Source organism: Ursus arctos, unplaced genomic scaffold (genome assembly GCF_023065955.2).
Source record: "Ursus arctos isolate Adak ecotype North America unplaced genomic scaffold, UrsArc2.0 scaffold_12, whole genome shotgun sequence".
NCBI classification, from domain to species: Eukaryota; Metazoa; Chordata; class Mammalia; order Carnivora; family Ursidae; genus Ursus; species Ursus arctos.
The window spans coordinates 15,878,341-16,000,236 of NW_026622786.1; the positions used below are offsets into that span (position 1 = coordinate 15,878,341).

The window sequence follows — 121,896 nt, forward strand, 5'->3', positions numbered from 1 at the left end:
GCTCCGTGCTCCGGCAGAGCTGACTGAGAAGAGAGGGGAGGTGCGGGGAGAGGGATGAGGAAGCAAATGTGGAAAAGTTAAGATCTGGGGTACACAGGACTCCTTTGCACTATTTTTTCCGTTCTCTAAAAGTCTGATGTATCCATATTTAAAAACAATACATTGACCGCATGATCCAGGACATACAGAACTACATATATTCTTTTATTTCTTTCTTTTAAGATTTTATTCGTTTATTTGAGACAGAGAGATAGAGAAAGAGAGAGAGCAGGAGCAGGAGAAGAGACAGAGGGAGAGGGAGAAACAGACACCCCGCTGAGCCAGAAGCTGGAGGAGGCGGGACTCGATCCCAGGACCCCGGGATCATGACCTGAGCTGAAGGCAGACTTTTAACCACCTGAGCCACCCAGGCGCCCCTGGACCTACATATATTGTTAATTGAAATGGAAGTCTCATCAAGGAAGACGTACCCTATCTACTTGCAGCACTCTGATGGCTTAAACTTCGATTTTTTTGGAATGCCAGTCTCCATCCCCTAATGACTTGTGTTCAACCTGGGAGGATTTGGCCCCTCGGGAGACATTTGGCAAGGTCTGTAGACACTGTTGATTGTCACGACCAGGATGAGCTCTGGCGGGTTAGGGGTTGGGGACGCTGCTAAACTCCGTGCTGTGCACAGGACACCGGCGTCAGGAATTCTGCACTCCAACGAGTCAGCAGTGTGGGGGCAAAGAAACCCTGGCTTGCTGATCCTGGGTCGAAAGCTGCAATTGCACAATCAGTGCCCCAGCAACGCCAGCAACAGAAAGGAGCCCAGCTGGCAGCGAGGGCCTTCTGCAAGGAGGACATGCAAACAATCTTGGCCTGGGCGCTGGGGTGGCAGGCCCCAGGCTGCAGATCGGGGACAGGAGGGTGACAGGTGCCCAGGGAAGACGGGGACTGCGCTGGGCAGTCTGGACCCAGGGTATGCAGGGCGTAGCTCTGGCTGTCGGACAGCGAGCACCTCCGAGCTCTCTGCACATTGTTCGGGGTCAGGCAGCTCTGAGTCCCGGGCCAGGACAGTAATTCCTCAGATCCGTTGGGGACACGGTGGGACATGAACCTGAATTTATATTTTAACTGCGTTTACTGTGACTGAGAAGGCTGTACACACAGTTCTTACAAGTAGCAGCCAGCTCGCAATGTCTACACTGGCACCCTGTCCGATTGACACCCTGATGGCTTGGCCAAACGTTGAGTGCAGAAGCACCCTGACTGCCGCAGACATGGACATGCGGGAAGCAGTCCTCATACACACAGCTGTTCCTCCAGGTTCCCTGCCACACCAGGGCTCCCAGGGACACTCACGCCCCTCAGGTTGGCAAAATGTGCAGGCACATGGTGCCCCTTTAAAGCAGTAAAATGGTGACAACGGTCTGGGAGATGTAAGAGTGAGAAAGGATGGTGTCTTCACTCCAGCGCCCTCTCAGCCTGTCCACTCTAACAGAACAGCCCTCCTAATAGGACTAGGCTGTAGCTTTTTGTGTTCCTTCGGTGTGACCAGCACCTTCGGGACGATTATGATGACATTGTGTATTTCCTTGTTATACGATAAGAAGTCTGTAACAGAACCACCATTAAGTAATTCTGTGCATTAAAAACGGTGCGGACGGCCACCCCCTCAGTGTTCACCGTGATCCAGGAATGGACTCAGTCGTGGGTCAAGATGGTCACAGAGAGCGCTCCACAGGGAGACCCACGGACCGGGGCTCATCAGGCAGAAACACGCAGAGCCAATGAGCCATTAGCAAAACGTAAAGATGGAGGACCTCAAGGGATTACTAGGATCATGGGACGCTCTCCTGAGATGACCTCGTGGAGCCCCACGCCCGCGGGATTGGACACCGTCCCACTCGCCTCCTGACGGGGCCACACAATCAGACACTCTCCCCGTGGAACAACAGAAGAATCTGACGGAAGTATAACACTGCCCTTGCCTGTTGCCGGCTAGTGTCTGCTGGGGACCCACCCCAGTAACGTCAACAAACCAGAGGAATACAGTACCTTCCAGAGCATCAGACAGTGTCAAGAAATGCAAAAATTCAGAACAGGCCACAGGCTTCCTGCTCTGAAGCTGTCAGAGGAAGAAGAAGTCTGCAAACACCCACCTCCCACACAGGCCCCCACGGAGCAGCCACCGAGGGTCCCCAGTCAGCCCTGGGGCCGCAGGGCCGGCAGAGAGACAGGTGCCCTGGAGGGAAGAAGACAGGACACAGCTGGTCAGGATGAAGGCTTTACTGGGGGTCAGGCAGGGCTGGGGAGGGACCCCGCTGCGGGAGCCAGGCCTGAACTCCCGTCCTCACGCAGCACTGGAGGAACTCAGGCAGAGCCCAAGGGCCAGGGAGACAGTCGGGCTCCACAGTGTCCAACCGCCAGTCAGAGAAGAAAGGTCTGGTTGCCTTGAGTGCAGGAAGGATAATGTCGGGGGGGGGGCACATGGGTGAAGAAAAGTGGGGCGTTGGACACCTGGAAAGGTCCTGGATGAATGTCACTGGACAAGGTAAAGGGGCCCAATGAGGCTGGGTGGGAGTTTCCAGAAAGAAAAGAAGGAGAAAGCAGCTGGTTCCAGGGAACAGGGAGGTCCAGCTATTCTCCAGGACCCCTGCACAAAACACAGCACTGGCTCCTTGCCCACATTTCCCCTCACGCAGGCCTACTTGTTGCCCCAAAAAGCACTTTTTAAATACACCGGCTGTGGGAGGAAGCGGCCGGACTTCATGTAGGCAGAGATCTTCTTCAGGCCCTGAGGGTGGAAAAAGAAGGTCCAACATCAGGGTTTGCTGCCTCACTGGGATTCACGCAGCCCCACCGAGGTGCACCAAGGTCGGGAGCCCTCTGGTAAGGTCAGTGTTGAGACATGGCACCGTCTCCCCGGGGTCCCCCGCTCTGGAACGTTGCTTCTTCCCGTTTCCTGTAACTAAGGACACATCTGACTAAGATACAAAGACTACCGGTACAGGCGCTTGAGCTCCCCCAGAGATGCTCATACAGCTGGGGAACCCCACCAACCACCCTACAGCACAGGCCCTACCATCACCATTCAGCAGAAGGGAGCAGAGGCCCAACGGGCTTCAGCGGCCCCCTCAGGCTCCCAGGGCAGGCAGGTGGGAAGGGCTGGAGGGCAGCTGGCTCTCTTGTCAGGGCTGTGCTCTCCGTGCTGCCCTCCCTCCTCCCACACCCTCCAGGAGGCCCTGTCCCTCCCTCTTTACAAACATCCCCCTTTCGCAGAAGAAACACCCTGGCTTCACAGGGTTTGCCACAGAGGGAACCCCAGCAGAACAGGGGTTCAGAATATGCCCACACAGCTAGCAGGAGAGGCCAGACCTCACCCAGTGACTCAGCAAAACCTGCATGAAGGGGGAGAGGCTGGGGAGCATGAAAGCCAGGCCAGGCCAGACTCTAATTACTCCTCTTAAAGGACAAGGTCCAACTGTTTGGCCTGGCGCCTGGGGCCAATGTCATGGACACCAACTTCCTCCTGCCGAGTCCTGCCGCAGCCAAGGGGGCATATGGCTCTCAGGGGTGTCTGAGCACCATCTTCCCAACACACAGGAAGGCCCATTGAGTTCTAAAGACTTCAAAGATCCTGAAACTGCCTGTACCCAGCGGGCCACACATTGCAGCACACAGCTGTCCTCTCCTCTCCTGCCAGCCAGTCCCGGGAGCTCTGGCAGCAACCCCAAGGCCAGTCACCCAGACCCACCACCAGGGCTGATAAGAACCAGCTCCAAAAGCGCATCTCTTGATGACGAATGGAAAGAGACACAGACTGCAGGCTGGAATCCTGTAGCACAAGAGCCTCAAGCCCCACATTGCTCGCAAAGCTCACACGGGGTGCCCTCCAGCGAGGGACTGAAGGGGACCGGTGACATCAGGTGATGTCCAGCCTGGGCTCCTCCAGCACCCACCTGGCCCCACCCACACCACACGGCTGGTGTTCCTCTCGCTCTCCAAGGGCTCTGAGCCCCAGGACGGCGGCTCTAGGGCCGGTCACCCTGGCATCCCCACGGTGCCCGACACAGTGCCTCACACCCGGGAGAAGATCCCTCGGCCAATAGGACTGAAAATAGATGGGCTGCCCCATCTCTGACTCAGAATCTCCAGTGATGGGAAAGAAGAAGGGCAGGGAGACAGGGAGGCAGGGAAGGAGCCCACCACAGAAGCCTCAAGACAGACTCGCTCCACAGAGGCCCCACCTATGTGCTCACAGCCCAGGACCAACGACCTTCCTGGGGACCTCAGGGCGGCCCCAGATGGGAATCGGATTGCTGCCAAGCTGCCCGGGGATCCCCAGGAAATGCTGTCTGTGCTCTTCTTAGGGACTGTAATCCCTACCATGGCTCTGCTCTCCTAACGCCAGCTCCACACACATTCCTGAACCCCGCTACGTCCTTGGGGTCCTGAGCTGTGTGACCCAGACAGAAATAGATCCAAGGTGCACCTTCTGGTCCAGGAAAGGGAGAGCTGCTCCCTGGTGCCCATAGCAACCAGCCGCTGCCTGTGAGCCCAGGACAGCCGGCACTGCCCCTGTGACCAACACAAATGACTGACCCTTTCTGCCTCATTGCTCTAATCTGTAATATGCAGGCGATCACTCGTCTGCTGTGCAGGAATGCTGTCAAGATTTCATTTCACACACTGTATGTCAGATGTGCGCACAGATCCTGGCATTAAGAAACCTTCCATAAACTCTACTTAGTCTGGGACGCCCGGGAGGCTCCGTGTGTTAAGCGTCCAGCTCCTGGTTTCAGCTCAGGTCATTATCATAGGGTCCTGGGATCCAGCCCCCCCAGGCACTGTTCAGTGGGGAGTCTGCTTAAGACTCTCCTCTCCCTTGGCCCATCCACCCCTCCTTAAATCATCTTTTTTTAAAAAGCCTACTTATTCTTTGTTGTGGCTGTAAGGCTAGGAAAGTACTAGAGAAAGGAGACTAGACAGAAGACCTATAACGATTAAGCAGCCTCAGGGGAATCACCTCAAAGCGGGCCATGAACTCCTTCAGGTTTGGGAAGGCTTCCAGAGACGTCGGCTCAAATATGCGATGCCGGTCAAGGAGGTCATAAGCCAGGAAATCCACGTAGGTCAGCTAAGGAAAAGCAAAGAAGGAGTGAGCACTTAAGTCTGAACGTGGGGAAATGAGAGCTTCCCACCCCCAAAGCCTTCCCCTTACCTTCTCCCCTGCAAACCAAGGCCGCTTCCCCAGAAACTCTGAGTAGAGCTTCAGCTTGTCAGGGAGTCCCTCCAGGTACCCGGGCCTCAGTTTCTCCTGAGACACAGAACAGCCGTCACCACCCGCAGAATCGGACCTCCTGGACAGAGAGGCAGGTCTCCCCCGGGCTCTGAATGACCCCCAGCTGCCAGGGGTCAGCAGCCATGTGCCCCATGGATGGGGTCATTGCCCAGGCAAGGATTTATCATCAGAAGGAAGTCTTAAGTACTACCTGGTGGGGACAGGTAGGAACGGCCCTCCAGCTGTTCCTGGACGGTGCACAATGGGAGAGACTGAGGGAAGGAGAGGGAGGTTCTGAGCACTGGGTCGGCCCGCACACTCTAACGGGCAGATGTGCTCAGGCCTCGGGGTGTCAGAAAGACCGTGCGGAGCGAACAAGGCAAACACACTGTCCAGGAACTGAATTTCCACCTGGGGACCAGCCTCTCCCCGACGGTTAGAAGGAACTGAGTTAGAGTACTCATTCGGTCCAGGAATCATGAGGGTCACTTTGGTGACAGTATAGGGAATGGCTTGGATAATCAGTCGCTCCTTGGGGTTCAAACGACAAAGGAGATCCAGCGTAGATGGCACACAAGAGTCCAGTCCGCCCTCAAAACCCTGTCCATCCCACCCCCAGGGAGGGGACTCACAAAGTCGGGGTTGTAGCAGAGCATGGCCAAGGCCATTCGGGTGTCAGTAACCTCATTCTCCAAAATGTCCACGCGAATCTTCTCCTCTTCTGTCTCCCCACCTACGGCCCACACAACAGAGACTCGCCCTCAGCATCCCACCGCAGGCAATCCCAGGGGCCCACCACTGTTCCCCGCATCCCACCCTGCCCCACTCACATAGGTTGTGTTTGCGAGCAATGTAGCGAAGGATGGCGTTGCTCTGGGTGACCTTGTGAGCCCCGTCAATTAAGTAGGGCAGCTGTAAGGCAAAAGGGCAGGTGGGTGGGCCGCAGGCCCCCGACACCCCTCCCTTGAACAAGGGCGTTCCCCGTGCCTGGCTCATGGTCGGCACTAAATCAAACCACTGTAAAATGGATGAATGAGCTGGAACACAGAGCATGGGGGACAGGCAGGGACAAGAACCAGGAAGCAGAGAAGCTAGCAGGAGGCAACAAATCCTGAAACCTCTGAGCTGGGAAAGCAGGGGGAGTAGACACCCCTCTCGCTTGTCCCCGGATCCCCCCACCCCCTGCACCTACATTGGGGAAGTCCAGGCCCAGCTTGAATTTTTCATTCAGCCACTGGCTTCTGTCATAGTCGGGAGCTGTGGTGGAGAAGATGGAGTGAAACAAACCTCCCCACAGCCCACTGTCACTGGGCCTGGGGAGGGGCAGGGTGGGGCACCCACCAAGGATCAGTGGTAAAGCTCCCCAAAAGGGGGATCTGGAATCTGGAACACTAAGTCTCACATTCCAGGTCTGGGGGCAAAGAACGCTTGGAAGGCTCTGGAACGTGTGTGAATAAGCTTACAAACCGTTTCTGCAAGCCCTAAGGGAAGCCCATCCCAATGACTGATACAGGGGCTCCAGCAACCCCCTCTCATGTCCTGCCTCCTAAGGCCAGCTGCACCTCAAAGGAGTTAGGGAAGCGCAGGCCCTGCTCCAGCTGGTGGAGGGCAACTCCGTGAGCAGCACTTGGCCAGGGCAAGGGTTGCCTGGTACCAGATCAACAGGAATAGGGCAAAAGTCAGAATGCGACGTCGATGCCATTACCGTCCCCCATCGTGTACTTCTTTTCCTCATAGTGTGAGTCCGTGTACTCCAGGAGCAGGCGGATGGTGTGAGCCAGCTGGGAAGACGCCCAAGCCGGAGGTCAGAGATGAAGTCCTGCCTCGTGCCTTTCTCTGCAGCAGGTAACCGCACAGACCCCAGGACCCCCACCCGCGGACACGCGCGCGCGCGCGCGCACACACACACACACACACACACACACACACACGGAGTCAGGATCGCACCCACGGGAGGACAAACTGCTAGAAAGGACTGAGCTGCAGACACCCCTGAAGGGGACCTTCTAGTACAAACGGTCCCCAGGGCGCAGCATTTTTTACCCCGTGCGCCTCTATCCCACCCAGCGCGGCAGACCCTTCGCTCACCCCGCGAATGTCCCAGTAACCCAAGATCATGACCATGGTGCTGGCTTTTGCATGAGCAGAAGGACTTCCCAGAGCTCTGCTTGCAGTTCATAGGCGGAGGAGTGGTGGGCGGGGCGAAGGTAAGCTCTGCAGTCCGGCCCCGCCCCCGTGACCGCTTAGAGGCGGAGCCACCGGGCGAAGGCACAGCCCTAAGACTCCCCTATCTCTCCCCCATCCTCTGGGGGCGGGGGCCGCCTCTGTATGCAGAAGGTCCTAGGTCTTCTGGCGCTCCTGGTTCCCCGCCGCCCCCTGGCTCACCGTGCAATCCAGATCTCTCTTTCTAGATCTAGGACCAGACAGGGCTCTTGGAGATAGGCCTAAATGACAAAAAGAGCACACACTTCGCCCTCTCTTCCGCTAGACATCACTCTGCTTAGCCCTACACTGCCCAGATCACACCAACTCTAGGAGCTTCGGGCAAAGTTATGCCCAAAGAGCCCTATCCCTCAAATTTGGAGTTTAAAGCAGCGCCTGTAGCAGGAATCCCAGGACTCAGGCCAGTCTGAAAATTCCTCCCAGGACAGACTTGGAGAACAGATCATCGGTGAGTGGGAACTCCTGCCCAGGACAAGGGCCAGAGAAAAGGAAACGTGGTCTCAGTGATTCCTTCATGGCCTGTGGTGGCCCCGGCCCTGCAGTCACGTGGCTGAGACCCCGAAACTCACATGGAAATGAATCAATGACCCTTAGGACCTAAGTGGTGAATCTAAATCCAGAACCAGTCCCAGCTAGGGCAGGGTTACCAAGTACTGAAGTACAGTCCCAGAGATGTCCTGCCAGTCAGCTACATGTCCCCACGTGGCCAGGACAGTGACTGGGAGTGTGGTGATGTCACACACAGAATGTGACAGAAGAGGGAAGGTGAGGGGTGCCTGGGTGGCTCACTCGGTAAAGTGGCTGCCTTCGACTCAGGTCATGATCCCAGGGTCCTGGGATCAAGTCCCACATCGGGCTGCCTGCTCGGCAGGGAGTCTGCTTCTCCCTCTCTCTCTGCCCTTCCTCCCTGCTTCTTCTCTCTCTCTCTCTCTCTCTCTTGTTGTCAAATAAATAATAAATTTTTAAAAAAGAAGAAGAAGAAGAGAGAAGGGGAGTCCTCTGACTGGCCAGGCACCTGTCCTGCCAGAGGGCAGCCAGAGGGATGGTCAGCAGGAGGGTGGAGGACCACCCCCAGGACCACAGTCAGTCTGGCCCCCAGCAGACCCTCGGCTGTCTAGTCCATGCATTCCAGCCTGACGCTGGCTTCCCACCCACGTGGGCTTTTCTGTAGCTCAGGGAGACTCAGGTGGCCTCTCAGGTTCTCCTGATATCTGTGATCTGTGATCTGTGACAACAACAACGTCCTACCTGCCAACTTTCTTCTTTGAAGCCAGGAGACTATTTCAAGCTAGGCGAGTGGGACAGAGCTTGGCCTGTGGCTCATTTCCCTTCGTATAAAGGGTATTGCCAGGCTTCGTGGATGTGTGAACACAGAAGAAGGGAACTTTGAAAAACAAACGTTCTTACAAGTTACGACACAGATAAATAAGCTTCAAATTAGCTGACACTGTATTAGGACAGCAAAGTGTGAGCTCAGTCTTGCGTGAGGATTTCCGAGCACTGGAATGGAGTGTGCAGTGGGGAAAGAGGCTGCAGCCAATCGCTCGTCAATCTCAGAAGTCAGGGGTCTGTCCATCTGTGCCCGGCTGGGGAGCAGGGAGGGCATGTCACCCGAGCCCAGTAGAGCTCAGTCCCTGCTGTGTGTGGTCCCCACGCTTCACCCCTGTCGGTCCCCAGTGCTACAGGTTCCCTGCCACGCCAGGCCTCCCAGGGACACTCACACACCTCAGGTTCGCAAAATGTGCAGGCAGATGGTGCCGCTTTAAAATCATAAGAAGGTGGCAGTGGTCAAGGAGACTACCACTGAGAAAGGATGGTATCTTCACTCCAACTCTTCTGCCAGCCTGTCCAGTCTAATTCAGCTATGCTTCTACCTTTTATGTCTATTTGGTGTGACCAGCACCTTCATTGAGAATCGTGATGACATTGTGTATTTTCTTGTTATACGATAAGAAGTCTGTAACAGAACCACAATTAAATAATTCTGTGCATTAACAAAGGTGCGGACGGCCACCCCCTCAGTGTTCACCGTGATCCAGGAATGGAATCAGTCGTGGGTCAAAATGGTCACAGAGAGGGGCGCCTGGGTGGCACAGCGGTTAAGCGTCTGCCTTCGGCTCAGGGCGTGATCCCGGCGTTATGGGATCGAGCCCCACATCAGGCTCCTCTGCTATGAGCCTGCTTCTTCCTCTCCCACTCCCCCTGCTTGTGTTCCCTCTCTCGCCGGCTGTCTCTATCTCTGTCGATTAAAAAAAAAAAGATGGTCACAGAGAACTCTCCACAGGGAGACCCATGGAAGGGGCTCATCAGGCAGAAACATGCAGAGCCAATAAGAGATTAGCAAAACGTAAAGATGGAGGACCTCACGGGATTATTTATTTTACTTTATTTATTTATTTGTCAGAGACACAGAGAGAGAGCACAAGCAGGCAGAGGGAGAGGGAGAAGCAGACTCCCCACTGAGCAGGCAGCCTGACTCGCAGCTCAATCCCAGGACCCTGCAATCATGACCCGAACCGAAGACAGAAGCTTAACCAACTGAGGCACCCAGGTGCCCCTCAAGGGATTAGTAGGATCATGTGATGCTCGCCTGAGATGACCTCGCGGAGCCCAGGCGCCCAAGGTATTGGACACAGACCCACTTGACTCCCGACGGGGCCACACAATCAGACACTCTCCCTGTGAACAACAGAAGAATCTGACGGAAGCATAACACTGCCCTTGCCTGTTGCCGGCTAGTGTCTGCTGGGGGACCTACCCCAGTAACGTCAACAAGCCAGAGGAATACGGTACCTTCCAGAGCATCAGACAGTGTCAAGAAATGCAAAAATTCAGGGGCGCCTGGGTGGCACAGTGGTTAAGCGTCTGCCTTCAGCTCAGGGCATGATCCCGGCGTTATGGGATCGAGCCCCACATCAGGCTCCTCCGCTATGAGCCTGCTTCTTCCTCTCCCAGTCCCCCTTCTTGTGTTCCCTCTCTCGCTGGCTATCTCTATCTCTGTCGAATAAATAAATAAAATCTTAAAAAAAAAAAAAAGAAATGCAAAAATTCAGAACAGGCCACAGGCTTCCTGCTCTGAAGCTGTCAGAAAGAGGAAGAAGGGGGCGCCTGGGTGGCACAGCGGTTAAGCATCTGCCTTCGGCTCAGGGCGTGATCCCAGTGTTATGGGATCGAGCCCCACATCAGGCTCCTCCGCTATGAGCCTGCTTCTTCCTCTCCCGCTCCCCCTGCTTGTGTTCCCTCTCTCGCTGGCTGTCTCTATCTCTGTTGAATAAATAAATAAATTCTTAAAAAAAAAAAAGAAAGAGGAAGAAGAAGTCTGCAAACACCCACCTCCCACACAGGCCCCCACGGAGCAGCCACCGAGGGTCCCCAGTCAGCCCTGGGGCCGCAGGGCCGGCAGAGAGACAGGTGCCCTGGAGGGAAGAAGACAGGACACAGCGGTCAGGATAAAGGCTTTACTGGGGGTCAGGCAGGGCTGGGGAGGGACCCCGCTGGGGGAGCCAGGCCTGCACTCCCGTCCTCACGCAGCGCTGGAGGAACTCAGGCAGAGCCCAAGGGCCAGGGAGACGGTCGGGCTCCACAGTGTCCAACCGCCGGTCAGAGAAGAAAGGTCTGGTTGCCTTGAGTGCAGGAAGGATAATGTCGGGGGGGGGCACATGGGTGAAGAAAAGTGGGGAGTTGGACACCTGGAAAGGTCCTGGATGAATGTCACTGGACAAGGTAAAGGGGCCCAATGAGGCTGCGTGGGAGTTTCCAGAGAGAAAAGAGGAGAAAGCAGCTGGTTCCAGGGAACAGGGAGGTCCAGCTATTCTCCAGGACCCCTGCACAAAACACAGCACTGGCTCCTTGCCCACATTTCCCCTCACGCAGGCCTACTTGTTGCCCCATACAGCCATCTTTGTGTACACTGGCTGTGGGAGGAAGCGGCCGGACTTCATGTAGGCAGAGATCTTCTTCAGGCCCTGAGGGTGGAAAAAGAAGGTCCAACATCAGGGTTTGCTGCCTCACTGGGATTCACGCAGCCCCACCGAGGTGCACCAAGGTCGGGAGCCTTCTTGTGAGGTCAGTGTTGAGACATGGCACCGTCTCCCCGGGGTCCCCCGCTCTGGAACGTTGCTTCTTCCCGCTTCCAGTAACTAAGGGCACATCTGATTAAGATACAAAGACTACCGGTACAGGCGCTTGAGCTCCCCCAGAGATGCTCATACAGCTGGGGAACCCCACCAACCACCCTACAACACAGGCCCTACCATCACCATTCAGCAGAAGGGAAGCAGAGGCCCAACGGGCTTCAGCGGCCCCCTCAGGCTCCCAGGGCTGGCAGGTGGGAAAGGGTGGAGGGCAGCTGGCTCTCTTGTCAGGGCTGTGCTCTCCGTGCTGGCCTCCCTCCTCCCACACCCTCCAGGAGGCCCTGTACCTCCCTCTTTACAAAATCCCCCTTTCACAGAAGGAACATCCTGACTTCTCAGCATTTGCCACAGAGGGAACCCCAGCAGAACAGGGGTTCAGAATATGCCCACTCAGCTTATAGGAGACTCAGCAAAGCCTGCATGAAGGGGGAGAGGCTGGGGAACATGAAAGCCAGGCCAGGCCAGACCCTAATTACTCCTCTTAATGGGAAGGTCCACTGTTTGTCCTGGCGCCTGGGGCCGATGTCATGGACACCAACTTCCTCCTGCCGAGTCCTGCCGCAGCCAAGGGGGCATATGGCTCTCAGGGGTATCTGAGCACCATCTTCGCAACACACGGAAAGGCCCAGTGAGTTCTAAAGACTTCAAAGATCCTGGAACTGCCTGTACCCAGCGCGCCACACACTGCAGCCCACAGCTGTCCTCTGCTCTCCTGCCAGCCAGTCCCGGGAGCTCTGGCAGCAACCCCAAGGCCAGTCACCCAGACCCACCACCAGGGCTGATAAGAACCAGCTCCAAAAGCGCATCTCTTGATGACGAATGGAAAGAGACACAGACTGCAGGCTGGAATCCTGTAGCACAAGGGCCTCAAGCCCCACATCGCTCACAAAGCTCACAGCGGGGTGCCCTCCAGCGAGGGACTGAGGGGGACCGGTGACATCAGGTGACATCCAGCCTGGGCTCCTCCAGCACCCACCTGGCCCCACCCACACCACACGGCTGGTGTTCCTCTCGCTCTCCAAGGGCTCTGAGCCCCAGGACGGTGGCTCCAGGGCCGGTCACCCTGGCATCCCCACGGTGCCCGACACAGTGCCTCACACCCGGGAGAAGATCCCTCGGCCAATAGGACTGAAAATAGATGGGCTGCCCCATCTCTGACACAGAATCTCCAGTGATGGGAAAGAAGAAGGGCAGGGAGACAGGGAGGCAGGGAAGGAGCCCACCACAGAAGCCTCAAGACAGACTCGCTCCACAGGGGCCCCACCTATGTGCTCACAGCCCAGGACCAACGACATTCCTGGGGACCTCAGGGCGGCCCCAGATGGGAATCGGATTGCTGCCAAGCTGCCCGGGGATCCCCAGGAAATGCTGTCTGTGCTCTTCTTAGGGACTGTCATCCCTACCATGGCTCTGCTCTCCTAACGCCAGCTGCACACACATTCCTGAACCCCGCTACGTCCTTGGGGTCCTGAGCTGTGTGACCCAGACAGAAATGGATCCAAGGTGCACCTTCTGGTCCAGGAAAGGGAGAGCCGCTCCCTGGTGTCCACAGCAACCAGCCGCTGCCTGTGAGCGCAGGACAGCCGGCACTGCCCCTGTGACCAACACAAATGACTGACCCTTTCTGCCTCATTGCTCTAATCTGTAATATGCAGGCGATCACTCGTCTGCTGTGCAGGAATGCTGTCAAGATTTCATTTCACACACTGTATGTCAGATGTGCGCACAGATCCTGGCATTACGCAAACCCTGGATAAATGCTACTTAGTCTTTGTTGTGGCTGTAAGGCTAGGAAAGTATTAGAGAAAGGAGACCATACAGAAGACCTATAAGGAGTAAGGAGCTTCAGGGGAATCACCTCAACGCGGGCCATGAACTCCTTCAGGTTTGGGAAGGCTTCCAGAGACTTTGGCTCAAATATGCGATGCAGGTCAAGGATGTCATAAACCAGGAAATCCACGTAGGTCAGCTAAGGAAAAGCAAAGAAGGAGTGAGCACTTAAGTCTGAACGTGGGGAAATGAGAGCTTCCCACCCCCAAAGCCTTCCCCTTACCTTCTCCCCTGCAAACCAAGGCCTCTTCCCCAGAAACTGTGAGTAGAGCTTTAGCTTGTCAGGGAGTTCCTCCAGGTACCCGGGCCTCAGTTTCTCCTGAGACACAGAACAGCCGTCACCACCCGCAGACTCGGACTCCCTGGGCAGAGAGGCAGGTCTCCCCCGGGCTCTGCATGACCCCCAGCTGCCAGGGGTCAGCAGCCATGTGCCCCACGGATGGGGTCATTGCCCAGGCGATGATTTATCCAAGCTCTGTTCAGCCCATCACACAGTCCATCTGTCAGAGGCTGTGGAAGCCGAGAACACCGCCTCACTGGCCCTGAATCTGTCACCACTCATCTCTAGGAGGCAAGAAGCACACAAGTGACATGGCAAGGGGAAAGAAATCCTAAGTTCTACCTAGTGGGGCACAGAAATGAGTGGACACTTGAGTAGTATCTGGAAAAATGTAGAATTTGCGAGACGGAGAGGAAGGAGGCGGTACAAATCCCTTAGTCGGCCCCGCGCGCTCTGCTGGGCAGATGTGCTCAGGCCTCGGCATGTCAGGAAGACCGTGCTGAGCGCACAAGGCAAACACACTGTCCAGGAACTGAATTTCCAACAAAGTTGTAATGCTCCGGAGACTTGGGCTCCATATGTACAGGCGAACTCTGACTTAAGTTTAGTAGGAACCGAGGCAGAGTTTTCACCCCATGCATTCTCACTCTGGTGACAGTTCAGGGTCGGGGGGTCATCATCTCCACTGGGTTCAAATGGCAAGTAAATACAAAGTAGAGGGGACACAAGACTCCAGTGTCCTGTCCAAAGCCTGTCCATCCCGTCCCCCGGGAGGGGACTCACAAAGTCGGGGCTGTAGCAGACCCTAGCCAGCTCATTAGAGGTGTCCATAGCTTGGTTCTCCAAAATGTCCACGCGAATCTTCTCTTCTTCTGTCTCCCCACCTACGGCCCACACAACAGAGACTCGCCCTCAGCTTCCCACCGCAGGCAAGCCCAGGGGCCCACCACTGTTCCCCGCATCCCGCCCTGCCCCACTCACATAGGTTGTGTTTGCGAGCAATGTAGCGAAGGATGGCGTTGCTCTGGGTGACCTTGTGAGCCCCGTCAATTAAGTAGGGCAACTGTAAGGCAAAAGGGCAGGTGGGTTGGCCACAGGCCCCCGACACCCCTCCCTTGAACAAGGGCGTTCCCCGTGCCTGGCTCATGGTCGGCACTAAATCAAACCACTGTAAAATGGATGAATGAGCTGGAACACAGAGCATGGGGGACAGGCAGGGACAAGAACCAGGAAGCAGAGAAGTTAGCAGAGGCAGCAAATCCTGAAACCTCTGAGCTGGGAAAGCAGGGGGAGTAGACACCCCTCTCGCTTGTCCCCGGATCCCCCCACCCCCTGCACCTACATTGGGGAAGTCCAGGCCCAGCTTGAATTTTTCATTCAGCCACTGGCTTCTGTCATAGTCGGGAGCTGTGGTGGAGAAGATGGAGTGAAACAAACCTCCCCACAGCCCACTGTCACTGGGCCTGGGGAGGGGCAGGGTGGGGCACCCACCAAGGATCAGTGGTAAAGCTCCCCAAAAGGGGGATCTGGAATCTGGAACACTAAGTCTCACATTCCAGGTCTGGGGGCAAAGAACGCTTGGAAGGCTCTGGAACGTGTGTGAATAAGCTTACAAACCGTTTCTGCAAGCCCTAAGGGAAGCCCATCCCAATGACTGATACAGGGGCTCCAGCAACCCCCCTCTCATGTCCTGCCTCCTAAGGCCAGCGGCACCTCAAAGGAGTCAGGGAAGCGCAGGCCCTGCTCCGACCAGTGGAGGGCGGCAGAGTGAGCAGCATGGGGCCAGAGCAAGGGTTGCTCAGTACCAAGAGGGTAAAAGTCAGAATGCGACGTGGATGCCATTACCGTCCCCCATCGTGTACTTCTTTTCCTCATAGTGTGAGTCCGTGTACTCCAGGAGCAGGCGGATGGCGTGAGCCAGCTGGGAAGACGCCCAAGCCGGAGGTCAGAGATGAAGTCCTGCCTGGTGCCTTTCTCTGCAGCAGGTAACTGCACAGACCCCAGGACCCCCACCGGCAGGCACATTCAGACACATGCATTGGCACCCGCTCCGCACCTCTGTCCACACACACACACACACACACACACACACACACACGGAGTCAGAAACACGCCCACCTGAGAAGGAAAAGACCGCTGTAAAGGGCTGAACTGCAGCCAGCCCTGAGCAGGAACATTCTGGTAGTATTGGTGCCTACCGCGGCGCATTTCCTGCCCCCGTGTGTCTCCTTCCCACCGAGCCCGGCGGCCCCCTCGCTCACCCCGCGGATATCCCAGTAACCCAAGATCATGGCCATGGTCAGCGAGCGTTTCGCGGTCTTACGGTGAGGCCTAGACCGAACTGGGCTGCAAGTTCGTCCGGGTGTGGGCCGGCCCGGGGCGGGGCCTGATTGCGCCCCAGACCCCGCCTGTGCCCCGCCCCTGCCAGCCTCCGCCACCGGAGGCTCCGCGGGGGAGCTACGCGCCCGAAGACGCGGTCTGCCCAGCATCCGCGGGCTGCAGGAGGGGCGTCCTGGGGGAGGGCCTCCTGGCTTCGGGCGCCCCGGTTCCCCGCCAGCCCGCGGCTCCCGGTCCCGTCCAGAGCTCTCTCTCCAGGTCTGGGAGCCGGCGGGGCGCTCAGAGACGAGCCTGAATCAGAGAGAGCGGGCACCCTTCTCCCTCCTCTTCTCCCTGAGCATCGCTCCGCCGAGCCCCTGCGCTGCCCAGATCCCAGGAACCAGAGAGCTTCTGGCTCCAAGCTAGAGCCAAAGAGCCTTGTCCCTAAATCGGGAGTTTAAAGCAGCGCCTGTCCCAGGGGAGCCCAGGACTCAGGCCAGTCTGAAAATTCCTCCCAGGACAGCCTTGGAGAACAGACCATCGGTGGGTGGGAACTCCCGCCCAGGACAAGGGCCAGAGAAAAGGACACCTGTTTCCGTCATGGCCTGTGGAGGCCTCAGCCCTTCGGTCACGTGGCTGAGACCCCTTAGCTCAAGTGGAAATGAATCAATGACTAAGTGGTGAATCTAAATCCAGAACCAGTCCCAGCAAAGGGCAGGGTTATGAAGTGCAGTCCCAGAGATGTCCTGCCAGTCACCTAGATGTCCCCACGTGGCCAGGACCACGGTCAGGCTGGCCCCCAGCAGACCCTCGGCTGTCTAGTCCTTGCATTCCAGCCTGACGCTGGCTTCCCACTCACATGGGCTTTTCTGTAGCTCAGGGAGGCTCAGGTGGCCTCTCAGGTTCTTCTGTGACCTGTGATCTGTGACAACAACAACGTCCTACCTGCCAACTTTCTTCTTTGAAACCAGGAGACTATTTCAAACTAAGCGAGTGAGACAGAGCTTGGCCTGTGGCTTGGTTCCCTTTGTATAAAGGGTATTGCCAGGCTTCATGGATGTGTGAACACAGAAGAAGGGAGGGTTCTGTAGAATCTTAAAAGGATTTAGGTGAGGGAGGTCTATGCCAGACCAGTTGGGCTATACTGATCCATGCCCCCCTGTGTTCTGTAAACATGTGGCTATGCTCTTGATTGTCCCTTTGTTGAAAGTCCCAACTCTGTTAGCCATTCATTCAACAAACATTTTGGTACGTCTATGTGCTGGGCTCTGTGTTTGACTCTCAGCATGCAAAGAAAACATCCCAACCCTCGAGAAACCTGTGCTTTCGAACTGTGCTCTGCAAGGTGGCAGCCGCCAGCCACGTGTGGACAACTGAGAGCTTGAGATGTGGCTGGTGCAACTGACGAACTCAACTCTTCGTTTCATTGCATTGTAATGAGTTTAATTTTTAAAACTGATATCACTTTGGTTATCGAAAAACATTTAGGTGTGTTTGGGACACGCTGCGTATGTGAATCAATTTTTTTACCTGTAAATGTTTTGAAATCCAGAAACAGGTGAAATCTCTCCAGTGACCATGTAGGATCCAAATTGAGATATGCCCTAAGTATAAAATAGACATCGCATTTCAAAGACTCAAGGGTGAAGGGAGGGGGGAAGCTTGTAAAATATTTCGTTAATAATTTTTCCATTGATTTACAGGTAGAAATTATAATATTTTGGATATATTGGATTAAATAAAATATATTATTAAAATTACTTTCTTTTTATTTTCCCTTAGTCCTTGTTAACGTGGCTACTAGAACACTTAAAGTTAGACAGGTAGCCAGCGTATTTCCACTACGTGGTGTTGGTCTAGGGTATCAGGAGATCAGCAAGGAGTCACCTGGTATGGTGGTGCTGGGAGGAAGCCTGGGGTGTTGTGGAAACTCCAGCAATAACAGAGATGAGGGACAGGGCTCATAAAATGCAGCTCCTTGGAGTTTAAGTCCGGGCTATTGGGCCCTGGGAAAATACGGATCCTTTATGGAGTATAAAAAGAGGACATAGCACATCAACTCTAAGAGGCACTGTCCCCCCACATTCTAACACTAACATCATCCAATCACGTGATTTCAGGATCAGGATGTCTTACAACGCACAGTGCGTTGTAGTTACACTGTAGGGTTCTTTACATTTCTTATTATGCCTAAAACAATCGCGCATCTTGCAGCTGATGGACTAGAGTCTGTATGCTCTCATCCTCGGAGACGGCTTTCTTGTCTCAGTCTGTTTCTCAGAGCAGACTTGCTGCACATTAATATTTTGTTATGCAAAGTGTAAGGAAGGTCTAGAAGAACATTCCAGTGCAGCCACAGGACAGCCCTGGTTCCTTTCGTGAACCACAGGGCCACCATGGTCTCAGGGACACCAATCCAGGGTAGCGACAGCAGGCTTTGTCCCATGTACCGTCAGGAAGGTAGCTGTGCCCCGTCCCTCGCCCATACCTGGTGGCTACTTGCTCAATCCCTTCACACCAAACAAAGGGGACTTCGTTCCCCTTGGAAAATAAGGATTCTACTACCTACCATATTTCCCAAGGTGGCTATTCAGATCAAGTGACAGATCTACAAGCCCTAAACAGTGAATACCCGATTACACCATAAACACAGACAGAAAGCTGCTGTTTAAATGGGTTAGACGAAGAACAAGAAGATGGAAACTATATCAGGAAGACACGGACAATCCCTGGCTGGCTCTTCAGGCATGCGCCCTGGGGAGGTTGCTTAACTCTTATTTTTTTTTTTTTTTAAATCATCAGTCTTTCCCCAGCTCTGGTGACTTCAAAGCAGTAACTTTCAACCTGTTCTGCACATTAGAATCGGCTGGAGAACGTTTTCAACCTTCCGGATGCCAGAAGCCTGTCACAGACCAATGAGCCGGAGCCCGAAGCGCGGGGGCCTCTGCTGTCTCTAAAGGTCACCGGGGGGGCCCCTTGTGGGCCAGGCGATGCTGTAGGTGCCGCCTCCTTAGCAGAAACAGAGTAGCGGCCGCCAGGGTTTTGTCAGAAGACAGAAGTCTACACTCTGCCGCTTGGCACTTCGCAAACGCTCAGCGTCAAGGAGTGCTGTTCCTGAAATGACTGGTTTCTGCAGCCCGTTCGATCCTTGAGATACATGAACTTGTAAGCCTGGGTAAAAACAGATTCTCCGAAAGTGAGTCTTTAGGCCACACCTAAAAAAAAATAAATTGTGCTAAGATAACCCATAACACAAAAGTCTCCATCTCAACCGAGACCACACTTTGGGGGCAACTCAGGGGATGGCTTTCACCGAGCAGCGCTTTGGCATTTCGACACCTGCCTGCCGTGTTGGGAGACCCTGGGGAGAATCCCTGTTATGGGACCTGAGCCTCGAGCCTCTCCGACATCTCGCCAGCGGAAGGGACTAACGGCCCCTGGCTACCGCGAGTGGCTCTTACAAAAGATACTCTGATACCTGTGTGTCCCTTCCCAGATTGTTTATTATTGATCCTTGACAAAAAGAGAACCTCAAGTATTTTAAGAACCCCTTGCTTTTCTTGGGGTTCCCATCAGAGAAGCGGGAGAAAGCTGGGGCTCTGAGGCCAGGAAGAAGGGAGGGAATCTTGACGGGCTGTCACCTGGGGGTGACACGGGGCCTTTCCTGAGGAAGGCGCTAGGTCCTCCGCCTCAGCAAGCTGCCCATGGGGTTCCAGGGAGGCCCAGAAACAGATAACGGGCATTCCTCAAAGCCCCATGGGTGGATGGGGCCAGACAGGGGATCACCCACGCAGAGGATGAACAGCTCCTTCAGGGAGGGCGGGGTCGGCAGGGCAGGGCGGGCAGTGAAGGGGGGCAGAGCCCTTTGTGGCAGGGAGCCCTGTGATGTCTACAGCCAGGAAAGGGGACTGTCCTTATTATGCTGGATCCTAAAACACTTTCTTAGAAGGCTGTCGTAAAAGACAGTCCCTTGAAACCTGTCATCGGATTTTCCCTTGTGGATAATATGTTTGGTATTCACTATGTTCAATGGGGTCCTGCAGGAAACATTCTTCTAAGGGGTCATTCCTGGAACAGGGTGGCTTTCCCCAAGCCACTGGTTTGCTTTTTTTATTTTTATTTTTTATAGGCACAGAATTGCCTAGCAAATTGTACTTCATTCTCACCTTGAGTTCTAGGCAAGTCACAGCCAAATTCTGACATCTGGAAAGAATACAGGATCTCATGATGTTCATTCTGTGTAAATCGGGCCTCTCAGTGCTGTTTCTCGTCTTTTTATTTCATTTTTCCCCCGATTAACTCACTTTCTACAATTTGTGTATTTTTTATAAGACTCTTGCGGAAAAACAAGAGAGAGAGAGAGACCAGAGTAGGAGAGAGACAGGGCATCTGAGAAGTACAATTATTGTAAAAGAAAGCAACAACCTGAACAACATTCACCGTCAGACACAGCATTGCTTTAATATCTGGACCGAGAATTTTAAATGACCGTGATGGACACTGTCACTGCCCTCCAGCCAAAGACCACCAGGAACACGGGGGAGCAGGAAGTTGGGTTCATCGGTCCTTGAAGCCAGGGAGAACACGCAGAGAGCCAAAGTGTCTCAGGCAGAGAGTGTGGGAAACACCTCCTCAGAGGATCCCGGTTCTGCTTGGGTGAAGTGGGGACCGAGGTGGGGGGGGGGCTCACTCTAGATTGGATGCTGTCAGAAAGTTGGAGAGAATTCTGTGCTTGGATATTTTGTCACAGTGCCATTTTGTTTGTGATTAGGTAAAATCATAAAGTGGTCTTGTTTTGTTTTATTGTGGTCTCAGAGTCACGGTACAAATTCCAGTTATCAAATAACTATGTCCCGAGGATGAAAAGTACAGCATAGGGAACAGGGTCAGTAACATTGTAGCAATGTATGGTGACAGCTGGTATGTATGCTTCTCCTGGTGAGCATTTCCTGCTGTGTATTAAATGTCAGATCACTGTGTTGTACGCTGAGACTAATGTAATCTTGTATGTTGACTATACTTTAATTTTTTTTTAAAGATTTTATTTTATTTTATTCGACAGAGATAGAGACAGCCAGCAAGAGAGGGAACACAAGCAGGGGGAGTGGGAGAGGAAGAAGCAGGCTCCTAGTGGAGGAGCCTGATGTGGGGCTCGATCCCATAACGCCAGGATCACACCCTGAGCCGAAGGCAGATGCTTAACCGCTGTGCCACCCAGGCGCCCCGACTATACTTTAATTTTTAAAAATAAATAAACAAACAAGAGGAGAACAGGGTCCTACTGGATCTGAGCAGCTTGCAACAACACTGAGGTCTACACTCCATGCACACTCTTCTGAGACATCAGGGGCTACTTTTTTTCTTTCTTAGTCTCCCCCTCCACCTTTGCGCCAATGACAAAGTCAGACCCCAAGACATTAATTCATGAAATCCAGATTTCTCCCAATGCTGACATTTTCCTAAGGTCAGAAGAGTGTGCATGGAGCATAATTTATAGTTAAACCAGAGCCCATCTTTTCTTCTCCCTCAATTATAGGATGAGTCATTGAACTATCAATGTGGCAGTAACATTTAAGGGCATGAAACATTGGCCAATTGTAAAATAGGCAATAAACAAAAACAAAATGACTATTAGTCCTGGTAACAGGGCTCCAAGCCAAAAGGTGAAGTGCTGACTTCCTTTTCATGGAAGCAAAATAATTAAGTCATCCTCTTTTTAATAGGATTGATGTGATTTGTTTTTGAATGGACATAAATTGAATCAGAATGTTAATCTTGATCCAAAGTCTTGAGCAGAAGCTGTTCACTTCTGAAGTAGCATCTTCTAGAAGATGCCTGCAAATCTCAGTTTAAGATTTCCAATAGGGGCGCCTGGGTGGCACAGCGGATAAGTGTCTGCCTTCGGCTCAGGGCGTGATCCCGGCGTCATGGGATCGAGCCCCACATCAGGCTCTTCCGCTATGAGCCTGCTTCTCCCTTTCCCACTCCCCTGCTTGTGTTCCCTCTCTCGCTGGCTGTCTCTGTCGAATAAATAAATAAAATCTTAAAAAAAAAAAAACAGCCTCTTTGTTGGGGCGCCTGGGTGGCTCAGTGGGTGAAGCATCTGACTCTTGATCTCAGTTCAGGTCTTCAGGGTCATGAGTTCAAGCCCCACATTGGGTTCCACACTGGGTGTGGAACCTACTTGAATAAATAAATAAATATATATATTTTTTAAAAATTGCTAAGAGAGTGGATCTTAAATGTCACCAGGAGACACTTAAGTGTGTCAATCAGTTAAGTGCCTGACTCTTGATTTTGGCTCAGGTCACGATCTCAGGGTCATGAGATGGAGCCCCACGTCAGGCTCCTCACTCAGCATGAAGTCTGCTTCTCCTTCTCCGTCTGCTCCTCCCCTTCTCTCTCTCTCTCTCTCAAATTAAAAAAAAAATGTTCTCAGCACACACAGAAAAAATGGTAACTATGTGAGACGATGGAGGTGTTAATTCACCCTATTGTGGCAACCATTTCACAATATATATCCGTAACAAGTCACCACATTGTACACCTTAAAATTCCACAATGTTCTCCGTCAGTTATGTCTCAGCGAAGCTGCAGGGAAGAATCCCAAGTAGGCCTCCTGAGTGCGTTAGTTCTCTCCACAGTATCGGCACTGTGATTCTAGAAACATCCTTTTCTTTCTTCTTCATACAGCCCCAAGTAAAGAAACCCAGCAACGTGGAAGACCAGCCTGTCAACCGAGGCTGTGTGCGTCAGAACCATTGACCTCTTGGGAAGAGCCTGTTCAGACTCCATCACCTCCATTTCTCACATCCGCACTAAACATGCAGAATAGTCCAGAAGGACTTCCGACTGTGTGTAAAGGCTGCCACCCAGGAAGTCAAGTTCCCTTCAGCACCCTGTTGTCCTGGAAAACCAGAGTCTGCAGTACTTGTGAACCAGACCCTTTCTTGCTACGCTCTTTGTGAAACTGGGAAATTGAGAGCGGGTGGCTCTAAGTGCCCCAAAGGTACTTTGTCTGAGTTCTACAAACATCAACAGACAGCCCAGGTAGGAAGAGCTCCAAGCAAGCAGATCACAAGAAGGAGAAGAAACTGGTCAGACCTTGGTGAAAACAGGCAGGAGGAAGAGGGGGAATGTGGAGGCAGCTTCTCGCCGTGACCTGAGTTCGAATCCTGACTTTGCCCTTTACCATCCGGGCCATCTGGGGTGAGTTACTGAAACTCTGTGCACCTGAAAACTTGTAAAACTCAGCAGTGACCAAAATAGACAAAGTTCAACCTTTACGGAGCTTTCATTCAGTGGGAGTTGTTTGGGGGATTAAATCTGCTAAGAAGCACTTAGAAGCAGCCCCTTGTCACAGTAAATGTTCAATAAATGTGCGCCCTCTTCCGCCCGCACCTGGCTCTGGGCCCTCCGGCTGCGGGACGCCCAGCAGCTGTGAGCGTATCGGGGCGTAGGGGCTCTCATCCAAGGTCCCTCGAGGCTCTGTTGTTCTCTGAGATTAGATCCCACATTTGGCTGTGGGCCTTACACCTAATACCTCTGAGAACAGCACTGCCTCTGCCCAGACAGAGAACTCCTCTCTTCAAATGGGCAGAGGTTGGAAATGGGCTTGCTCCTGCTCTCTGCCTGACGGTGTGGAAACCTAGCACCAAGGGGCCACCCCCTCTCCCCAGCACCCTGGGGTATCCCCTTCCCCTGGCCCCTGCTCCTGGACCCACCTGCTCCTGGCAGCCACTTTAAGTGTGGCCAAGTTGTTTAGGAAAGGACACTGTTCCTCTTGAAAGAAGGGGCCCGCTTGCATTTACTAAAAATCCCCGCCAGTGATTACTGAGTGCTCGTTACATGTCTACTGCACAGGCTTTCTCACTGAATTCTCAAAACAGCTCTTTGAATTACGTATTTTTCCCCCATTTTATTGACGATGAAGCTGAGGCCCAGAGAAATGAAGTAAGCTGCCTGAGGACACACAGTAAGTCACCAAGGAACTTTTGGACTGGCTCTACCCAGGGCACCACACTGCCTACAAAAGGCTGTAGAGTGAAACCACAGGACAGGAAGGATCCAGCAACAATCCAAGCCTGTTTCCAAACCCCGTGGGAGCTGACACTAGACAGACTTGGCAAGTCCACTCAGAGGCCCTCACGAGCCAAGCACAGCGGATGTTTCTTAGATGGCTTCGTGTTCTTTGTGTTCGTTACCGGCAAGAAAGAAACTCAACTTCCCAAGTCCAGAATATTCCAATGTAATGTAGATCTTATAAACACTTCAAGAGGTGTAAACACAGCAACAGATATGCCAGAGAGAGACCATAAGCCGGAAAGAATGTGCTGGAAAGCTTCAGAACAGTGCACCAGAGGTCAAAAACATCATTGAGTTGCAAGAGGCCCCTTGTATTAAACTTCTGGGCTTTGGGATAACTTGAGAAGAAGATTAGTGGCGTTCTGAAGACAAAGAAATAACAAAGAAAGTATGCAGAGAAAGGGTGGGGCCAGGTGGGCAAGGCAGTGAGCTGGATCTGGCAGGAGCACAAAGCAGGGTATAGGCTCGGCCCCAGGACACTGGCCAGGCCTGGGGAGCATTCAGGAGGTCTGACCTGGAGCAGGGGAGAAACAGGATCTCCAGGCGGCAGGGGTGGTGGTGGTGCTGGTGGCGTGGTTCAGGAGGCTCTGTTTCTGGGGGAGCATCAGGGGTCGGGAGGCCCCAGAGGAGGGGCCAGGACGCCCCAGAGGAGGGGCCAGGAGCGCTGGGGTCTCACTGGGCGATCTGAGACTCCAGACTGACCGCAGCCTGGCTGAGACGTGCCCCATTAAACATGAAGCAGAGGTCATGCGGGCTCAAGCCCAAGGGGTTGGGAGGGAAGGAAAAGCTGTGGCTTCGTAGCATGGAGGGGTCAGGACACACCTCCGATCCCCAAGTCCCTGAACCTTCAGCTAGGAGACCACCCCCCACCCACCAGCTGCGGGGTCGGAGCCTTCTCAGGCTGGGCGGGCATCTCGCACTGGCCGGGCCCTGAAGGCGGAGGCAAGGCTATTGGTGCAGCAGTTGGGGGTGGCTGGGCCCAGAAATGTCTGCTCTCCCCTCGGAGCTCACCCCCTTCGCCACAGAAGGTGCAGTAACCCCTTTACTCTGGAGGGGGTGCCGGCTAGAGAAGGACAGGCCAGGAGGGATCGTCTGGCTTCGGTCCAGCGACGCGAGAAGGCTGGGGAATCCCGACACATTCCATGTGTCGTAGGCTGCGCGGTTACCAGGAAATGGCAAGTTGAAGTCACCAGTCCTCTGCAGGGCCTAAGTCGTCGTCTGGGCAGGACAGCTCCAGCAGCGCCCCCTGGTGGCCGAACGTGCAGCTCCCCGGCGGGGAAAGGCCCCGCGGCAGCCCTGCGGGCTCCGGGGAGGGGCGTGCCTGGGGCCGCACGACGGGGACAGCCCTTTAGGCGCCACCTCGAAACTGCCGCTCTTTGGGTTTTTCGGGTTCTCTGGCCAGGTACATAAGCCTCACCACCGCCCCCCACCCCCACCCCGCACTCCAGGGTTGGCAGGGAGACGCGGCCTCCTTGGTGCGACCCTAGTAAGTGGCACTGTCCTTTATTGATCAGCTCAAGGCAAGCCCCTCTGCACAGGCTGTTTCACTCCCTCCCATCTCCCATGAGGTGGAGAGTAGTACTAGCCTCTTTTACTGCTTGTTTCTCCTCCCTTGGTTTTTTCTATCGAGGTGAAATGCCCATAACATCACATTAGATGTTTTAAAGCAAGCAGCTCAGTGGCAGTCGGTGCATTCACAGTGTTGTGCGACCACCACCTCTAACTAGTTCCAAAACATTTTTATCGCCCCGGAAGGAACCCCACACCCATTAAGCAGTGCGTTGTCCCCCATCAGCCCCCTTCCTCCGACCCTGGCAACCACCAACCTGCACTCTGTCTCTTCGAATTTACATATTCTGGGTATTTCATATCAATGGAGTCATAGCCGACCTTTTGTGTCTGGCTCCTTGCTCTTAGCATAATGCTTCCGAGGTTCCTCCAGGGAGTGGTCTGGGTCAGTGTTCCTTCCTTTTTGTGGCCGAATGGTGTTCTGTCGTGTGGGTATACTGCATTTTGTTTACCCATTCCCCTGTTGATGAGCATGTGGGCCCTTTTCACTTCTAGGTTATTGTAAACAGTGCTGCTATGAACACGCATGCTCATCTATGTATTTGAGTAACAATTCTCAATTCTTTGGGGCGTATCTTAGGAGTGGAGTTGCGGGGTCAGGTGGTAATTCTATGTCTCACTTCTTAAGAAACCATCACACCATTTCCCACAGTGGCTGCACCATTCACCTTCCCACCGACAGTGGTAATAAGGGTTGCGATTTCTCCATGTCCTTCCCGACACTTGTTATTTTGTTCTGTATCTTTTATTTTAAACTATAGCCACCTGATTGCGTGTGAAGTTATCCTGAGGCTGATTTTTTAAAGTGAGTTAACTTAATATTTAAAGATAACTATTGGGGCGCCTGGGTGGCTCAGTTGGTTAAGTGTCTGCCTTTGGCTCAGGTCATGGTCCCCGAGTCCTGGGATCGAGCCCCATGTTGGGCTCTCTGCTCAGCAGGGAGTCTGCTTCTCCCTCTGGCCCTCTCCCCTGTCTTGTGTGCTGTCTCTTTCTCTCTCTTTCTCTTAAATAAATAAATAAATAAATTTTTTAAAAGATCCTTTAAAAAAAGAAAAGAAAGAAAACTATTAAGAAAATAATAGCATGGGGGCGCCTGGGTGGCACAGTGGTTAAGCGTCTGCCTTCGGCTCAGGGCGTGATCCTGGCGTTGTGGGATCGAGCCCCACATCAGGCTCCTCTGCTATGAGCCTGCTTCTTCCTCTCCCACTCCCCCTGCTTGTGTTCCCTCTCTCGCTGGCTGTCTCTATCTCTGTCGAATAAATAAATAAAATCTTTAAAAAAAAAAGAAAAGAAAAGAAAATAATAGCATGGCATACGCAGATAGGGCAGCTGAGACGGGCAAACCCACAGCCTGTGGTCTGGAGGTAGAAAAACAGATGCAGGCCAGTGTGTCACTCTCCTGGGGCCCACACTGCCTCCCTTCCAGCAACTCAAGCCAAACCCAACCCTGATTCTGCAAGAGGCTGGCAAACTTCTTCTGTCTCCTGCCCCAACGTGAGCTCCAGGTCGAGGCAAATCTCTTCCAGGTCAGATGGCCTTCCTCGTGTCTCCCATCCTAAGACTGCCGAGCCCAGACCGCCTCTGCAGGCCCTACTGTGGTCCTGCGCACAAGGTCGCCCAGCTACGGATCACCAGGGCTCCCAGGTCAGGTCTGCCCGGGCCAGCCCCACCCTGGCCTCTCCCTTAGACTTCGGTTTTTAACTTCTTACTAGAGCAGAGAGTACAGAAGTTTGAAGTCTGCGGTTTGATACATTTTCACAAATTCTACGCTCTGGAGAGCCAGCACCCAGAGAGAAACAGAACATTAGCAATACCCCCCAACCTTCTGCAGAGGTCTGTCCTAGCCCAGGGGTAAGCACTAGTCTTCCTGTTCAGCACCACCGAGCGCTGCTGGGCCCTTACATGAATGCGCTCACAGAGCATACACCCTTTGGTGTCTGGCTTCTTCCATCAGCAGTGTCTGGGTGACCCTCCTTCACGCTGGTGTGCGTGACAGCACTTTGTTCATGTCCCTCGGCGGCCGACGTCCTCTTGGGCGGCTATGGGGGATGGGCAGCAAGCCGGCCACCGCTGTGAGCACCATGACTGGTGCGGCTGTGACATTGTGCCTAGGACCTGAGGGGCGCGGGGCACCGGCCACCCGTGTTCTGCTTTGACAGACGCGACCAGACAGGGTCCCATAGCCACACCAACTTCCGCTCTCACCAGAACTCGGGAGAACCCCAGCGGCACGTCCTCACCAGCACTGGGGGTTAGCAAGCTTTTGCCTTTTGGCCATTTTGGTGGGCGTGGGGCCCTCGCTCTCTGAGGTCTTCATGCACGTTTCCCCGATGCCAAATACGGATGAGCCTCTATTCGTGTGTGTATTGGCCATTCAGATACCCTCTTCTGTGTGAGGCCTGGCTGAGCCCTCTGTTTATTTTCTGTTGGTTGTCTTGTCTCTTTCTTTATTCTGCCTACAAGCCCTTCATTACCTGCTCTCATTCGGTTTTTGAGAAATAGAATTTAATCTTAATATCATCCATCAGGATGTCCCACATATGGAAATCTACTCAGAGGAGCTGGTAAGGCCCAGGACAGAGGCCAGCCTTCCCTTACAGTCTGAGGGATCAGCCCCCCAACCTGCCCAGCCATGATGGGCCCCTTGGCTACCTCGTTCACAGAACCCAAAGGAAGAAGGGTGGGGCCCAACAGCTAGAGCGTTGCCTCTGGAGCCAGACCTCCTGGGTTGACATCCTGGATCCAGCACTTACTAGCTGTGTGACAGTGGGAAGATTACTAAACCTCTCTGTGCCTTTATTTCATTCTCTGTAAATGGCAGTAACAATAGTGCCTACTTCACAGGACTGATCGGAGGATTCAATCAGGTCTTAACCTGCATATGTAAGTGCTCAATAAATGTTAGCCATTGTTATTACCCTTGATGGCTAAATTCAGGGCCCCAAACTCCCTGCCAGTGCTATTCCCTGAGCACCCACGGGGAGCAAAATGGAGCTGGGATCTTGAATAGCACAACCAAAGGGCCAGAATGAACGTCTCCAGCCGTGTCCAGGAGAAAGTGTGTGCACTTCAGCTGGCCCCCGAGCAGCTCTCCTTCTGCAGGAGCCCTGGCTTAGCCTAAGCCTTAGCTCTCCCTGGGAGGATTCATACGTGAGCCAGCCTGTCTACTGGGTTGGCGGAGTGGGGCCTCACAGGTGCCCACTACATGTTAGTGGGTATGGGTACCTGGAAAGGGTGCCCCAGCCCAGCCCCAGAGCCCAGCCCCAGAGCCAGAAACTGCAGACTGAAGCCAAAGAGGCCTCACGAGGGTCTCAGTACCGCCACCCCGTGGACAAATTGGATACTGCAATGGTCAGGAGCAAGTTCAGCAAGAAGCTAAAATCCAGCCTATATTCTGCTCACCAAGGAAGTGGCCCTGGCACGGCTACAACCACCTAGAGGAAAGGATGCCCTTTTCCCTATCCAAAGATACCAGCAGGTGTGTGAGCTGTCAGGGTTACGTCTGCCCAGAGGGCCCACCGTTCCCTAACTCACGCAAAGGTGACCTCAGGGTGAGCATCCGTCCTGGGTTTGAGCGTGACCCAGGTGCCCAAGCAGCCGCACAAGCTGCCTGGTGCACAGGGACAGGATGTGGCCGAGGGGGCACGAGAGAACCATGTGATTATTCACAGAGGAGCCCCAACGCCGGCAGGCTGCCCCAGGGAAACTTGGCACGGTCTGTGCACTCCCACAGCCGCACTCCATCCCCCAGACAACTCGGTGGGCACTGAGCCTGGTTCGGCTACAGAACAGGATTGGGGGTGGAGCAGAGGGGGCTGTAGCTTCTCCGAACGTATAAGCTTCTGCAGGATGCTGCTGGGACTCGCAGGCCCAACGGGGGGACATCCTCTAGCAGCGGGTGCAAGAGCCAGTGGCCTCAGGGGGAATACAGAGCACGCAACGGTCTTAGGCTGCTGGTGCCCATGCACTTCAGGGCTAGGCTGCCCCCTCTGTCGGGCAGGACATGCACTGATAAGAGCCCCTGGGTGATCAGGGAGCCAAAGTAGCCTGTTCTCTGCTCCTTGAGCTGTGCTCCCCAGCATGAGGCCGTGTCGACCCAAGGAAGGGGCATCTTGTTCTGTAAGCTAACCTGTCTCTCCCTGGGGCACATGGGCGCAGAGAAGGAGGCCCAGAGCCAACGAGGCTGTTCAAAACCCTCGATCCAAGTCACTGCTCCAAGTCATAGGACTTCTGAAAAAATCCTTTTTTTGGTGCTCTGAGTCTCCTATTATAAGCTGGAGAGTAGCTCGCCTGGTCTGGGGTACATTTCCTGTGAGCTGAGTTAGTGGGAGTCGGTTCCCGTGGACTGGTCATCTCTGGGCGTTGCGACAGATTCAGCGTCTGACCTGCAGGACCACCCCTGCCCCCAGCAGCCTCTTGAACCCTATCTCCATCTTCATCTAGAGACATCTCGACCTCTGCTAGTATATTTATCCTCCCGAGGCCCCCAGTGAGGACCACAAAGGAGTCTCCCCTCCCTTCTCCTCCCCTCTCCCCACCCTGCCCAGCACCAGCCTCCCTCCCAAGCACATGTCTTTCCGGACTCTGGGATGTGAGGGTAATGGATCATACCCATTATCCACCATGGATATCTAGCATTTTTTTAAATTTCTGTTTGGATCCCACCTTATTTCAAAATAACTTTAGGCGGCTGGTAGGAGTAAGCACACCCCTGTCTAACTCATAAGACTGTTGTAAAAATTAAATGTGGAAAATTATCAAACACAATACAGGTGTGATGTTTTGCTGTTTTTCTCCAAAAGGACTTAGCCCACCCTTCTCTGGCGCCCCAGTGGAGTTGCCGATGGTAACTCCAGAACTTTCCAAGTCCTCTGGGCTAAACTCAGGCGTGATGTATGATTGTCTCCTGCCCCACTGGCTTCCGCTATGGCTTCATAAGTTCCACGGATGCACCGTGGGTTTTCTGTTTGCTGGTCAGTCTGCTAAGAGCTTTAAATGCAGTATTGAATATGAACTCAGTAGACTCTCGTGTCCCCATTTTTTTTTTTTAAGATTTTATTTATTTGCTTGAGAAAGAGCAAGCAAGCGCACGTTGTAGGGGAAGGGCGGAGGGAGAGAGCAGACTCCCCGCTAAGCAGGGGGCTCCATCCCAGGACCCCTAGATCATAACCTGAGCCACCCAGGCGCCCCACCCCCATTTTATAGGTAAGAGAACTGAAGCTCAGAATTCATATAATTTACCCAAGATCTCACAGGTAACAAGTGAAAGAGCTGTGCCCTGAAACGGTGATTGTACCCCAGGGAACACGGACTCAGAGGCCTCCCTGCAGTGCGTGGATAGGGTCAGGTATAAGGCAAGAGGGGATGGGGGGTGGCTTGTGGCAATCGGACCACACAGCCACCTGGGGGCTTTCACGTTCCCAGTCTTTTACCCGGCCGTCCCAGCCATGACACAGTGGCCACTTCTGCCACCCTTGGATCAAGCTCTAGTCCTAACTGCCTCCCCGCAAAAGCTGCTCTCCATGCCCCCTGCCACCACCCGGGGCCTCACCACTCACAGCTGGAATGCTGCGGGAGCCTCCTCCATGGCCTTTCTGCCTCCAGCCTCTGCTCTCCGGAGCCAGACACCGTCCTTTCCCTGAGCACCCAGTCCGACAGAGACCCTGCCCCGCAGACACTCAGCCCTCGCAGGCCCACCCCAGGGACCATCATCGAGTGGCAGGAACAAGGACTTTGCAGCCAGACAGTCCTGGGTTCTAATATCAGCTCGGCTATTTGCTAGCTGCGTCGCCTTGGGTAAGTTTCTTCACCTCCTCGGCCCTCGGTTTTCTCTAGGACGACAGCCAGCACGCGGGCCTTAGGTGCACTAAATGCATTTGTAGTTGTAACAGCTCAGCCCAGTGCCAGCCCAGGATGTGTTTACCCTGCCGGCAGACACACAAAGCGGCGGAGGGGTTGGTACGCTCTCCCCTTCGCGTGTCACTGCCAAACCTGGCAAGCCAGGGACGATTGTGGACTTGCCCAGCTAATAAATGGAACATTCAGGTTCCAAATCCAGGGCAAGATGGAGACCGAATCTCATCTGCAAGATGGAGACCGAAACGCCAGCTACACCCGGTCTGGCGTCCACCTGGAGGAGACGCCTCGCGTGTGGCAGGAGCAGGGCTCTGAAACTGCGAGGCCTATTTAGGGAGGCAGGAGGGCCAAAGGGCCAGCTAGAGCGGAAGCTGAGCTCATCCCCAGACCCCAAGCAGGCCTGCAGGGCAGGGCCATTTTCAGCCCTTTACAGACCCTGCATCTGATTCTCAGAGCCCCCCCGCCCCGCATGACAACAAACTCAAACGCACCCACATCCCTCATCAGATGTAACACTTCTTTGCCTTAAATGTAAAAGGGCTTTTGTAAATTTGCTTTTGAAATTACTTGACTATGAGTAAGTCATTTAATTTACTCTTGGCTATGATTTCTCTTCAATCATTCTGCGTATCCTGGAACTCTTGCCAAAAATCCAACTTGCAGATTGTTTTCAAATATAATGACATATGTAAGGGTACCAAACTTAAGGGATATTAAAGTTGACATACTGCTTTCCGAAAGCATTTGATTAAACATGCACCATTTTGATGCGGTCTCTTTCATATTTTGTAGCCCCCAAAGCTTTTCTTTTAGGGTTCTGACATTTCCTGGGCCTTACATCCCTCCCTCCGAGCCAGGACACTTGGGGACTCCCGATCTCCGGACCAGCAGGCCGCCCTGGGATCTCCTGCTGCAGAAATACCCAGCCCCGACCGTCCAGGGCACTGGGCACCTTTATTCTCAACTTGAAAACAAAATGATTTGCCAAATGTTGGGTTAAATGTGGTTTAATACTTATTAAACCTTCATTGGAGTTTCAGAGAAAATGAATTTACAAAGGAGGCAATACTTGGATGGGGCGAATGTTCTGACGTAGGGTTTGGAAATCAGGATGATTGTCATCCTAACCAAACCCTACCACCCCTCTCCCATGTGGGGAGCATAGCCAGGACCCACCTCCCCTCCCTCAAACTCCCCCAGGAAGGGCCACTGGGAAGGTGAAAGTTTTGTGACTGGCCAGGCGTAGACTTCATTGAGGGCCGGCCCTGCAGGGCAGACTGGACAACGTGGGTATTGCACTCTGGGCCTTTTATTTTATTATTATTGTTGTTGTTGTTGTTTTGGTGGGGGCCTTTTAAAGCAGACCAGTTTGTTTTTGCTTTTGTTTTTTATATGCCCATCATGGGGCTCGAACTCAAGACCCTGAGATCAAGAGTTGCATGCTCTACCAACTGAGCCAGCCAGGGGCACCTAAAGCAGACCAACTGTTTGTTTGTTTGAAGATTGATTTATTGATTTGAGGGAGAGCGAGTATGCGTGCACACCTGTGCATGCGCAAGTGGGGGGGAGGGGCAGAGGGAGAGGGAGAGAGAGTCTCAAGCAGACTCCGTGCCGAGTGTGGAGCCTGACGTGGGGCTCGATCCCACGACCCTGAGACCATGACCAGCACCGAAATCAAGAGCTGGATGCTGATCAGTTGAGCCACCCAGGCGCCCCGCAGACCAGTTTTTTAAATTCCCTCTGCTGCCCACCGTACTCCCCTCCAGCTCCACAGAGAGGCAGAAGGCCTGGCTCCCGACTGCTACGGAGGCACGTGGGTGCCTCCCTCACAGAGACGAGCACACACACCCGCAAAGCAGGCCATGAGGATGGGCAGGACGTGACGTCAAGGAAAGGGAAGCAGGTGGCAGGACCGCACGGGAGGCATTCGGGGAGGGAGAGGGCAGGGAAAGGACTTCAGGCTCATTCATTTCTATTGATAAGCAATAATATATATATATAATACATTTTATCATATATATAATCTTGGACCCGGGGCATTCGGGGAGGGAGAGGGCAGGGAAAGGACTTCAAGCTCATTCATTTCTATTGATAAGCAATAATATATATATATAATACATTTTATCATATATATAATCTTGGACCCGGGGCATTCGGGGAGGGAGAGGGCAGGGAAAGGACTTCAAGCTCATTCATTTCTATTGATAAGCAATAATATATATATATAATACATTTTATCATATATATAATCTTGGACCCGGTCATTTCACTCATGGGCATCCAGACTGGGGGAATATCCGTAAAGCCTGTAAAGATAATACTAGCTACTACTTAATGAGGACTTAATATTTTATATCCAGAGATGGGATTGACTGAATGAATCCCAAATCACCCCGTGAGGACAGTGCTATTATTATCCCCATGAAATGGGTGAGGACCTAGAGGCACAGAGAGGGGAAGTAGCTGGCCTCACGTCACACAGCCAGATAGTAGTGAAGCCAAAATGCACAAGCAGGTGGGGAGGGGCAGAGGGGGAGGGAGAGAGGATTTTAAGCAGGCTCTACGCTCACCACGGAGCCCAACTCGGTGCTCCATCTCACTACCCCGAGATCATGACCTGAGTGGAACCCAAGAGTCGGACGCCTAACCGACTGCGCCCCTCAATTTCTTCGTTATTATTTGTCACAGTGATCTGTGGTCGTTCCTGTCACTATTGTAATTGCTTGGGGACATCACAAACCACGGCCATGTAAGATGGCAAACTTAATAGACGTGTGAGTTCTGACTACCCCACCCACCAGCCTTTCCCACCGCGCTCCCTCTCCCTGGGCCCCCCTTCTCCCTGAGACGCAACAATATTGAAATCAGTTACCACCAGCAAGGGCCTCTGAGTGTTCGAGTGAAAGGAAGAGTTGCACGTCTCACACTTTAAATCAAAAGCTAGAAATGATTAAGCCTAGTGAAGGAGGCATGTCGAAAGCCAAGAGAGGCAGAAAGCTAGGCCTCTTTCGCCAATTAGCAAGTTGTGTGTGCAAAGGAAAAGTTCCTGAGCACTTGAATGATAAGCAAAACAGCCTTTTAAAAAAAGCAAGCAAGCAAGCGAACAGCCTTATTGCTGATGTGGAGAACGTTTAAGTGACCTGGATAGAAGATCAAACCGGCCACAACATTCCCTTAAGCCAAAGCCTCCAGTTAGGGGCTAATGCAGCTGGTGACTTTAAGGGGAAGCCAGGGCTCATCTATCATTGCAAAGTCCCGAGGGCCCTTGAGAATTAGCTTAAATCTACTCTGTGCTGGATCAGGGGCACAATAAAGCCTGGATGACAGCACATCTGTTTACAACATGGTTTACTGAATATTTTAAGCCCACTATTGAGACCTGCTCAGAAAATGAGATTCCTTTCGTAATACGACTGCTCGTTGGCACTGCATCTGCTCACCCAGGAGCCCTGCCGGACGTGTGCGTGAGGTCGTGTGGTCTTCATGCCCGCTGACCCGGCATCTACGTAGCAGCCCACGGACCTAGCAGTCACTTCAATTGTCAAATCTTATTATTTAAGAATTGCATTTCATAAGGCTGTAGCTGCCGCAGCTAGCGATTCCTCTGATGGACCTGAGCAAAGTAAACGGAGAAGCTTCTGGAAAGGATTCACTCTCCTAGATGCCATGAAGACTATTTGTGATTCATGGGAAGAGGTCACGTATCAACACAAACAGGAGTTTGGAAGAAGTTGAATCCAGCTCTCACAGCTGACTTTGGGGGGTTCCAGACTTCAGTGGAGGAAGGAACTGCAGATAGGGTGGAAATAGCAAGAGAGAAAGCCAGAAGATGAGATTGAATTGTTGCAATCTCATGATCAAACACGAATACATGAGAAAAGCAAGTGGTTTCTTGAGATGGAATCTACTCCTGGTGAAGATTGTTGAACTGACAACAGAGGGTGTAGACTAGCACAAAAACTTTGTTGATAAAGCCACGGGGGGGGGGGGGGGGTGCGCCTGGGTGGCTCAGTTAAGCGACGGACTCTTGATCTCAGCTCAGGTCACGATCTCGGGGTCGTGGGACAAAGCCCTGCATCGGGTTCCATGCTCCGTGTGGAGTCTGCTTGAGATCCTCTCCCTCTCCGCCCCTTTCCCTGCTCGCACTCTCTCTCTCAATAAATAAATAAATAAAATCTTTTTTAGGGGCGCCTGGGTGGCTCAGTGGGTTAAGTGTCCCAGGTTCCTGGGATCGAGCCCCACGTCAGACTCCCTGCTGACCTGCTTCTCCCCCTCCCTCCACCTGCGGCTCCCCCTGCTTATGCTCGCGCTCTCTCTCTGTCAAATAAATAAATAAAATCTTTAAAATTTAATAAATAAAATCTTTTTTAATAAAGCAGCAGGGTTTGAGAGGATTGACTCCCAATTTTGAAAGAAGTTCAATTGTGGGTAAAATGCTATCAAACAGCACTGCTTGCTACACAGAAATGGGAGAAATTGTGGAAGGGAGAGTCCATTGAGGTGGCAAACTTCATTGCTGTCTTCGTTGAAGAAATGGCCACAGCCACCCGAGGCTACAGCAGCCACCACCCTGATCAGTCAGCAGCCACCAATGTCCAGGCAAGACCTTCCCCCAGCAAAAAGATTACGACTTGCTGAGTTCCGGTGATGGTAAGCATTTTTTAGCAATAACGCTTTTTGAAACTAAGGTATGCATTGTTTTTTATATATATGCCATTTCATTTTGTACGTCTTTTACACATATGCTACATTTTAGAGAGAATGCTATTGCACACTTAACAGACTGCAGTATAGTGTAAACATAAGCTTTACACGCACTGGGAAACCAAAAATTAATTCGACTCACTTTATCGTGATATTCGCTTTCTTGCAGTGGTCTGGAACCGACCCTGCGATGTCCCTGAGGTATGCCTGTATTTGTAAAGGACATTTTAATGAAATGTGGAAGGACTTACGTTAAAATATCTTAGGAACACAAAATTATACATATATGATCTCAACTCAAAGATGTCTCTTAGAAAAGAGCTGAAAGGAATATATACATACGTATTTAAGATATATAAAGGGGCACCTGGGTGGCTCAGTCAGGAGGCTCTTGATTTCAGCTCAGGTCATGATCTCAGGGTCGTGAGATTGAGCCCCGAGTCGGGCTCCACACCAGGCATGGAACCTGCTTAAGATTCTCTCCCCCCTTCCCTCTCTGCCCCATCCCTGCCCCTGCACACGTGCTCTTTCTCTAAAGAAAAAATATATAAATACAAATAAAACAAATTATATAAACATATCTCAGACATGCAGGTGATCAGCAAATAGTTGTTGAAACTGGTGGATTGTGAGTGGGCTTTTTTCTTCTTCCCATTTTTCTGTAGTTTCCAAATTTCTCTAAATGAAAATTCTTTTCAGACAGGAAGAACTATTACGGCCTTACCGTTGTAAAATTATTTGCTCTCAGTCAATGTTTAAAAGAGAAATTTCTGAGACACTAAAAAACCAGAAGCAAGTCATTTTTTTCAAAAAGAGGGAGAGGTTGCTAAGAAACTCTTTAAATTGGTCATGTTCTGAGGGCTAGGCCTCGGCACACACTGACAATGTTACGAAGGATGAGAACGTGGAATGGATCCTGTTATACGGAAAAGCAGAGTTCCTTGGGCAGAGGAGACCTGGGGTGGGGGGTGAGAGGAGACCTGGGGTGGGGGTGGGGAGCCCTGGGCCGTGAGCCCCCTTGCCTTCCAATCCAGGTTCTGCCACTTGCTCCTCCTGGGGCTGTTTCCTGAGCCAGAAACCAGCCAGCGCGGTACAAGTTCTTGCTCAGCAGTCTGCTCTAATGTGCGGTTTTAGTGTCTGTAAATGGCTAGAACGAATTCGTGGATGATGCCTTCTGGAGGCAGAGGGAGCCCTGGTCTTGGCCAGGGAGGAGCCTGGTGGTCAGCGGCCGCAGGAGGCAGTGGCATCAGGAGAGCTTCTGCCCAGAGGCACCTGGCCAGGTGCAGATGCGCGGTCTGCCAGGGAGAGGGGGGCTGGGGCAGAGCAAGCAGACGGGAGGGGAGGAAGCCAGCCTCCCGCTCCCTCACCAGGCCCTCAATTACTCACGCTCCTGCTGTCCCAGGGCTCATTGTTTCTGAAGCACCAGCCCATCTATCTCCCCACTCAGCAGCCACAGCTTCGACAGCCTTTTCTGCACAGCAAAGGTCACACGCCACTTTTCTCCTTTACTCGGGCAGCGCACTCCAGCAACCTCAATGCCCAGGGAGGTGGACCGAAGCCAAGCTGTTTAAGCCTGGATTCCAACGGCACAGGCTTTCTCCCACCCTTGTAAGAGAATGTGCTGGGGGGCGGGCAGATGTCCACACCGCATCTTCCCCCTACAGAATCAGAACCTCTGAGGGTAAGAACTGGAAATGGCATTTTAAACAAGTCCCCCAGAAAAGCCTGATGTCCCAAGTTGGAGAACCAATGGCCTCAGGTCTGCTTGTAAGTGCGGATTCCCACATCCACCCAGCTGTCCCGAGAGGCTGGCGGTGAGGAAGAGACGGAAGGGGTTGCTAGTCCTCAAACTGGTATGACAGGAATGTGCCCCAGACCTGGGGCCAAGTGTGCCCTTCAGAGGGGGCAGGCTGGATAAGGGCCTGGGGCAGCAGATGCGTCCCCGGCGGGCCTCTCCTCCCACCCAGCTTCCTTAGTCTGTTTCCGCGCGCACACGTATCAGCCAAGCCCAGCCTCTCCCCTCAGGATCTGCAGTACGTCTATCCAGTACTCCCAGATTCACCCTCCGCCACGGCTCCCATGGCTCTCCCTCTCCCAACAGAGATCCCACCTGCCCCATTACTTAAATAATCTTTATTTCTCATGCACTAGGAAAGATGGGATTGTATGAAACACTGCATTTCACAGCAAAGGCCTCAGTCCAAAACACAACGCAGGGGACCAGGTAGATTCAGGTCTGGTCAGAACTCTGGGGACCATCGTGGGGGCGGGGACCCCGCCCCCAGGGCTGGTGACAGATTCAGGACCCTCCAGCTGCAGCGCCCCAGACACAACACAGGGCAGCTGCCCCCTCCTACAGAGGCACAGGAAGGCGACGCAGGCAGAGCGTGTGGACCGCAGAAAGGATGGAGGAGGCCGCTAGGGAGTGACGTGGTGGAGGTGGTGGTCCAGCGCCTCCGAGGGCAAGTCCGGGCAGCCAGGGCTGAGCCTGAGCTCTCCGCCCGACGGTGCTCACTACGGAGCTGCTGGAGCTCCACGCACCCCCGGCAGACAGGCACAGGCCCCACCTCCCCGCTCCCCAGCCACGCACACAACACAACGTCCGCACAGGCGGGACCCCGAAGGCTAGAGGGGCCAGCCCTCCTCAACCATCCCCAGGCCCTGCGGGCACTTCGACGCCCACAGGACAGCCAGACTTCAGAGGTTGCTGGGACAGGGCCATGGGCAGGGCAGCCAGCAAACCTGGGCCATCCGGTACCATCGGAGCCAGGACAAGGGCGAAGCAGATTCTGGGCACCACTTTCCCGGAAGCGGTACAGGGACAGACACAGGTTGGAGACATGCAGGACAGAACACAGAAGAACAGACACATGCAGACACGACAGGGTGGGAGGGGTCGGAGGATAAAAGGTGGTCAAGGGGCCGAGAGGCGGGGCACGCGGTGGGCGGGCTCACTGAGGCCCCGGGCTTGTCGTGAGCCCGCTCTCCTCGGGGATGGTCTCCAGCATCTCACTCTGGACAGCCTGCGTGATGAGCGCCAGCTCCTGGCACAGAGTCTCATAGCGGTAGCCCACACGGATGTCCGGCACGTTCGTGCGGCGGATATCATTGCCCTCGGGGCCCTCCTTGGTGTAGTTGGGTCCCAGCCAGTGGCTCTTCACCTGCAGGGGGCAGGGCCATCAGACAGGGCCGCAGCTGGCTTTGAGGGGCCACGCCGCAGCCCTGAACCAGCAGCCCTGGGGCCATCCCAAGCGCAGAGGAGAGGAGGGTGGCCCGCAGCCCCAGGCAGGCGGGGGCAGTACCTTGTGGGAGAAGCCGCTCATGAGCACGCTGTTGCGCGCCAGCTCGCACATGTCGCAGGAGCTGAGCTTCCACACCTGCGTGGCGATGCTGTACTCCTCCATCAGTGGCTCCTGCACAGGCCAGGGGCCCTCAGAGGGGTGCGCGGCGGCCTGCCACCCCGTCCCCGCCCGTCCTTGTGCCCCCTTCCCCCACCCCCGGAGTTGCACAGGGCGCGCTGCGCTCCACCAGCAGGGGGCAGCACCAGGCCTGAGGCCCAGGGGCCGGGCGCCCTCCGGGTTCTGACCTTGGTGAAGTGGAACTGCAGGGGATCATCAGTGGACAGCGAGACCATGAGCCCGCGGGACAGGTACTCGGGTAGCGGGTTCCGGTGGTAGCTGAGGAAGAGGCTGTTGTTGCTGAGCGGCGACATGGCGATGCCGATCTGGGCCAGGTAGTACAGGTACTGCAGGACCGGGGCCTGGGCGGCAACAGCGGGGGGGTCCGTCAGGAGCACACCCGGCTCTGGAGGAGGGGGCAGGCCCCGGCAGGGGGGGGCGGGGAGCCCAGGCTCGGCCCCAGGTAACGAGGGTCATCTACAGCCAAGACCCAAGCGAGGGCCGCACAGTGGAGGCTGGGGCGTGCAGGGGTCCCAACTGGGGCTTTGCTGGGAGGAAGCTCGGTCACCGAAGAGGCTCGAAGGGTGGAAAGGAAGGTGAGCGATCGGGAGGGGAGGCTGGGGGTGCAGACCCTGACCTTGCGCAGAAGCAGCCCGTGCGAAATGTTCTCGGCCAGCATGAAGGCCGACACCAGGTGGTGGATGGGCCCGGCTTCCCCACAGTGTGGCCTCAGCACAAACGTGTGGAAGCCCCTCTGCCTGGGGGCGTAAAGACAGCGTCAGCTCCCCAGCGCGGGCCCCGAGGCCCCACCCGGTGACTGTGCGGTGACTGTGTGGACCGGGACAAGCGCTAGGGGCACATGCTTGGCTGTGAGGGGTGGGCCCAGACAGAACGCACTGGGTCCGGAGCGGGGGCCCGGGTGGTCGGGGCTCTGGCGGCCCCAGGGCAGGGCGGGCGGGCACGCACCGGCGCAGGTGGTTCAGCATGGCCATGTTGGCGAAGGTGTAGTACAGGTAGTAGGCGTAGGGCGGGTTGTCCTCCTCCACCCAAGCCTCGGGGAGGGGGCTCTCCAGGTTGAAGACGTGATTCTCGGGCTTAGACTCATCATCCACGCTGTCAAAGCCATCCACCTGGCACGGGACCCCGGGGTCAGGCCGGGAGCTGCAGCGGCCCCTGGGGCAGGCCACCCCCCCACCCCGCCCCTCCCCCGTGCGGCCCCCTCACGTGCTCCAAGAACAGGTGCAGCTCTGGGTGGCTGGCAGGGTGCACGGTGGCCTCAAACAGTGGCAGGAAGATGTTCTCCAGCATCTCCTGGAAGTTGGCCAGCTGGCCCTTGGTACGGTACACGTCGCTGCGGGCAAGACGTCCGCACGCGGGACGTGCGGGTCAGTAAGCAGCGGAGCCTGGCCCGCACTCACAGAAGCGCTTCCGCACGACACTGGGTGGGCCAGGCTGGGCAGACCACGAGTGGAACCAGGGGCTTCCCCTTCCGCTTCTACTCAGAGGGCTTAGCTGGGGCGGGGGAGGACCCACCATCCCCGGCGGGCAGGAGGCAGGCGCTGTCCCCTTGAACCCTGCCCCCACGTTCCCTCCGGCTCCGAGGGACACTCACAAGAGGCGGGGCACTTGCACAAGCCAGCGCACGTTGGGAGAGTGTACTCGGTGCTTCACGGCCCAGCACGCCAGCTTGTCCCACTCGTCCCTCGAACGCCCATAGATGGAGAGCCGCAGCTCCGCGTTCTGGTATTTGCTCTCCTCCAGGTCTGACATCACCTCCTGAAAGACACACAGCAGGGCGACCGTCACACTCACCCACCCATGACACCAGGCTCCCATGCGGTCGGGGGAGGCGCCACTCAAGGCTCACGCTGCCCCTGCACCTGGGCCTGGGCGGTCCCTCCTCCTCACCTTGATAATGTGGGCAAAGTACTTTCCAGAAACCCTGTTGTCAGTCTTGATGAAGATCTCTCGGAGGACAGACTCCCCAATGGGGTTGTATTTGGCATTGAACTTGTCAAAGCGATGGAAGGTGTTCCTGTCCTGGGGAAGACGGCCAGGCCCAGGTCACCCCTGCCCCTGGGCCACGCGCTGACCCAGCCCCTCAGCCCCTGTGCCACAGGGACAGACCGCGTGCATGTCCAGTGTGTCCACACTCAGGTCGTAAGCAGTGAGGTTCATGCTCTCGAAGACCTCCCGTAGCGTCTGCTCGCGGCCCTGCTCCACGTGCACGATCTCCTCCAGGTGTCGCTTCATCGCCCGTTTGATAAAGCGCAGCAAGTGCTTCTGGTTCATGCAGGACGAGGCATGGATGTGCGTGTCCACCTGGGGTGCAACGGGGGGCCGCTGGGTTCCCTGGAGGCCAGGAGGGTCTGGGGCCTGGGCAGTGGGATGGGACGGGACTGTCCGCGAGGGAGGCCGGGCAGGGGTGCAGGGCCGGACACGGGGGGAGGCCCCACCTTCCGGATGTTGTAGAAATCTCGGTGCGGCACCTTCTTCTGGGCGGCCAGCTCCTTCATCTCGTTGAGCAGCACGTGCATCTGGAACTTGGAGCTCAGGTACTGTAGCCGCCGGTAGCAGAAGGACTTTCTGGGCAGGGAGAGAACAAGGCAAGGGCTCTGGGCCACAAGCAGACGGGGCAGCTGCGAGGGGGGAGGGGACAGGACTGAGGCTGCGCAGGGCAGCAACCGATGGAGGAAAAGTCTAGGTCTCGGTGACTGTGAAGGGGTGAGAGGTGGCGGCAGGTGTCTGCGGCAGGGCTGGGGCTGGACAGTCCGGGCTAGAAGGGAGCCAAGTGTCTGGGACAGGCAGGGACTCACATGGGGCCGTTGATTATCAGGGCCATCAGCACATTGACATCCGCCACAAATTCCTGCAGGTCAGGGTACGGCAGCTCCACTTCTGGGCAACTGGCAGGTAAGGGGAGCTCGGGTGAGGGGAGCAAGCCATGCCCGTGGGCCCTCCCAAGTCAGGACAGCCCCCACAAAGCTCCCCTCCCGCCCCCCACTCCCCACACCCGCTTACTGCTCATCGGGTTCCCTGCGGGTGTAGACATGCACCACGCCCTGCACCATGCGCAGACCCAAGCCCAGGTCCCCAGGCATGGTGCTTGGCTCACAGTACTCATAGGGGTGTTGCTCCAGCGCAGGGGGGTGCACCGGGGCATCTGCGGGGTGGGGAGGGTGGAGTCAGGGCCAGGGCTCTTCCAGGCCGCCTGCTGCCCAGCCCAGAGGCCCCGCAGAGGGGGAGAGTTCCTGCCCCTGCCTCCACCCACCATGGGCTAAGAGGCTGGGATGAGCCTGGGGAGGGGGGAGAAGCAGGCAGGGTGGAGGTTCCCGGGCACCAAAGCTCAGGGGAGTCGGGGACACCAGGGTGCTTGAAGTAGAGCAGGGATGGGGGGTCCCACCAGCGGACACAGGGGTGTCGGGGCCCTGCTCGTAGGTCCGTGTCTCCAGAGGCTTCTCAGCCAGCTGCTGCAGGTACCGACGGGTGGTGGGACAGAAGCTCTGCAGCGACAGGGCCATGTACTTCTCCCGGATGAAGAGTGCCCGCACCACACTCTTGGCTGCATCCAGCAGGTCTGTGAATGGCACCTGGCGACAAGGACATGAGGTCACTCTCCTTCGTCTCAGACCCAGGTGAGGCTTGCCCTCGCGTCTTCCCCGAGGTCTGGGCCCTGGAAACAGCACGTCTACTAGCTCCCAGCCACAGACCCTTTGCCGCTCCGGCTTTTGGAAAGAGAAATGCTCTCTCTAAGACGCACTCAGCCTCCAGGCTGGGGAACAACACTGGGATACTGTGCAGTTGAGAGGGGTAGAGAGCCAAGGCCCTGCCCCTGCACTGACCCCACACTTCTCCTCGCCGGAGATGGTGACCCGCTGAAATTCCCGCTCTAGCACCACGTCCCGCTCCCGCAGGCCCCGGTCGCCTTGCCCTTCGCCCTGCTCCTTGTAGAGCCTACGAGGGGAGAGCACAAGGGAGGGGGCTGGAGCCAGTAGCAGGACAGGCCCCAGCCCCATGCCCCCACATCTCTCCGTGCCCCTTTGCCCTCCTCACTGGAGGTCCAAGGCACTGTCTGTCTTCAGGAAATCTTGCTTGGCCCGAAGCAGGATGTCCGGCTCCAGCCTAGAAGGGAGAGGAACAAGAGGTCAGGCTGCTGACAAGGGATGGCCCTGGTTCTCAGGTCCCTGCCCCGTGCTGGCTGCTGTGCACGTGTTGTTCCTCGTGGCCTCATGGGGCCATGGAAGCCTGCACTGTGGCTGCTGTCCGGCCCCAAGTTACCAATGAGAAGGCACACTCAGAAGCTGAGCGACACAGCTAGGCCCCACGGGTGGGTACGAGACAGAACCAGAACCCAGCAGCCTGACTCTAAAGCCTGGGCTTCATACGACACTCTAGGCTCCTTCCCTAGTGGGTCGCAGAGGGAGGACAGGATGGGAGAGGGACCAAGATGGGGCTCTGAAAGTGTCCCAGCAGAGACAGAGGGATACCGGGCAGCCCACCCCGTGCCCCCGACCCCACAGCTGTCCGGCTGTGCCCCACCCCCGTCCCATGGCTGCCTGCTGGACTCTGGGGCTGGGGCCTTACTTGACATCCTGGCTGATCTGCCTTTCCAGGCGCTGCCGCCGCTCCTCCAGCTGCTCAATGGGGCTCTCCTCGGGGAACTCGTACGGGGCGCTGCGGAGCTCGCTCTCAGCCAGGGAGCGGCTGAACAGCTCCTGGTGGGAGGGAAGGAAGGGTCAGTGTGCCAGGCCCTCCCTTACAGGGTGTCGGGATGGGGGGAGGGCAGCAGGAGCTGGAGGTACCTGGGAAAGGCTAGGGATCGGGGCACAGCCAAGCGTGGAGTAAGGGGTGGCTGAGATGGAGGTGTGTGGGGAACAGAGACAGGGCACGGGGACGGCGGTGCAGGGGTGTGGGGTGAGGCGCCGGGCGGTACCTCGGCGATCTCCTTGCATTTGCCGTCCATGGACGTGCGCAGGTCGAGCGGGAAGTGCTTGAGGCAGGGGGCAGGGCCTGGCAGGGATCGGGCAGCCTGCAGCGGGGGGGCCCCCAGCCCACCCCGAGCCTCTGTGGAAACAGCGATGCCAGGGTCAAAGGGGGGAGGGCAGGGCCTGCGTGCACTAGAAGCCCTGGGCCCCTGCACGCCGCAGGCCTGTCCCAGAGAGAGGCCAGGGTCTGGAAAGTGGGCAGTCCCTCCTCAAAGGCTGAGGACTGGGCCTGCATGGGGCTCCCAACGGATGTCGCCCTCACAGTCTAACACCGGGCCCCTCACCCATTCCAGGCACAGGAGTCGGGGGTCTGAGGCTGCCTCTAGAGCAAGCGGATTCGCTCACTCCAGGAGTAAGAACCTGAATCCTGGACTAGGACCCGCTGCCTCAGTGAGCAGGAGACCTCCGGGCAGGCACACATGTACGCACAGACACACACAGATACACACACACAAACCCTGGGTGCTCATTAAGGACCTGGTGGCCGAGCCAGCAATCCCCAGCCCACAGCTTCCAGGGTAGGCAGGCCCGGATCAGTCCTGCTTCTGGACCCAGCAACCCTCCTTTCGGAAACCCAGGGCCTTTGCTGATATCCCAGACCTACAGAGTGCAGGCAAGTCACAGCTGCCACTTAGCTCTGACCTGGGGACCAGACCCCCGGGGAAGAGGAGAGGAAGTGGAGGGCCTGGTTGGCAGCAGGAACCCTACCTCCTCCCCAGCGGCGTGCCCTCTCCCCCAGGACCCCAGGGCTGCCAAGATGGGGCCTGGCTCCAGCCTGCCCCTCCCACTGCTGGCTGCCCCTCCAAAGGGAGCTGCCACAAGCAGCCTGCGCCACTCAGAGGCCCCAGGATCTGGGCCGGAGGCCCCAGGGAGGGCCTGGGGAAGGGAGTATCAGAAGCCAGGGCCTCTCCACATGCAGGCCAGAACTCCTCAGGGGCACCACCAGGAGGCTAGCACTGAAGGCCTTGAAGCTGCTAGTCTAGGGGGCTGCCTGAGCCCCCAGCCAGCTCAGACCCTCCCTGGGCTACCAGCGCCACCCTCCCCACCAGGAAGCTCTCCACCAAACGGGGGCTCTCCCAGCCGGCTCTGAAGGGTACTCCCTTCTAGCACCCTCCTTTTCCCCTTTGCACTGGGTCTTAGGGATGGACTGGAGGCTCTGCCCAGGTAGCGTGCCTTAAAGTCTGTGGGCTCACTTCCCAATCCCCCAGAGTTGGGTCCCAAGGCTGGACAAAGGGAAGAGGAGGTGCCTGCCCCAGATCCAGGACCCAGCCCCCCCTCCCTGGTGCTGGCCTGATCCTACCGACAGAGTTCGGGCAGCTCCAGCCAGTACCCCCATGCCCCTTGCCCGCTGGTTTGCTGAGTGGAGCTGTAGCCAGTCCCTCAGGACAGCTCAGGGGCCGGCACGGGCCGTACCAAGTGCAGCTGCGTGCAGGGGAGACCCTAGGATGACAGCGAGCAGGGGGCTAGGGAGGCCCAGGGGAGCCAGAAATCAAGGGAAGGAGCATCAGAGTTGGGAAATAAGAGGAACCTCAGAAGGGAACAGCTTTAACCTCTACCGTACCAGGGTCCAGCCTAAAGTGGAGCCCCCGAGGGGGCGGAGCAGGGTAGGCTGACAAGGGCAGGGCAGTCTGGCTGGCAGGGGCTGAGCCTCCTTAAAACGCACTACCCTAGGAATAGTGAGTGAGCAGGGCCAGGGTAGACCAAGGGTGGGGGGGAGAGGAGGGGAGGAGCAGCCCTCATCTCCGTACACAACAGCCCCAGGCCAGCTTCCCCTGCCCAGTGGCTTGTTTTGCTCACCACTGTCCCCTGGGTCCCTGACTGTGGGATCCCTTGGGACAAAGCCTCTTCCAGCGAGAGAAGTTGGCTGGCAGTGAGGGAAGTGACTCAGTCCAGGTAGGGACCAGGTACTGAGCTTCTACGCTGCCCAAGGGGCCTGATTCATGGCCCCCCAGACCTCCAGCCTCCTCTCGAAGCCTCTCGTCGGGAACAAACTGTCCAGGAGGGAGAAGTGTGGGAGATAAGGGACTAGAATTTGGAGGACTTGAGTCTGACTCTATTCCCACTTACTAGCATGTCTCTGCCTCCCGGAGGCTTCAAGTCCTGTCCATAATGGGGTGATAAGCCGGTCCTGCCCTATCTAGCCACCAACTTCCTTAAGGCTAGAAGAGATACGGCTCTGCAAGTGTTGCATAAAACATCATTATTTGCGATTATCAACTCCTGGGACCCTCCGAACACTTATGACATATAGTCCTACCTACTCGGGAGGCCCAGTGCAGGCCAGCACAACCACGCAGTAAAGGGCAGCAAAGAGAACAGAACTTGACACAGACAGAGATGGGGGTGACACTATCTCACACTTGGAAGAGGGCAGAGCAGGAAGAGGAGAGGAGGATGGGCACCTGCTCCACACCCAGGGTGTGAGACAGAGCCCAAGGTCCTTGCCCGTCCAAGAACCCTGATCCTATACAACTCCTCCCTTCTAGACCCCGGCAGGGGAGGCTGCCCACAGACCTCCAGGGCTGGTCTCTATCAGGTCAGCAGGAGCTGAATTGAAGGTCCTAATCTCAACCCCCCATCTTAGCAGGGTGGCCCAGGATCTCCACAGAAACACTGGGGTGACCAGGACAGGTTCCAGCAGCCAGAGCCATGCCTCCAGGCTGCAGACCCCTGCACGGGGCTGCAGGGGTTCATGACAGGTGACAGGCAGTAGCCTCCACACTCCCTGAGGCCAGGCCTAGAAGATCCAGCTTCCTGCCTGTTAGTCCCTTCCCCAGAGTCTGTGCACTCACACACACACACACACACACACACACACACACACACGCAATCCACCAAAAGCCAGAGGGGACTGCTCCGGCCAACCAAGATCTTCCCACCTCATCTACCCTTTGCCCAGGGGTCCCCTCACCCACTGCCAGGACTGCCTCAGGCAGGAGGCAGAGACATGCCCAAAGCTTTGACCACTAAGTCTCAGATGCTCCCACCGAGTGACCACCCAAAGATGTACAGAGCTAGCCCCAGGGGACACACTCTCTGGAGGGCCCAGCCCTGAGCACAGAACACACAGACCCTCGGGACAGCACTGACCCCCAGGCAGTGTTTTCAATGGCCTAAGAAAATACAGGAGGTGGGTGGTCAGGCTCTAGGTACAGACAGCCGCTGAGGGGAGGGGGAGAAGACACTGGCTTGCCCTGGTCCCCAAAATGGGGGGTGGGGGGTCCTTCCGTAGCCACGAGGCCGGGGCACGGCAGACGGCAGGTAGCCTAGCCCTCAGGGAGAGGGACACAGCCACCCCATGCCGCCGGCTCCCAGCGATGCAGACATGCCTACGAGTGGGAGTCAGACCAAAGCGTGCAAGAGCACCCAAGCAGGCAGCGCCCCCAGCCCGAGCCCCCAAAACAGGCCGGGCCCAAGGACACCCCATACTTCCGAGGAAGCCCACAAGAAAAACCAGGGACGTGCAAACAGCAAATGATGGCTACGGTTGAGTCCCCAGCCCCTGGGATGCCCGGTAGCAGCGAGGGTGCCCTAACGTCAGACACCTCCCCCAGGAAAGGGATTCGAGATCTGGGGTCCTAGAAAGAAGAACTAACCACAGGAGGACGCCTGAGCCTGCCTGGTAAAGACAAGCCGCCAGCAGCGTGGCCAGCCCACAAACCAGCCAGTCCCACACATCTCCCTCTCCATTCACACACACTCCACATGCACACGGTCTTAGCACCTCCACACGCTGACACGTGTGCAAACACACCTCTTGCTGCACCCACACCTGCGCCCACTCCTTGTTACGGAGGGCAGCACCCCCCACACGGACCCGGTCACCTTCCACCCCACCTCCCTCTCCACACCACCTCCTAAGCCAGCTGTCCCTGGGCCCGAGGACAAGGAGGGGCATCACCCCAGAGGGGTGCAGGCGCAGGGGCACCCCCCACACACAGGACCAGTGGCCTGGGCCAGCGCTGGTGGGGCAGAACCAGCGCCTGAGGCTGGGGAGCACACACTCACCTGGTACTGCAGAGGACGCCTGCAAGCTGACCCGCTTCTTAAAGGGATATTTGGCCTTGGGATTGCCGGGGCCGGATGGGTTGGATGCCATGGCTCGAGCGGCGGACACGGCGGGGGAGTCTGAGCCGCACCAGCTGGGCCTGGCTCTGCCACATCCAACCCCTTCCTCCGCCCCGCCCCCAGCGGGAGTGACTGATGCAGGAAGCAGAAGCCCCGCAGGCGGAAGAGGCCCTGGCCACGATTTCTGATGTTGTCTAGGCAACCTCGGGGAGGGGGGCCTCCATCCCCGCCTCTCATCCCCTCCCTTCCCTCCTCAGACCCTGGAGTGACGCGACTGCTGCTAGCTGGGCCTGGGGGGGCGGGGGTGGGGGGAAGGTGAGCAAACAAGATGGGGAGGGGCCAGCCCCTAGCACTCCACTGACCCCTTCAGGAGCCCTTGCCCCTGGCCAGGGCTCTGGGGCACAGGAGTCAAAGTCCGGGCTGGCTGGTCCAGACGGCATGAGAGAAAAAAATAATAATAAACGGGAATCCAGCGCGAGCTCCCCCAAGCTCAGAACACATTGTCTCAGAGCAGGCGTACTCCGTGAAAACCCAGCCCCTCTGGGGCAGAGTCCCCTTTTCTCTTCTTATCAGATTCCCAGCCCCAGGGGTAGTCCAGCTCTGGGAAGATGGGGGTAGAACTGAGAATTCCGGCCCAGTAGGGAGGAGCCTGTCTTGGGAAAATTCCACTGGCCGGCAGAAGCCACCTTCTAGGAAGGCAGGAAGCCAGGAGGCAGGGGCTTCTCTGGCGGGGGGTGGCTAGGAAAGAGACCCCAGCAACTTCTGACTTTTCTGTCTTTTCGCACTCAGGCTCTGCTCTCCTAGGCCGGCCTCAGGAGGAGACGGCCACCTTCCCTAGGTCTGCAGGCTGTGCTGAGACCCCCACCCCCTTGTCACCCTGGCCATGCACTTTTGTCCCAGAGACCCTCCCCCCAACAGACGCGCACATACACTCACCTGAGGTCATGCTGCCCGAGCCCGCAGGGGTACCAGGGAGGCTGCCCGCCAAGGTCTGCCCGGCCGGGAAGCCGGGGTCGCAAGGGAGGGGAGGAGGGCTGAGACCCAGGCCCTGGCCAAGTCGCTCCGAGGACCCCTGCCCTGGCACTGAGACGGAAGTAGTAAGGCAGTCTTTCAAAATTGCCCGGAGGCGGGAGGTGGACCCCAGCAGACCTCGGCCGCTGCACTGGCCTCGAAGACCCCAGAGTCCCGACCCCCAGCTCTCTGCCCAAGAGGCGAGCAGGCCACGTGCTTCCCAGAGAGCAGGACCCGCAACTCGTCTGAGCTTCTCTCCACACGCTCTGGGTGTTCGGGATCGGACTACCGTAGCTGGACTGTGGGGGAGTCACGCAACAGGTACGACCCCACCAAAGCCTCGCCAGCGCCACCGAGCTCCTCTGACGCCCAAGGCCCCGGCAGATCCGAGGCCCCGCCCCCTCCGGGCAGGCCCCGCCCCCGCCGTGTTCCGCTTCCCCGCGCCACGTGGGCAGCCGCCACTCCGCAGTTGGCCCGGCCGGGTCTTGGGCAAGTCCTGTGCGTCAGCTTCCTCATCCGTGAAATGGGGTGGTGTGATCGCACTCAAGGGAGTTACTGTGAGCATTAAATGTTAAGCACCTTTCCAGGATGCCTGGCACAAAGTCGGTGGCCAATAAAAGATTAACTAGTAGTGTCTCAAGATTAATTCACTTTGAGAAGTCCTACCCCGGCATTCTCACTTCAGGTCATCCGTTTTCTTCTGGCAGGCGTAGATAAACAGGGTGTGCCCTGCAATTCTGGCTCCTCTTCCCGCGTTTACTTCTATATTTATTGGCTAAAAGCTTAGGCTCTGTAGCCAGAATGTGTGGGTTCAATTCCATACTCCCCCACGTACTTTGTGATTGACGTTGGGAAAGTCACTGCACTCTGTGCTCTATTTCGTCTGGCAAATGACTATAAGAGACCCTGCTTTTTTGGTGGTGGTTAAGATAAATGAGTTAATGTAAGTCAAGTGCTTAGAACAGTGTCTGGCCTGTAGTTACTACTCAATTAATGTCTGTGTCATCCTTGCTATGTCCTTGGCCTTGGTTCCCTGTTGACAACCTCACACTGTAATGATTCTCCTCGCAGCCTGTAAAGAAGTGGAGTTGGGCTTTTTGGGGGGACTGCAGACACCCCACTCAGCCAGCACCCTCACTGCCAAGTGACAGAGAATCTACCTAAAGGGAACCTGGGGGGGGGGGGTGCCTAAGACTTCACTGAACATACTTAAGTGTATTAGCAGCAATTAATCTTTTTCCTATTTCTCCACCTTGTGGGAGCCCTTTGTCCCCCACACCCAGTTGTACTAATGCTGTCTAGCTCCTCCCAGTTCTCACCACCCCCACAGCCAGATTCCTTCCCAAACTCTGCCTCCACGCCCTCTCCCCAAGCTGGATTCTGGACCCTGAACCCTATTATCCCTGTGTATCTCGTGTCACCTCTATTGATCTCTGCCTACTGCTCCTCACCGTGGGCAATGGCCTCCATAGACATGGGGGTGGGGCAGTTCACTTCACAAAGGAGCAATAAAACCAATAAAACAAGGGAAATTCCAAGTTTATCCATCAAATTAGCAGAGATTCAGGGGAAAAAAAATCCTAATGCAGGCAAGGGGGTAGTGAGATGGGACACACAAATACCACTAGTGGACACCAGCAGCGACATAAACTGTCTGAAGGCCGTTGGTAATACATAATCAAGAGTCTTTAAAAAGGTCATATTACTTGACCCTGGAATTCCACTTTCAGGAAATTGTTCTGCTAAAAGGAGCTGCCAGAAAAATATGCACGACTTTGTTCATCACTGCAACGTTTATCACATAGAAAGGCTGGAAACAGTAAGGTCCAACAATAGGGGGATGTTTAAATTTTGTCAGATGCATGCAATGAAATACAACCATTAAAAATTGTTCTTGGAGAACTTCTTAATGAGGTGGCAATGTTTACAATGTAAGGTTTGGTTTAAAAAAAATGAATGTAAAAATCTGTACATACAGTATGGCCCTAAATATGTGACATATATGCATAGAAAACAAACACACCAAAACATTTACAAAATGGTTATCCATGGGTAGTAGAACTGGGGATTTTATTTCCTTCTTTATACTCATCTGCATTTAAAAAAATTGTCTACAATGCATATCCATTACTTTTATAATCAAGGGAACAGAAAAAAACAAATCTGTAATAGGCTCTACACCCCACCTCCAAAAGACCCTCCTGAGTTTAACTCCAGACTAAATTGGTCTTGGGATCTTAGGACTTTTGAAACTACTGGGCTCTCAGCAATTAGTAACAAAATAAATCTCGAAATTAAAAAATCAAGCAGCAGGTAACCATGTAGAATGTCACCTACAATGTGACAAAATGCAAATTTTGACATAGTATTAAGGGGTGGTATCTTGCATTGGGCTAGGTCTGATTAGGATTCCCCCTTGATTCAGACCTACCTACCCATTACCTACCTAACCAGCCCAGAGCTGGCAATCCCTGCCCTCCACCTCACCCAGGCAAACCGGTTCACTGGTCCCTAAATGCTCCTCCCTAGTTCCATCTGCAACACACCCTTCCCCTGGTAACCTTCCCCTATTTCCAGGCCATTTGATACGCCGTCCCTGCTAGGAAGTGTGTACTGATTACAGCTAAGCATCGATCTCCCCACCTACACAACACCAGCAAAAATCTCAGTGGGGTTCACGGTCTACGGTCTACGTAGAACAGTTTGGGAAATGAAGGAGTGAGTCATCCCCCTTGGCCTCCAGCTTCTTACTGTTGTCTTTGAGCCTCTGGGATCTTCTCTAGCTCTAAACACAGCTTCCTCCCCTCCTACCCTATTCACCAGATGGTTCCTTAAAGAGCCCTCCCTGAACTCTAGGCCCCCACTCAAGTGTGCTCCTTAATTCTCTGAAGAACGCTTCTCTCAGCCTCTGGCCTGCAGCCCACTGTGACGTCAGCCTCCCCCCTAGGCCAGACCACTCTGCCGACATTGGATTTGGGAGGGAACGCCTGCAGCCTCACACAGATCCTTGGCCAGAAGTTTTCCCAAAGCACCCCCTATGCCTAGATCCTTCTCAAACCAAGCTGCTCAGCTCTTGTTTCTCAGCTCGTCCAGCCAGCCCTGTCACCCCTGACCCGTCCCCCAACACTGTTTATAGCACCATGCAGCTGTACCCAGCTGTACTTAAGCTTTCCAACGGTCTTAGCCACGCCCTGCCCTGTCACTCAAAGCCCTCCCTGGCTAGCCCCAATGCCGCCCCTTTGCCGTCCTTAACTGGCCGCACATACCCCATTTCCCAGTCTTCCCTGAGCAGTTTGCACCTCAGGCCTCCACGTCTTCTCTCACGCTTTCCTCTCCCCAAAATGCCTTACCCCCGTGTCTATTGTTGTTCTGCTTCTCTGATCAAAGTCTGTTCATTTTAGTCGCTCCCTCCTTTCTTCTACAGAATTTTTCAGTCTGACAGTTAAATGTGTTTATAAATGTCTTTCCCACCAGGCGTGGAGGCTAGGTTTTAAACAGCTCTGAATTCTCCAGCACAGTGTTCCTTTAATTAAACTGTTTCTCTGTGAATTTACCCCTCCTCTTCCTTTGGACTGGAAGGTCCTGAAGGCAGTTCCTCATTCATATTCCCCCAACTCCAGCCGGGACAAGGCTTTACCCACAGTCCCCACCACTGAGGGTAAGACAGATCCTGAGATCTCCCCTTAGCTCAGGAAACAGGACCAAACTTGTTGGGAAATGGTGAGTCTTTTTTCACTCAAAATGCTCTGGTTGTCAGGCTGTGATAGGACTCCTGAGCTCTGATTCTGATACGAACTTGTTTATTATCATCCTTCTGTGCTTCTAAATGGGAATAGCACCTACATGCTTTACCTAGTCCACCACGACGCTGAACTCAAATGTGGTAATCACATTCGAATAGCCACAGGAAAGGCACGGGAGCTGATGGGAGGCAGGAGGCCACTGGCGCCAGGGTGGGTTGGCACAATTCGAGGCCAGGCGAGGGTCAGGAGCTCCCTTACTCAGCCTGGTAGTGGGAATGGGAACCTGGCAAACTAGGAAACAAGCAGAAGCAGCACAGAAGTTTGCAGAGGTGGTAGCTGAAAAAGGCACAGCTCGAACATTTTCCCCATGCGTGAAACAAGTTCGTGGTTCCTTTCGCAATGCAAGTGCTACCATTCGAAGCTCGAGCATTTGCCTTTTTTGTCCAAGTGTTCTTTCACTGGCTGCTGATGTGGGGGTAGTAGAGAGATCACCTGATTTATCTGTTTATTACGCTTACATGACCTTGAACAAGTTACTTAACCCTCAAGCCTCAGTTATCTGGTCTGCAAACCGGGGACAGAGCACTTACCTTGAAGTTAGTGTGAGAATGAACCGATAGGAGCCACATAACTTGTCTAGCACAGTTCCTGGCAGTCCCCTGCTCTGAACAGAAAAGGTTTCAGCACAGCTCTGGCCTGGGTGTAGGTTACCAATATTGTGGGTAGGCTAGGCAGGGCTAGGGAGGTATAATTACTGACACTTTATAGCCAAGATTCCAAGACAGTCACAATTTCAAAGATACTCTCCTGTCTTAAGTCAAGAAGCATTTGCCAAGTTTTGATTGAGAAACCATGATCACTATGGAAGGCACCTTGGCGGCCACCTATTTCTCCATCGGCCCTGAGAGTCTGTGCTCCAGGCCCAGAGCTTCTCAGCCAGATACTCAGATGGCAGCTGAGAGGTGGTGGAAGGAAGAAGATGCTCAGCGGTGGCTCAGGGCACCTAGTAGGCAGGAGACCCAGGTGCTACCTCCCACTTTCTCCGGCCCAGTGGACAGGCCACTGCCGCACATTTCCACACTGAAAGGAAAGAGCACGTTAAACCCTTCGAACGCAAGTTAAATCCTCAAGTCCTTGCCTGCACATTAGAATCACCTGGGGAAATACAGAAATCTTCATACCTGGACTGCATTCCACACCAATTAAATCAGGTTTTTTCAAACTTGCCACATGATGATAATCACCTATATAGCTTAAAACAGTTTCTCAGGCTCAGGATTTAGCACCATTACCAGAACATAATGATTCTAAAACACACCCTTTTAAAAACATACAGGGTACGTTAAGATGTCTGCGTGATCTTCCAATGGGTGATATCTAAGATTTGATGACGCTCAGAAACCCGCATCTCCGGTGATCCTCATACTTAGGCAGGTTTGAGGAAAAAACAGTTCCCTAATACTTTCTAGGGCAGCACTTCCCGAATTCTGACAGCGTTAGAGTCCCCTGCAATTCTGTTACAACGCACGTTCTCAATCAGAAGGTCTAGGTTAAGGCCTGAGACCCTACATTTCTAAGACGCTCCCAGGTGAACTGTGCTAGGCCTTGCGCCACCTTTTGGGTGGCAAAATTTTGAAGTATCTCCTTCTGAGAAGGCTCCATCAGCAACTCATTTAACTAAACTGAAATAACAGGCATAAAGAACTTTGACCAATGGATAGAATCTTCGCTAGGTCTGAGAGGCAACTGCCGGACTACACGCTAGCATTTCTCCCCAGGAAAGGGCTGCAAGGACGCAGGCAAGAGGGAGGGCCGTCCCAACTTATGCAAAGCCAGAGACTAGAGTCCAATTTCCCAAGGAAGCAGGCTGCGGTATGAGGCAGCACAGACTCCCCTCCCCCCCCACTCTAAATACCAGCAGAAGTTCGCTCACCAAGTGAAGCTGGGCCTCCGGGGCTTTAGTGGGTTGAGGGGAAGCAGCTCCCTTCTGTCTACACATACCCTTTTTCCTTCCTTCCTTCAGTCACTAAACCTTTACTGAGGGTCCACTGATAAACCACAAGGTCTGAAGGATTCAAAGGTGAATCACATTTGGTCTGACCTCCAGGGGAACGAATTCAGCCTGGGGGAAACCCATGTGTAAGGCAAAGTACAGTATGAAGTGATAGGTGCTATTAGCAGAAGCGCGTAAGAAGAGCTGAGCCAACATAAAGGAACAACGCTAATAGCTTCCTGGTGCAGCAGCCACTGGAGGAGCTGGAGGAAACATTTCTAATCTTTCCAGGAAGGGCACCACCCTAAACAAAAACTCCTTGCCAGGACCAGCCCGGTATGATGGAGAGGGTGCTTTGATGCCCTGAATCCCTTAAAACCAAGACTCTACAATCTAGAGCCTCAGGATGGGCAGAGCTTCCTGCATTTATACCTCTAATCTCTAGCACTAAGATGCAAGTGAATCCAAGGAAGGAAGAGACTTTTAGGGGATCAGCCCCTCCAAACAATGGGGCAGCCATGAGCTCATTCCAGAGAGCTTCAGTACCCGCATCCTATCCTCCTGGGTCGGAATCCCGTAGATCATTTTCCTAATTACAGAAACACGAGTCTTTGCCCTTTGTCATACTGAGCTCTTAATTGGCTTTGACCCATCCCATTGCTAGATATAAAGGCTACAATCCCTAGACTAAGTACATCTCCAGCTGGGTGGGGAGTCTCAGCCAAGACCGGCAAGGGTACAAGAACCTAGAGCCTGCTCCCTCACCCAGCCCCCTATAGACCAGCTTTTTAGGAGAACTACAACCAAACGGATACTCAATCCCAACTTACTTTTTCCTTATCTTCCATCTCACATAGGAAACTCTAGAGAAGAAGCTTAAGGGCCGGAAGTAGCAGACGAGGAGGAGACGGCAGAAAGATGGGGAGTGGAGTCAGTGCTGAGGACAAAGAACTGGCCAAGAGGTCCAAGGAGCTAGAAAAGAAGCTGCAGGAGGATGCTGACAAGGAAGCCAAGACTGTCAAGCTGCTATTGCTGGGTGAGCGAGATGGGAAGATGAGCCAGAGAAGGAGAAGGTACTGCTCCTTCCTGCTTATCCTGGATGGTAGGTGGGTTCTAGCTCACCCCATGGGGAGGAGGGACAGCAGGTCATTCTTCTTCTCCCCAGCCACTCTCAGGCTAGGGGATCGGGGCTCTAGGGCTGATTGAGCACAGCTACCCCACGGAGATCAGAGGACCAAAGCTACCCTGGAATTGTTCTGCTCTTCCTGAACCAGGATTAGTGCAAGGGCCAGGACAGACCCATCTATCTCCAAATCTAACCAAACGTAATACCTCACAGCTTGGCAAACACCGTGCACCCTGGGCTTGCAGACAGTTACCCAATCTGCAGTCAGAGAGCTCTGAGTCGAGGACTCAGGAGAGGACAGTGGACTCAGAAGTCCTACCATATCATCAGTGCCATGTAGTCCCAGGGATAGGCCCACTGGCGCTTGCCAAGTAAACTGGTTCCTTCTCCTTGCTTCCAGCATAGAATTTGTGTAAGTCTTAGAACTAGGGAGCCCTGAGGGAGGAGGAACAGAGTCTTTATCTATGGCAGTCCTTTCCTGGCTTTCTGTTCAGTAGCTGCCTTGAGAGCCCCTGCCAGATGGGAGGTTTATCAGTGTGATGAACTCCTAAGCAGATCACAGGGCTGTGCTGAAAAAAGAAAAGCACTCCTGTTGATCAGAGAAATTGGTCAGAGCCGTCAATAGAACCAAGACAATGAAGAGTTTGGGACACCTGGCTTAGGGGAACCACCTCCAATGGCAGTACAGAGGTAAGCTAGCTGGGAGTAGGCGGCATCTGTGCAACAGGTTAGCCAGCTGGGTTATGATCTGAAGCCCACGAGGAGCCTGGGAACTGGAGAACCCAGGCCCTGGCACCTCCTCTTCCCCAGCTGATCTGTGAGCATACCGCTGTAAGCTGGAGCCAGATTCCATGGAGCCCAAGAAGCTACCGAAGGGGAAAGAGATGGCAAGGCCACTGAGAGATCTTTTAAGCCTAAGCGGCTTTCTTCCACATTCAGAATAAGCAGCTTAGAGGGAACAGGCGCAGGCTACGTGGGAGGGGGTTAACATTATCAGGGCAGTGCAGACTGGGGGAGAGGGTTGAAGGGTATATGGTGGGGGAATGGAGTGCAAATGAGAGGACAGTGGGACATTTTAGCCAATAGAGGAAAAAGCAAGATGAAGAAAAAACGGTATTTCAGTGAAGTGACCCAGCTCTCTGCAATTCTGCCCCAAGATCACTCTCCTGAGTAAAAATAGGCAGAGGAGAAATGTGTTAAAGGAATTCCCCTGCGTCTATCAGTGGTTCTCAATGAGATTTTGCCACCACTCCCTCCACCTCCCCCAGACACCGGGAAATGTCTAGAGACATTTTTAGTTGTCACAGTGGAAGAAAAGAGTGCTACTGGCCTCTCGCGGGTAGAGGCCGGGAATGCTGCTAACCACCGCACAATGCATAGGACAGCCCCCCACAAAAAAGAATCGTCCAGCCCAAAACATCAGCAGTGCAGAGGCTGAGAAATACTGCTCTAAATCCAGGCTGAATGGCCCGAGCTCAAGGCTGGCAAAAATTGAGGGCAGCAATCACCCGTGTGTGTTCTCCCCTAACAAGGCTCCCCAAGCAAGTCCTAGCTTGGACTTCTCACAGGCCAGCTACTGGAGGGTTGGGGAGAACCGGTGGAAACCTGAAGCATAAGCATTTCTCCCTGCAGGTGCTGGGGAGTCAGGAAAGAGCACTATCGTCAAACAGATGAAGTGAGTAGGAACAGAGCCCCAGAGGACTGAGGTAGGGTGAAGAAGGCAGCAGAGCCCACAGAGGCATGAAGGATGAAGGGCTCCTCAGCCTAAGGAACCCAGATGTAAAGGACATAAAGAACCTGATTCCCAATGCCCCTCATCTGCATGCCCTTCTCCCCCTCACTCTCCACTTTGGGACAGCAATAGGCATAGAGATCGGGTTCTGTGACCCTTTACATCCTTCCAGATTCCCAATCCCTTAGGTCTGGTTACTGAGGTCCAACTGAGAGCTGGGTGTCTACTCCTCGCAGGATCATCCATCAGGATGGCTATACGCCGGAGGAATGCCTGGAGTATAAGTCTATCATCTATGGGAACGTGCTGCAGTCCATCCTGGCTATCATCCGGGCCATGTCCACACTGGGTATTGACTATGCCGAACCAAGCTGTGCGGTACGTGGTTAAGGGTGGGAGGAAAGGCTGCTAACAGCAGCCAACAAGTTATGAGGAAACACGAGTCAAAAAAGAGTTTCATGTAACTAAATCCCACCTACTGAGCTTCCAGTCTTTTTACTTCAGTTCTGGAGAAGTATGCAATCCCTACCTTTAAAATTACAGAAATTTGCTCTCAGCTTCCTCTGCCTTTTTGTCTTATTTTACCATTTAAATTGTTCTCTTGGGCGCCTTGCCCTGACCATGGAACTTTTGTAAGCTAAATCCCCAGTTCCAGGATTGGCCTTTTCCACAATTTGAATCACTGAAAGAACAAAGGTGATGGTTTTCCTGTCTCCCATGTTGTCTATTTCATGGTCAATCTGGTCTTTAAACTTCCAACTTCCCTGTGGCAGAGGACCCACATTTTGTGGAGGTACCCTTTTGGACAAAGGCTGGAAAATAGAAACACCACAGAGGATGCCCCTGGAACCTCTGTTTTCCCCCTAGGCTTCCCAGGAAGGGATAAATTGCCACCCTCTCTTATCTCCAAAGCACACTCAAAATTAATCAGTGTTCTCTTAGTATCTTCACTGGCTGCTGTCTCCATCTTGGGCTTTGGTAGCAATGCAAAATGCTTTTACTTTCAGCAATATTCCCAGGAGCCTCCTGGAAAGCCATTACTCGTGTGCAGTTCTCAGCCAGGTCTCTGCCTTACAGGATACTGGGCGACAGCTCAACAACCTGGCTGACTCCACTGAGGAGGGCACCATGCCTCCCGAGCTGGTGGAGGTCATCAGGAAGTTGTGGAAGGATGGCGGGGTGCAAGCCTGCTTCGACCGAGCTGCAGAGTACCAGCTCAATGATTCGGCATCTTAGTAAGACTCCGACTGGGGAAGGGGTGGGAGGAGGCATAAGCAACCAGGATCTCCAGGAGAGATCACACCCAGCCTAAAATTTTGGGCACTGAAAGCTGGAGTCCCAAGGACTGAATTCAGCCTGGATACCTGTTCTGTTTAGGCTTGAGCAGTGTTCTACTATGCTTTGAATGTGACACCCTTTGATAGACACTGTCGCCACAGTTGTCACCACTCTGTATTGCTTTACACCAGCTCAGGGCAGCCTACACAGCTGAAGACCCCCAGAATTTGAAACAAAGGTGCTCTGTTTAGGAGCCCTCGGACCGCTGTCCTCTTCATCAATTCCTACACATAGCCTCTCCTTTCAGAACCATGAACGTGAAGACAGACCTGCAGTTCTGCCACATGCTCGCCCACGAGGCACTGGATTCACCATGGCCTTTCCAGGGTGGAATTTTCTAGCTGGTAACATTAATGTCACCTAGGCTCTACTTAGGCCACTAACCAGAAGTGAATGCCTCCTTCACCCATACACAGCGTCTTATGTCGGGGTGCCAGGGCATGGGACACAGAAACTTCCAGGGCAAACCAAAGGAAGTTGTTCAGGGATTAAAAACAACGAACTTTGCAAAGCTGGATCCAAAATGATAAGGTACACATCAATCATACCTCTAACGGCATGGCATCTATCACAGATGGGCCTGGACTTTGCAGTCAAACTGACCTGGATTTAATCCCTGTTGTCACCTAGTTCTCTAACACGGTTCTCATTTGCCATCCTCAGAACACTGACTCACCAAGGCCCAGGTACTGCCAGGTGCATGACGTACACCGTCTCATTTGATCTGCACAGTAAGCCTTCGAGATAGAGAGTGCTTTGTATTAGTCCCACTTATAGGTGAAAAACAGGTTCAGAGAAGTAATTAACTGACCCAAAGTCATAAAGATAAATGGCAAAAGCTGGATTTGAATCCAGGTTTATTTGACCACAAAGTTGAAGGTTTTTTACAATATACCACAATGTCTCTTGACCTCGGACCCAGTCATTTAATTCTTCTGAATTTTTCTTTCGTCTGTAAAATGGGATATGAAACTTGAAGGTACGTGAGGTAAAATGAGAATTTAAATGTGCGAATGCCCGGCATAACATAAGCACTTGTTCATTTTCCTTCCCTTCTTCTGTCATCTCACTTCGTATCTGCCTTCCTCCTGTCTCTTTAAATTTTTCATAACTGTCAAACATATACGAAAGCAGAATAATATAGTGAATCACCTGGCTTCAACTGTTAACAACTCACGGTCACTCTGGTTTCATTGTACCTCCATCTCCTACTTACTTTGAAGGCAGTCCCACATAGTCTATCATTACACCCTAAAAATTTCATTATTAATCTCAAAAAAAGGCTCTTTTTTTAAAAAAAGAAGTAACATAATCATCACACCTAAATATTTAATAATTCCTTCACGTCGTCCAATATCCACACCAGTGCTCATTTAAGTTTCCCCAGTTATCTCAAATGTTTGCTCCCCAACTTGAGTCAGGATATAAGTAAGGTCCCACGCAATGCACCGATTCACATCTCTTCATGTCTCTGAAGTCTCTAATTTTAGTCTACTCCTGCATCTTGCTGGAACTTTTGGCACCCACTTAAATCACCAAATCTCACTGAAGGGTCTAGAAAACCTTGCAGTCAGGCAAAACTTAAGGAAAAGTCATCTGACTTGACTTAAACGGGACGGAACCCCTGCCTCAACTGGGCATGCCTCTCATCCCATCCCACACTCCCTTTTGTAAGGGCACACGAGGTTTGAAGGAAAGCACCCAAGGTTTAACAATATGGATTCTAGTCCTGGTTCTATCACCAAGTTAGTTGTATAACTTTGGGTAAGACCCTTTATCTTTCTTGGCCTTGGCTGGGGAAAGTTTAATGTCAATTCCAAGCTCTTTTCTCTAGCTACCTGAACCAATTAGACCGGATTACAGCCCCTGACTACCTTCCTAATGAGCAAGACGTGCTTCGATCCAGAGTCAAAACCACCGGCATCATTGAGACCAAGTTTTCTGTCAAAGACTTGAACTTCAGGTGAGTACACGGTTCCCGGGGGCTCCGCAGATACACACATGGTTCCCTGAGTACACCTCAGATACCAAAAAAAGGGCAAGGGCATACTTCTTGGCCTTCACTAAAGCCCCATCTGAATGACTACCCTATTTCTCCCCCTTTCCCATCTCACTGCCAACTGGCCCCAACGTGGCCACCTCTCTGCGGTAAACACCAAGTGCATGTGCTGTTTTTGTCCCTCAGGATGTTTGATGTGGGAGGGCAAAGATCAGAGAGAAAGAAGTGGATCCACTGCTTTGAGGGAGTCACCTGCATCATCTTCTGTGCAGCCCTCAGTGCCTATGATATGGTGCTAGTGGAAGATGACGAAGTGGTAAGTGGCCTTTGCACCAAGAGCTTTGATAGTTCCCCTGTGACCCTTCCCCTAAGCTCTGTGTCACCAATTCTTCAACTTGGGTGATTTCAAGACAGTCTGGCAGTCCTCGAGCAGCCAAATCAATGTCTCAGGCAAATAATTCTAGAAAAACCTCCTCTTTTACAGGTTCCAGGTTAGCACTTTAGAGCTCCAGATTTGCCGGGAGTGAGCTTGGTCTCAGATCACACATCCAAGGATCACTTGGACATTACACAGCTCACAAGAGGAATTGAGTCTTAAAGAGACAAGGGATCACAACTGGGTTTGCAAAGCACAGGAGTTACACTTAAGACTTCCCCAGGCTGCCTATGGAAATAAAGGATAGGAGATGAAAATGATAGAGCAGAAAATCAATGTATGGTGTGTATCTTTGTGCAACATGATAGAGGGGTTGGACTACTAACCTCACCTGGAAGCCTAAATGTGTACTGTCAACAGACTAAGGAGAGACTGGCAAACCAGGTTTCTCACACGCCACTGAAATTGGCAGCTGGAAGGCTAGCTGAGGGTGAGTTTCTTGAGCCTGCAGAGTTTAACAGGAGCTCTGCAGGCCAAGTGTCAGCCCGGCCAGTTACCTCTGGAGTTTGAGACAGGATATCACCGCGTGGAAAATGCTAATGGAGGCCCACAGCTTATTGATATCAGACAAAGCTCCTACACTCCCATCCCTTGCTCCAGTTCTTCTCCCTTCTCCGTAGTAGTTCAAGTTCACATGAGAGCTCTATGAATACCTTCTACACAAATTCATTTTTCAAGATCTTTTCCATCTTTAACCCTGAAGTCTATGAGGTTTTAAGGGATTCTGCAGGAGTATTAGCAATGACAGAAGGCCACAAAAAGATTTTTCTTTCTTCATTAGATGAAAAGATTGAGCCCGAGTCAGCTACTAGCATACTTCAAATCCTAAAGGCCCACTCCCTGAAAACAGACCGGTCTGGGGCACTTGGCAACATCTAGATTCCGCAGATACATAGCACCACTTCTCACTCACTCAAAGGGCCAATCAGAAAATGAAATAAGGTAAAAGTGCTTGTGGTATGTCACTGAGAAAATCTCTAGGCCTCACCATTTGACACCAAGGCAATAATCCCTATTATGTTCCTGCCCAAACTGAGATCCAGGACTCTGTAACAGAAGCCTATCAAAATCATCCTGGAGACACAAACGGGCACATGAAAACTCAGGCCTAGCTTCAACCGTGTAGCAACAGCACTTATGGACATCGAAGTCCCTCGCAGTGCCCTGGCAGCCTAAAATCAGCATAACATTTATTGTACAGCTACATGCCAGCCACTATCAGGGACACTACATACACGATCTCATCGAACTTCCATAATAACCCTATGAGATAGGGAAACGGAAACGCAGAAAAGCTCAGTAATCTGCCCCAAGTCATACAGCTAGGACAGAATGAAGATTAGAAGGGCTTCGGCTCTATCCCACTACACCAAAAGGAGATAAGCTATTCCCCAATGTCCCTCTTATATTCGGAGCACTAGTCTCTCCAAAGGGAACAAGAACAGGAAGTAGACAATACCACCAGCTCGATCTGAAATCTCTGATGGTGTTTCCTCCTACTAGAATCGCATGCATGAGTCATTGCACCTCTTCAACAGCATATGTAACCACAAGTTCTTTGCGGCTACTTCCATTGTCCTCTTTCTCAACAAGAAGGACCTCTTTGAGGAAAAAATCAAGAAAGTCCACCTCAGCATTTGTTTTCCGGAGTATGACGGTAAGGGTCAAGGGCTGGAGACAATGGTAATGATTTCTTGGTAATGCCTGGTGATTGCCTCGTTTCCTGTACCAAGGAGACACGAAGGAACCTGTCTATAAGGAGTACTAAGTTTAACTCCTTTGCTTGGCTGGGTTGATGATCCTTATCCCTTTATTACGCAGTTTCTCTTACGAGCTTTGTGATGTCCAAGCGATACTTGGATGTCTCATCGGAGAAACTTGCATATTCGGTCATAGGTTTAAATTCAGATGTCCCTGGACAGAACAGACGTTAGAGGCAGGAGAGCCACTGACTGTTCAAATGACACCTACCAGAAATCAAGGGTGGAGACAGACGTCTCTCTCGATTTCGTTGTTCAACTCAAGTAATGAACACAGGAGTGCAATGAAGGAGAGGACCCTCCCTCTAACAATAGGCCCCCGACTGCAGCTGTCCAACGTATTTTGAGGATCAAATTAGTCACCTAAAAAGTAAGTGAGCAGCTAAGAAGGGTTAATTTATCCCACTTCTTCACTATTTTTTCTGGGAAACCAGGAAACAACTCTTATGAAGATGCAGGGAATTACATCAAGAGTCAGTTCCTTGACCTCAACATGCGCAAAGATGTCAAAGAAATCTACAGTCACATGACCTGTGCTACAGACACGCAGAATGTCAAATTTGTATTTGATGCCGTTACAGATATTATCATCAAAGAAAATCTCAAGGACTGCGGGCTCTTCTAATTCTCATCACTCTTTATGTACACATTCCATAAACAGGCTTGGAATCTGGCTAATTTTAAGCAGAAAAGCATAGATCCATATACCATGGCATGAAGAGTAAATACATTCTCCGTTAGAGATGGACTTATACATGATCGCAACTGTGTCCATACGTTCTTTTCAGAGTGGGACAGCTAGTGCAGTTTAAAGAGCACAAGGCCAGGAGTCAGGAGACCCAGGTGCCAGTACTGGTTCTTGAACTTAGTACAAGGTATAAACATTTCATTTCTCTGAGCCTTGAGTCACTCATCTATAAAATAAAGATAACTTCTCTACTGCTTCACAGGGTTATTCTAATGATCACAGATATAAATTGAAGGGAAGGAGCATAAAAGCTGTGTGGTTAGAGTCAAAGAAAGAAATCCTATATAAAAGCAGCCACTTAAGAAATTCAAGACCAAGTTCTTAGACGACCTTTCCCAAGGAAAGCAGCAAACCTTCCCTACGTTCTGCAAAAGAAAACAATTAAAAACAAGACCTCGATAAACCTACCATTTCTTTACAAACAGACTCTATGTACCTTAGTTCAGAGATGTGAGTTTCTAAGGCACACATCCAAAATTGATCTTTATTAAGCAGATTAGCCCTCTGCAACCCCCTAACTGCCATATCTCTGTAAGTAACGGTCTCAGGTATACAAGACACTTTTTCAGTAGGCTCCATGCCCAGCGTGGAGGCCATTGTGGGGCTTGAACTCACCACCCTGAGATCGAAACCTGAGCTGAGATCAAGAGTCAGACGCTTAACTGACTGAGCCACCCAGGGGCCCTCAGGTATACAAGACACTTTCTGAATAAACTTGGAAGACTTCAACACACTCCCACTTAGAATATTAATGATTTTATTGCTACCACTTCTTGATCACAAGAATTTTTTTTCGTAAGTGTATTTATTTAAGCAATCTCTACACCCAACGTGGGGCTTGATCGAACTCACGACTCCAAGATCATAAGCTGCATGCTTTACAGACTGAGCCAGCCAGGCGCCCCCCAATCACAGAATTTAGAGTAAGCAAGCCAAAATTTCCATTTCAACTGCTGCATGTTTCAGAACAAAAAAAGGCAGCTGATCTTGCTTTAGGCACCGGAAGTCTCTGCAGTTGAATCCACGTGATGCCTGGCTGAAAACAACATCTCCCCATACAGGACAACAAGTAAATTATTTCTCTGAACTCCTCCGAGGGGAAACGAAGCTTGCATTTATCTTGACAGGAGGTGGTGAAGTCAAGTACAGATTTAGCATTTACAACTACTAGTGAGGAAAGCTCTTGGCATCCAAGATTTAGTATATAAAAGAAAGTGTCAATTAAAATGAAAATCTGCTCCTTGCCAGAAACACATATTCACACTTGGGCTGCTACTAGCAATATTGATACTAGAGAGCCATATGAGCTTGAAATATACTGAAGAATAAATTTGCAGCTGTTAAAATTGGATTCATTTAATAGTCTTTCTGATTCCATGAGAAGAAATCAACTTGAGAGAATTACCAGAGAAATAAGGGAAAGTACTCTATTGCTGATTAAAAAACTTGACCAAAGAAAAAACCTGGGCAAGACTTCATGCATCCAAGAGCTAGCTGTTCAGGGACTACATTCTAGATGGCATATTCCAACTATCACTAACCTGTTTGTTTCAACTCACTATACAGGGGTTATGATTCTTTTTTTTTTTTTTTTTTTTAATCATGGATCCCTCTAACAGTCTGATGAAACCTATGGACCTCTTCTCAGAATATATAAAAATGTGTAAAATAAAATTCAGAGAATTACAAAGGAAACCACCATACTAGGAATACAGTTCTATCTTTGGCTGAAGCCCCAGGTTAAGAATCCTCACTATGGCTAAGATCTTGAAATTCAGGCCCCAAATCTAATGTATCTCACTGATTCCATCTTCAGTTAGGGTAGCCCAACGTCCCCACAAACTGTACCAGATGGTTTGCCTCTTTCATTACCTTTTCCTTGATCTTTGACTCCAGGCAGGACTCGGTTATAGGCCAAACTGTAAGAGCCCACTCTAGGCTTCTTGGTTATGGATGTTCATAAAGAACCAGCCCCCTAGTCCCAGCGTAAAAACAGAGTCAGTGGGCCCCATCTTCTGGTATTCTACTCACTGTGCTATCCTTATCTTTTGTTTTGGCTTCATTTTAAATTTACACTATAATGCTGAATCTTATGTATCATCAGAAATTCTTTTTTGTAACAAGGTAGGTCAGAACCAGTTCAACCCTATTTTCATGAACTGCAATCTTAATTCTTAAGATGATAAAACTAGAAGGAATTTTAAAATAGTCCAGGCACTGGACTGTTCACTAGCAGTTTATAGATGAGAAACTGAGGCCCAGAGACGTGCAATGTCTTCCTCAAGATCAAACTGCTGGGAAGTAGAACTAGAACTCCAAAATGGGTCTTCTGAATCCCAAGCCAGTGTTCTATATATATATGCTACTGAAAGCCCACCATATATTATAAAGTCAAAGTCAATTTTCTCATTTACCTCTGCTCATCCCATTCCCAACCAAATTTATTTTTAAATTATCCCATACTAAATCATAGCTATTTAACAGTATCATCTCCAAACTGAATACAAATCAGCCTCAAATTTGACCGTGAATTTAGCATAAAACAAAAATATAAATAGCTTTAAGTTTGTTTGTAATTAATTTTCTGTTCATATCCTTAGAGGGCAGAGATCTGAATGCAGTTCCCTTGTAGTGCACTGGATACTGATGACAGTAAGCCAAATGTGAATTAGGTTCCACTTCTTGTGAATCTGATGACAGTTGCTTTTCTTTTTCTACAAAAATACAGTATCATTAACACAAAAGGACAAATATCGTATGATTCCACTTATATGAAGTATCACAGTAGTCAAATTTATAAAGACAAAGTAGAGTGATGGTCACCAGGGCTGGGAGGAGGTGGAATGGGGAGTTGGTGTTTAATGGGTACAGAGCTGCAGTCTGCGAAGGTGAAAAAAGTTCTGGAGATGGATGGTGGTGATGGCTGTGCCACAATGTGAACGTATTTCAGACCACTGAACTATGTACTTAAAAATGATTAAGATGGTAAAGTTTATGTTATATATGGTTTATCACAATAAAAAATAGTGGAAAAAATAAAATATAACTGGAAATGTGCTTTTATGTTCTGTGGGTAAAAGAAGCACAAAAATTCAGTCTTAAAGCAATATAAAAGACACATTTACTTGTAACAGTTCCTACTCTGATAAAAAATTCACTTACATGTACCCCAAATAGTTCAAATCAGGGTAGCCCCAACCCCAAGGTAAGAAATAACAGCATTCAAAACCCACTCTATAATTGGAGATGTGCCGTAGACCAAAGTGTGCCGGCCATGCTGGGTGGAGAAGGTGGTGAAGGGTGAAGAGCTCTTACCTCCCACTGCCCTCTCTACCCGGCACAGCCCCCGGAGCACAGATTCCAGGAGGACTTCAGTGTTGGCCCAGGGACTGCGAGTGTGCCACAGCCTCTGGTGTTCCTGCTAGGTAAAAGCATGAAGACATTCCTGTGAGGTCCAACAGACAGTGCAGACTGCAGAAGGGTACGTTTCTGCCTTTTGGCCATGAAAAAGCAAGCACTAGTATGAACAGAAATAAAGAACTGGATTTAAACACAAAACAAAGCAAAGACCTTTCTTTTGACCCGGCTTGACAAATTTTACAGCCATTTACAGTTAACTTCATTTCAGGTGTTCAAAATGAGTATGGGAAGAGTGATGCTGAGAAGACAGCCAGCTACAATGAACACATCTGTTGGTATTGCCTTAAAAGATTCCTTGTTTTGCAGTACAGTATCATCTTGAGTATCATAAAGAATATTTACAAAGCACTTTTAAATATGTTATTTCAACGGGATCACAACCATAGTACGTCATAGCTGGAAGGAATAATTTAGTCTACCTTTAGGTAACAGATGAGGATTTAAGACAAAGCTTTCATAGCCGCTTGGAAGCAGGGAAAAGACCAGAACCGAGTGTGACAAACGGCTCTCTCCATAAGATTCTGAGAGGTCTCGGGACCTTTATCCTCCATGAGCAAAAATGAAGAGTTAAAAAGAACAGTTAATTTCTTGTGATTTGTTATGTCTGCTGGGAACCTTACATTTCAACAAGCCTCTAGGTAAAAATGTTTGGCTAACCAAAAAGAATATGGGGACAGGAAGGGGGGTAATAGAGGATAGGCGACAGATAAACCACATTTTACAGAATTTAATATTCCACCTGTCAAAGATCTTACATCTGGATGCTAATACACTGAGATGGTGTATCCCAGCAGCTACTTATTAGTACTGGATTATTTCTGCTACCTTGCTGAATCCCACTAGATTTCAGGGAAACATTAGCAGCAAGCATACAAAGACTTTTCTATTTGACTCCTCAATCATTCCCCTTTCCTACCCCTTCCCTAGCCCTGTCTCAAAAAGACTTTCCAGTCTATAGTTTAGAGCTAGCTAGCTTTGCTCTTTATCCACCAACTGTAAATGAATATTCATGTTATTACATATATATATGCATATATATACATAGCTAGCCCTCTATCACTGGATTTTATCTTTACTTTGATGTTTCTTTCAATTTTCACTGAATAAATGCAGTAACACAAATGAAGCAAATGTTTGGAAACTCCAAGTTTCTTGTTTTGACTTAATTTTGTATAAAAACTAAACACTCTGTATCAAAAGTGTAGGAACGTTCTTTGACTAAGCAGTTCTCTTACTAAGTTTTTTGGTGAAAGACACTCTTAAGTCACGTATAAAATGTGCTTATTTATTGGCAAATAAAAAATGCCTCAGTCGTTTACTAGTAACTTTAAGGTTATAGGTCTACTATGTTGATCTTTAAAAAAAAAAAAAAAAAAGATTTATTTATTTATTTTGGGGGGGGAGGGAGGAAGGGGGGGGGAATCTCAAGCAGACTCTGAGCAGGGCTTGATCTCTCAACCCTGAGACCATAACCTGAGCCGAAACCAAGAGTCAGATGCATAACTACTGAGCCACCCAGGGACCCCTATTTGTGTTGATCTTTAACATAAGGTCCTATTCAGGTGTTGACAAATGTTGGCCCCAGTTAACTTCTTCAGAACCACGTAGGACTTTATTTAAAAATACATGTTCTCAGGACCCGTCTCCAACGTCTTAATTTAGTAGAGTTGAGCCAGGGAATCTGTAGGTGTTAACCTTGCACCTCAGGTATCTACTGCTATTATAACCCTCCGTATTATCTTTCATTCCTGAGAAGACTTGAGTCAGGCCAGGTATGTAAGCCTGACATAGTATCAGAAAAAAACTGTCCTGTCCTGACTTGTTCTGGAGTATGCTCTCCTAGCAGAAGTAACTCATACAAGTTATAAGAAAAAGGGGGGGGGGGTGGGAAGAGTCAAAAACTAAACAAAGGTAAAGGAACAAAGATCTTGACCACCCAGGAAGTTTGTTCCCAGTGTCTCACCTAACCTTTCACTTCCTGACAGTTGACAGCAAGACCAACTTTCAATTTCAGGCCTCGAAGCAGCCTGGTGTGCTCTTGTGCTTAGAAGGCCATAAAGCTATGTGCAGAGCTGTGGCTGGTCCAGGCCAGATCTCTGACTTGTACTATGAAGCCTGAAGAAGAACACAAAAATGACCTGGCAGTACTGAAATAACTTTGTTCTTAAAGTCAGTACAGGGTATAAAGGATTTCACAAGCAGTAAGAGTGAAGAAAATTAGTGCTGTTTTAGGTATGTTTAAATGAGTAGAGGACTGTGGTTTTTTCAACATCTGGAAGGGGAAAAAGATCAACCAAAGGGAGGTTTTTACCTGGAGGGAAAGACTAACTTTACCTTGTATGGAACTGCCAGTACAGCAACCAGCTCTGCAACAGGACGCTCCAGAACCAGGCTACACAAAGGTATATGTACATGAAGTAACTAGTCAGGCGAGGCAAGCAATGTCCAAAGAAAGTCATAGTCACGAATCGGAGAATGGTGGCCAGGATAAAAGAATAAGGTGGGCAAATGAATCAGAAGCACCAGCAGTTATTTTTAAATACTCTTAAATAACGTGCATGTAATAAAACACAAATAGAACATGTAAGAGAATAAGAAACAAGGCAAGAAGATAGTTTTTAAAATTTGGTCCATCTATTCTTAGAATGCAGCACCTTGTCAAAAATAACAATCCATCACTGGAAATAATAATAGAACAATACACTGAACTAGAGATTAGAATTCAAACTGTCCAAGATGAACTGTCATCCCAAGATCCACTTTGAATAACTGAAAAAGTTCTTGGAATTTTCATGCCAGGAGGTGAAATCTGTTGCAAGTCTGAATTTATACGGTTGGGGAAGACTGACCATTAAGGAGAATACTTCCTCTTTACATAGAGCCTAATGAATGGCACTTTTTTTTTTTTTTACAGCCCAAGGTTTAATCAGGTGAAGATGTGACTGTCAACAAAATAAAGCTACTGTTGCAGTCCTCCCTTCTAGGGTCTATTTACTCTTCTTTATTCATTAAAATTTAATTTTCTTATATGTGCTGGTTTCTTAGATGGTCCAAAACCTGGCCATGTGAATACTGAAATGTGGTCCATCACAAACCTCCAGCATTCTCTGCAGAAAGGATACAAGGCAACTTTTAGTTTCTTTGATTACAAATATCAGTCTTTTTTTTTCTCCAGGCTAGTATACACGATGTTTCACCCTCACACTCTGGCTCTGCTATTAGAAAAGATCTTTTATTTCAAAATACAATGGTGATTTGCAAAGCCGATAATCAGAATCACCTTTTTAAAATTATAGATCACTAGCCCACCAGCCAAGAGTTAATCGCTCAGATGGATCCTGGTGATTTTGACTTAAGGCATATCTGAAAACCACTGACTCGAATTGTGTCCCTGTGTCCTCAAGGAATGTGCATTTAAATAAGTTACATGGAATGGTAGGGTAGGGGGTGATCTTCATGTAAATATAGAACAAAGGTAAATGGTATAAAGGCAGAAAAGTGGAAAACTACTCTTTTTCATTAACAGAAAAGCTAAAAAATTAACATATCAGACGCATTCAAATGAAAATACAAAGTGCATTTCAAAGTATAATTAACTTACTTAGATTATCTGTTATTTTGGATTATCAGCAATACCATCCCATTAGCCCTGACTATAGAAAGCCTACAGTTAAAACAATAATCCACCAGTTCTCATTTCCAGATGATCCTATATCAAAGAATACAATAAGGAAAAGACATATGCAAAATGAACAAGAACTATCAACTTATGTGGGCTTAAGTTAATCACCAATTGAAGCTGATTATTTTCTTTTCGATCCAGTTTTCCCAACCCTAAAAAAAAAAAAAACTGTTTAGATAATAACAGTTATACCATCTGCATAGTTATACCTGTCCAAAAAGAAAAAAAATTCCAAAAAAGGCACTGAACTGCTGTGGTTTGCTTTCTGAACCAGCTTTGATGACCACCAACCTTTGTGTTTTGTTTTAAACTAGTAAAAGCTTACATCAAAAGACGACACAGAATCCAATCCAAAAAGACTGGACTCCAAAAGGCACTGCTCAGACTGCTGATGTGGAATGCTCAAAATGCATTCTCTTCATTTGCCTTCCCCCAAAGGCCCACTCAGTATTTAAGGACATTTGCTGTACATTATACAAAAGGACCTGCAGGCTGAGGTGACTAAAGCTCTCCACAAAACCAAAATGTAAACCTGGAAAATGGATTATGACCGCATGTCACTTACAGAGATAGGACATAAGACCCTCCGTCAGGCCAAGATTCAACAATACCGTTACATCAAAAGACTAGCCCTTCAAGGAACCCTCTACCTAAACCCATTCTCAGACAAAGGCCAAAGCACATTCAGCAGGGACAAAAAGAAACAGAAGAAAATATTTCCAGAAAGGACTGGTTACAAACAGGAACAAACCTGGACTCTTTACTCACCATTTTAATACTGCTGCCAACTATAACAGACTAAAATCTGTACACACAACATAGTGGAAAAAGTCCCAAAATGCAATAGTTTCGGCAAAAGAAGGTACTGACTACGAATCACTACAATTAACATTGCTACAATAAAAACAATGGCAAACAGGGATTTGGCACCACATTTACAAAGTAAAAGCATGCATTGTTAATACACTTTAGATGTTTCCCAACAGAAAAGGCCATGGAAGATGGAAAACAAGGGGCATCTTTTACAGAACTGCCTATGACTCAGACAAACAAGCAAGAACCAAAGTGGTCAATTTAGTAGATTTGTAGCAGCAAAGTCACTGTTTCTGTTTAGAATTTAGCAACTTGCATTTCTCATCAACAGCTGCCCTGGGTGTGTCTGTATCCAAGAAGCTAACTTTACATACTACATCAGCATTTACCTAGTAATTTGGTAATCAGCATAGACCAGGTTAACCTTAAACCATAAGCTTAAACAAAAGTTAGAGAGCTAGAATCTTATTACAGAACTCTCCAGTGTAATTACCATTTAGAAACCAGAATGGTACTTTGAACAGGAGAGTAACAAAAACTTCATCCAAAAAAGCTATCATCATAGCCCCAACAGCCATAAAGAATTAAGTAATTATGGAAATACTATGTTCTGACCATACCAAAAGTAAAAACAAAGAGTTCCTACTAAGAGGAAAATTCTCAAGATGATCTGGCCACATCATGTGCATAGTTAAGATTGTGTTTTAATAAAGATTCTTTTGCAAACAAAGGAATAAAATTTAGTCACGTTATTCTCTTGATGAAAAAAAAAAAACTTTAAAAATGAACTACTGGTGGTTTGTTAAGAAGGAAAAAAAGAGTAAGCTACACAGTAAAGTTCTGGAATGCAGCACCTCCACTTCACATCGGCCCTAAACATTTGAGATTATGAAATCCAAGTGAGGTCTTGATGATCGAATCATACTTTACAGTTGTTCCAAGTCCAAGGTCTGACTTGAGCATCTCGTGTCAATGAAGAGTTCCCTAATACAGAAGATTGTGCTATAGAGTGCTAAGAGTCTGCATGCTGCCATTCCCTGGTCCCGTTCATGCTCGTAGCTGCCCAATGAGACAGCAAAAGAAGTCTGGGCTCAACACTCCACACTGTAGTAACTAGAAAAGAAGAACATTCTTAATTAGAAAAGTTTACAAAGTCAAGAGACGTCACGAGAGCACTAGAACTAAATTATCTGAAGTTTTACCTTTTATTAACATCCAACCCTCTTCAGTAAAGTCCACATTCCTTTAAGTTGTTTTTAATGATGACATCTGTAACAGCGTCAAAAACAAACTGCACATTCTTGGTGTCTGTGGCACAGGTGAAGTGAGTATAGATCTCCTTGGTATCTTTTCTTCTGTTCAGATCTTCAAACTGGCACTGAATATAAGCAGCTGCTTCTTCATATGTATTGGAACCTGAAGCAGACACACAATATTCTCAGTTCGAATCATAAAGGCTGCCTGAATTCAACAAGTCAGGCCATCACCATTTACTTATGGAGAGAGGGAATATAACCCAAAGGAACAGAAGACAGATTTATTTCTATAATCATTAGGTTTTTCTATAATCATTAGATTTTTCTTGAGAGCAGACTCTAAGTAAAACAAAATCATCACACAAAAAGATCTAGGTTTTTCTTTTTCCCCTTTCAGTTAGATTTTTCAGCTAAAAAACCTAGAATGCATAAAAGGAAACTAGAGAAAACAGGAAGACACACTGTTAGAACACAACTGTTTAAAAGGTCAGAGAGCCCACGCTCCTTGGAGTGACCTCGAAATAAACAATTCAAAAGAGTTAATCATGCTTCTTTTCAAAAGCATATCAATTTTAAGGCGCTTAGCCTCAGAGCCTTATGGCAATAATATAATGAAAGGTAAACTAGTACATGTAAAAGGAAAGGGGCCTGAATTATACACCTTAAAATGTGTTTTTAAATAAATAAATAAATAAATAAATAAATAAATAGTGTTTTTGTGACATATAAATTACGTCTCAATAAAGCTGTTATTTTTTAAAGGTGGGGTATCTCAAAAGTCAACCTTATTTTCAACATTTGAATTAACACTCTTAACCACAAGCTTCCTACACAGTCTCATCTACCTGTGAGCCTTTAGAATAGCCCTAGAAATTGACTACAAAACCAGGAAACCTCAACAAAGAAAACACAAGACTATTCCTGTAAACTAGATGCTGTTTTCAACAAATAACACCTGTGAAGTTACATTAAGCATGACAACAAATACCAACAACGAAGTGTTTTTTAAAAAAAGACTAAACAAAGAAAAGCTTAAGAAACAAAAGAACGTTATTTAAACAGAATACTTAGAGTAATAAAGGAAGACAGCTTGGTAGGTGCTTGAAATAGGTTTTCTGAGATCTGCAGAACTTCTGTAAATTCAAGGAGAGTGAGCACTGAAAAGAGAATTGTGTCTGGTAGAAACAGAACTGATACTTGGGCAATGAGGACTGTGAGACTTCTTAAAAGAAGAATGAAGTCAATGGAAGACAGGCCTGGAAGGCTGTCCTCCACCCCTCAAAAAAAAAAAAGATATGACATTGAGGGCTCTTTGCTGTGTGGAAGACTCCCAGTTAGAACACTGTCAATCCTTTTACTTAAGTAAGAGTTCTCTCCACTTTAAAAAAGCCTGGCTTCTTTCTATGAACTCACCTCCCTCTCAATCCTGACCACATTTCCAACTTCCCTGAGAAAGCAAAGGCCGGGGGCTTAAACTACATCTCAACTCTTGAGCCTACCACCTCACTCAGAAGTTACCTATATCCCCACATATTTGTACCTTTGGTCTTAGAGAGGTCTTCCTTCCAGTTTCAAAATTTAACTCCTCTACCAAGATTCTTTTAAGTTGAGGTGAAATTTACGTTAACATACAATAAGACATTTTAACGTGTACAATACAGTGGCATTTAGTATATTCACAATGTCATGCAACCACCACCTCTCTCTAGTTTCAAAACTTTTTCACCAACCCAGGAAAACACCCTATTCCCATTAAGTAATCATTCCTCATTCCCCTCATTCTACCACCCCCCCCTTCTCCTGGTAACCTGCTTTCTGTCTCTATGGATTTGCCTATTTTGGGGTGTATCATTTAAAAGCAATCACATAAGTGTGACCTTCTTTCACTTGGCATAACATTTATGAGGTTCATACAAGTAGGAGCATGTTATCAGTACTTCGTTCCTTTTTATAGATGAATAATATTCCATTGTATGGAATGCCAGCTGCTTACAAATCTTGCTCCATCAATTATATCCACTTTTTACAACTTCTCTTTTGCTATAAAATCTTACCACTAAGCCAATGAACATTTTTAAATCATCCCTTCCCCTGTAATCCAAGCTGCTCAAGAGTAAGCTACACCTGTCTTCATTTCTCTACTTCCCACTCAGTAACTCACCGCCCTGGCTCTGCTCTCACTGACAATGCTCTCAATAACCCTCATGATCCCCTGGACTGCTAATTCCAGAGGCCATTTTTCAGTGTGTATCTTACAACATTGCTGACCACCCCTCACTTCTAAATTTCTTAGTTTTTGATCCTTTGGTTCTTCCCTTTGTATCCAATAAAAACCTTTCTCTCCTGCCCGTAGAGTCTGGTACTCTCTCATTCTATCCACGGCCTTTTCTGCCCTCATTCTATAACATCACAGCACATCATCTCATCCATTTCCATGTTGTATTTATACATGATCTCAAATCAACACATCTAACCCCCAATCTTTCACAAAGCTCCAAGGCCACATATATATCTGCCTATTAGATACCTCCAACTGGATGTTCCAGAGATGCATCGAAATCAACATTTCTAAATATCAATTCAGGTCACAGCACCAGCAGCCAATCAAGGCAGAACTCTGGTAGTACTCTTCCCACTTCCTTACCCTAGCTGTACTCTTTCACTTTATTACAGAAAGCTTTACAGTGTCTGCCCAGCTAACAAGAGTTCTCCTTCCCTGAAAATACCCAGCTCTGATCCAAAGGTTATAGCGGTGCAGCCCTGGCATTCATGTTTGTGTCCCTGACCTTGACTGACTGACTTGACTGACTAGGCTAAGGATTTCTGCCTGCCTTAACCTTGGCCAGAATCTCTCTCCCAGGAATTTGAACCTGGGGCCAACCAATATCAGTATAGCCTGGTCTTAATTTTATTTTATTTTTTTAAGATTTTATTTCTAAGTAATCTCTACACCCAATGTGGGGCTCAAACTTACAACACTGAGATCAAGAGTCGCATGCTCTACTGACTACGCCAGCCAGGTGCCCCTAACCTGATCTTTTAAATGCAGACGAGATACTGTGGCAGGGCCACCCTGTATCACATTAACTGAATAGCAGAGAAAGTTGTTAAGCAGAGAGAGAAGAATAAAGAAGATACACACAGAGAAGGAGAAAAAAGAGATGGGAAAAGAAGTGCTTCCAGGGTCCTTGACAGCTTTCTATCTCCTAGTTCTATATACATTCTTAATTAAAATATGTCTGCATTCTTGCCCTAGGCTTCTAGGATATATCCCCGTATCTTCACCTAAAGTTTTTATTTGCATCCTAAAAGACTCTTTACTAATTCAACTCCCCTACTACCTATCTTTATTGCCATTTACTGCATATCTTTCTAAAGCACAGTTTTCACAACACCATGTACCGCAATCAAAATCCTTCAATAGCTCCCCACTCTCTCAGCATCGGATACAAGACCCTCCATAAGCATCCCTTCCCATCACGTTAAGCTCTGGCAATACTGAATTCTTTCTAGGTTCTAAAACATATCATGTTGTTGGGGTTTTTTATACAATTTTTTTTTTTTTTAAATAAATGCGGGGCCTGAAACTCATGACCCTGAGATCAAGATTTCAGGCTGAGCTGAAATCAAGAGTCAGACACTCAACTGACTGAGCCACCCAGGCACCCCTCATGTCATTCTTTTTTACCTCCATATTTTCATATATGCTATTCCTTTTTCCTAAAATGCTTTTAATCCTCTGTTTGCCTGGTGATTTCTTTTTCTTTTTTTTTTTTTTTTAAAGATTTTATTTATTCGACAGAGATAGAGACAGCCAGCGAGAGAGGGAACACAAGCAGGGGGAGTGGGAGAGGAAGAAGCAGGCTCGTAGCAGAGGAGCCTGATGTGGGGCTCGATCCCACAACGCCAGGATCACGCCCTGAGCCGAAGGCAAACGCCCAACCGCTGTGCCACCCAGGCGCCCCATGCCTGGTGATTTCTAATTCATCCTCATTCATTACCTCACTCCAAGAGTGTCATTTCCTCTAGAAAAAAAGAGGACACTGAACCCAAAGCAGTAACCCCTTCTTCTGTTAGTGAACATTTCCTATTATAATGAAATTCTTTATGTGTGTGTCCTTCTCTCTACAACTACTGTGTCTTAAGTGCAATAACTGCACCTTATCCTTGTACTTTTGTGAACATACATACACCAAATTTTGATTTTTATCTTTCTCTATTTTCCTCAAAAAATGAAGAGGACAGAAATACAAAATAAACACAGTGAACTCGATTTTGTCTGGAATAGCACTTTAGGCTTAAGGGGTCTTAATGTTAATACCACTACCAGTGAACACTCTCCATGAGGACGTACACGCATTGTTCAAAATAAAAGGCAGGTGCAGGAATGTCACTAAAGTGTTGATCTAAGATCTGAACCTCCAACACAGTCGTTCATGACCCCTTACCCGTGTATTCTGGATAACAGATAGTTAGTGGACTCCTCTTTATTTTTTCCTCAAAAAGGTCTTTCTTGTTGAGGAAGAGAATGATTGAAGTGTCTGTAAACCATTTGTTGTTACAAATGCTGTCAAACAGTTTCATGCTTTCGTGCATTCGGTTCTGAGGGGGGAAAGAAAGGGTGTCAATAGCAAAAAGTAAAAGTGGATGAACTGTTAATGAAAAAACAGACCAACAAGTTTTAGAAGCACTGAATGGCACGCATGGGAACAAGCTAGACACTGATAACACAAAAGCTAAGTCAGTGCTCATTTTTGTAATTCTTGGAGGCTGGGAGGTGGGAAGAAGAGGACTTAATCCCGCCCACATACTCAATGCGCTGTCCTCTCTCTTAAGAAGTAGTAGGGCATGGATCAATATTTTAAAAGTCTAATCTCACAGGGAAAAAAATTAAGGAATCAAGATTTGGTTCAAGGCAAATGGATACACAAAATCTTCCTAAGAGTTATTTTCCACTTCCCGGATGCATTAAACAGGCTTTTTACCAGAAGATCCGACATACCATTTCCTCATCCTCAGCCAGAACAAGGTCATAATCACTGAGGGCCACACAGAAGATAATTGCTGTCACTCCCTCAAAACAGTGAATCCACTTTTTTCGTTCTGATCTTTGGCCACCTACATCAAACATCCTGAGTAAAGGGAAAGAATGCACAAATTCAGCAAGGTCACAAATACACCTCTCCCTAAACTGAAATGGTTAGGGAACCGCCCGCTATTGCATATTCAAAACCCCACTGATAACAGAAAAGACAAACAAGGAGCAGATAAAATGTAGTCAAACTAATACTCTGTGGTTAAAAGTAAAAGAGAACATGAGAAAATAAAATCTAAGAATAATGAAAACTCTCATTTTAGTAACTAGTTGCACCTCCTCTCTATCAGAGCTTGTACCAGGCGCGCCAAAAGTCAGCAGAATAAGCACAGAAATGGATTAAAGGAAGGAGGGGGGAGAAAAGACCAGAAAGACAAAGAGCTGAATACTACAACTTAAGGTAATAACAAGAATACTAACTAATATTTATTGTTCACCATGGTGCCAGACACGATCCTCAACACCGTCAGTACACTAACTCATCTGACCCTTACAACACTCCCGTAAGTACTACTATCTCCAGTCACAGATGAAGAAACTGAGGCACAGGTATGTTAAATGCCTAAAGGCACACTACTAACAAATGGGGACTGGGGCTCTGGACCCAGGCACTCTAACTCCAGTACCCAGGCTCTTAGCCATAACACCACTCTACCCTTCAAAATGCTTTACCTCTTTAGTTAAAAAGAACAATGAAAAAACAGAAATCTCCAACTTGCATTCTGCTTCCAAAATGTTTTCCTTACTTTTTAACTTTCTTTTTTTTTTAAATTGAGGTATGGTTGGGATATGTTTTCCTGACTTTAAGGAAAAAATATTTTGGAGATTAATTATGGGGAAAAAGTAAATTATATTTCAGGGTAGGGCTCTAAGAACCCAGTATCTAAAAACAAAACATAACCAGTATTTCCCAACGCTACGTCTTATTTGAACCTAATTAATAACAACAAAGCCTCAGCTGTTCATAAACTTTATGTTCCACTCCAGATTAGTTTTGTCCACCACTCCCTTCTGGGGGGCTCACTTGGTATCCTGCTCGACTGCTGTACTTCTGTCACCAGTGTCCTCATCTACTTCCTACAGTAAGAGGAACACCTGTCATGCTTTGTGTTGTAGCTGCTACCAGCGGCTGAGGAATTATGCACACAAATGAGTAGATACTCTGAAGAGAGATGTAGGTAGATGTCTGATGACGAGGACAAAATTTTAAAAGGTTAACTTTGCCAAGCTCGTTTAGTATATCAGATCTAAAGTGACTTGAGCTCTATTTCCAAAGAATTTTCCCCTAGACATTGAGAAAATAAGACATAAATGAGTAATTTCTCAATGTATGTTTGAAAGAGAATAGTCATCTTATCTCTTTATGACCCAGCCTTTTCTTTTAGTTGATCTAGCGGGGGTTTTTTTCAGCCTTTGGTCATGACACCTAGAATAATGTAACCACGAGCTGGTTTTAATACAGGGTCATATTACAGGTTTTAGGAAAGCGGACATCACCTGTATCACTATAGAAGTCTTTCAAGGGGAGACACATGCTAGTCCACCAATAATTTCAGTTTACCCCTCAGTTTTCTTCTACAAAGTCCATAAAACTAGTAGAATACTGTGACATCCCCAAGGGGGGCTTTTAGCACATATTAACATTCGCAATATAATTCACTAATAGATCAACATTTTATGGACGTTACCTCATAACTGAGAGGCAAGTAAGCAATTACACAATGCCTTGCATATAGTAGATGCTCAATAAATGTTTGAATAAATGGATAGTGGTTTTGCCTAGAGAGAAGAGGAAAAGGAAGAAGTGACAGTACTTCATAACAAGATATCTACATACCAACAATGAAGTGGGTGCAGCACTTTAACTAGATCTGGCTGTTGATCCGGACATAAGAAGACCAACAGGATTTACCCAACCAAAATCCAATCCATGACAACATCAACAAGAATGTTTCCCACACTAAATAAAGTTCGCCACACTTAATTATAAATGGATTATTAATCTTATAGTACACAAAAAGACATCTCATTCTTGTGGTTGCACAGGTAATAAATCCATTTGGCCTTTGCTACTCTAGTTAAATCAGTTCATCAGCGCTAAAGATAAGCAGCTCTTCTATTCTACAAATATTCAGCTGGACTATTTTCCTGCACCATGTTTCAGACCTGTTTTGGTTTATTAAGATTTCAAGACCTCAAGTGGTATCTAGTAATACCTAAACTCTGTGTGGATTTCACAAATCCCGTGAAGCAACTGTTTTCAGAGAAAAGAACACGGAGAAGCTCTGAGCTAGAAGTTACATTTGTGTGCGACAGTGCTGAGTATCACAGACCACACATGAGCGTAATAAGGCAGCTGGGACAAACATCATGTTAAAGGGGGAAAAGTTTACCGCTAATCTCAAAGGTCACAAAAGCAGAAAGCAGGAACCAAAGAGACGGTTATAATATTTACAAAAGACCATTAACACAGACACAAGCCGAAGCCTATTTTAGAATGACTAATGCTACTGGAAAGTCCTTTGTATTCGTGTACTAGAATTTTCTCTCTCTAAAACAACCACTTTTTATATGTCCTATTTCCCCAAAATACCTCTATCACCGTATCAATTTTCCATTCTATGCTACATTAAGAACTTAGTTGTACATGATACTGTGCACAAATCAGTCCAAGAGCCATGACAGTATTAGCTCCATTCCACTAACCCTACGTGCGCTTCAGTAAGGATCGACACTGGTGAGTAAAGCATTTCTATTTTAATATCAAAATGGCAGAACGAAGCCACATCACTAAGTATCTATCCTTAGCATTGTTGTTACCCTTCTAAACAACAAACATTCAATACCTGTTTTGACGATTCCAACAAAAAAGCAGCTGAAAAGAATAAAATTAAAAATAAAATAAATTGATAACCATATGATTATCTTTATTGATATTTACAATTTAATTTTGAATTCAAATTCCTCCAAATGGACAAAAGTATTTGATGCTATTTGGAGAAAGAAGAAAGGTCTGGGCCCCCCATTCGGTTAAAACATTCAAATACCGGCTGATGAATATGATGGTAGGTTTTCAAACCAAAGAATATTGCCTAGAGAAATTTTACCCTGATTAAGAGATATTTGTCTTTCGCACATCTAGCAAAAAGGTTAATGACTTACTTGAAGTATAGGTCTTTGAAGGTGAAATGCGTTTCCACAATGCCTGTGGTCTTCACTCTTGTCCGCAGGACATCTTGCTGAGTTGGAATGTAGTTGGTTTGGGATATTCTATCCAAATCATTTAGGTAACTAAATAAAACACACATTTATTTTTACCTGGTGAAGCCAACCATGTACACAGCAAATCAATAGCCTAAACTAGTTCCTTGTCAAAAGTAGATTCTGAACCTGTCACTAATGTGGCAGAAGAAAATCAGAGCTTCGGTATCACAGAAATGATAACGAGAAAAAGTGTGAATCGAGCATAGGACAATTAAAGCAGGTTCTATATCCGCTACACAAAAGTGGTTTTAATTCTACCAAAATTAAGCTGTGAAGGCCAATTAAAAGCAAACACATATGGAAATGTTATTCTTATTATAAAAAGACTTCTGGGGCGCCTGGCTGGCTTAGTCAGTAGAACATGTGACTCCTGATCTCGGGTTGTGAGTTCAAGCCCCATGTTGGGTGTAAAGATTACTTAAAAATAAAAAATCTTGAAAAAATAAAAAATCTTGGAGAGAAAAAAAAAAGATTCCTGAAACTTGATGCTAAATACTGAATCAACTGTGTACTGCACAGTACAAAAACCAAACCACACCAAAAGCCCTCAGACATTTAAAGTTAATGGGTCATTTGTATGTTCTGACATTTGATAGAGGACATTCGAGAATGGTGTTTGAATTACTAAAATTAAAACAAGAACTATGTTCAATAAGAATGAGTATTTCCTGTTTTCATTCATGAAACAGAAAAACTGTGTGTGTTTTTTAAATCTAACTCAAAAACAAATTGTAAATACTTCCAAAGAAATTTAATGTATTCAGTGAAATAATTAAAAGACTGCTTCAAAGCTAAATTAATTTTTTTAAAGCTAAACTAAATTTTTGGTAATTTCAGGATTCCTAAAGATTTTTTTGATACAAAACTGAAGAACGGGTGAATAAGTGAATCATTAACAAGCTTCTATAAAACTAAGTACTACCATTAATGTTAAGGAATCAGTCAAGCCTTGATCAAACATTATGGGAAAAAAAAGACCTCTATCTATATATCACATGTTCTCTGGTGTAAAGGGTTCAGAGCTTAATGAATGTATGATAAAACAACAACAACAACAACAACATAGCTTTCATGACTATTGGGAGAATTAACTGAAACCACCAACATATGCAACTAAAAATATTAAAAAACGGGCAAGAATCCTGAAATGTTTCTAAGGTTAAGTATTCATTTCAAAAATAACTAAGTTTTTCAAATATAATTTAACTCCTTCCTATAACAACTTAAACAAGAATGAAGGATAGGCAAATAGAATATTGGAGAAAACCTTAATGCTTAAAAGTGCCCCAATTAGTACAGAGATAGTTACTACGAAGAACTCACCAAGTTCCCAAAAGGCACATTAAAAAGTACATTCTGAATATAGGTCTTTATAAATAAACACGTTGTAAAAGAAGCAAAATAGGATAGCATGTAATAGCCTCTTTCAAGTATTAATCACAAATTCTCTCAAACTATGTAACACTTAAGAGAATTTCTTTGACAAACAGATGCTTTGACTTCCTTCCAAGACTCAACATTCTCTTTCGGTACAAAGTCTACTATTGTAATCTGGCAAAAGATTTATTAGTGGTGACTGGTACCAGAGAAATCCATAGTGCAGCCCAGCCACAGAGCTGGGTGCATACAAAGGGATATCACAATTCTAATTTCCCTCACTAGCTGGCAATTAATGCAAAGTCCTTATGCAGAGGGAACTGCACTGGAAGAGATCCAGGACCCAGCTGCAAAAGATTTCTCTCCTCTTTCACTTACTTATTATAAACTACCATGGAGCTACTTTTCATGGTGCCAATTCTCCCGTTTATATTCCAATATACAATGTTTTTCTCCAAGTCGTACAAAATGACCAAGGGCTATGTAAACCTAAACTGAAACCATCTTTACAAGGGATGCTACAGACTTCTAAGAGCGTCTGTTACTTAAATGTTTTGTTAAGGATAGACCCTAAACTTCCTTAGGGTCACCAAATTGTTTTCTGTTATGGGAAAATTAAATTACTTACTATGAAGCAGAATCATTGAGCTGATACTCCCGGGATCTGCTGAAGCAAGCTTGCACCCCGCCGTCCCGCCATAACCGTTTAATCACTCCCGCTAGTTCTGGAGTCATGACCCCTTCTTCGGCACTGCCGGCCAGAACAAATAATTGCCGGGCGTCATCCTGAAGACAGCAGTTAAGAAAGAGAGACAAATGATTCTCCACTTCTTAAAGACTTGACAAGAATCTCTCTAAAACACAAGCACCTTACACTTTTCATTATTTTAAGAGAAGTATTAGAGAGACCTTTCCGGGCAAGGCAGTGTGAGAGAATTTACAATGAAGTCGTTCCCCCTACTCACTCCACTGTAGGTAGAAGTGCAGAGCTGAGCTGACGAATGATTTCAGTCCCCCACCACATACCACCATCTCCTAAAAAGATCTCTTTTGACTGGCCTACTACAAATCTCCACCCGGCTTACTCATGATTTTTAAAGATTTTATTTATTTGACACGGGGTGGGGGCAGGCAGAGGGAGAGGGAGAAGCTGACAAGGGCGGATCCCAGGACTGGGGGATCATGACCTGAGCCGAAGGCAGATGCTTAACTGACTGAGCCATCCAGGCACCCCTACTCATGATTTTTTGACAGAAAAACTGATCTGTGAGATAGGCACATGTGACACATTCCCATTCTACAAAGGAAGCCTACAATAAAAATAGAGATGAAAAAACTAGCATGTAAGAGGTAAAGTCTAAACACGTCAGAGGGAGTAAAATATTAATAGAGTTTAAGGAAAAAGTGTTCTCTTCTTTCCCCTTCTGCTCAGACAGAGGAACAGGAAGAAGAGGAGACTGAGTTATTTAAGAAGTCTGGAAGCCTAGTGAGGGAAATAAATCCCTCAGAGAAAAATTCAGTTTCTAGATTCCCCAAGGAATAACAGTCCTCTAAATAAGAGGTAGGGGGGGAGACAGTAAGAGGAAAAGAAAGTTAAGAAAAGATTTGATCAAAATTCATGGTCAAAAAGCTTTGTAAGTGGCTACAGTTTTTAAACCTAAAATGTAAAGAGGACAGAAAAGGGCTATGAGAACTCTGATTATTTTGCTTTATTCTACCCACCCTTACTTGTCAGATAGTTTAAAAATAAACCCAGGTCTCAAGGAAGGAAAGGAAAAAAGGGAAGGGAGAAGGGAAGGGAAGAAGGGAGAAAAGAAAAGAACAGAACAGAGAAGAAAAGAGAAGAACTAGCAAGCAAAAAGCGTTTCCAACCACAGGTGACATCACAACCCAAAACTCCTAAGACTCATGTGTTCCCAAAACTCATGCACTCACGTAGGCAAAACAAACAAAACTAACCATTGTGCACTCTAGTTAATGCTGCCAAAGTCAGGGTCTCAGCCAAGTAATAGCCCTCCTTTATAAGGTGCTTTCCTGCATTTTTTCTAGTAATACTTTATGTCCATCCCTCTCTAAGAAACTTCATCTAACATCTATATTCCCCTCTTCTCCTTTCAGGGATAAAAATTTTAAATAAAGGAATAAATGACTGAGGAAAGTTGAAAAATTACATCAATTGGCAAACATACTCAATATTGAGCATGTCCTTCTATGTATGTAGTATAGTGCTTTAACATGTGAAGACTTTATAGTCCATTCTGAAATTTGAACTAAACTCATACAGCTATTCAAAAGCCTCAATAAGCATTACTTTTTTAATAGCACAATTCTAATTTTAGAAACTTTAAAATGGAGAGAGAGCTATTGCTACATATTTCTGCTGTCCTGCCTTGTAAACAGTTTTAAGCGGAAGCACTTTTCCCTTACCACTTAATCTCTTCCACTGACCTACTTCTGCTTCTCCACAATAAACCCTCTAATAGGCCTTTAAGGAGGCCCCTCTTTACAATGAAATTCGCACCTCCACCCTTAAGCAGACATGAAAAAACCACCTACCCCTCATCTGGCTCTGTTCTTGTCCATTCACTCTCTAACCAACCATAAGAAACTAGACAAGGGTAAGTGAGGAATTATAAACAGAAACCCCTACATATGGAGGGTAAAAAAAAGAAAGTTCAAAAAATTACGTAGGGTTGTAGATTAGGATGGGTGGATGCTGGAAAGCTAGGTGATTCAGGAGGCCTAACAGGAATTAAGGAGATGGTGACTGCATCTGGTGATATAGGAGTGTTAGGACCCAAAGATGAACGACATTCATTTGATAAAGGGAAGAAATGAAAGGAGGAGGGATGCTATGGTCTGAATGTTTGTGTCCCTCCAAAACTCGTATGTTGAAATCGCAAGGCCCAATGTCATAGTATTAGGAGATGGAGCCTTGGGGAGGTACTACAGTCATGAGGGTGGAGGCCCCATGAATGGGATTAGTGCCCTTATAAAAGGGACTCTAGAGAGCTCCCTTCTCCTTCTGCCATGTGAGGACACAGAGAGAAGCCTACAACTGAACAGGGCCCTCGCCCGACCATGGTAGCCCTCTGATCTCAGACTTCCAGCCCCAATAAGTCTGCACAATAAATGTCTGTTGTTTATAATCTACTAAGTCTGTGGTATTTTGTTACAGGTTGCAACTGGATGAAGACAAAATGTCAACTGTATTGGTGACAAAGTAGTGTGAGGACCCAAACATTAATAATAACCAATCTGACAATGGAAAGAAAAGAAAGGAGGAGGGATGATCAAGAAATATAAAGGGGAACACATGGTGAGAAATAAAAAAGGAAGAAATGAAGAGAAGGCATAAATAACTGAGACAGAGAAAAAGCCAACAAACAGAGGGAAGGGACTAAATACAGTAGCATCGACCAGTTATTGGATTGGGCGAACGAGACAGACACACAGAATCAGGTGACAGAGAGGGATGAGGACAGGGAATAAAATAAGAACACTGGAGAGAGCTGGGGGCAGGGGAGGGCAGAGGGAAGAAAGGAAAAGAAGGAAAGAAAGGCAGGAGGTAGAGAAAGGATGGAAAGATGTAGACAGAAATGTGTTAACATTCTTGCATTCGTTATCTATTTCCCCCTCCCAGAGGCTTAGAAAAACAAAGTCTCTAATTGTGATATACCTTTTTTTACAAAAACATAAAAGTCATGCCTCCCATATTTCCTTATCCCCTCTTCTGCTGCTCTTCTCTTCAATCATTTCACAGTCCTTACCCCGGCTCCTCTTCCCTTATTCCACTTCTAGGATTCCCAGTCGAATACCATCCAATTATAACCATCCTCTTGTGACTTTTTTCCCATCAACAATTTCCCCACTTGTTTACTGAATATTAACGTGCATTAATAATAGCTTGTTAATTGATAAACCAAGAGCAGCTCAGAGTTCCTAAGCTACTTCACAGACACATAGACTTTGCCTTTCCAGGCAGCCTCCCCAAGTCAACCCCTTTTACTATCCACAGCACCTAAGAACGACTCTCTGAACACAGCTGACAACTCCCTTAGTTCTAGGAAATCATTCTACACATTCCCAGCCTTCTCTTAGAGTACAGCTGGCGGTATAAAAGATCTCCTGCCTTCATTTGGCCCTCTCCCACTGTATCAAACATCCTAATTAACAAACGAGAACTTCATGTGCACTAAGTATTATGATTCATCAACACAGCTTTTGAATATCTGACATGTGCAAGAATTACCCTAGGACATGGTATAATCCAGTTGTATAGGTTCTAGTCCAACGTAGTACAGGGATAGAGTATTTTTGAATACCTAAAAACTGTCCCTAAAATTTTGACTTAGTGTTCTTGTCCTTCTCAAGTGTATTTTGGGAGACTGATATTTGCCTTTTATCTTTACACTGAAGAAAGCAGAGCTACCTCTTTTAGATTATCTCAATTTACTAACATTTACTACCATAAAATAAGATCACGCTATAAAAGTGGTGAATAAAAAACGGCTGTCACAGAAACCTACAGGATATTCAACACAATCCCATTTCCTTGACTCTTCTTTGTGGTGGTAATCTAGTAACCCCTAGAGCACATTGCTGATACTTCTCAAATGAGCACACGGTACTTTGCCACTTTTTACCTTGTTGTTTAAATTCATTTCCCTAAAACATGAAGCAAATTTTGCGTTAACTGCATCTACTAAAAGCAAGCAAGTGAAGAAGAAATGAGAAACACTTACTGCTCTGGCAGCTTCCCCAAAGTCAATCTTTAGCCGTCCCATGGCTCTTATGATTGCAATGATGGACTGGATAGTATTGCTGTAGACAACTACTTTATATTGTTTACATTCTTCCTCTGAATAGCCATCCTCATGAATGATTCTTTAAAAAGAAAACACACAAATCATTACCACGGACCTAAAATAATGGTACTATGGACTTTCATGCATTACGAGGAAATGTAGTTTTACAAAAGGTCATGTTGTTCCAACTTACTTCATCTGTTTCACGATGGTACTTTTACCAGATTCTCCAGCACCTGAAAGAAAAGTAAACCAGACTTTGAATTCCCTTGCAATCAAACATGAAGCATGAAATCAACATGAGCGATAATCCTAGATTATGGAAACCACAGGTCCTAGGGAAAACTCTAAGCTACTACTAAGCTTTCCTATTAGAGTTTTTTTACTTTAACATAATTCAGCAAACAAATATCATTAACTAGAAGTAGCCCAGAACCTACTCGATATCATTTGTGTAAAGTAGGCATGCTCAAGCAGATATGGCAACATAAACACCTCTAGGAACTCGACCTCTACATGAAATATCATGATATAGAAACTGAACATAGGCAAAAATGAAATGATTCCTTTTTGGCCTATTTGCTTTTATTAATTTCTCTGTCAATATCCATGGATCTGAGGAATGTTCCAAGAGCAATCCTCTCAACCATGTGACCAGAGTTCAAAATAGAACCAGAGGAGCCGTTGTCCCCACTGCTTTTTCACTGCATACGCTCTCAAGACCACATTTCCCTCATCTGTCAGCGGGACCACTTTAATGATCACCCATGTCCGATCAGCCCTCGGAACTCCTTGACGGTTCACCTGCATTTCCCTAGTCAATTCATTCTCCCACCTTCCAAAATGCCTATTTCACACCACTCCTCTCTCTCTCAAACCTTACACACTCCTTCCCGCTTCTGATTCTCACCTGATGATCCTGCCTCTCTTTTACTGGAAAAATTAAAGCACTCAAAAACCAAATCCACCAATCTATCTGTACCCACCACTAATATTCCCTACCTTCATCAATGGATGAAGGGTCCCTGCCAGTGTCTAAGACTAATCCCTCCAATTGTGCCCTAAACCACCTAACTTTACCTACTCAACATCTTGGCTACTTCCCACTGGGGAACTCTCATTAGTATACAAACTTGCTCACTGCATTATCTTCCATTTTAAATCAACGCACACACCCACTCCAACCTTTCCTTGACTCCACACATACTCCTCTAACTACCACTCTATTTTCTCTCTTCCTCTTTATAGAAAAACCCCCTCTGAGTTGTCTATACTCATGTTCTCCAATTCTGTACCTCCAATTCTCTCCTTAACCCTCTCCAATCAGATACTCATATCCACCACTCTAACTGAAACCACTTCTCATGGTCTCCAACAACTTCCATTTTAACAAACCCATTGATTAATTCCAGGTCCTCATCTTACTCTGCTTACTCCTGAACAGAATTTGTCCAATGATGACTTCTCCCCTTGCAATGTTTTCTTCACTGGACAGGCTTCCAGACCCCACATCCTCCTGGTTGGAACCCTACCCCACTCCTCAGTCTCCTCCCTCCTGTCTCTGAATCTTAAAGGTTGTACTATTTGAGCACTCCTTCCTTGGGCCCTTTTCTCTACCTATATTCATTCCCTAGGTCATCTCATCTAATAACCTGGTCTTAAACACCATTCATCAACTGATAGTAATAGTTAGTATCTAGTGTATACTGCACGCCTGTTCTGTTCTAAGCACTTCGCTTTTATTAATTCATTTAATCCTCACAATAACCTGGTGAGGCAAACACTTATTATCTCCATTTTACAGGTGAGGTAAATGAAGCAGAGAGATGCTAAGTTAACCTGTCCACAATTAAAGTCAGTAAGTGGCAAAGCTGAAATCTGTATTCACACAGTTTGGCTCCAAAGTTGTTGTATACTGCCTCTAGGCCAATGATTTCCAAATTGCTATCTCTAACCTTGGCTCCAGAGTCATACATCTAAACCACCTACCCGATAAATCTCATTCGATTTCTAAGAGGCATCTCAAACTTAAATGCCCAAAATTGAGTTACTGTTTCCCCATCCTTACCCCCAAACCAGCCCTGCTCCACCCTGTTTTCTTATCTCAGTAAATACCAGCACTCACGCAGTTGCTCAGGCCAAAAATAGTAGGTCACATGTAACTAATATACAAATGGAATGCCAGTACCAATATCAAATATTAATAAAGCTTAATTTTTTAAAAAATAAGTATAAATATGGTTGTAACTGTTTCTTCTTGCACCACATGGATCATCATGAACACAATGGAAAGCACAAGCCTAGATCACTGTTGAAGCTTCCTAAATGGTCTGCTGCTTGGGACCTTGCCTTTCCTATGGCTAGTTTTCCACTCAGTAGCTGCACTGAACTTTGTAAAAAATCAAATCATGTCACAACTCTCCCTCCAGGTTTGGACTACACAGGTCCACTTATACACGACTTTTTTTTTTTCCGATAAATACAGTACAGTATTGTAATATTTTCTTCATAAGTTTCTTTTCTCTAGCTCACTTTATTATAAGAATGCAATATATGATACATATACAAAATATATGCTAACTGACTATATTATGGTAAGACTTCCAATCAACAGTAGGCTATTAGTTAAATTTTGGGCGGGGAGTCAAAAAGTTACACAAAGATTTTCCAGTATGTGGGGTGGGGGGGGGCGTTGGCACCCCTAATTCCATGTCTTATGTCAACTGTACACTCAAAATTAAATCCATGGGCAATAAGGTCAAACACATGCTCTGGCCCCTGCCTATCGCTTCACCCTCAATTCCTATCATTCTCCACTTCATTCTCTCTGCTCTTGTCAGACCAGTTTTCTTGCCTTTCTTCCAACATACCAAACTGGTTCTCAATGAGCTAGATCCTGACTCATGCTCTTTGCCATTTACTATTCCTTCTGCCTGGAGTAACTTTTTACAAGATTTTCTTCTTCCCTCAAAACACCCTCCTGCCCTGACTAATCTATCTAAATAGTCCCCACCCCATCATACTCTCTCTCCTCACTCTAGGTTATATTTTTTCAAAGCACTTATATCACTTCTTCGCGTTAAAATCTGCTCATTTCCTATCTCACTAAAATATAAACCCCATAAAGGTTTATTCATCCCTGTATTCCCAGGGCCTAGAACTGGGCGTGACATAAATAGGCTAGGCAAGTAAGTACTGTTGAATAGATACATCACTAATGCTTAATTAGCATGATCCTTTACTAAATATTTCTCAACTCTATCAACCAAAACTGTTAGTTAAAATAAAATTCAAATAATTTAAAAATCCCAGGCATCTACATTTTTACAGACTCAAAAAGGGAATCTCTATTTCACTTTATCTCTGCTCTTATCATCTAATAATAATCAGAGGTAGCACTGAATATTTATGTAACACACAAAGAACTTTTTAATGATACCGTTAGAAAGAAGTGCTATCTCCAGGGGCACCTGGGTGGTTCAGTTGTTTGAGCAGCCAACTCTTAATTTTGGCTCAGGTCATGATCTCAGGGTCCTGGGACTGTGCCCTGCACCCTGTCCAGCTCTGTGCTCAGTAAGGAGTCTGCTTGAGGGTTCTCTCCCTCTCCCTCTGCCCCTCACCCACTCGCCTGCCTGTGTGCCTGCTTTCTTTCTCTCTCAAATAAATCTTTTAAAAAAGTGCTTTCTCCCACACATAGCTACCAAAAAACAAAACAAAACAAAACAAAAAAACCTGATTCAATTCTGGAGAATACAAAAGCATACCAGCTATATTTTATTTTATTTATTTATTTTTTTTTTTTTTAAGATTTTATTTATTTATGTGACAGAGAGACAGCCAGCGAGAGAGGGAACACAGCAGGGGGAGTGGGAGAGGAAGAAGCAGGCTCCCAACAGAGGAGCCCGATGTGGGACTTGATCCCGGAACGCCAGGATCACGCCCTGAGCCGAAGGCAGACGCTTTAACGACTGCGCTACCCAGGCGCCCCCCAGCTATATTTTAAACACTAGTTTAAAACACAGAATTTCCAGATGATCCCATGTTAGCACCGACTACTAAATTTACTAGGAAAAACAGAGATTAATGAAGTAATGTTCATCATTCTTTTACATATTGAAAACAGGATTCCTACCATTTACGCTGCACTGAGTGAAATAATCAATGAGTCTATTATCCTCAGAATCAATTTCTACCCATCTCATTAAGTTCTATCCTATGAAGGTGCTGATTTCAAAGTATGTTGCCCTGCCTCTCTCATATTTTTTCAAGGTTCCCTGAAAAAATGTCAGTTTGTTCTTCTCTTTACTATCACACCACATATATTCACCCAAGCTTTTACTAGACATCCAGTTTCACCTCTTAAAGGCACCTCTTATTGACCACAGAACTAAATATAAGATTTATCTTATTGAGTGTTCCAGGGCATTTTATAGAAAAAAAAGAATGAATTACCAAAAAAAAAAAAAAAATCGCTTTACATCAAAAGTCTTTGACCCATTCAGCTTCCAGATCTGCAAAAGTGCCACCGTCTTACCTTTCTTCTAAGTACGAAATCTAAGAATCATCTGGAACCCACTTACTCTTCTCTCCTTACATCAAGCTGTAATAAAATCTCTCTTCTTATGCATTTCTCAAATTAATCCTTTCTACTCTTCACATGGCTGAGCCTGACACTGCGCCTACTGTAATGTTACTGCTGTAATTTTCTCAAACTTCCAGCTCAAAGCCCCTCTTCTTTCTTATAATTTCCAAAAGGCACTAATAATTCTGTAATATTTTCTATAACCCTTTCTTATTAGGTCTGAACTCTCCATTTTTACTTCAATCTGTGCTCCAATGCTTTGGTACTAAGTTCCCTCTCTAATAACATCTCGCTCTTAGGTTTTAAACTGCTTCCCACGTCTCATCTCCCTCTCCCAATACATACTATGTGATCTCTGGAACTTCCTAATTTTTTTTTACATCTTTTAATCTATCTTCCTTCAAAATTCATCACAAATTTAAGGAGAGAATCATCTGACCATCGTCAATCTACCAGGGTAGTAATATTACGGAAACAAAGAATGGCATGGATACGAAGGAACTGCAAAGATACAACCTATGGCTTGGACAGGGAGGAACTGATGATGACTCTAGGAAGGAGGGAAGGAAATGGGCAGGGGATAGGATTTATACAAGAAAAAAAGTCTGAAAGGTCCCCAAAACAGGAGAGAATGGAATCAATTCAACTTAGAAGACTCATCCTTAAAACAAAATATATCTAAAGGACATCCTATATAAAGAAGAAGAAAGGATGAAGGGGGAAGGTATAGAGATTTTTGAGAGAGAGAAAGGAGAGAAAGAGCCAAGTTAGATGGTCTTCTCAATGAAAGAAGGCAGGCAATCTGCAGAGGATGATGGGGTAGAATTAATTTTTCTTATTAACAATCAAATAGGGGCGCCTGGAAGGCTCAGTCAGTTAAACGTCTGCCTTCAGCTCAAGTCATGATCCCAGGACCCTGGGATGGAATGCCAAGGCAGGCGCCCTGCTCAGTGGAGATCCCTCTGCCACTCCTCCTGCTGTGCTCGCTTGCTCTCTCTCTCCCCCATATAAATAAACAAAATCTAAAAAAAAAAAAAAAAAAAAACAAGCAAACAATCAAACAGAATGATTAAGAAGTATGTGTGCAGGCAAGTATGATCACCAACAAGGTCAGATAAAAAAATAATTCACCAGTACATACTCTACTACTGTACTTTCATTTTTAAGGAGCTCCTGCAGAGCAGGCACCATCACGTGTTCTCCCTACTTCTTCCCATAACATATACTACATTACGGGTATGAAAAACAAGAGATGGTGATAATGTCTTTGCAAAATTTTTATAGGCTAATGAACTGCTAATATAAATAAATCATTATCGTGAGTAAACACATTCAACTTACATACACACTGATTTATTTTTTTTAAGATTTTATTTATTCATTTTTGCAAAAGAGAGAGCGAGCGAGCCAGGTGGAAGGGGCAGAGGGAGAAGCAGACTCCCCGCTGAGCCAGGAGCCCAACGCAGGACTTGATCCCAGCACCCTGAGATCATGACCTGAGCCGAAAGCAGACACTTAACCGACTGAGCCACCCAGGTGCCCCATACACACTGATTTTAAAAATTAACGCTAAGGGGAGCCTATCTTTGGCTCAGGTCAGGATCCTGGAGTCCGAGGATCGAGCCCAGCATGGGGCTCCCTGCTCAGTGGGGAGTCTGCTTCTCCCTCTCCTGCTGCGCCCCCCACCCCAGCTCTTGTTCTTTCTTCTCTCTCAAATAAAATCTTTAATAAATAAAATAAATAAAAATTAGCCCCAAAAGATGGCTGATACTCAAAAACAACGAGTCACCCGAACCCTTCTCTTTTTTCTCTTTCACTTTGATTAAAAGAAAACTTAAAGCCAGTCTACGGAAGTACATTATGCTTTTATCCTCCTGTGCCTTCAGGCACAATGAATTTCCTTATCTGTAAAACGAGGGTCAATAGGAGATGCTTAGAACAAAACCTGGCAGTAGTACGTATTCAATAAATGTTAACCAGCCATTATTCCGTGAATGTTTTCACTGTTTAGAAGAGCACCAAGTAAAGTCCCCAAAAGTTTAATTTAATAAAAACTCTTTAGATACTGATGTCGGTCAAAATCCCAGCAGAAATGATGTAACTACTTATCAGCTAGTTCACAATGATAAAACCCTAGACAGAGTCTGGATCCACAGGCTAACAGAGCAACTCAGAACCTAAATGCCACAGCAAACTATGTCAAAGCATTAATCATTTTCTCCACCCCACCATGAGGAACAAAAACACTCTCTTCCTCAAATATATTTTCAGCCCCTACATACTCCTGTCTAACTACCTCCTCTCCCACACTTCTCACCCGTCTGCACTCCTTATGGCTTTTCCTTGAATGCTCCTCAAAGGTTTTTGTACCACTATCATGTGTACTAGTGGTTATTCCAGGAGCAACTGAAACATCTCCTTTCCTTTTTAAATACTCGTTTCTGTGAAGAAATCCTGAAATTGCTAAAAGCACACATTATAACTAGGACATAGCCCTCTTTCTGGAGGCCTGCACAGCTAGGTCCCAATATGGCACTATTTTTAGATAACACTCTAGCCAGTGCTAAACCAAGGCACTCTTCTTGGTCTCTCTACAGCCCACCCATGCCCGCCACCCCTTACCAGACACATGGGAAGACAGGACTAGAACAGGAACAGACAGCCTTCCTCCCACAGCAGGTCAAAAGCTTGATCAGCACATATATTTGACTTTTCTAACTTCACTTAAAAAGATTTTTTTAGTCAATAATACCATGCAGTAATAAATTCAATGGAAGAGCAGATTTTAGTCCTAATTCTACCACGACTAGCTGTGTGATCCTGAGTAAGTCACCTAACTTCACAATACCGATCTCCTTATATATAAAATATGAAGCGTTTTGGCCTAGATGTGCCCTATGGTTGCTCTCTAACGTTCCAGGACTACAAATATTATGATGCTAAAAGCAGATTAAAGCTCTACTTCTGACACACAGAGGCTTCAAATCAAACCACGGATCCACATCGTCCTATTAACCCAATCATTCAAAACAGCTGCCGTAGTTCAGGGATCAGCATGCCCTCCAATCACGCACTCCCGATCAAGAGGGCACACAGAATACAAAGAATTAAAGAGTGCAGCAACGTAAGGAAGAGATGTCTGGCAGCCAACTGTCTATATGCATGCTTGAGTGTATTCTATAATTACAGTCTCAAATTAACAGAACATTCAAATTAGATTGCTATTCCTAAGAAAAAATCTGAGTATCTCTAATGAAAGATCACAGCAGCACAGTCCATGCTACTTCCAATAATAAGCTTATCTATTGCTCCCACTGATTTCTTTTTATTGACAGGCGTAAGTAACTAACAGAGTAAAAATTCAGATTAAAGTTAAAAATGACATTTCATTCAAAGTACCATACTTAATACAAAAACCAGTTGCTCCCTAATTCAGCAAAAGAAAAGGTTAGCAGAAGTACAGATGGGAAAAACATTATGGAGCAAAGTAAAATAATTGTTCTTTTTTTTTTTTTAAACAAACACGTCTGTTGTATGTGCCTGGAACTGCTGGACACAAATACAAGTAAGTTAAGGAATGTGAAGTTAGATCTATTTTTCGTGTGAAATGAGCAAGTGTCCATAGCCTAAAATATCAGAATAATTGCTTTACCCAGCCCACTGTCCCTGTAAGCGCACCAAGCTGCTACATATGAACATCCTTGAAAACCTTCTTCAACTCAAACTTCAACTCTTTGCTGAATCCTTCTCCATTCCCTCTCAACGGAGACATTACTCCCACTCCGATGGCTGACACAGATTCTTCCCTTTCAGCATGAGTCCAAGAGCTTAATTTCCAAAACTTAAGTCCCAAACTGTCCTTCCCAGCCTCTATCTCTAGCCAGGTCTGGCTACTCTAAAAAAAAAAAAATTATTTGACTATCTTTCCAGATCCTAATCTTGCTTTTTCATAAACTGCTAATTGGTTTTCTTGATTTTTGATTAAAATGGTAATGAAACTCTTTTTAGTATGACCTGAAAACCCTTCCACATCTGTGTCCTTCTTCCTCAAGGGCACCCTGACAAAAGGCTCGACCTGGCCCTACAGCTTAGCGTCAAATACCATAACACTAATACTTGGTCAAATTATCATAATTATTTGGGTTTGTACCTGTTTAGGACCCCCTTAGTCCTAAATTCAAAAAAGCACACTCCTCGAAAGCACAAAACAGTCCCTTCTTTTTGTTTCTACTATCCCCCCTCCAATATCTAGGACAGAGTAGGCACATAGTAAACTGTGGGATGAATGGCTTGAGTTTCTGTGGGATTCAGTAGTTGCCTAATCCCATTTTGTAAATGCCAGCTGCAATGAATGGAATTTTCAATGTGGGCAGTTAACAGAAACAGAAGATTTCCATTCCTCTGCTATCTTTACTTAGCCCCAACCCATTCCTGGCTAGGCCCTCAACTCTCACCCCACAACTACACCTGACAATAAACTTGATCACTCACAAGGCTCCTAGTCTCCTTATTCCCCTCTAAAACTCTCAAACCCTGCCCCAGCTCCCTTGCACCCACCACCCACTTCAGTGAAATAAACTGCTACAAATCAGCCCTGAACATCCCGTATCCCAACACCTAAAAGAGTGCATGAAACACAGTATTCAAATACTTGTTCAGTGAATGAATAAATAAATGAATATATTAAAGGTAAAAGATGGCAGTATGCTGTGACTGGGACAGAGATAATGGGTCTCTTCTGTGGAAAAGATTTTTTTTGCTTGGAGAGGGAGAGGGGAGGAGCAGGATAGAGGAAGAGAGAGAATCTCAAGCAGGCTCCAGGCCCAGCGTGGAGCCTAACTTGGAGCTGGATCTCACAACCCTGAGATCATGACCTGAGCCAAAATCAAGAGTTGGATGCTTAACAGACTGAGCCACCCAGGCAACCCTGAAAAAGATTCTTCTGGGAAGCAATCACATACCAACAACCAAAAAGGCTTAAAGCACATATAAGAAATTCTTGATAAAACTTAACTGACATAGAGGCGCCTGGGTGGCATCTGACTTGAGCTCAGGTCATGATCTTGGGCTCTTGGGATCGAGCTCTGTGTGGGCTCTGTGGTTAGCCAGGAGTCCGCTTCTTCCTCTGCCCCTCCCCCAGCTAGTTCTCTGGCTATCTTTCTCTCTCTCTCTCACTCACTCCCTAATAAACAAAATCTTAAAAAAAAAAAAAAAAACTGAACATAATTTCAGAATATATGCCTGCCCAAAACCCCTAGAGAAATCCCTACGTAGCTTCCTCAGTGGGCAATTGCCTACATGACTGAGTCACGCCCCTCTCTTGATTGGATCAGGAGTAAATACCTGACACATAAATCAACCTGTCATAGGCTGACAGAGGGCCTACACCCTGTGTGACCCAGCTCCAAAAAGATGAGTAAAACCAATCAGATGATCTGAGGAATCTGCACCAGAAGATAAAGAAAAAGTCATCCTAAACTGCAAGATCACACAAATGCGTGAAATCCTAGATTAAAGGGAAAAAAAAAAAAGAGCAGCTCACTTAGCCACACAGCTCTCCTCAAAATGTTATCACTTGAGAATATGAAAAAGGTAACTTGCGTGTTGCTAAAGATCATGTGTTCTCTTTGGGCAACTGGCCAATTAAGAGGGAGAATGGGGTTTCTTTTTCACTTTTGTGGAATATAAAAAGAACGCTTAAGAGAGCAGTTATTTGTGAGCAAGGAGAGGGATTATCCTCTGGCTGCCTCAATGTTCTAATTTTGGCCCCTGGTGAGTAAGTTTCCTTTTATTTCTTTAAAAGCAGGGCAACAAACAGCCATTTTGGTGCTAACACTAAATTATATGGTATGTACATCGGACATGACGGAAAACTATTTTTGCAAAGGTGTGTTTCTTTCTAGCTCTGCCTCAAAATTTTCTCGTAATAGAAATGTAAAATACTCAGTTTTAACCCATACCAATAAATTTTATACGTAATGGAGATGTCCTCCAAAGTTGACTGTAATGTTACATCCATTCACCAAAACCCATATATCCCAAAATTTCTCGCTTAAAAATGTTAGAATCAGGGGCGCCTGGGTGGCACAGCGGTTGGGCGTCAGCCTTCGGCTCAGGGCGTGATCCCGGCGTTGTGGGATCGAGCCCCACATCAGGCTCCTCCACTATGAGCCTGCTTCTTCCTCTCCCACTCCCCCTGCTTGTGTTCCCTCTCTCGCTAGCTGTCTCTATCTCTGTCAAATAAATAAATAAATAAAATCTTTAAAAAAAAAAAAATGTTAGAATCATATCCCTACCTAAGTCTCCCAAACACTGATGGCAGCATACAGCACTTTTCTATACATCTATTTAATCAAATGTAAATACCACATTTTAAAAATTCACAAATAGCAAAACATTATAAACTGAGCTGCCAGATCCTAAGGATGCCTACAATTTCAATTTCCCTTACCATATAAACGTTCATCAACGCTGTAAGGGGTTGGGGTTCATAGATGTATTTACTTTTACTAACCTTTTGCTACAGCACAAATTAGTAGTGGAATGGCAAAAAAAAAAAAAAAAAAAAAAAAAAAGCTGTTAAATAAGAGGGAGAAGGCCAAGTCCCTAAATGATTCCCCAAATTATATCTATATTTATCTCTATCTATGATAAAATACAGCTACTAAAAATACAAATCAACACTTCCAATCCCTGCACACCTTTCCAGCCTTATCTCCCACGATCCTCCTATACCAACCCTTTATCCCAGGCAAATCTATTCGCTCACTCATATTTCTGAGCCTTTGTACATATTACTCCCTCTGTCTGGATGCACTTTCCTCTGGCCTCTGTCTTAAGAGTTCCTATTTATCCCTCAAGGTCCATTTCAGACATCACCTCCTCTGGGAAGACTTCCATGTTTCTTTCTCCTTCCCCCCAAATCAGCTACTCCTGTAACCACATTCCACACACATTAACCATTGTTTACTCCAGTATCTCCGCAACTTTAACTGCTCAAGAGTTTTGTCTACTTCTCATTTATCTCCAGGCTAATAAAGTACCTGTGCACATAAAAGATGATCAGAAATACCAAATCATAAATAAGTTAATAAATGAGCCTCTTTAGGGATAGCGCGACACTGAAAACCAAAAAGCTCAATAAAAAGTAGTGTTGACCAAATGCAATGCAGTGTCCTAGACTGGATCCTGAAGCAGAAAAAGAACGTTAGTGGAAAAACTGCTGCAATCCAAGTAAAGTATGTAGTTAACACTAATGCACCAATATTGTGCACTGACACGCACCAACACTGTGCAGTGTTGACAAATGTACCATAGCTATGTAAGATGTCAACATTAAGGGAAACCAGGTGAAGAGTATACAGGTTCTCTACGTACTTATCTCTGCAACTTTCCTACTAATGTGAAATTATTCCAAAATAAAAAGTTTATTTAAAAAACTTGTAAGGGTTGGGGCGCCTGGGTGGCACAGCGGTTAAGTGTCTGCCGTGGGCTCAGGGCGTGATCCCGGCATTATGGGATCGAGCCCCACATCAGGCTCCTCTGCTATGAGCCTGCCTCTTCCTCTCCCACTCCCCCTGCTTGTGTTCCCTCTCTCTCTGGCTGTCTCTATCTCTGTCGAATAAATAAAATCTTTAAAAACAAAACAAAACTTGTAAGGGTGCCTGGCTGGTTAAGATTCTGCCTTCAGCTCAGGTCATGATCCCAGAGCCCTGGGATCAAGCCTCATGCTGAATAAGAAGCCTGCTTCTCCATCTCCCTCTGCTGTTCCGCCTGCTTGTGCTCTCTGTCAAATAAATAAATAAAATCTTTAAAAACAAAAGACACATACACAAAAAACTTGTAAGTAGTCTAGAAAAACTCAAAAAACAACAAATATTCATGAGGATGTGAATGTGGATTTTAGTTATTAAAATAATTACAAAAATAAAAGGGTAAGAAATCTATTTCTCTTAGACGCAGATCAGAGGGGCGGCTGGGTGGCCCAGACAGTTAAGCATCTGCAGGCTCAGGTCACGGTCCTGGGATAGAGCCCCAAGCAACGCCCCGGGCCACCAGGCACCTGGCTTCCCTGCCCTGCGTCCCTGCTTTTCCCTCAGCCCACCCTCCCCACCCTGTGCTCTAACATGCATGCTCTTTCCCAAATAAATAAATAAAATCTCTAAAAAAAAAAAGCAGAGGAAGGAAGGAACGAAATTAATTTTTTTAAAGATTATTTATTTATTTGACAGAGAGACAGCCAGCAAGAGAGGGAACACAGCAGGGGGAGTGGGAGAGGAAGAAGCAGGCTCCTAGCAGAGGAGCCTGATGTGGGGCTCGATCCCAGAACGCTGGGATCACGCCCTGAGCCGAAGGCAGACACTTAACGACTGTGCCACCCAGGCGCCCCCGAAATTAATTTTTAACAACCTGAAATGAACCAAAATATGTTAGGATTTATTAATGCTGAAAAATGGTGAAAGAGATTTATATCATTAAACCGAAGTGATTCAATGTTTATTTTCAAAAATACGTAACTCAACATTGAAATAACTTCCACGGAAAGTTTAAGACTGCATTATCCTAACACATACATCAGAACTACTTTATCTGTGTAAATCATGATAGTGATTATATCATTACATCAAACAGAACCCTGTTTTGAGGTTATCAATTCTGATGTTCTAACTTCAGGAAATAGAGGGGAAATGTTCTATCAAAAGTATGTCACTCTAAAACAATCCTGTAATTTACAGTAATCTGTAAAATAGAATTTCCAAGGTCCTGGGCAAAATCCATTTCCATACAACAGTCTCCATTTAATAAAAAAGTATAAAGACTAGGGATATCAAAACATGACTAAAACAGAAATCCAAATACAGTGTACCCTTTCCATAATAAGCTCTTAGAGTTCAGTGGAATACTATTTCAATTTTAAAATCCAACTATGACAGGAAATTACAAGATGACAAGAGTCAAGCTACCTTGCTAATTAAACAAGTCTGATTTAAATGGTCCCCATATCACCAAAGTAATAACGATTAACAGCAGGCCACATAAATAAAAGCACGAGAGAGGGGCGTCTGGGTGGCTCAGTTGGTTAAGCATCTGCCTTGGGCTGGAGAGATGATCCTGGGATTGAGCCCTGCCTTGGACTCCTTGCTCTCTCTGTCAAATAAATGAATAAATAAATAAAAATCTTAAAAAAAAAAAAAGCAGGAGATACAAGCACAATAAAAACAACAGTGTAGGAATGCCTTGGTGGCTCAGTTGGTTAAGTGTCTGCCTTGGGTTCAGGTCATAATTCCAGGATCCCAGGATCAAGTCCCACACTGGGCTCCTTGCTCTGCGGGGAGCCTGCTTCTCCCTCTGCCTGCCACTCCCCCTCCTTGTTCTCACTCTTTCACAAATACATGAATAAAATCTTTAAAAATAAATAAAGTAAGTAAATAAATACAATCATGGTGAGACATCCCTAACTATACAGCTATAGATTTACATGAGCAACTAGAAAAAATTTAGAATACTACCTATTTCAAAGTTAAGCAACAAAAATTTTTTGAGATGTAAAACACTAACAATCATCCAAAAACCTCAAAGTCTTTTTGTATGAATGTTAAAAACATTTACCCATTTGTGAAAGACTTGGTGACAAAAAGAAGCCCATAACTGCAAAATAGTAATGGAACAATGAACACACTCATGTCTCCACTAGCCCTTAATAAATCTCTTAAACTGTTACGTATCTTCCAAGTCTAACTTGAAAATCAAAGGAAATCCACTGAAGACTATACCCTCCTGAAGTTTGTTTCTAAGATTACCAGGTACAAGTCAAACAAATTTGGTCTTTCTGGTTCTTCTCTGTTTGGTTTGTATCTGATATATTCATTTGTTACAACTTACTAATATCAAGACATGAAAAATAGGTTATGTCATTTACATAGAGCGCTATATTAAGATTGGGACAATTAAACAGTGCTCCAAAGACAATGTTACTCAGTTCAAGCAGCTTCGATTACCGATATGATACAGATGACTGCTAAGCAGGTAACAGCAGGTAAGCCTGCAGAGACAGAGGCATAACAATAACTCTAACTTGCTAAACACTAAAACGAAAACTGGAGAGAAAATCAAATACTAAAACAGTTTCTTCTCTCTATATTCTCTTAAAACAATTACATTATGGGCACTTTATAAATTTATGTCTTTCAGGTTTTTAACTATCTTCCTAAACAGCTTTATTACCTAAACTAATTTCAGTCAAACTCAAGAATAAGAGAAATAACAACACAAAAATAGCCCTCTTAAAACCCTGCTAAAATATTTCATTATAACATTAACATCACAGACAAGAGACCCCTGAGATCAGACCTCATCGTACAGAAAAAAGAATATGAGGTTCAGAGATCAGGACAAATCCCTCCATTTTCAGTATCTTTGCTCTTTAACCCTACCCTACACGGGATCTCCCATTTATGAATTAAGTTACTAATTCAAAGAACTTTTATTAGTGCTAGTCTACTATAATCTGTTGACTAGAAAACAAGTTTTAAAACAAACTTCAGTTACCTTAACAAATTTAGTATCCACTGCTCTAAACACTTCTTACGAGACCCATATTTTAATTTTTTGGTCTTTACTGCTAATATTCTAGTTCCTGAGTACTTAAAACATCTTTTCCTCCCCACCTTCCCCGATAAGCCCCATTCCCCAATAAAACTAAACTAAACTAAACTAAACTAACTAAACATAAGAAGACAAAGCATGGACAGTTGCAAGAATGATTAAAAGGTCACATGATTGTCAAATCTGTTTTTTTTAAGATTTTATTTATTTATTTGAGAGAGAGTGAGAGAGCACAGGAGAGCTCAAGCAAGGGGAGCAGCAGAGGGAGAGGGAGAAGCAGGCTGCCCATCGAACAGGGAGCCTGATACGGGGCTTGATCCTAGGACCCTGGGATCATGACCTGAGCTGAAGGCAGATGCTTAACCGACTGAACCACCCAAGAACCCCTTGTCAAATCTATTAAGTACTAAAACCCTATTCTATGGCCATCTCTGTACCTACTTCAGAATTAGCATACTTAGGGAATATTACAATATTGTAATTCCTGAAAAGGACCATATTTTCAGATTGAACAAGTAATAATACATTTAAACAAAAGACACAAAGAACAGTTAAGTGCATATAAAAACAAACCTATCTTTGAAATGTAAATTTCTACTTTTTATGCCAGTTCTTTTTGCCCAGACACTAGATGCGTCCTCATAAGAAGTGTAATGTTTATGAATCTTACGCCAAATAAATGGCAAATCTTATAAAGAATATCATCCTATGCGAATTTAATGAAACAATATAATAACAGTATTATTGTTATTATTAAAGCAAAATGAATGCTACAGATTATAGATACTATAAAAATTCAAATTAAGAAGCTACTGAGGGCTAAATTAAAGGAAAAGTTCAGTATTACAACTCTCTAATTATCAAAAATACTTATTTTCAATAATAAGCATATTCAGCTGGTAAATACAGACATTTAAATGTGAGTAATAAACTGTATAAGGTTTAAGTGAATTAGAGGATTCCAATTCTCTGCATGCAACTTAATTTTTGCCATACCACCACCACAAAAATCCTAGCGAACAAAGCATAAATCTCATTTTGTATAATAATGTTTTCTCAAGATCCGCTAAGGGAAATTACGAAGAAATAAAAATCTAAAGATAGCACAGGAGTAAATCATTCAATAACTTGCAAAACTAAATTATAATATTCAATTCCTTCTAATAAATTTAATAAATATTTATTTCCCTTTAATATCACAAGAGTGATATTAAAATTCCTTGAAGACCTCTGAAAAGAATGTATTATTTGAAAAAATCAAATTTTTTGTCTGAAACACCCTTGAAAAAAGTAGCTAAAATGATAAGCTTTCAGAGACATATCACAATAACAGAAGTTACCAATACTGAATAGTTGTTTGCTAAGCATTTTACATATATTATCTTCTTACACGTCATAAAATAGGCATCATCATCCCCACCTTATATATGTGAAAAATAAGATTCACTGGCTAAGTTATGTGCTCTGAGCCTCACGACTAGTAAATGAAGGTGGGAACTGAATTCAGTTCAATGTGACTCTGAAAGCAGCGCTCTTATCCATTCATTATACCAGTACTTTCCAACTTTTGCTACATGATGGCACACACTGAAAATGATAATGTTATCATTTACTAAAGTAAGTTGGAGGAGCTTGGTAAAAATAACATATATTTTCTTTATATCATAAAATTATGACATGAAAAATAAAATGATACAGATGATATTAAATACTAATTGGCATAAACCTTCCTAATAAAATATTTGCAATCGCCATGTTCCCAAAGTTTAAAGAAGAAATCATACTAAAAATGTTCAAATTATCATTTCAACTGTTGCAAATTTTTGAAAAGTTATGAAAATGATTTAAAATTTCAAAACTATAGAGGTGCCTGGGCGGCTCAGTCGGTTAAGTGTCTGCCTTCGGCTCACGTCATGATCCCAGGGTCCTGGGATTGAGCCCACATCGGGCTTCCTGCTAGGCAGGGAGCCTGCTTCTCCCTCTCCCTCTGCAGCTCCCCCTGCTTGTACTCTCTTATGCTCTCTCTCTCTCTTTGTGTCAATTAAAATCTTTTAAAAAAATTAAAATTAACATAAATATATGAAATTTCAAAACTATAAAAAAATTTACAAACAGCACATTTGTATGCCATCCTATGCACTGCACTCGGTTGGGAAGCTTTGCATAATATAATTTTGTCTTTCTACATAATATTGTGATTAAACATTAATTGTGGTGTTATCAAGATCTTCCCAATAACAGACCTAAAGAAAATTCATATCAAAGGTAATAAAAAATTGTAACACTTAAGTATTCCTTAACTAATTCGACCCACCCTGGCTTCTTAATTTGAATTTCTATAGTACCTATAATCTGTAACATTCTTTTTGATTTAATAACAACAATAATAGCTAACATTCACTGAGCTAATCCTATATTCCACTTTACATTATTATCATATTAATCCTCACAGCACTCCTACAGTGCCTCTACTTTCTCCATTTTATTTTTTTATTTTTTATTTTTTTTAAGATTTTATTTATTTGACAGAGATAGAGACAGCCAGCGAGAGAGGGAACACAAGCAGGGGGAGTGGGAGAGGAAGAAGCAGGCTCACAGCGGAAGAGCCTGATGTGGGGCTCGAACCCAGATCGCCGGGATCACGCCCTGAGCCGAAGGCAGACGCCTAACCGCTGTGCCACCCAGGCGCCCCTACTTTCTCCATTTTAAAGATGAGTAAACGGAGCAGAGCAAAATTGAGTAAGTAAATTTCCCAAGGTTACAGCTGGTGAATGGGAATTAGAATTTGAAATAGTCTGACTTCATAGCTCATGTTGTTAATCACTATACTAAACTACATCCCTCCAAAAAAGAAAATACAGTAATATTTAATGAATACCTATTATGTGCCAGGAGAGACACAGGTAACCAAACATATCTCAACTTAGACTAAGTTTGACAGTTTCACAGGTATTTCATGAAGTAAATATCTCCTTTGATGCACATGCAAGTGGTTTTCTACAGCAAAAAAAAAAAAAAAAAGAAAAGAAAAGAAAAAGAAAGGTATTCGTAAACTGTGATGAGTGTGTTCTGCTTACAGAAAATATGGGATAACTTTAACTTCTGTGCATTATATGGTTCAAGCAAGAGCATCTGTGTCTGCAACTACTTGTATCTGTTGACTTAACTTCCTCAAGAATATTAAAAAATCTTACTTAAAACAATGAACTGATAAAAGTTAAAAGCAAATGTTTGAGCACTTTGATTTTTACTTACTGCTTTTGAAGTTCGCTAAGTCATCATGTGTTTAATCTTGTTTTTAATTAAATGCACTATTTATAACGTCTGGAATAAAGATTTTTCCAGACATTTGCTTGCCTAAATTCTGCCTGCCAAATCCTGCCATTTAGAAGAAAGCCTTACGGTTTACAACTGTATTACAACAGGCTAATGTCCTAAGGGGATCTCTGATGGGCCAATGTGTATCAAAACATTAACAGATGAAAATACACCTTTAGTTTCATAACCAATCAATCAATAGCAGACAACATTAATGCCTTGAGTATTATGGTTTATGTTAAACATCTGAAAGAGCCCAAGGAGCAATGTCCAACAGTAGGTGGTTCACACTAGTAAATATTTAAGAAGCATCTACTATGTGCCATGGACCATGCTCACCCACAAATGACACCTGTTAAACAGAGTGGCAGTCTAAAATTACCATCTGAATTCATGTGTCATGAAAGGTCAGATATTCAAACCAAAAGCTCAAGCTCCAATATATAATTTTCCCCCTATGTCCAAAGAGCTGTTCCTAGGGCTTCTGCAACCTACAAACCACTGAATATGTTAACATGAAGAGACTAGCATGGGCACCCAGCACATCCTGGAGTACAAAATAAGCCTTGGGTTATGGTGGTGCATTCTGTCCTCCAGAGCTTTACACCATGAAAACTTGGCACTTCTCCTAAAGCAACTTCTTTTTCTCAAAAATTGTTTTAAAAAGTTCTATTGCAAAAAAAAAAAAAAAGGAAAAAAGAGGTTCTGTTGCTTACAGAAACCATTACTCCTACTTATTCTTCTCTAACAGAACCGTTGAAAATACTAATAGTAAAGAAACTGTGACTTAACTAATTGGTAAGCTGACTTGACGCCAGGGTACTTTATAGGATTTACTGAGCCTCTAGAAACCAGTCTCAAAAATGTTTAAACTAATCATGCTGAGTAAAATGGACCTGACTGTACCAAAAAGCTGCTCAAAACGAATGTCGGGTAAAATAAACAGTAATTTTCTGAAGCCAATGTTTTTAGTTTGGAGAGACAGCTCACCAGAAGTCTGTCACAGCTTTTACAGTGTATCCAATTTCATAATTTATCCCAAGGTAACTCCATTCCCACTGCATATCATCCCTAGCAACTATTCAGCAACTCCCAATATGTAATCTATTGTCCACTACATCTTTTGCCACAAACCTCAAACCAGCCAGTCCTTAAATTTCCTCAGCTCAAACCACCTCCCCTTTGTAAAAACAAGGGAAGGAGTTATAAAACCTTAAGAGAGTTAAAAATGATCGAAGGAGGTGGAAAAGTATAAACAGCCTCTGCACCTAAGCTCTTTTCCTTTAAATCCGAGAACTTGTCAATTATCTCCCCAACACACCTTCATGTTCCTGGTTAATCCAGGGTTCCTCCACCTTACCAACAGTTCAAAATGTCCACTTGGTAATAAATGGCCGGGTCTTTACGTGACCACTCTGTCCCAGCCCCTCTATATACATTCATCATTCAAGCATCCCAACTTCATCCTATCAAAGTATCACCACGCTCCAAACTCAAAAGCCATTATACAAGCCCCACACACTATTCCGTCGTCTTTGCTGTCAACTCCAACCTCTTGCAAAACCTTCCCTAATATCAGCTCTTCCTTTATGAGCATTCCCCGTATTCCTAACACAGTCTCAGTGTCCTCCTGCCCCACACTCCCAAGCTCTCTTCACTAAACGCCAATTCCAGCACGGAGTCACACCCTCCGTCCAGCCCAATTCCTACAACCCCAAACCCCACCCCCTCATCACGCCCTCCTGGGCCTAAGCCACCAACCCAACACCCCGCCCTACGGCCGTCACGCCCCTCCAGATCCCTTCGGGGTCCTTTCAGCCGGCCGGGCCTGACCACCCCCCCTCCAAGGCTCCCAAGTGTCTAGGCCCTCCCGTTCACCCAGCCAGCCCCGCCAGCCCCGCCCTCAGCCCCTCACCGAGTAGCAGCAGCTTCACTTCTTTGGCCGCTTTCTCTCCGTCCTCCCGCAAGTTGCGGTCGATCATCTTGCTCCGCTCCACCGCCGCCTTGTCCTCGGCGCTCAACGTGCAGCCCATGGCGGCGGCGGGAGAGGGGACCGAGCCCGGGCTCACTCACACACCGCGGAGACTGCGGCTCGGGGGGTTGAGACAGCGTCTACTGCTGGGCGGCGGCCCTCTCCGTCAGCTCCTTGAGCGCCCGAAGGAACCGGATATCCGGCGTTTACGACACTTCCGGCAACGCCCCACGGCGGTTACTGCTCAAAATTCTCCAGCTGGGGTAGAGGAGGAGCAACGGAAAGCGGAAGTACAGGAGAGGACCGGTGAGTCCGAGCGGTGGTTCCCGGAGTAGCGATGGCTTGTCGAGCACCTGGTACGCGGCTCGATCTTAGTGCTTCTTCTCCTTTTCGGCTGCCTTATTTGGGTAAACGTAGAAAAACCAGGGACTGGCTTCCCCAGTTGGTGGCGCCGTCCTGAGGTCACACAGCCGGCTTTGGATGGGGGCGTGGGGGTTCCCAAAAAGGGAGTCCACAGCCCGCACAGGAATTTCTGCTGGGAATTTCTTACTGGTCAGAAAGCCCCTTGATCTCTGCCTGTGGAGACCCGAAGCCCCTTCCCAAGGGTACGACCCTCTGCTGGGGTTGTCTCAGCCCGATCTACGGGATGGAAACAAACAGCAGAGCCTGGGGCCGGCCACCCTTCACATATTGAGATCTGTAAGGCCGACCATGCCTGGGTCTTTAGCATCCCCTTCTGCCCTCCCCTTTGTCCCACCGCTTCCTGCTCTCAGGGTGTATCCCGGTCCTTGTGCCGTTACCTACGAGTTGCCCAGCAACTATGTTGACAAAGGGCCACCTGAAATCGCTAAATACTGTATTACCTGAAAGGTAAGCGTGTAGTTTTCCACAAGATTTCCGTGCTATCTTTCTCCATCATAAGCCAGTTTTAGCGCGGATAAGTGATCCTGCGTTAGGGGCTTCGGACTTCTACCAAGATCAGTTAGCCTCAGGCCCGCACCCAAAGCAAACCAGTGCATCCTGTGAATCTCCCTACTGAAATTTCCTGTTGTAGTACCACCCAAAAGGGGAAGTTCTAGTAGATTTGTCTCTCAGCTCTAGCATCACCTGAAAACAAACCTCTCTGAAAACCCCAGACTCATAATCTTTTCACTCATAATCCTGGGTACTACTGTGAAAGTGGCCCTAAATTACCTTTACTATCAAATACCTGCACAAATACTCTCACCATACATTCTAGAGAGGAGAACTCTTGTGTCCCCCAAACCGTTCTCTGGGATTAAAAATTATTTCCCTAATAGAATCTAAACCTTAGCATATAAGGTTTACCCAACAGAAGGGTCGATATGATGATGATTCATTAGTTAGAGGGTTTTCTTGAGAGCCACCTTAAACAACTTCATCCACTATCACTTAGTAATGCCAGTTCTTGAAAGTTTGAAAAGCATCCTACTCATTCCCAAATGACTGTTAGAATAAAAAGGATGGCTTTCCCATAATCAATACTTATGGGGGAATAGGGCAAGAGGAAAGGGAAGAAAAACCAATATTTATTGACTACCTATTTGCCAGGTATGGCTAGGTGCTTCCACATGGTCATCTCTTTTAATCCTCACAACAACCCTGTGAGGTAGGTAATGTCACCCCCATTTTTACAGATGAAGAAATAGGCTCAGAGAAATAAAGCATCTTTCCCAAGTTCACACAGTGAGTAAGTAGATGTCTGCCTCCAAATTCACCCCTCTTCTACCATGCCACTGTAAGATGTTACCTGGGGAGACCTGACAACAGAAAGTTTTCGTCTAGGCTGGGGAGTTACCCCACCACCACCCAGGTGCAGGAAAAGTAACTGACCAGTCGGTTGTCTCAACCTGTTGATTCTTGAGCCCACTAGAGAGGTCAAATCTTGTCCAGGAACAGCTTTCACAGCCAAGGATTACATAGCAAAATTTGCCAAGTGATCCTGGTGACTAGAAAACAACTGGAAGGTGGTCATGGCAGAAACTGTTGGGAGAATTCTCAGCTTAATAGAAGATAAATTTTATTTCCTTCATGATCCACTCAGGGAAAAATAAATGGCAAATGAACCAGCCTATGTCAAATTCTGTAATAAACGCCAGTGAGATCACAGTGTCAGGAAATTTCAGCCTGAATTAGAGATATCCTTGTACTTAAAATTTTCTTTTTTGATGTATGTGAAGGAGGGGTTGGAGGGCAAAGTCAAAGGAAAAGGCAAAATAAATTAACAAAATGGCTGCCAGGCAGTGTTTCCTGTCCTCCCCTCTCCTCACGCCCTCTCCCCACCCCCTCCTCCCCCCATGCACACGCACCTTTCCTGTTTCCACTGGACTCACACTGCCACCTGCTGGCAATGCTTAGGGCCGACTAGCTGATCGGTGATGTTTGAAGAAGAGTTTTCTCCCCCTTATCTACGAATGAGAGGCCTCCCTTTTGAGTTTATCTTAAAAGGGAGGAGAGCGAAAAGAACAAGTTTTTCAATCACAAAAGATTATCCTTGGTAGATATACTAAGGGATTTCCTCAGTGTCATAGGTTCTAGACTAAAGTAAGTCTGGTGGTAGGAAGACAGAAACCTATAAATTTTCTTAGATCTAAAGGGGGAAAGCTGTTTGCCCAGTTTCAGTTAATAAATTCTTTTCCTCAACTAGAGTTTCATGTACAGCCCTCACACTTTCCACAATCCACAGGAAGCTTCCATGTAGGTATCTGGCTGCAGTGGACTGAGCTCCAATATATGCTCCAATATATTTCTCAAACATTCTTTAATGCTTTACGAGATATATAATGCTCTGTAAAAATGCAAGGTACCTGATAAAATTAGACTATGGACTCCTCAAAGGCAGTGACTCTCTGTGGGTCCCAGAGAATACTAGGTATTCAACTCTTATGCACTGAATTGAACTGAAATAGTAAATGTTGATATCAGTATAACTTTTTATAATAAAAAGTATTTATTGGCCGTTCAAAGGGGAAACTATTCCACTCCCACCAGCCCATCTTACCCTTTAATGTTCAATGAGCCAGGAATTTGTTCAAATACAGATCAAAGCACCCTCTGGTCCTGCCTCAACCCTTGAATGTTATTTGATTCAACTGAGGGAAGTGGATGGACAGGTAGTCCCAGATGGGAGTCCGGTCCAGTTTGCAACTATTCCCCCTCCCTTGCAAATACCATCACTGATACCAACCAAAAGTTCCTACAGTCTCAATCAGTGAACAGCTGAACCCAACTCCCGTGCCCTCTCTCCAACCCAGGGCTGCAGATAGGAGAGAGATTTAAGTCTTTGTCACTGAAGCTAATTTTGAGAGCGATGAATGGGAGTAGGGAGGCATTTAATGGACCATGGAAACCCCACCCTTCCCATTCCCAACCTTAGTCTCTTGTACCCGATTGTCCAGGGGGCTGGAGGTGGGTCACTGCCATGAGGAGAGAGATCAGGGAGGCCAATCCTAGGAAGAAAAAAAAAGATTTACAGTGTTATTGGTCAAGGTGATTATTTGGCCTCTCCGTATCCATGCACCTTAGCAATTCAAATCCTAACCCCACCTTCAGCCACCAACCCCCAATCTTTGTATCCACCCCCCCGCCTCTTGTATCCTTGCCTTTGCTGAGATCAAGCCGGAAGCTTGATCTCCCATGTGCGGGAGAGAGACAGCAAAATAGAACAGAAGGGCTATTCCCAGAGTGTGAGAGAGAGCTGCAGTCAGCTTTCCTGCCTTCTACTCTTTGTACCCTGCCTGCTACTTCCCCTTGCTTCTTGCCAAACTCAGGAAAGGAATATACCCAGCTGGTCCACTCAGTTTAAGGAAACCTCAGGTCTAAAACTAGAAAAATATCAAATGGAAATACTTAGCTGTACTTTATTTAGTTCTTGTTAAACCTAGCAAGGAAAGGAGAAGACACTGGTCATTTTCTTACCTTGCTTGGGTGCAATTACTGCCCTGGACAATTACACTGAAAAGTGAAATATCCTAAACAATCCCCAGGGTAACTCCAAACCTGGCCTGCTCTCTATATCCACCAACTCCTACCCTTAGAGAGTTTCCCTGGTTCCTGAGGCATGAAAAGTTTGCTGGTTGAAAGGCATCATCTCACCTTCGTGACCCTTTATTCTCAGTACCATCTCACCAGGTTCCCTCCCCCAGTAGTCAAGGATCATAGCCATGTCCAAGGCTTTTGCCACACGTTCATCCCGTTGGCATTGTTCCTGACCCAGAAAACACTAAGCAAAAGCTGTGTGCAGAGAGCCCCAGCCCCAGCCCCTGCTAGCCGGGAATAGGTGATCCCACAAGGTGTTCCTTCAGTCATAAGTGGCCCCAGCCCCATCTCCCTCCAAGCGGCCAGAAGCCCGTCATGATTCCAGTCGAGTTGAGGGGGCGGGATGGAGGTAGCTGTCCGACATGATGATGTCGCTGGTGAGTTGTTGCTCCAGGAACTCAGAGGTCTCTTCAGCTATCTGGCCTGGAATTCGAAAGTCCACAGCAGGTGTCTCCTGCTTGGGGCTGGGGAGGGGTCGGGAAACCCAGGACTCCGTGGGACATCCTGTACCCTGAAGGAACTGCAGAAAGTTCTCCTCAATGGAGCCCTCCCGGCTAGGTAGCCTCAGCTCCTCCTCTGGAGCTGGCTTGAAGAAGCAGACAAACTGCTTGCTGAGCTCCCCCCGGATCTGCCGGTTGAGGCATCCATAAAAGAACGGGTTGGACGTGAAGCAGAAGTAGCCGATCCAGGTCACCACATTCTCCACCTGCCCGGTCGAAATGGGCTGAGCACTCAGGGCCACGTAGAGGTGGAAAGAAAAGTAGGGCAACCAGCAGAGCAGGAACTGTCCCCCCACAGCCAGGAGGACCACGGCAGCCTTCCCTCCCCCGAACGTCCGGTGCGGGGTGGTCTGGGGGGCCCCCGAGCTGGTGACCATAGTGGAGCGGCTGCTGAGAGACTCAGAGCGTTGCCGGGGTGTCTCCATCCACGTGGGCAGCGGGCCGTGCTGCATGGCAGCCACTCGGGCTACTCGGAACATGCTGCAGTAGACCACAAGGATGAGGAGCAGAGGCAACAAGAAGTAAAGGACAGCAAAGATCACCACGAAAAGCTGGCAGTAGGCACTGCGGCTCCATTGGAGTGAGCAGCCTGGGGGGATGCTGGGAGCTCCCTCCTCCCAGGAGACCCTTCCCAACACCGGCACAGAAGCCATGGCCAAGGCTTTCACCCACACGCCCACCAACACCGAGGCCACCAGCCCCAGCGTCATGCGCACCTCGTAGCGCATGGGGTGGACGACATAATAGTAGCGCTCCACGTTGATGGCCGACACCGAGAGAATGGCCAGGCTAACGAAGCATATGCTCAGGAACAAGTAGAGGCGGCAGGCGACCTCCCCGAAGAGGTCATGGTCAAAGAGGGCGGAGCTGGAGAGCATGGCCAGGGGCATGAGGGTCAGGGCGGCCAGCAGGTCCACCAGGCAGAGGTGGAAGACGAAGACGAATTTGCGGAGGGCGGGTGTCTTGGCGATAACAGCCATCACAGCAGCATTGCCGGCCACAGCGATCAAGTCCAGCAGGAGCATGAAGAAGAGGGCCACAGATTCCGAGGCCACGTCCCGCAGCCCCACCTCTGGGACCCCACTGGCAGTAGACGGACCCGGGGTTTGAGGGACCCTCCCCAGAGTGGAAGAGTTCCCCGATGACTGGGGGATGGGAGAGGACTCCATGGGGCCGAAAGAGGACGCCCAGGGCACCTCCTGTCACAGGCCCATCCCCCATCCTAGTCCAGTGACCCTGGGATGGCCAGCCCAGGCCCAGGCTTGCCAATTTTGTGTGTGGGGTTGCGGGGAGAGGGCGCCTCCTGCTGGAGCCTCCCCGACAGGCTCTAATCGCCAGCCTCCCAGGCCAGGCTGTGCATATAACGGAACTGAGGGCTCAGAAGCTCATCTCTCCTTTCTGGCAAGAGGTGGCTCTGGTCTGCCTTGGTGACCCCAAAGAATCAGGAGACGTGAGAGATGCTGGAGCCTCGCTCACTCAACGCTCCACCTTCTGAGTGGTCTCTGGCTCCTTCTTCTTTTCCTTTCCTTTGTTCTCCATACCCTTCTCCTCTCTCAGGGACTGTTATCCAGAGATTCTAAATCCTCTGTCTCCCTCTCCCAGGGTCCCGCTGAGGTCCGGGATAGTACCCCAGTTTTCAAGTCGCTTATGTAAATTTCCCGATTTCTTGTCTCTCAGAATGGCAGGAGCTGTTGGGGAGTAGAAAGGCCACGAGATCTGATTTCCAGTCCCAGGTCTCAGAATTAACGGACTCCGTGACTCTTCTGGACTTCAGTTTCCTCATGAAGTCATCTGTAAAATGAAGGGAATAATAGCTACTTCACGACTGTGTTTGGAGGGTCCTGTGAGACTTCATAACAAAATCACCCATGAGCGCTAACATTTCTAATGGTGCTTTCTATATGCCAAACCCTGTTCTAAGCACTGTACGGAAATAAGCTCATTCTAATCCTCACACAACCTATAAGGTAGGTATTACTCTCATCCCCATTTTGCAGTTGGTGAAACTGAGGCCCAGAGACGTCAAGTAACTTACCAAAGGTGGCAAGGTCCGGGGACGTACCCAGGCACTCCAGCTCCAGGGCCAGTGCTCCAGCCCACCTGACCGTGCCCTCCACCACAGCTGGAATGCAGTGGGCATTCAGTGAATAGTTGTTGAATCTGAACCATCTCTAAAAATGACTGTCAGTGCTCTGGGGGCTACCGCTGGGAAGAGATCACCTGAAAGGGGGAAGGACTACTTTAGTCTCTGTGACATCACTATCCCCAAGACAAAGAGCTGCCATGTGGAGGGTGTTGAGAAGGAACACTGAAGACAAAACGTCCCAGCTGGAAGGAAACTGAGATGTCAGCCCATCCAGCCTCCACTGCCCCCAAAGCTGGAAGGGTATAGGTCACTTGAAAGCTGCCCTTCTTCACCCACTCATCAGCTTCTCAAGGCCACTGTGCCCCTTCAGATGGGAGGGGAAATGCTGCTAACCTCCCACTTCCTGGGTCCCCAGATCTCTGATCACTGGAGCAGATCCCTGGCCCAGAGTCCTCTTGGTCCTGGACTTTTAGCACATTCCAGAGCAAGGAGGGAGAAGTAGGTATCTTGGGGGGGGGGGTAGGTGTGAGAGTGGGTAGGTCACTGTGATTGTGGAAATGGGTGAGCATAAAGCAGAGAAGACAGCTCGAAGGAATGGGGGGAGGGGAAGAAGTCTGGGGTTTCAGCATCTCTCATTTCTCCTGAGGCAGATCGAATGTTTTATGTGTCCCATTATCCATATGAAGTTTGCATGTAATTGAAGTAATAATGTAATTAAAAATTATTTTCATTTCCATATCCGATTCTTGAAGTCCAGTTTCTCCCAGTATAATGTGTGGAGGTACGCAAATTTGAGGCCAACTATGGACATGCCAAGTCTGATAGGCTGTCTGTAGACAAGTCGCAAGTTCCCTGGATCATGGTTTCCTCATCTGTAAAATGGGAAGGTTGAACTGGCCGACCTCCAAGATGCCCATATCTGACAACATCTGATGAGTCTGTGAGTTCCTGGGCTACCAAGAGCCTGGCAGTTGCTCAGTTTAAAAACCCATCGCTTCGCTGACTGCAATAAAGTGGACCCCGTGGGGCAGACCATCCCCGTTCCCTCCCCATAGTTACAGCCTTACAACCACCCCTGGGTTTGGGCATTACCACCAACCATGCACTAATTTAACTTCAAGCCTGCCATGCATGCAGTAGGTGCTCAATGTAGCTTTGTGAATTGTATCAAATTCAAACTGATCTGTGGAGTCCCTGCCCCTTAGTCCCTGCTCCAGGCACACTCAGTGGGTCAGCTCTGTGCCAGCCTGGGGACTCTGCTCTGGAAAGGGTAACCTGGTCGCCTGGACTTGGCGCAACCCTAACTTTGGACAATTGCCTAGGGATGTGCCTCTCCCCAGGGAGAACAGGAAGCTCATTTCACAGTTAAAATGGCCACATAGACTCGGGGTCTACAGAGAAGGTGAAGAGAGGGCACAAAAGTGGAGACATCAGCTGCTCATAAGACAGTCTACCAGGAAGAATGCAGAAAGCAACGCTAGGGGAGGCATCCTTGCCCCTTACTCTCCATGCCGTGGCCTCCTCGTCCCTTCCACCTGGGACTGGGGCCTAGAAGACGTGGCTCTGAGGCCCTGGGAGCTAAGGGAGTAAAGGCCCTCTGTGTCTGCATGGACATCAAGAGTCTGCCAGCAAGGCCCACCCAGGGTCCCAGACTGAGGGAAGCAGACATGGTTTCCACGTGGAGATGGAGGGATACTGTGCAGCCATGATGGAGCCCCAGGCAAGAAGGCATTGGACATTTCTCGATTCCAGAGTCCTCTCGGCCTGGCCAGGATCTCCACACTGACTCCTAAATTCCAGGATTCCAATTTCCGTCATAACAGATGGACCAACATTCCTGCTCCCCAGCACTCGCTCACTGATAGACGGGGGCTAAGGAGGGGAGGGTTGTGCATCACGGTGTCAGGAGGGAAGCCCAGAGAGCCTCACTCCACTCCCAGCTCACATCATCATTCCTTCTGACACGCTCTTGTCTTCCCACTGCTTCCTGCCAGCAAGCCCTCCCTCACCTCCAGGACCTCTCAGTACCTGGCAGTCTTTGCCACCACAGGGGCTCAGGTCTGGCCCACTAGCCGGGGCATGGTCAAGTTACAAATACCCTTGTTTCAGGATGCAAGATGTGCATAAGTGCCCAGCCCAAGGCCACAGAGGTGTCTTTGGGATTCGCCTGCACCTGTTCCCCAAATACCGAGCTTCCATCTCAAGGACCCGAGCATGGCCTTCGTTCAGACATGAGCATGGCCCTCCTAAGCCAGGGGAGATCTCCAGGGGGCAACCACACCTCTCCCCAGCAGAGTTGCCCACGCCCAGGACGCAGAGTTGCCCATCAGCCTGCATACCAAGGGACCCATTCTTAGGATGCGGGGGACCCATCTCTATGACATGGAGTAAGACAGATGGGGAACCCTGTCTGCCTGTAGGATGTGGGTACTCCCTCTGGCAGGAGATCAACCCCCATCCTAGGCTTCAGAGATGCCCACACCCCAATACTGCCTTTGAGATACCTGGGAGCCCATCCCTTGCCGAAACCGCCCACCATAAGGTAGAGTGGGCTGGTCCTTGGGACCCAGAGCTACCCTCCTGCAGACTACCTCAGCACTCACCATCAGGCCCTGGGACTGGCCCCCATTCCTGGCCTAGTCGGCAACTCCTACCTTTGCTGAGCAGCTCCCGGCTCCCATGTGATAGCTCCTCTCAGCTGATGCTCCTCCAAGGCTGCCGGAGCCTGAACCACTGCAGTGAGCAGCGAGGCAGCCGGCAGAGCGGGATGCTCCGAGAGCTTCTGGGTCCTAATGGCCTCCTGCTTCCCATCCAGCCCCTTGGAGCCACTCCTGAAGCAGGGAGCCAGGCACCAGTGCCCCCAGGGAGGGTGCTCGGGTGGTTCCAGCCCCCTCACTTCTCTTGGGGTGCTGGAGTGGTGTCTCAAAATCCTCATGGGGCCAGGTTACTATAGGCAGGAGAGACCCTCCTGGCCAGCCTGAGGACGTATAAAGGGTACTCGGAGTCAGAAAATCCAGGTTTAAGGCCTGGCTCTGGTGCTTAGTAGCCGTATGACCTTGGGCAAGTCACTTCCCATGTCCGGCCTTGGTTTCTTATCTGTTCGGAGAGAGTATAGGATCTATGATCCTGAGGCTCCTGACAGCTCCTGTGTGACATCAGAGCCAAGGTGCTCTTGTAGCAGGCCGGTCTGCGGAGACACCCAGTACCGGGGTTAGGCCCGGCAGGGGCCAAGGTGCCGGGGTCTGACTCCTTTGACAGCTGCCAAATATGTACAGCAGATAGGTTCAGGAGTGGCATTCTGGTTTGAAGGGGAGCTGCAGGCCTTGTCCTAACCCTGCATTTGTCCCCCAGAAAGCACGTTACTATCGTTTTTTAGATTGTGTACGTTTATTTGGTGTGGGCTGTGAAAACCGATGGAGATGGGGGGATCTAACATCCCCGTGCGCCCCCACATGTGGTGCCACCACGACACTGGTCCCTGAAGCCAGAGCGGGCACCAGGAGCTCGGGAAGTCTCAGATGCTCTGGATCTGTGGGACTGGGCTGAGCTGCAGAACACCATCCGTAGAGGGTCCAAGGCCACGAGATGAGCCTTTGGGGGTGGGATGGAGGGGCATGGCTTCCTGCCGTGAAGAAACCCTCAGTTCCCCTAGCTACATGACTGACACCCAAGGATAGGGTCCTAGCATTGCAGAGCTGTCAGACACCCTACAGGCCAAAGCCTTCATGTTTCTGAGGCCCAGAGAGGTAAAGAAGTTGTTCAAAGGCCACGCATGGCAGAGCCGTGAGCCTAGGCCGGTAATTCAGGCATGATACCCACTCCAGAGCCTTCTGCCCTGAGACTTGCCTATCCAAAAACTCTTTCTGTCTCCAAAAGGGAAGAAAGACCAGACCCAACCCAAGGAGCCATGAGAACAATGACTTACCCAGAAAACCCAGAGGGGGCCAGGTGGCCGCCCCAGGCCCCAGGTCAACCGCAAAGAGGCTACCGACCAGCCCAGAGCTGAAGCAGTGATCGCTGGTATCCCCAAAACCCTGTCTGGAGCTCTTACAAGTGCCAAGTCCTTCACATACAGTACCTTCAATCCTCACACAAGTTCTATGAGGGAGCCTTTATTCACCTTATTTTATGGATGGAAATGGGAGCCAGAGGTTAAGTGACTTTCCCCAGATCACACAGATAGGAAGTGCCAGAGCCAATATTTAAACCCAGGTCTGTTTGAAGCCAAAGCATTTACCCCTTCCTCCATGCCCCTGGGACCTCTCTGGAGACCTGACGGGAGACTCTGGGCTGAAGCCCTAAAGCCTATTCCATAGAAGTGGCCATTGCGTTCCAGAAAGCAGCCAAAAACAAAACATACACCTTAGTACAGGGAAATTAAATTAAAATACCAAACGCAAACCTGTAGACAGTAAAATGGTTTTTACTAAACCCTGTGCTGACATGTCAGCAAGAGCATCTTGAGATCAAACCCTCTGGGATCAGGTAAAGCCTGACCAGCGCCCATATGCTTCCTGCAGGGGCCCAGCCAATGGCCCCCTTCCGAGGACTGAGAAAACCAGAGCAGGCGGGCTCACCAACACAGGATTATGGAAAGAGCACTGGATTGGGAGGGAAACCTTGGTTCTAGTTGGGCTCTACTCTATTGGTTGGAGGTCAGACCTTGGCCAGTGAGTTGGCCATCTGTGCCTTAATTTTTCTTTCCACCTTAGTTTTTCTGTCTCTAAAATGGACAACAATTCTTCACCACCACCACCCCAGCTTATTGAATAGGGATAGGAAGCCTTCTTTTCAGGCCTGGGGGAGCGAGTACAGTTTACAGTGGCTGGCCGGACAACTGGCATGGTAGCCCCCGGGCCAAGTCTCTGGGGCCTGAGGCCCCTCCCAGAGAGCTGTTAGAAAAGGTGGTTCCAACGAGGCAGTGGATCCTGGAGCATCGTCTCAGTTGCTGGAAGCCATTTTGGCTTGGGGGCATGGAGGGAGGGAAAACTGCCTATCCTGGCCTGGGGGCAGCTGATGATAACAATACAAACAGTAGGGGTGCCTGGGGGGCTCAGTCAGTTAAGCCTCCAACGCTGGCTCTCGGCTCAGGTCATGATCTCAGGATCCTGGGATCAAGCCCCACATGGGGCTCCGCGCTCAGCGCTGAGTCGGCTTAAGGATTCTCTCTCTCCCTCTCGCTCTGCTGCTCCCTCTGCTTGTTCTCTCTCTCTCTCTCTCTCTCTCAAATAAATAAATCTTTTTAAAAAATAATACTAAAAACGGTAATGATGATGATGGTGATGCTACAGGTTTTTTGAGCGTCCAGCCTGGGGAGGCACTGCTTATGTCGTATCTCATTAAATGATCTCAATCAGGGTTTGGAGCAGCTGTTGACGCTGCACCCCCCCCCCCCCACCCTGCCAATCCCTCCTTTCAGAGTTTAGTACAACAGAGGACGTGGGAAGACGGTGGTGGAGAAACTGGAGTGGCCCCACGAGCCACAGCAGAGATCCATGGCCCAGCATGCTGCACGCATGCCTGGAGTGGACTCCGGGCACACTGGGGACAATAGCATCCCGCTCCTCAGTATCATGGTGGGGTCCCCGGTGCTGAGGTCTGATTTCTCCATCCCAGACTTGCTCCTCGGGGTGCCCCTGTCCCACCCTCGCCCACCAGCACCTCTTGACGGGGTCACGTCCTTTCCTGCACCCTCAAGAGGAATTCAGGAAGCTAACCAAGTTTCTCTTTCATCCATCCATCCACTTACTCAATAAATATCTATCAAATGGCTTTTATGCACCCACAGCCCCCTCCCGGGAGCCCTCACCTGCTTGGTGGCACCCACTGCCCTCCTCTGTTGCCTCTGCCTCTGTCAAAACCTGCTCTCAGGAAAGAGGCTGATAAATCCACTCACACTGATAGCAGCTAATGTGTTCTCTCTCCCAGGGATATTAACAATTTAACAGGGGACAAAGGGAAGAAACTGAATGCTGGGATTCCAGCATCGACCAGGGGTGTCCCTGAGATCCCACAACACAGACTGTCGGTTCAACCGCCTGCTCCCCCAGCCTGGGCTTGCCCCCCAGGATGCCAGCATCACATCCTCTCTGCACCCCCTACCTCCACTGGACACCCAGCTCTCCCCAGGCGACAGCAGGCTCACAGCTGGGCCCTCCCCACGGCAGCTCCCGGCTGTCCAGAGCCCCTGTGCCAGCACCAGCCATGCCCGCTCCCCAGGCCCCCACCCCCCGTGCCCACCATCTGGGGGCCAGGCTGAGGGGACTGCAGAGGAAAGCAGAGGTGAGAGGCTTTCCATTCCCTTTATTCCCCCACAGTCTGGCCTACACCCCCTGCCAGGAGCCAAGATCCAACGGTATATTCAGCCTGCAGCTGCCACTGGTCATGTGAGCCCATTGCTAGGTTACAGGGACCCAAAAATAAATCCTTCCCAACCAGATTAGAAACAGGGGGCCTT

The 121,896-nt window shown here is 48.3% G+C and overlaps 6 protein-coding genes and 1 long non-coding RNA gene across 12 annotated transcripts; 2 read left to right on the forward strand and 5 right to left on the reverse strand.

Annotated features, from left to right (window-relative positions):
• Positions 1-2,259: 2,259 nt before the first annotated feature.
• On the reverse strand, positions 2,260-7,465 carry LOC125282884 (glutathione S-transferase Mu 1-like). Its single transcript, XM_048220340.2, has 8 exons — positions 7,358-7,465; positions 6,975-7,050; positions 6,462-6,526; positions 6,100-6,181; positions 5,902-6,002; positions 5,210-5,305; positions 5,015-5,125; positions 2,260-2,782 (listed from the first exon to the last, which is right to left on the reverse strand). Exons 1-8 carry the CDS (start codon positions 7,391-7,393, stop codon positions 2,693-2,695), a joined length of 657 nt encoding a protein of 218 aa, XP_048076297.2. The 5' UTR covers positions 7,394-7,465; the 3' UTR covers positions 2,260-2,692.
• Positions 7,466-10,936: 3,471 nt separating this feature from the next.
• On the reverse strand, positions 10,937-16,120 carry LOC125280892 (glutathione S-transferase Mu 1). Of its 2 annotated transcripts, none has more exons than XM_048220344.2 (8): positions 15,997-16,120; positions 15,581-15,656; positions 15,078-15,142; positions 14,717-14,798; positions 14,519-14,619; positions 13,679-13,774; positions 13,484-13,594; positions 10,937-11,457 (listed from the first exon to the last, which is right to left on the reverse strand). In XM_048220344.2, the coding sequence occupies exons 1-8, from the start codon at positions 16,030-16,032 to the stop codon at positions 11,368-11,370; spliced, it is 657 nt and encodes a 218-aa protein (XP_048076301.2). In that variant the 5' UTR covers positions 16,033-16,120; the 3' UTR covers positions 10,937-11,367. The 2 variants fall into 2 exon arrangements, with proteins under 2 accessions (XP_048076301.2, XP_048076300.2); XM_048220343.2 differs by having other exon boundaries at positions 15,854-16,110.
• A 22,266-nt stretch (positions 16,121-38,386) lies between these two features.
• AMPD2 (adenosine monophosphate deaminase 2) lies at positions 38,387-50,136 on the reverse strand. Of its 5 annotated transcripts, XM_044378949.3 has the most exons (19): positions 49,653-50,117; positions 48,657-49,136; positions 44,597-44,727; positions 44,248-44,378; positions 43,717-43,785; positions 43,506-43,617; positions 43,067-43,253; positions 42,685-42,826; positions 42,480-42,569; positions 42,120-42,249; positions 41,791-41,985; positions 41,572-41,703; positions 41,276-41,439; positions 40,888-41,014; positions 40,630-40,793; positions 40,301-40,421; positions 39,852-40,025; positions 39,568-39,678; positions 38,387-39,426 (listed from the first exon to the last, which is right to left on the reverse strand). In XM_044378949.3, exons 2-19 carry the CDS (start codon positions 48,745-48,747, stop codon positions 39,217-39,219), a joined length of 2,481 nt encoding a protein of 826 aa, XP_044234884.2. In that variant the 5' UTR covers positions 48,748-49,136; positions 49,653-50,117; the 3' UTR covers positions 38,387-39,216. The 5 variants fall into 5 exon arrangements, with proteins under 5 accessions (XP_044234884.2, XP_026340399.2, XP_057166378.1 ...); XM_026484614.4 differs by lacking the exon at positions 48,657-49,136 and having other exon boundaries at positions 49,653-50,136; XM_057310395.1 differs by lacking the exon at positions 44,597-44,727.
• A 6,206-nt stretch (positions 50,137-56,342) lies between these two features.
• On the forward strand, positions 56,343-72,203 carry GNAT2 (G protein subunit alpha transducin 2). Its single transcript, XM_026484616.4, has 8 exons — positions 56,343-56,499; positions 58,222-58,264; positions 58,558-58,699; positions 59,399-59,556; positions 61,494-61,622; positions 61,845-61,974; positions 63,598-63,751; positions 64,289-72,203. Exons 1-8 carry the CDS (start codon positions 56,382-56,384, stop codon positions 64,477-64,479), a joined length of 1,065 nt encoding a protein of 354 aa, XP_026340401.1. The 5' UTR covers positions 56,343-56,381; the 3' UTR covers positions 64,480-72,203.
• A 255-nt stretch (positions 72,204-72,458) lies between these two features.
• Positions 72,459-108,968, reverse strand: GNAI3 (G protein subunit alpha i3). Its single transcript, XM_026484617.4, has 9 exons — positions 108,738-108,968; positions 88,511-88,553; positions 88,255-88,396; positions 84,138-84,295; positions 82,031-82,159; positions 78,776-78,905; positions 78,222-78,375; positions 73,720-73,933; positions 72,459-73,630 (listed from the first exon to the last, which is right to left on the reverse strand). Exons 1-8 carry the CDS (start codon positions 108,853-108,855, stop codon positions 73,743-73,745), a joined length of 1,065 nt encoding a protein of 354 aa, XP_026340402.1. The 5' UTR covers positions 108,856-108,968; the 3' UTR covers positions 72,459-73,630; positions 73,720-73,742.
• A 15-nt stretch (positions 108,969-108,983) lies between these two features.
• Positions 108,984-120,676, forward strand: LOC130543422 (uncharacterized). Its single transcript, XR_008958751.1, has 2 exons — positions 108,984-109,100; positions 115,031-120,676. It is a non-coding gene; the product is annotated as an uncharacterized LOC130543422 (long non-coding RNA).
• On the reverse strand, positions 111,747-115,402 carry GPR61 (G protein-coupled receptor 61). The gene is made up of 2 exons (XM_026484618.4): positions 112,911-115,402; positions 111,747-112,264 (listed from the first exon to the last, which is right to left on the reverse strand). The coding sequence occupies exon 1, from the start codon at positions 114,520-114,522 to the stop codon at positions 113,167-113,169; it is 1,356 nt and encodes a 451-aa protein (XP_026340403.1). The 5' UTR covers positions 114,523-115,402; the 3' UTR covers positions 111,747-112,264; positions 112,911-113,166.
• Positions 120,677-121,896: the final 1,220 nt, after the last annotated feature.

Excerpts from the sequence above, each read along its gene's own strand:
- LOC125282884 (XM_048220340.2), bottom strand. The coding sequence starts at position 7,393 with ATGGTCATGATCTTGGGTTACTGGGACATTCGCGGG. Across the intron at positions 7,051-7,357 it reads GTTACTGGGACATTCGCGGG|CTGGCTCACACCATCCGCCT; the intron begins GTGAGCGAAGGG and ends GCGTCTTCCCAG. Across the intron at positions 2,783-5,014 it reads AGTTCATGGCCCGCTTTGAG|GGCCTGAAGAAGATCTCTGC; the intron begins GTGATTCCCCTG and ends TTCCACCCTCAG.
- LOC125280892 (XM_048220343.2), bottom strand. The coding sequence starts at position 15,943 with ATGCGCCGCGGTAGGCACCAATACTACCAGAATGTTCCTGCTCAGGGC. Across the intron at positions 13,775-14,518 it reads TCTGCTACAGCCCCGACTTT|GAGAAACTGAGGCCCGGGTA; the intron begins GTGAGTCCCCTC and ends TCTGTGTCTCAG. Across the intron at positions 11,458-13,483 it reads AGTTCATGGCCCGCGTTGAG|GGCCTGAAGAAGATCTCTGC; the intron begins GTGATTCCCCTG and ends TTCCACCCTCAG.
- AMPD2 (XM_057310395.1), bottom strand. The coding sequence starts at position 48,953 with ATGAGAGGCGGGGATGGAGGCCCCCCTCCCCGAGGTTGCCTAGACAAC. Across the intron at positions 42,250-42,479 it reads CTGATAATCAACGGCCCCAT|AAAGTCCTTCTGCTACCGGC; the intron begins GTGAGTCCCTGC and ends CTCCCTGCCCAG. Across the intron at positions 41,440-41,571 it reads ACTTTGCCCACATTATCAAG|GAGGTGATGTCAGACCTGGA; the intron begins GTGAGGAGGAGG and ends TGTGTCTTTCAG.
- GNAT2 (XM_026484616.4), top strand. The coding sequence starts at position 56,382 with ATGGGGAGTGGAGTCAGTGCTGAGGACAAAGAACTGGCCAAGAGGTCC. Across the intron at positions 58,700-59,398 it reads ATGCCGAACCAAGCTGTGCG|GATACTGGGCGACAGCTCAA; the intron begins GTACGTGGTTAA and ends TCTGCCTTACAG. Across the intron at positions 59,557-61,493 it reads CTCAATGATTCGGCATCTTA|CTACCTGAACCAATTAGACC; the intron begins GTAAGACTCCGA and ends TCTTTTCTCTAG.
- GNAI3 (XM_026484617.4), bottom strand. The coding sequence starts at position 108,855 with ATGGGCTGCACGTTGAGCGCCGAGGACAAGGCGGCGGTGGAGCGGAGC. Across the intron at positions 84,296-88,254 it reads TTGGGGAAGCTGCCAGAGCA|GATGACGCCCGGCAATTATT; the intron begins GTAAGTGTTTCT and ends TGCTGTCTTCAG. Across the intron at positions 78,906-82,030 it reads TTCAAAGACCTATACTTCAA|GATGTTTGATGTAGGTGGCC; the intron begins GTAAGTCATTAA and ends CCCTTTACTCAG.
- GPR61 (XM_026484618.4), bottom strand. The coding sequence starts at position 114,522 with ATGGAGTCCTCTCCCATCCCCCAGTCATCGGGGAACTCTTCCACTCTG.